Source organism: Dama dama, chromosome 27 (genome assembly GCF_033118175.1).
Source record: "Dama dama isolate Ldn47 chromosome 27, ASM3311817v1, whole genome shotgun sequence".
Taxonomy (NCBI): domain Eukaryota; kingdom Metazoa; phylum Chordata; class Mammalia; order Artiodactyla; family Cervidae; genus Dama; species Dama dama.
The window spans coordinates 56,568,036-56,682,335 of NC_083707.1; the positions used below are offsets into that span (position 1 = coordinate 56,568,036).

A 114,300-nucleotide genomic window follows, 5' to 3' on the forward strand; every position below is an offset into this window, starting at 1 on the left:
CTTCGGTCCCGGCCACGACCTCTGTTCCCCACTTTGGAGCTATCACAGTTGAGATTTCCAGTGATAGGAGTCCTAGTCATTGAACGGTAGAGCTGGAAGGGACCTTAGGAAGTTTTTGGTCCAGCCCCTGGAGGCCCAGAGGAGTGAAATAGTTACCCAAGGCAAGTAACTGACCCAGAGGCAAAGCCCAGTCAAGCCTTCTGGGCCTCGTGCGCCTCTGCCTGAGACGGGCCACACGTTGGAAAGAGGAGGAGGGCTTGGAGCTTGTCATGAACATTTTTACCCTGTAGAGATAGTCATAGGTATTTTGGTGTCTATCTAGCTAGAACCTCAAAGTCACATGAGATCAATTGCTTGTCAAGGTGGTTAGCCTTGATTTATTAGAGCCCAGAGAGGGGTTTTCACCCTGGAAGTTACACGGTTCCACTGAGATCACTGTTGAACCTCCCGATTCCAGAGTGTTGTAGATTCAGTGAGTTTCATTTCTGATTCATTGAGAAGAGAAAGTTCATTCTTGGTCTGTTGAGTTGAATTGTTATGCATATTTTTAGATCAGTATTTGTCAGCGAAGGGAAATTTGATCACCGTTTACACGTGTGACATTTAAGTTGTTCGGCTTTTCCCTCTTCCTCTTGACACAACACATAGTTTCGAGGGCACCTCTGTACTTACGAGAGAAGTTTAAGCCTTGTATCATTGGATGCTGAAGCATTACTCATTAGGAGCAAAAGATGACCACAAAATTTCAGAGGAGTCAATATGCCAGTTTAGGAAACAAGTGCTTAAAGTTACTTCTCTTTTCCCTTCTTACTCATGAAGTGAATTGGTCTTAGGTTTCTTTTGAGTCAATTAACTGATTGATTCACCACTAAGATTCAGTCACCAGAGTGATTTGTACAAGAGCAAGGTGAAATCATTCTCAACTGTTGGCCAAATGAGTTTCAGACATACGCGAAGATCAGCCTCCAGTCTGGATGGTTGTTTGTTGAATACTAGTATTTTGCATTTCAACTAACGTAGTTCTCTTTCAGCTTTTATATGACCATTTACCCAAAGAAGCTAAGAAGGGAAAAGACCAGTCAACTCCTCCAATCCACGCATTGATGTGAGTAATAGCTAATAGAGGAAATTAGAAGCTAGACTGCCAGACTTGAAGGAACACCCAGTTATCCCTTCCTGTCATTTCCAAACAGTATACTGACCTATGTGAATCTTCTTTCCGGTCCAAACAGGCTCCAAGCTCCATCTGCCCCCCATACCAGGCAAAGGTGTAAGGCCTGACTTTCAGATAGCAAATTGCTTTGGTTTTCTTCCCAAATTCCTATTGGAAGTAGCATTCTCCAAATACCTGGGAGACAGGTGTTCTCCCAGACCAAGACGATCTGGTGGTTGAGCAGCGACGTGCTCTGTAAGCCAACACCACCTTCCCCAGCCTTCCAGCCACCAAGCCCCTAGAAGGAGCGCGGGGAGATGGATGGCGGCCTGAACACAGGACACACCCCCGGTTGGCAGACCCCTCCTCAGCAATCCCCCCTCAGCCTCATGCTTCACTTGCAAAGTGTGACGTAACCACGGGACGAGTGCCTTGCTTGAACCAAAGCAACGATTTAGCCAGTCTGGACTTCTCTGTGCTTTTTTTTAATCCTTCCTGTGAATACCTCAGCTTCCACTGGGCCTCCATACAGTAAATTGGTGGGCTTATTGTACTGTGGTGCTTTGCAATGCAACCCTGCAAACAAGATTTGTACTAATACCAAAGGTTCTTTCTCTGTCTCTCCTCTGCCTCCCCTGTTCTTCCCCCTTTTCTAGTTCTTCATGGTTCCAAAGCTTTAATATGAACCTGGGCATGTTGGCAATGCAGACCGCGCAATTCCTTACCGAATTTTCTCAGATATACCTCATAGATAATAGTGTTTAGAGTAATGTTATTATAGCGTATGTAATAAATTATTCACTGTTTCTTTTGGTAACTGTGATTTAAAAAAAGAAAAAGGAAAAAAAAAGCTTTATACGTTTTAGGTTGTGCTTTTGTAATAGACGAAAAGGTGAGCTTAAAAAAAATGTATGTTTTTTTTTTTTCCCCTTTGAATTTTATTTATTCTGGATTGGGGAAAGTTGCAGAATGAGCCCAAAGTTTACAGTTTCATATTTTGCTGAAGAAACAATCTGTGTTCATTTGCTCTGTTGAAAAAGAAAATTTATTATTTTCTACATTTGTGCTACTTGGTCTGAACAATTAATTGTTCTGTGCTAACAGTGTAGTATTATAATTAGCAACTGCCAATCAGTGCTATAATTTTATGCATGAGGCTAAAAATTTAGCAATGTGATGCATTGTGGTCTTAAATAGCAACGTTTTTCATTTTGAACTAGATCTTCCCCTTTGGTTCAATGGACTTTATTTATGCATGGGCGCCAAATTGTTTGTTAGCGGTTGTGGAACGGTTGTGTATACATTAAACTGTGAAAATGTACACAGTTCAGCCTCAGACAGTGGTAATATTGGTTTTATTGGGAGCTGTCTCACCTCGAAAATACCTTGACCTCTGTTGGGATTTCAAACCGAGTCAGACTAAATCGAGTTCAAATGTGATGAGACGGGTCATTCCAAGTTTGAGTTTGCCAACTCGAATTCCCCAGTCAGATTCTCATAACCCAGCTATCTTACTCCATACAAGAGGAGCTTGGAAACAAGCATTGAAAACCAGCTCTGCGTTTTAAGTTCCCACAGGAGAGTCATTTTGACTTTCTGTTCCTGACCTCAGACACAACTGGCCACCTGTATGGAGATGCAAATTGATCCAGGACTCGCCTCTCCTGAGTCTTTGCTTGGGAATGGCCACTTTATGCTTGGTCTCCTGGAAGAATACTATTTTGTCAGGTCAATTCAGATGGCATCAGTATCAGTAATTGTCCTCTGGGTTCTCTGTCCCTTTTCCTGGACAGCTCCACCAGCTGTTCTAGTTTTTGGGGGGCAAAGATAGATGGTCATTCCTCAAAGCTTCACCTATGCACCCATATCATGGATTTTCCTCCCTAGAGTGAGAGATGATTCTAGCTTGCTCTTTTCTGCCCAACAATGTTGCATCTATCCTAAAGTGGGTATGAGAAATTTTGAAACCTGGTTTAGTAAAACCATCTTTGTTTAAACTCCCTAATTATCTGAGGCCCCTATATCTCAAAAAGTATTTTTCACTTGCAGTGGATTGGGCAAACTTATTCTTTCTTAATTTGGGTCCTGAGGCCCATTCTCAAGTTTCCTACCTATTCCCCCAATCAACATGCTTGACATTAAACCAAATCAGTTGCCAAGCATACTTTATTTTGCATAGGAGTGCAGCTTAGGAAACAGCAGTGGGAAGGCCGCAGCCTGCTCTGCAAATGTTGGCAATCACCCACGGCAGCACGTTCATACAACCATCCATGAGAATGTACTGAGAATGCGCTTTCATTAATAATGCCAAGAAACATTTTATTTGGCCTTATAAAGTAGATCATGATAATGAAAGCTTTGTAATAGACAGTCTTGATTTCTTCCCTTATTAATCTGCCAAAGACAGGAATGGATACAGGAATTTAAAGTCGATTTTTGTTAAGACCGTTTATGATTGTAATCTTGTTTAATCTCCCAGAAAGCTTTCTATGTTCTTCCGCCATAAAACCAAATGGATGTTTCAGTCAAGTTCTCCTCACCCTCACAAACCCACACACGAATCCTCTCGAAGCAGGTGTTGTAGAATCTACGAAGTTCAAATGTATTTTCAATCCAAAGTAAACAGAGGAGTGTCTGAGACATGAGTGTGCCCAACAGTTTTTATTACGAGAGACGCATGGGTCTGGCTTATTAACTAGGATTTGCCAAGAAGACTTGTCTTATGAAACTCGAGGTATATTTTGTTATGCCATTTTATGTCCTTTTTTTTTTTTTTTAAAAAAAAAAAAAAAAACTTTGTGGAAAGTGATATGTTGAATCAAGTGTAAGCTGAGTTTTCCAGACAACTGAAGTAGCTACATCGTGAATGTTATTTTGTTATTAAAGGGTTTTTACTCAATCCTTTGTGCCGGTGGATGTCCTTTTCCTTGGAGACACAGAACTATGGAAGTGCCCCTCCTGGGCCTGGGTTTCCCTCCTGCTCTCTTGGGGACACGTGGGCCTGGTCTGGGAAATGGAAGGTAGAGTTTGGCTCTAGGGCAAGTGAATGTGAGAGTGTCCGTTGCTCAGTCGTGCCCGCCTCTTTGCAACCCCGTGGACTGCAGCCCACCAGGCTCCTCTGTCCATGGAATTCTCCAGGCCAGCATACTGGAGTGGGTTGCCATTTCCTCAAAATCTGTATAACTGTCAGCTTTGAGGAGAGCTGGTCCAAGCTTTCTAACCTCACTCTCTGGACCTCAACACCTCTCTGAGGTCCCTTGGCCTTAAGCACATGCCAGCATGAAGGCAGACCCTGGTTCTCACAGGAAAGGCCAGAAGACAAAGTAGCCATCCCGAATCCTTGGTCGCCCACCAGACACTCACCTGTCCTCAGGCGGGGCTCCACCAGCCAGGGCTGTGGGTGGCCCATCTGGTTGGCCTGACCTGCAGCGTCACTGGGCTGCAGAGGGTCCGGGTCCTCCACTGCAGCGGGGCTTGTTTAAGTCAGAGCCCCCCCTTCCTCTGCACCCTGGTTTAGCGAGTCCATCTGTAGATTTTACCAACAATTATTTGGAGAACAAAGAAAGGTATGAATGGATTTTTCTGTTGTTTTGTTTCCAGTTTGTATTTTGGCTATCCCCAGTTCTTTGATCTGGAAAATAGACGAGAGGAAAGGAGATGCTGCTGCCTCTCTGCCTGGCCCCTCTCTCGGGGGACCATGCACGTTGACCGTGTTACTGGTTTTTCTTAGAGGACATGCTGAACCACAGCTATGGAGCCAACCAAGGACATGGCCCATCAATGCCTACTTTTATCTCTGTTTGAAAGTCCTCTTCAAAAGTCTGTACCACATGGGGGCCTCCCCCATCTCCCTTGCACGCGTGCTAAGTCACTTCAATTGTGTCCAACTCTGTGCAACCCTGTGGACTATAGCCTGCCAGGCTTCCCTGTCCATGGGATTCTCCAGGCAGGAATACTGGAGTGGGTTGCCATGCTCTCTTCCAGGGAATCCTCCCAACCCAGGGATCAAACCCACATCTCTCAAGTCTCCTGCCTTAACAGGCAGGTTCTTTACCACTGGTGCCACCTGGGAAGCTTCCATCTCCCTTGCTTTGATCCAATTTGGCATTTAGCTAAAGAATCCGATTATTATGTAGCAAAAATTTTTTCGGATTATGACAGGAAACCTACGTGGCCATCAGAGTTAACTCTTCAAAGCCCATCCAGCTGTGGAACAGGTAGTCATACAGTCATCAGATACTTCCTTGAAGCTGGAATGTTATTTCCCTTCTTTACTACGTCTTTTTGCGTTACACAAGCCTAAATGTGGCCAGCAAACTTCATACCGTGAACGGTTATAATGTGCATGTTAATTCACTCAGTCGTGTCCGACTCTTTGTGACCCTATGGACTGTAGCCCACCAGGCTGCTCGGTCCATGAGGTTCTCCAGGCAGGAATACTGGAGTGGGTTTCCATTTCCTCCTCCAGGGGATCTTCCCCACCCGGGGATCGAACCCACGTCTCTTACATCTCCTGCATTGGCAGGCAGGTTCTTTACCACTAGCGCCACCTGGGAAACCCACAAGAGGTTATAAGATACCTGGCAAATTGGAATTCCGGAAACAAGAAGATACCTTCCCACTGACAAAATGATAAAGAACGTCTGCGTTTGGCAGGCAGGAGCTGAGAGGATACAGACTTAATCTTGGCGTTGGTTCCTCTTTCAACCCACACCTCCAATCACCTTCTCTTATTTTCACTCGCTTAGTCCTGGAGCCATTGAGTCTCCTCTGGTCTCAGATGCCAAAGAACTTCATAAAGATGATTCGGAATTGACCAACATTCCCAGCAGTTCCCTTCTTCATCCTTTGCTTTTCTCCAAGAAGGTGTTTCCCCGGACCGCAGAGAAAAAGCCTGGCCGTTTTTTTCATCCTTTATTCTAATATTTCTACCCAAATTAATATTTTACTGGCACAGGTGCTGTAGACTCTTACTTGGTCGATGACCTCTTACTAGAGAAACTGTCCTTCCACCAAAGTGAGTGAGAACAAGTTCCAATACCTTCCATCGGTTTTTCTTCTTGAGATCAAATCAGTTAGGGCTCTTTCCTCCCTTTGGGCCCTGATGACCTCAGAGGTGTTACATTGGGTATTAAAAATGCCTTTTAATTTCGCACGCTGGCCTGTGGGTCTTGAATCCTTCTTTCCAAGCTTTTGATTGCTGTATGACTTTGAAAGTGACTAAAATGAGAGAAGGAAAAGGAAGAACAGAGAGAAGAATTTGTCCCAGCTCTGTTTAAAGTTTTAGAAGGGGAAGAAAAGACTCATTAAGTCACAGGCAAATGGCTATACCATCAGGGCCCACACTCAGTCACGGGGCTTCTCCGTCAGCTTTTCCAGAAATCCAGCCCTTTAGTAGAAATCCAGGTACGTTTGCTAGGTCTCCACCCAGACTCTAAGAGAAGAGATCAGAGAGTCACATACAAACCTCTTGCTCTGTCTCCTTGCTTTTACAGCCATTATCCCCAAGAAAGTCATAGAGGAAAACTTTGAACTTTTACTTCCGGCCAAAGTAAAAGTGACCTCTTTTATCTTAGGTAGGAGACCTCACCTCTCCTACCTAAAATCAGGAAAACACAATCCTAAAATTTGCATTCCCTTCCATTTTGAAAAAACAAAATCACACACTAGTTAATTCACATTATTTCCTTTTAACCCTCAGCTATACTGACAAAGCATATTATTACCCAGATTTTACCCCATCTCAGACCTGTTAAGGCAGACTGTGCTGAAAGATTTTCCAGGGATGGTCAACAGGGTGAATGTTTGGTGGCTGCCCTGAAATTCTGGGGAAGAGGAGAACAATGCCATGCTCAGGGCTGCTCACTCCTTGATAAGCGCCCAGTACTTTGGAAGATTTCTTTGAATGTTAATTGCATTTTCAGTTCTGCTCATTTCCCACCCTTGTGTTTTGTCTGCAACATTACTTACACTGGATTCTATTTTTATTCCTATCATTAAATGGTAGTGCTGTAAATTCTGCAATTAATGTCAAATAAACTGCTTTCATTCACTGACCATGTCTCAGCTGGCCTCTTTCTCTTTTCATGGAAAGGTCTGAGTCTTCTTCTCCCTGCTGCCTCCCATTGTGGTTTCATAAAGAATAGTCAAGTTGCTCTGCTTCGTAAGACAGCAACTTCTTACCTCTTAAAGGATGCAAGGCAGGTTTTATCATCACCAAATCCGTTATCCCTCCCATCGGTTACAAAGGGTTAGGGATGCCCCTGTAAAGATGACCTGTTTCTTAACCCACAGAGATTAAAAAAAAAAAACTTTAGCGGTAACTCATCCTAACTTTATACAGATTCCATGTGAGCATCAGATTCCATATGAGCCTCCTAAACCAGAAATGGGACATAGATTCCTTTAGGAATCAGACCTCCCTTGCATTCCCCCAGGGTCCAGGTGAGAAATTTCGTGGATTCTTACATTCTGTGAAGGCAAGGGAGGGCAGGAGGGGTTCTCCAACCTATCTATCTTAATACCTTTAATCTTAATAGTCACCAAAGTCCATTGGTCACATTTCCCCTAGTAGTTGATAGGCTACAATTTTCACCATTAAGATGTCAATTTTGGCTTAAGTGTGCTAATTAGCAGAGCCTGACATGGACTGAGATGTGGATGGCTGAAGCTCAGACGTGAGCAGTGGCTGCCAGGAATAAGACCCCTCAGGAACCATGTCCCCTGACCAGCTGAGGCTGCACACCCTTGATGAGGACAATTTACTGCCCCCAGGCTGAAGCTTGAACACAGGCACTACACCACACTCTCTGTGCTCAGCCTGCTACCGCAAACCAGGGTCGTTATGACAACAGTTCAGCGTTTATTCACATCCTCTGTTGGAAAAGATCGGAGAGTATATGTGAATTTCCATACAAATAGCAATCCTTTACATTGGCATTTAAGAACTACTTTTGGGGACTTGCTCCCGTGGTTAAATATCCATGCTTCTTAACTGCAAGGGGCAAGGGTTCAATCCCTGATCAGAGAACTAAGATCCCGCAGGCTGTACAGAGCAGCCAAAAAGGTAAACAAAATAAAAATTACTTTCTATTCCTTTATTTATTCATCTTATTTTTCCTGCAACCAGTAGTGCAGGTATTACTCTTCTCATGGAATAATTAAGTGCAAACAGTTTCATACTCACCTAATAATAACAACTCACATGGATGGACAGTTACCAGGTATGAGACATTGTGCAAAACATTTGACACCATTTATCTCATCTAGTTCTCCCGACTGCCTTATAAGGCAGGTACTATAACTACCTCCACGTTACAGACGAAGGACCAGGTGTTGAGAGATCAGGTAACTTGCTGCAGGTCACTCACGAGGCAGCCTGACTCCAGGGCTGAGCTCCTATTTCTGCAGAGTTTCCTTGGATTAACTGCAGAGTTGAGTAGTCACAGCTTGGGGCTCCTGCTCCTGGGTTCCTTCAATAGGAAGTCCTGTTTGTTAAGCAGCAGAGATGGGTGGAAGTGAAGACCAGCAGTTCAAAGGTCCTTCTAGCATCTCCACCGGATGTGTTCACGACTGAACACTGGTTCTCTGATAACTGAGAAGTTGCTCACAGCTCCAAGTCTTCATTCCGCTCTTGGGAACTCCATCCAGGACATTCGTGTGGAACTCCATGGAGATGACAAGAAATGATTTGGGACTTCCCAGACCACGGAGAAGCCTACAGAAGTGCAGGTAAGATCTCACTGTTGGCTGTGGGTACTCAAAGTGCCCACAAAAATGAATTTTTAAAGGACACTAAGAGCTGCGGAACTGAAACCACAAAGAAAGTAGCAGGTTGTTGGTACAAACCAGTGGCTACAAATACATCTCCTAACAGGATTATTTTTGAGTAACCTCATTTGAGATTTATGTGGTCCTTGATATCATCATCACTGTTATTGTCATTATTATCTTCAGCATCTTCGGGAGACCAATAAATAACTCTCCTGTCTTTTCCTTCAAGCTTAGAACTAATTAAGAAATAAGACACAAAAATTAAACATGAACATTTTTAACCTGTGTTTTTGGTAGAGCTGAGTTGGAGAACATAAATCGGCTTGGATTGGATTGTGACCAAAGGGGCTTCCTAATATAACCCTGCTGGGTTGAATTTACCCCCCAGACCGCCAGCCAATGTGGCCTCTGTTCAGTCCTGCCTTCCTCCGCACCCACAGGGGTTGCTCCCAAAAGCACGTCCCAATAAACCTGCATGTGGATCTTGGTGTCTGAGTCTGCCTCCCAGGGGACCGAGCCTACAACGACGACTCATTTGTATTTGTTTGGTTGTTGTTGGAGCATCACTGCTTAGTGTTGTGTTACTCTCTGCCCTACCACAGTGTGAATCAGCTCGTGTATCCATGTGTCCGCTCCCCCTGGAGCCCCCCTGGAGCCCCCAGCCTGCCCCCCGAGGTCATCCCAGCGCACGGAGCCGAGTTCCCCGCACTGTACCGCGACTTCCCACTAGCTCCTTGACACCCGGCAGTGTCTATGCATCCATACTACCCTCTCACTTCTGCCCACCGTCTCCCTCCTCACCCCACCAGGACACCTACTTACGGGCCCCGTTACTCTCCTTTCCCCTGAAAATGCCAGACACCCCCTTGGGGGTGTGGGGGAGGAATGTAAGGGGAGGCATCTCCAAGACCCAGCTGTTTTCTAAACCAGATTTTTTTTTACAACAACAAGAGACTGAGCTATTGTGACCTGGTAAGACTTGCTCTGCTTCTCCGTGGGGTCTAGCAGAGAGAAAGGACGTGAGGGATGTGGTCCCACTCAGACTTTGGCTCGGCTGGGGTAGATGGCCCGCCTCCACCTGCAGGGCGGGGCAGGGCAGAAGGCAAGAGGCCCCGGGTCCTTGTCCTCACTGGGCTGAGGAAGGCCGGCCCAAGGCCCGCCGGCCCAAAGGTGCAGCTGGCCTCCCCCGCCCAGAGAAGCAGCTGCACCTTCCAGACCAACCTAGCCACACTGCGCTCAGGACGAAGCCACACTTGGCCATTTCCTTGCCTTTTGAGTGTGTGACACAGAAGTGAGCTGCTCTCACACACGTGTGCCCAAAGCCCCAAAGTGCACGATGTGTTCTTTGGGTTAAGTACAGCCCTCAGTGGGTACAGGGCTCCCGGACGGATGCACCCCAAAGCGGGAGCCCCTGACCTGCTGGGCCGGTGGCTGCAGCTCTGGGATGAGGGTGTAGCTCTTCCTGCACCACTTGCATCAGGGAGGTCAGTCTGGAGACAGTGAGAGACAGTGTGGGTACCTGCTCACCCCCCGGGGTCCAGTTCATCTTTGCTTTTCCCGGTTGACATCATCCTCTTCTTGCCAGTCTGTGTTTTGATGTCATGTCTAAGGAACCATTTCCTCACTCAAGGTCATGAAGCTTGGACACTTAGGTTTTCTGCAAAGCGTCTAATGATTTTCGCTCTTCTGTGTAGGTCTTTGCTCTCCTCTAAGTTTTGGATATGGTAGAAGGCAGACTAACTTCCTTCTTCACGTATTCTTCATATTCTCAGCACATCAGCTGAAAAGACTATTCTTTCCCCATGAATTTCCTTGACAGCTGCCTCATTTGATACTTTCTACCAATACTGTGAAAGGGTTCCAATTTCTCTCTATCCTCATCAACATTCACTTTTTTTTATTATTATTTTTTATTTTAGCCATCCTAGTGAGTATGAAGGTAGATCTCATCCTAGTTTTGATCTGCATTTCCCTAAAGACTAACAAACAAATGATTAACGATGTTGAGCATCTTTTCATGTAGACATTAATTTTTTTAATAAAATTTTTAGAAGTTTTAGATTGACAGAAAAAATGTGAAGATAGTACTGAGAAGTTCCCATATGCCCAGTAACCAGTTTCCACCACTATCAACATTTTACATTTGTATGAATCATTGTTTACCATTAATGAACCAACAGTGGCACATTATTAACATCCATATTTCATTCAGATTTCCTTAGTTTTTACCTAATATCCTTTCCCTGCCTCAGAATTCCATGTTACACTTAGGCCCCATGTCTTCTGAGGCCCCTTTAATTTCTCAGAGTTTCCTTATTTTTTATGAACTTGACCATTTTTCCCTTTTTAAAAAAATTGAGGCATCATTGACATGTGACATTATATTAGTTTCAGGTACACAATATAATGATTCGATATTTGTGTATGTTGCACAATAATTACCACACTAAGTCTAGTTAACATCCATTACCGTACAAACTTACAAAAGTATTTTTCTTGTGATGAGAATTTTTAAGATTTACTCTCAGCAACTTTCAAATATGCAATGCTGTGTTATTAACTATAGTCACCTTGTTGTATATTACATCCCCATGACTTGTTTATAGGTGAAAGTTTTTTTATTCCTTTCATCCATTTGGTACCCACCCCCCCCCCCCAGTGCTACCAGCCCCCTGCCTCTGGTGAGCACCGTCTCTTCTCTGTATCTATGAGCTCAGTTTGTTTATTTACTTTTTTAAGATTCTACATACAAGTGAGACCATATGGTATTTGTCTTTCTCTGACTTATTTCACTTAGAATAACGCCATCAAACTCCATCCATGTTGTGGTAAATGGCCAGTTTCCCGTCTTCTTCATAGCTGAATAATATTCCATTTTATATATTATTTATACACACACACACACACATTTTCTCGATTCATTCATCCATTAGTGGACACTTAGGTTTTCCCATAGCTTGGCTATTACAAATAGTGCTGCAATGAACATGGGAGTATAGATGTCTTTTCAAATTAAAGTCTTTCCTTTTTTCAGATAAATATCCAGAAGTAGAATTGCTGGATCTCATCTGGACCGTTTTGAGGAGGACTGGTCAGGTATTTTGTAGACTACCCCCTTTATTGGGTTTCATCTGACATTTTTCTAATGATTAGAACTGAAGTCATGGGTTTGGGGGAGGAAGACCGCAAAGGTGAAGTGCCATTCTCATCACATCAGATCAAGGGCTTATAGTATCAGCATGACTTACTGTGGTTGAGGTTGACCTTGACCACCAGCTGAGGTAGTGTTGGTCAGTTTTCTCCACTAAAAAATTACTCTTTTTCCTCCTTTCCATGTCATCCACTTTGGAAGGCAATCACTGCCTGCAGAGTGGGGTCGCTTTCCTATTCCCTACTCCCTGCCTCCAGTTCCCCATCTTTTCAGAATCTCCAGCTCAGCGCAGCTCTAGAGAGCCTAGAGACCCCACAGTGGCACAGAGCTAAAACCTGCCTCCCTTCGCCCCTCGGGCCTTCCCTCGTTCGGACTTGGAAGGAGCAGCTCTATCTTTGTGAAAAGTCACCTATTAACAGAGACGACAACCCCAGAGTTGCCAGGAAAGTTCCAGTCTCAGCAATTCCATACAGCATTCCCTAAATATGCTTTAATCCTCAACACGATAGGGAAAAAAAAAAAAAGCAGTCATCAGATCGATAGCACACACGTGCACACAGTGTGTGCGGAGCAGGCCTGCAGCACAACTCGGAAGCAGATGAGGTTTTCCTTTGATGCCCTTCCTCTCGTGGCTTCAGGCTCCCCCCAGAGCCCCCCCCCCGCCATGGCCCCATGCTGAACGCCCCCCACCCTGGCCTGCTCACCACCAGCCCTAGATTTCTGCCTCTCCTAATTCCCAGGCCAGATACCATCACAAGCTCATTAGCACTTGGGCTTGCAAAACTGTATCCAGAACAGGAAAGGGTGGGTTGGCAAAAGCAATGATTTTCAATCCATTTACTTGTCATTTCTTGAGAATGTTGAAAGCAAGCTACCTCTCTGCTTTCAACCTATAGCAAAGGCAGTCCTCCTCCAACAGTAAAATTGATTCTGCCTCTAGGTGTTTCTAGCCAGCCTGAGCTTTATATTTGCATTTCTATCACTCCCTCCAAGCCCGAGGAAGGTAACCCGTGCTTCCCACTTGCCTCATTAATTTTCTACCACTTTGGTTTCTCACATTCCTAATCAAACCCTATTTTGGAAATACTAGTCATTTCTCAGAAACTTGAGAAACGTTTTGCTTTCTCCTTGTGTGAAGTTTTAGGGGGAAAAAAAAGTTTATTTTCCCCTCTAGCCTTATTTTGACTTAGCTGAAGTCACTGGAGACAGCACAAACTTTGCATTTTGATCAGGCCTCTTTCGAATGCGCCAGCACTGCGGCTGAATTTCAATGATTCTCAACAGCTGAATATCAGAGAAGTCCACTCCCAGGGCTTCTATGTCGGTAAGAGTCCAGACTGTCCAGCATTTGCTGTGTATTTATTCTCAAGAGAAGTACGTTTCCTTCAGATTCCTTTCGCAAGTAATTAGGAGCACTTTCTTTGGGGTCCAACATCTATGTTAAGCAACCAAAAGCACACAAAAAATGTAGAATAATCCACATTCCTTCAGGAGCTCATAATCCAGGTGAGGGTCAAGGTGCATACCTAACATGCTTAAATAACAGTGTAAAGTAACATGAATGTGTTTAAACAACTACTCTAGATGTGTGAATGGGGTTCTACACCTGAATTCTGATGTGGGAGGGTGTTCCCCACATATCCAGGAAACAAGCGGTTGTCAGGCATCAGCAGTTCAGCAGTTCATCCTTCAGTGAACACGATTCTGACACTACCTACCAGTCACAGCATCAGATCCCACAGATGAAGGGCTCAGCCCTATAAAACCGCCCCACCCCCACTTCAGGTGCCTCTGCTCATGAACCAGATATTGATTTCAGGTTTCCAAGACCCCCTTCCTTAGGTGTGATTAATTTGCCAGAGGGGCTCACAGAACTCAGAGAAACGCTTTCCTTACTGGACTCAGAAACAGGCAGATGGACGAGGTGATGCACAGGGCAAGGGGTGGGAAAGGGGCGCGGAGCTCCCACGCTGTCTCTAAGCCACCCCTCTCCCAGAATCTCCGCGTGCTCACCAGCCAGGAAGCTCTCAGAGCACTTTCCTTTGGGGTGTTAAAGGAGGCTTCACCACACGGGCATGATTGATTATGTCATTGACCACCGGCGACTCAACTCAGTCTCCAGCCTCTGTTCCGCTCCCAGGAGGTCTGGCAGCGGGGCTGGAAGCTCCAGTTCTCTGATCGCAGGGCTGGTTCTCAGGACTTGGCTGTGCTCCAGGCGCTCAGGCGCGTGGTTCGCCTAACTGCTAACCCCCGACCTCAGGAGCCTTCCAAAAATCACCTGATTAACCTAAAAGACACCTTTAAGCTCCCATCACTTAGGATGTTTCAAAGGATTTAGGAGCTCTGCTAGAAATGGGATGAAGACAAATATATTTCTTATTCTAAATCACAATAGTGCATGTACATATCCAACTTGAGGGACAAACCTCCCACACCAAAAGCACCCCCTCTGGTTCACATGTGTTTGGAGACTGTAGGATTCATTCCAATGCCAGGTTAGTGATCACAAAAGAAAACCCAGCTTCTCTACCTCAACGTGCAACCTTGGTGTTTACGGTTGTTTTTAATCCTCCAGCTTCCTATTTGATCACACACCTTCTCCAGCAGATTTGACTAGGAATGACTTGAAACCATTATCACAAATAATATCTTATCATATCTATTCTCAAAGGAGATTTTCCCAACCTGCGCTGTTCTGTCAGTTAATCAGGCTCTTGCCATCTTGATTTCCCTTCTTATCCAATCTAGAGCGCTGAACAAGCTCTCTAGCGATGCTGTTGCCAAGCCCTTCAATTCCTTCACCTCTGCTGGCTCCCATTCCACATACCATGAAACACCCCAGCCTGAAATTTATCCTGCTCTGCTGCCTCGGCTCCACACTGAGGCCCAAGAAGAAAATCACAGTGAATTTAATGCCCCCACACATGCAGGGTTTCCACAATCAGTAACCGTCTCCTCCTCTATCTTAGGGTCGGCTCCAGCACCTGCAATGTGGCCCTGGTTTTACAGATGGTGTTCACTCCCCTCCTACGCTCATTCTCAATGTCACCCATTCGCTCTAAGAACTCTCTCAACCACTTGCCAGCCTCCCTTCTCACATTCTACTAATTCATCTCAGGAAAGAACTACCCATTCTGTCCAAGCCTAAACCACCCCCTTGAGGTCTGGACATCACTCCTTCCTTCTCTGGGTCCTGCCTCTATCAACTGGCCCCTGTCTTTTTGCTTCGTCCTCTACGTCTCTGCCTCCAATCTCCTTTCCTACCAAATAAATGAAAAATTTTAAACCCAACTGTCTACCCTGTATCTCCTGCTAACAATCACCCTCTTCCTGCCCTTCTCTACACAGCAAGACATTTGAAACAATACTTGACTCTCACTGTCTCCATTGCCTCAAGACTCATTCAGTCCTTATCCCTTTGTGATCCAATGTCCATCTGGGCCACCCTCCTGAAGAAACGCTTCATCAAGAAATCTAAAGCCTTCCTGCTTTGTGAACCCAGTAGACCCTTTCCATTTGCATCTTACAGTTCCTTTATGCAACACCTAGCACTACTAACCCCCCCTTCCTTTTGGAAACATTCTTCTTTGGCTCCCCAAACACCATCCTCCTGCACCTCTGACCACTCCTGCTCAGGCTCTTTCCCAGAGCTCCTCTTCCTCAGACCAACCATGAAAAGCCCCTGGTGTTCTATCTGCTCTAAAGAGGAGTCCTGGCTGATCTCACCCATATGCTGAGGAAAACTTTATCTACAGCCCTAACTTTTTCCTGGGCTTCGTAGAAATATATCTGATTACATATCACGGCCCCAAATATTGACTTCACTGCCCTGATTCAAGACCTCACATCCCTCATTTCATTACTGGATCTTTAAAAAGTGTCTCGACTCATCTCGCCTCCAAGACTGTCTTCCCTCCAACTCATTGTCTACACTGCAGCAAGCTCACTGTTTCTAAATCATGAACCTGATTTTGTCCCTTCCTTAAACAATTCCAGTGCTTTTCTCCAGTGTTCTAGGATAAAATCCAAAATCTTTAGCATGACTCTCACGGCTTTTCTCCATGTGAAACTGGCCCACATCTCCAGCCTCACCTGTTAATTGTTACTGAAAATGTGGGTATTGATTTCACCTGCCTTCACTTATCAAGGTCGTTTTAAGACTTGCATATCCTCCAAGATACATGTAGCCTTAACAATTAGAGTTATTTTCCGGCATTTGGAGTCAGCTGTGTCCAGTTGGAGCTAGGCTGGTGGAGACTGGTTAGGACCACTGATCCTTCAACTGGACATGGTCCCCTTGGCGACCTTTTGAAGGTGCGGAGGCCACACCTGTGCAGAACAATAATTATCACACCTTTCCTCCAATCACCTTTCTCCTCCTTCCCCACGTTCCCCATGCCTCAGACCCTTCTGTTGCTTTATTCATTTTCCTATAAATACCCCCAGCCCCTTGCCCTGAGGAGGCAGACTTAAGGCTTGTTCTTCCGTCTCTTTGCTCGGCTATCTTTGCGAGTTAAGCCTTCTCTTTGTTGCAAACCTCAGCATATGGGCTTGCTGTTCATCAGGCCAAACAGACGCTGGTTCGGTAGCGTTACCATCCTGCCTCCCACTTTAAAGCCTAATCCTAAAGTGCTAGTCACAAGTACAAATACCTAAAAGCCCTGTCTACATTTTTTTTTACCCGTTGCTCTCTCTTCCCTCTTTCTGGAACATCCTTTTTTGGCTGATGGACTCCTGCCTACCTTTGAAGGCTCATGCCTGAATTAGAAGTCCCTGTAGCCCTGTGTTTCTATCAGCCCGAAACCCACCCACCTAAGATTCCATTTTCCTCACTGCCCAGTGAGCTACTTAGACGCAGGGATGAGTCTTACTCATTTTTGCATCACCGGCCTCTTATCTTCACAAAGTGGGATACAATGAAAACCGGAATGGTCAGGCCCGAGGGGAGAGGAGCCAGGAGCCACCGGACAAGGGAAGAGAAGTGAGGTCAGGAGCTAGCCACAAGCTAGCCCGGGCCTTGGCAGAGAATTGACAAGCAGAGAGCCGGGGTAAGCAGAGCTCCGGGGAGAGGGGCCCTGAACCCCGAGTCAGAGCCAAGAAAAGCTGGGTTCTGGTGGAGGAAACATTCCCAGGCGAGGGAGAGTCCTGGAGTCAGCCGGAGGGGAGGGCGGGGCTCTACTTCCTGTGGGAAGGCTCTAAGAAGCACCCGGACAGCGTGGTCTCCGGGTGACCACTCGGCTGAGAATGTACTGGGGCTGCAAACCAAATGAAAGAAGCAGATGAAGGCAGATTTACCTGGGGTCAGGAAATGAGCCCTGAGCAGTCCAGAAAGCCCTTGGCTTTTCTCCTATTCCCAAGGAAATGTATAAGTTCACTAAATTTCTCCATCCAGTTTTCAAAGTCTCAGTACAAATGTTTCCTATGTGTGTGTATCTCTGACAAATAAATACACAGTGGCCCTGATAAGAAAAATCCCTGTCTGACAAGCTCCCATCTCTCTTCATACCATCTCCTGCCAATGTTGATACAATATTTATTAAGGCTTAAATAGCACCGTTAAGTGCACACGTTGATTTAGAATGATGGAGTATGTCAACACAGGGAACAGGAACTTAGCCGCAGAGTAGCGACCCCCCAAAGGACAAGGAGATGCATCATCAGCTAAAGACTGAAGCTAGCAAATGTCACCAGCAGGGAAGAGTGACTCTGTAATTAGGGCTTTCTTTATGCCTATTAACACCAATTTTTATAAATATATTTTCAAAAACATTTTTAAATGTATGCACAGTTTCAGAATTCAAATAGGCTATTTACTGTGCTGTTATTGAACAAAAACTACATATCACCTCCCCTACCCAATACATCAGAGGAAACCCCTTTTAAGCTTTCGCTCTCAATTCTCCACATTACCACCATAATTCTAAGTGGCATACTTAGATCTCAGCTTCTTAATTTACTAGCAGTAGAAATAGAGTCATTTCCATTATCTGATGGAGAAGGAATTCAGCTCACATCTCTCTGAGTGTTACTAGTTATATTCACGTGTGTGGTTTTTCTATTAGTTCCTTAATACTTTGAAGTCATGTACATAATCTTGTGTTTGTTTTGGTTCTGTCTTCTTTATACACTATCTCTCGTCTCATCCCAAAGTAAAAGGAAGTGAGTTGCACCCCTACACTCAACCCTTCACGCCTCCTGCTCTCGACTTCTGCCAGCTGGAGTGTTACCTTTACAATCTCTTTTATTACATGCACACTCTATTCTACAACTAAAATGAGGTCTTATGTTTTGATCATAAAAACTGAAACTAGTAACCATCTAACTATAATTACGTAACTATGATCATTTAACTATTAGTACAGAAGTAGTGATATCAGATGCACTGAGAATACGATGATTTGTCACTGACTCTCTCAAAGGAGGAAGTCCCCAAGGTTAAAGTCAAATGAACTCTCCTATATTCCATCCAGTAATCAGACCACACACAGTTTTGCTTGTTTTGTATTTAAATCAAAACTTTCTTCTCTAATTTTTCAATTGTTTTCTTGGCACTTCTTATTTCTCAGACTGTTTTCTTGTTGAGAGGAAAAACCTGTCTTCTTCCCCACTGGGTTAAAAGCTCCAAGCTTCTTAATTGTCCAGCCTGCTATTAATCCTCTTTCTAAGAGGAGTTCCTTTTAGGGTCTTTTGACCTGGTGTTTTGAGCTGGGCTTTTTGTGCTGCTGTGTAGAGGTATCATCCCTCCTGTTTCACACCTAGTTTCCACCACTGTTTCCTGGACCGGGAGCTGCCCCTCTCGATAGCATGCATGCATGCTTAGTCACTCAGTCATGTCTGACTCTTTGCAATCCCATGAACTGTAGCCGGCCAGACTCCTCTATCCAGGGGATATCTCAGGCCAGAATACTGGAGTGGGTTGCCATTTCCTTCTTCAACTCTTGATAGAGGACACCCTCAAATAAAAATTTTTAAAAGAAAGGTTGATTGGGACTTTCTGGTGTTCCAGTGATTAAAGACTCTGTCCTGCCAATGCAGGGGGCATGGATTTGATCCCTGGTTGGGGAAAAATAGATCCCACATGCCACTCAGCATTTAAAAAAAAAAAAAAAAAGCAATGAAAGAAAGGTTGCTTAGTAGATAAAGATTCTGATTTCATTCTGAATCCCGCATGGCTGGAAAAGTGTTTCTTTTACCTGCATATTTAATAAGTTTAGTATAAGAATATTCTAGATCTAAGATTTTTCCCCCTCAGAAGTTTAAAGACCTTCATTTATGTCCTCCGGTGTTTTGACAAGAAGTCTTATGCCTATGATACTCTTATTAGTAACCCCTCCCTCTTTCTCTCTTTCCCTCTCCATTTCTCAAGAGAAATATAATGTGAGTCATACATGTAATTTAAAATTTTTCTAGCAGACACTTAAAAAGAAACAGGTGAAATTAATTTTATGGTATATTTTCACTTAATCCAATATATCCAAAATAGAATCTCAATATGTAGTCAGTATTTTACATGTTATTGTTTAGATCCTTCCCATTATTTTTCTCATGTTAAATCTTTGAAATCTAGTGTATATTTTATACTTGTAGCACATCTCAGTCTGGGTCAGCTACATTTCACGATCTCAATAGCCATGTGACAGCTGGCTCTGGACAGTGCAGGTTTGAAAATGTCTCCTTATTTTTGTGGTATATTACTTCACCTAAAGACATGAGTCTTTTTTTTTTTTCCTTTTCCTGCTCAGAAATTGGTGTGCCCTTTGTGTTTTTCTTTACTCGGTAGACAAATACAACTACAATTTGTTCTGTCATTTCTCTCCTTATATTTTCTCTCATTGCTTGAGTGCCTGATCTTTTGAACTGATGACTGTCTCTTAATTCTCCTTTCATGTTTTTCATCATCATTTTGCTCTGAGAAATTTCATCAAATTCATCTTCAGCCATTTTATTCTTTTTCCTTTTTTTCATTTTATTACATTTTTAATGCTAGCAGTCATATTTTTAACTTCCAATGATTCTTTTGGTTTTCAAGAGTTCTTTTTCACAGCCACCTGTTTCTATTTTGTAGATATAAGACCCTGGATCTGAGGATTCTAATCAGATTTTTTAAAATTCTCTCCATTCTCAGGGCCTTTTTCCTTGGGTTTTATGTTAGTCTTCCACTGTGTAATGCTTATTTGTTGTCTGCTGATCTTGGGCTTCATTCGTGTTTATGAATAAAATGCTCAGTTGACTAGCATGAGGAGCCATGATGGGTTTTCTCTAGGAAGAAGAGCGTTCCTACACATCATCTGACCTCCTGCCTGAATCAGGGCAGTCATGGTGGCTGATGGAGATCTCAGTTCTTGAGAGCTGGCACCTCCCTATACCCCTTCCCTAACTCACTGCCAAAAGTTTAAAAGGGTTTCACTATATGGCACCAGCACTCACAGAAGGAGCCCAGCCTTCCCTAGACAGCTCACTTCCTCCCTGTAGATATCTCTGTTGGGCTCATTAACGGAATCTCTTAGAGTGTTTAGAATCTCTGGGCTGTGGAGTCCCTCCCCACTTCCTTTCTTGCTCCGATAGATTTATTCTTCACTGTCACTTCACTGGGCTTCCCTTGTGACTCAGCTGGTGAAGAATCTGCCTGCAGTGTGGGAGACCTGGATTCAATCCCTGGGTTGGGAAGACCCCCTGGAGAAGGGAAAGGCTCCCCACTCCAATATTCAGACCCGGAGAATTCCGTGGACTTTACAGTCCATGGGGTCACAAAGAGTCAGACACGACTGAGCGACTGTCACTTTCACACTTCACTAGGATTTTGTGTTCAGCTGCCATCTTGAACCAAAAGACCACTTGTCTTCAAAGAAAGTATTTCTCCTCTCCTAAAGCCATTGTTTCCCATAAAATAATGAATAAGGGTTTGACTTTGAAACTTGATTTTCATGGTAGAACTTCTATTGGCCAAGGCATAGTCTATTTGTTATGTTGTTAACTAGTGATCTGTCTCCATGGAAGTTTAAACAGAGTCCAATTTTCCTCTCCAAGATCCTAAGATGAAACATTTTTAAGAACGTACAGAGATGCTCCAACCCTTCCCCTTCCCTTTCTTCCCCTAACAAATGAGTGCTTTGGAATTGAGGGTTTACCTGTGCTTTGTCATCACAGTATAGGAGGAAACACTGGCCTCAGCTGTAAAGAGGGCATGAACATTCTTCCTGCATTTCTCATGGGGCCATATAAGGAGGAGAAGAGCTAATGTATCGACACATAGTCACTCAAATTTTGTTGGCTGATCCAATGAAGGGTTTAAGGCGTGTGTCTCATTTTAAGGGCCTGCTGCTCTGCAGCTAAAGGCCAACAGAACTGATCAGCCCCCCTGCCAGTGTTCAGCGGGGCAGGCAGACTGGACCAGGCTCTGCCCTCTCTCCCAGAGGACTTTCCAGAATGACCCCAGGTATCTCCCCAAAGGCAACAGAAGCATGTATCTCTGGTCATGACCTCCCCTGGTTCATTGGCCACTGACCTTCCCAAGCCAGCAGTTTCTCCTGTGGGGGAGGAACCACAAGCTATGTAGCAGATACTCGTTAACCCCCTGGGGAAGGCTAGGGAGATGATGGGGGGCCTGCAGGAGGCTGGGAACCATCAAAGGGGCTGTGGTCACTTAGTCCCACACCCTCCCTTTAGAGATGAGGGCCTGAGTGAGCCTGAGTGGGGAAGGGGCTTCCGCAGTTAGTGACGGAGCAAGACTCTAGAGGTGCTCAGGCTTGTGTGTGACGGTCACGTGTGAAATGCCCCCAACACAAAGCCTCATTGTGAAGCACTTCCTGGAGACGGGCTTCTTTAACATTGCCAAGCTGGGTTTTGGGACAGTGACCTGAACTGCAAGCTCAGGAAGGCTTTGGACCCCAAATCTGTACAAGCACCTGCTGGAACTTGCAGCTTGTAAGAGACCTCTTGGTGGGGGGACCTTTCCCCTTGCCCAGTTTCCAGGCCATCCCCCTTCCTGGTGACCTGAGTCCCCACCTGGCAGCAGCATGCATGCCCACACTTTGCCCCAAAGTGCCTGGCACACTGCAGGCTCCCGCTGTCTCCAACGGGCCCCAGGGCCTGGCCAGAGGAGGGTAATGGCAGGAAGCCCATAATATATTAAAACAGCGGATTAAAACAAACAAGAGCATTTTGGATCATATTACACATCACTCATGTCTGACAACAGGATAAAAAAAAAAGCAAAGGCGGTAAAAGACAATCGTAGACCATAATGGTCTAATAACTTGCTGATAAAACTGCTTGTGGGAGCAGCGTGGGAGCCGTCTGCTCCTGGTGCAGGAATCGAAGCGCCCCTCCAAATCCACAGTGGTGTACTCAGAGGCATTACTGCTTAAGTGCTCGTTTAAGACTTCCTCGAAAATGCAGCACACTCGCTGGAGAATCATAATTAGGCCTCAGTTGTGGGCCATATTCACACGTTGTGCATCATCCTTAAAGATGACAGAAAAAAATTACCCAAGGCCATGTGGAATGGACCTCAGATCTTGCACCATTGTCCTCCATGGGAAAAAAAAAAAAAAACAACACCCCACTTAATAGTCCCCTATTGAGACATGCAGCTATCTGCATATGGAACAATGTGACTTCTTGTTTTGAAATAGGAGGAGAAAAGTTGGGAATGCAGGAAGGTTGTGAGCACCAGAACCCTGGGATTTGCATGACCGGGATGGACACAGTCAGATCCATAGGATGGTAAGAGTGCAAGTCTTTTTCCATTCATCAGGCACTGTCAAAACCCGGAGAGACACAGTTCCAGCAAAAATCATAGATCAGGTTTATCAGGAGTATACCAGCCCCCAGTTGACTAAAATACTTGGAGGATGTAATCTTCAGAAAACCACTTTCTTCTAATAGTTTGTACAATGAAATAAAATGCCACTAAAGCATTCAACTATTTCTCTGTTACTTTTTTCTTCCCTCAATCTTCTCCTCTTAAACCCATTCCCATCCTCAAGTTTCTTTATTTTTAATATTTATTTATTTGGCTGCTCCCAGTCTTGGTTGTGGCATGTAAGCCGCCAACCCCGGCCCCCTGCATTGGGAGCCCAGAGTCTTAACCCCTGGACCACAGGGAAGTCCACCATCCCTAAGTTTCTGCTACAGGAAATAGCTTCCTAGGGAAGGACAAACCTATCCGACCATCACACCCTTCACACCAGCATCAGTCTCCCCCTGGTGCCTCCTCTCCATCAGAGGAAGAATTTCATTGAGGTCAGCTCCACAAGGGATCAGACCTAAACTTGCTTTCAAGTCATCTTTGTTTTCCGAACTGGCCTACTGCTGTCATTTCTTCATCTTTTCTAAACTGTTCACACACACCAAGAGGCGCACATTCATATTGATTGGTTGTTGTTCGTTTATTGTTTTCGGTTTTTGTTTTTTTTCTGTTCCCCATCACCAGGAGCACTCACGATTCACTGGCTCTTCTGTGATCTCGTTTGGCCCTTGGCCATGGATGACTTTAGTTGATTGGCTTTTTCATGGGTTACAATCCTCTCTGCTTGAGCACACAACAGTCTGTTCCATTTCAATGTATTTCTCACCAAGACCCAGGGCAGGGCTCATGGCAGAAGTCAACGAACCCTTGTTCGGTTGACTGAACTGTCGAATCCAGCCAGGGCTCATCTGGAGGCCTGGAGAATAAGGATAACAATAAATGGACATCTCTAAACAACGCCTAAATGTCATTTCTCTTAATTTTTCTTGTAACCTCCCACTCCCCACTCTACCCCCCAAAATGTCCTTCCCATCTTCATAGACTTGGCTGAAAAACAGTCCATCTTTTCTTCTCTCCTAACTTTGCAAAATGGGATTACAAGCAATGAGACATAATTATGAAAAAGAAAAGTATAAAAGGCCTGTAATACTCATGGTAGTTCAAACCCAAAGTAATCAACAGTTGACTGGATGTCATCACATGTGTTTTCTTTAGGAAAATGGTAAACACTTTAGCATCTATGTTCTCTTTCCTTTCTCTTTAAGTTTTATTAGCCACTGTGAAGCATTTGTAGAATGTTTCAGAATTGGAGAAACCACATCACATAGATTTATCTCATTCTATTTTCATGACAACTCTGGGTGCTGAGTAATGGATTATTATTTCCACTTTACAGATTCTGAAATCTGCAATTTGATAAGAGCCTCATGGCTAATAAAGGAGATGTTACAAGTCAGTGAAAAAGGGAATTAATTATTCAAATGTGATTTTTAGAAAAATTGGTTTTCTTGGTGGTAGGAAACATCTAAATATTCCTTTCATAAAATCAATTGAAGATGTGTTTAAAATTATATTACTTTCACAATTATAAAAAGCTATAAGAAAATATAGGTAAATATGTGATCCCTGATTGGAAGAATTCTCCAAATATCAGTGTGGGAAACCACAAAGGAAAAGACTAACAGATGATACCATACAAAGATTTGGATGCCTAGTTTTAAAAAATTAAAAGCAAACAATAAATTGGAAAAATACTAGCCACATAGATGACAGGCAAAAGGCTACTACTCTTACTATATAAGAAATCTACAAATTGATAAGGAAAGGAAATGGAAAAATGGGTAAGAGTTATGAATAGACAATTTACAAAGGAGAAAATACACAAGTCCACCTAATACACAGAAGAAAAGCTATTCAGCCAGGAAAAGTAATAAAAAAAAAAATCACCAAATACAGCTTCTTGCTTATCAAATTAGTAAAATATGGAAAGATTGATAGTACCAGGTGCTACAGAGGTGAATTGAGAGAAATAAAAATTATATGACCTTTCTGAAAGGCAGCTTGGCCATGTGTATCAAGAACCTTGAAAATAATGTTCTCTGACATGGTAATTCCTCTTTAAAGAAGGAGTCAGGACTTCCCTGGTGGCTCAGTGGTAAAGAATCTGCTTGCAATGCAGGAGACTCGGGTTCAATACCTGGGTCGGGAAGATTCCTTGAAGAAGGGAATGGCAACCCACTCCAATATTCTTGCCTTGAAAATCCCATGGACAGAGAAGCCTGGTGGGTTACAGTCCATGGGATCGCAAAGAGTTGGACACAACTAAAGCAACTTATTAGCACACACACATAACAGAACTCAACTTCCAGTCACATATTTCCATATCCCCTGCTCTTTCTACCTTATCACACTTTTCCATTTCACAGAAGAGGAAAAATACTCTTAACAGCTAAAAAGCTCACAATACCCTAAAATCACTTCTGGGAATTCCCTGGCGGCCCAGGGGTTAGGACTCTGTGCACTTTTTTCACTGCTGACAGGCAGGGCTCAATCACTGGTAAGAGAACTAAGATTCCACAGGCTGTGAGGTGTGGCCAAAATTTTTTTCAAATAAAAAAATAAAATCACTTAAAGGTTGGTGGCTCTGCAAAATCATAATTAAAAGACCCTGATGCTGGGAAAGATTGAAGGCAGGAGGAGAAGGGGATGACAGAGGGATGAGATGGTTGGATGGCATCACCGACTTGATGGACATGGGTTTTGGTAAACTCCGGGAGTTGGTGATGGACAGGGAGGCCTGGTGTGCTGCGGTTCATGGGGTCACAAAGAGTCTGACACAACTGAGTGACTGAACTGAAGTCATTAGTCCTCATTGGTGCTTCTGGGTTCCGCTTTTTCTGTTTAACGTTATTTAATATTTAAATCCCCACGTCAGTATAGTCAATATACACATCGTTTTAAGATGTGGCAGTCACTGCTGTGCTCACCGAACGGTATCGCCCTTCCAGCCTTGGGCAGGTGGTGATACATTCCCCAGGCTTCCATGCAGTTAAGCACAGCGGATTGACTTCTGGCCACTTGAATGTGGATCCGAGTAAGGTTGCCTCCAGAACTCCAGTTCTGGTTCCTGAACTCTCCCCTGCCATTCTCTGTCACCCTTGTTCCCGAATCCACCTGTGTGATGCAGAGAGGAAATGGTGGAGCCACAAAATGGCAGGAACCTGGGTCCCTGAATGACTGAGTGAAGTTGAGAGCCTCCCCCAGCCTACCCCTGTTGGAGTGTGACGTGGGCAAAAAATAAAATTCTAACTGTGTGTTAGAGCAGTTATCCTACCCAGACCCCAAAGACATAACCAACTATTCCATTATCTTTCTGCATTTAAAAAAAATATTTTGGCCGTAACCCACAAGCATGTAGGATCTTAGTTCCCCAGCCAGGGATCGAACCCATGACCCTCCAGCGGAAGCGTGGAGTCCTAACCACTGGACCGCCAGGGAAGTCTTATCCCATCATCTTAACAGATCATAGTCTGATTAACCCCGCTCCTTTCTTGGGTGTTTTTACTGTTGCTATAATGCCATGATTATCTTTGAACAAAGTATGCTGTTTTACTTGTTCCTTCTGGCTTATACTCATTGAGTATATTTCCCCAGTTGGGATGACCAGGGGCCCTACCAACTCATCAACAGGGTTTTAATTATTTCATAGCTCTTGTTTGTGATACTATCATCAAACGGCTCTCTAGAAATCCTGATGCAGAAGAGTGCAGCATCGGCAACATGTCGTGTTTCCCACAGCCTCAGCAGCACTGGGTTTTAATGTTTTCAGTTATGTTTGTTAATTCCTTCGCACCCATGAGTAAGTGCCTTTACAGAGATATTACTGGAGTCCCTTACAGTTTTAACACGTTGAGGGAGTTCCTCTACCCTAGAGTACGTGGCAGATAAAATTTGGTTCTTCCAGCCCTAGCACATTCCCTACCCTTTGGCTTGCCCTCTGATGCATGCAGCTACAGGGACCTTCACAAGTCCCTGCGTTAGAAAAGTGATGACATTGCAAAATGCATTAACAGGAATCAAGCTTTCACTTCTGTTTTACAAAAGAGGCTTTTGGAAACTCACAGCAGAGACTAGAGTTTTAAGGGGGGAGGAAGAAAGCTTTCTGGGTTTCAAAGCCTGGCTTTTGAGCCTGAGAAGCCTCAGGCCTCAAGGACTCAGGGCAGACGGTGGAGGCATAAATAATAGATTTGGAAGAATAGGTGATCAGTCAGAGCCAGACAGCTCTGCCCCGGGCTAGATAAAGTTTCTCTGGGCTGCAGGAGCTGAGAAGTGTAGAAGGAAGGAGAGGGCTTAACTGGTGGGTCCCGAAGGGCGGAGGTCTGTGACAGAAGCCCTGAGAGGCAGCTTGAAGGCCAGGTCCCCACGTGTGCCGAGCAGAGTAGGGAGGGTATGGATGCTCACCCATCCATTCAGGAAGGCACTGCTTCGAGCACTGTGGATGCAAATAGACAGAGCCCTTGCTTTCATGGAGCTGACATCCTAACAAGGGGATAGAGACGCTACACAAACAAATATTTATATTTGTGTGTGTGTGCTCAATCGCTCAGTCTATGTCTGACTCTGCAACCCTATGGACTGTAGCCCACCAGGCTCCTCTGTTCATGGGATTTTTCCAGCCAAGAATATTGGACTGGGTTGCTGTTTCCTCCTCCAGGGGATCTTCCCTACTTGGGGATCGAACCCAAGTCTCCTGCATCGGCAGGCAGATTCTTCACCACTGAGCCACCTGGGAAGCCCTGAGTTCAGGAGTATAGACTAAAAAAGTCAGATTATGTGAAGAAGTACCAGGAACATCAAAATATGTATCAACCTTCCCTGGAAATTGGTTGCTAACTGACATAAATAAGCCTCTTGACTAGGTGAATGTGATGAAAGAGGAGTTTTTTTGTTTGGTTTTTTTTTTTCAGCAGTTTCTGACTGATTTTTCCACTTGGGCAGGTGAAACACACACAAGCTCTAGAAAAACAAGGACCAGGAATCGGGCCCCAGCTATCGACAGATTGCCACTGCTGCTCTAAATGAACTGCCCACCTGGGCCTCCTTTTCATCTCAAAGGCCACTTGGCATCACCCCATTCATCTGCACAGACTGTCAAATTCTCTCTCCCGGACTTCTGTGACCTTCATCTTCTTCTCTGCTCGTGCCTGAGTGTGGCAGCTGAATTGGATTGATTAAAGTTTTAGCCCTGTCTTGTTTTTAATTCGAGAGCTAAACGGAGCATTTAAATGAACTTGTGGCAGGACTGACTGTCAGGATCCTGAAACCCGGTTAACGGTTCTCCCCGGCAACCCCGCCTCCCATTATTACTGTTCTGACTCCAGGTTGGTTTCTGGGTGATGTTCACAGTTGTTCAAAATGACATCATCGGAGCGGGTGAGAGGAGATTAACGTTCATTTCCATCCATCCGTCCGTCACTGGAGGCCCAGGGTTCATTAACCGTCCTCCACTCACAACTGGCCTCCACTTTCCATAACTCACCGAGCGCTTTAATGAAGCAGGCTTGAGTTTGTCAGTTTCCCCCAGCTTTGACCGGAAGGGAAACCAGTTCTCTGGTGCCAAGCGTCTTTTATCCTGCAGAAGGAATGTAAGGAGAAGGGGACAGAGAGCCCAGCATGGTGATACAAATGTCTGAACATGTTGATGCATCATTTCTACTTGCAAACACCAAGGAGATCTGCCGCCAGATCACGGATGCTCAACTCGACCCTTTCCTTCTGCCCCGAGTCTTCAGTCTGGTTGCTGCTCTTTGGGCGGTCCCTCGGTCCATCCACTGTGTTCTTCTCTATGATCACCTCTGGCTCTCATGACGGAGGAAGGAGCACAAGAGAAGGGGCGCAGGCATCCATCACCCAGACCTGGATCAGGCACCTAACACCATTCAGTTCAGTTCAGTCGCTCAGTCATGTCCGACTCTTTGCGACCCCATGAATCGCAGCACGCCAGGCCTCCCTGTCCATCACCAACTCCTGGAGCTTACTCAAACTCATGTCCATCGAGTCAGTGATGCCATCCAGCCATCTCATCCTCTGCTGGCCCCTTCTCCTCCTGCCCCCAATCCCTCCCATCATCAGGGTCTTTTCCAATGAGACAACTCTTTGCATCAGGTGGCCAAAGTATTGGAGTTTCAGCGTCAGTCCTTCCAATGAACACCCAGGACTGATCTCCTTAAGGATGGACTGGTTGGATCTCTTTGCAGTCCAAGGGACTCTCAAGAGTCCACACCACAGTTCAAAAGCATCAATTTCTCGACACTCAGCTTTCTTCACAGTCCAACTCTCACATCCATACATGACCACTGGAAAAACCATAGCTTTGACTAGACAGGCCTTTGTTGGCAAAGTAATGTCTCTGCTTTTTAATATGCTATCTAGGTTGGTCATAACTTTCCTTCCAAGGAGAAAGCATATTTTAATTTCATGGCTGCAATACCATCTGCAGTGATTTAGGAGCCCCAAAAAGTAAAGTCTGACACTGTTTCCACTGTCTCCCCATCTCTTTCCCAAGAAGTGATGGGACCAGATGCCATGATCTTAGCTTTCTGATAGCCCCCGCTAACTTCTCAAGGGTCTGCTTGCCCATCCATGCCATCCATCCAAGTCAAACCATTCAATTCAACAGATACTTATCAGTCACTTTCTGTGTGACAGGCACTCTGCCAGGTGCCAGCGGTGTCTAAAAATGTACCAAGGATTTTGGTTTTAATTCAGGTTCAGTGAAACCAGCAGGTCAGGAGATGGCGGCTGCTGCAAAGACAGTTCCTGACATTCATCAGCCAGATAGATTCCCTCTTAAAAAAAGAAAGAGCTGAAAACGCATGCAATGACATGGATGAACCTCGGAGAATAATGATGAGTACAAGAAGCCAGATGCAAAAACAAATAGCATATATTAACGCATGTATCTGGAACCTGGAAAGATCATACTGATGAACTTCTTTGCAGAGCAGCAATGGGGGATGGAGACTTAGAGAACAGATTTTTATGGACATGTGTCGGGGGGGTGGATAGGAAGGAGAGGGTGAGATAAATGGAGAGAGTCGCATGGAAACATATACACTGGCATGTAAAATAGTGGAAGGGAGTTTGTTGCATGACTCGGGGAACTCAAATGGGGGCTCCATGACAACATAGAGGAGTGGGATGGGGTGGGAAGTGGAAGGGGCAGGCTCAAGAGAGAGGGGACATATGTATGCCTATGGCTCATTCAAGATGTATGGCAGAAACCAACACGATATTGCAATTATCCTACAATTAAATAAAAGTTTTTAAAATGCCAGATGCAAAAAGAGGTCCATTTATATGAGGTTCAAGAACATCTAAAACTTACAGAAGTCAGAATAGGGGTGGGCCGGTGGTGACTTTGAAAGGCACACAGGGGACACAGGAAATTTCTGGATGCTAAACATGCTCCGTAAGATCCTCTGCATGGGTGTTACGTGGCTGAATGCAAACATGAAAAAGAAAAGATAGTTTGATACTTACAATTCCCAGGAGGAGGGTGCACACCATGCCACAGTATACAGGCCCCACGGAGAAGCAGCAAGGTCAGTCAGGAGGAAGTGAGGGGAAAGCAAGGACGAGCGTCTTTATGATGGTTTTCACGAGAGGGATGGGTGAGGTTGAGGAAGCCCGCCACTGGACAGTCTGAAGAACTTCCCTAGGCTCTGGGCTACAGAGGCAGTTCCCTGTTCTCTGGTGTACCCAGCCTTGGGGTGATTTAGGATGGGAGGATAATGTCCCGGACTTCCAGCAGAACCTGAAGAAAGCAAGTGGGTGGGGTGTATGGATTTGGGATTGGTGGGTTTGCATATCAAAGGCAGGTTTGCAGACCAGTGTTTGCTAGCTCTAGGTATTAACACTGGGAGGGGCCATTTCCCGCCCCCTCCCTGGTCTGCAAGGTCCCAAGATGTCAAATCATCATACTATATGGAAAAGAAAAAGGATGATCAGTACACTGGGTCTCCCAAAATGACAGGCTCTACCCTTAAAGAGTCCTCAGACTTCAAAACAACTGCAGGGGAGCTCAATTCCACAATGGCACAGAGTGTACCAGTCATTTCTGGGGATGTCTGCCCAGCTCACAACCTCAAACTCTTGGGAAATAGACTGAATTTAAAGGAGCAGCAGTAGCCTGGCTGGTAACTCACCACTGCCACCCTCACCATGGCTAATTGGACCAAAGTGGAACCCAATCGCCAAGCTGAGCCAGTCCAATGTCCTTTCCTACTAACTTGAAATTGAGACTCAGAGACGGCAGACCTGTGTGGGTACAAATAATAACAGGTAAACAAACACAGGAGTGAGGAGACAGTCTTACTTCCCCATACAAAGCAGCAAAATACCCAACCCTGACTACACGTTAGAGTCATTTGGGGAACTTGTAAGAAATATACCAAGGTCAGTCCCAACTCAGATCACTTACATCAGAATCTGTGAGAGTGGGGCCAGGCGTCAGGGCCCCCGCTTACAGCCAGATTCACCCCGTGCACCCATGGAAACTCTCTTACGGACCCTCCGAGAGCTCCGCTGCGTGGAAGCGTCGTGGGACTGTACTGTTGTCTTTCAAGTGGCTGCAGCACACATCCCCCGCTCGCGGAGCACTGCCGTGGGGAAGCTAGAGAGGGCTTGCAGTCAGACTTCTCTGGCCACGCTTCTAATAAAAGGAGTGTCCATCCAAGGAAGATGTGTGGTGCACCTAAGATGTCAACATGTCAATTAACCAAGAAGTATTTTTAGAGCGGGGGATGAATGAGAGGAAAGATGAATGTCCTGCTCTGGAGGAGCCTTTAATTAGGTTGCAGAAGGAGTTTAAATGTCAATGTAGATAAACACACATAGATATACCTACACCCATGTGCGGTCTATTTAACTGATGGTAGGAAACCAAGCATCATACACATTGAATGAATGGTGCTCCACGTGATCAGAAATGAAAGATCACGATGGGCTGGCTGGTCCAGGAAGACTTCAGGGAGGTGGGGAGGCTTAACCGGGTCTTTTGAGGAAAGGTGAGCTTCAAACAGTGGAGAAGGCAGGCCACATATGGCAAAGCTCCCAGACCACGGTGACCAGCTGTGTGGGAACTTGAAGGAGCACCTTCCCTGCGGCGCAGTGGAAGAGGAGGCTGTTCTCTGCGTCTCCCCGTCTCCCCATCTCCCCATCTACCCAATCGCCTCCAGTCACTCTCCTTGGCAGAAATCATCCTTCCTTCATTCCCCTCCGACAGCCTCAGGGTTTATCCCCCTCCCCCCCAGAGTGACTGCTTTCTCTCTCAGGCAAACCAGGGACGCTCAGCCGTTTAAACTGCTCCTCGTCTAAATCCAAGAAAGCACAGGGAACCTCCCACAGAGCCGGCATCAGGAGATCTGGTCTCATCCCAGGGCGGACACTACCCTTCAAAGACATCTGGGCATCGTTGGTGGTTGTTGGTTAGTTGCTAAGTTGTGTCCGACTCTTTTGTGACCCCTTGGGCTGTGGCCCACCAGGCTCCTCTGTCCATGGGATTTTCCAGGCCAGAATACTGGAGTGGGTTGCCATTTCCTTCTCCGGGGGAATCTTCCCGACCCGGAGATCAAACCTGCGTCTCCTGCATTGGCAGGTGAACTCTTTACCACTGTGCCACTGGGAAAGCCTTGGGGCATCAAATACCCCAAACGCAGCCAACTCAGAACAGCTGCTCTAAGGGACAGAGAGACGAGAGTTTTTGGTCCAGTGGCTGGGCTTTCCCCAGGAGCAAATCCCTAAACACCCAGGTCCTGCAGTAAGTATCACACCTTGTCGTTCCAAAGAGAACGTCCTTCTTGCATTCTGCACTCACGGCAAGTGCCTCCCCAGCTTGAGAAGAACCCGCTGCCCTAGTGACAGCCGTCTTCCCTCTGAGCCCCTCCGGTGCCCCTGGCCGCCCCCATGCCCCCATCCTCCTCCTCTCCTCCCTCCTCTCCTCCCTCAGCTGCAGCTGACTCGCAAGGATTTAGCCTAAAAGTCTCAACTATCTGCCCGGCCCTCTGCAGCCTTCAAGTCCACAGCCCCCAGGCAGAGTTTCAGGCAGGAGGGTCCGTTTCTGTGCCTCCGCGATGGGGGGACCTCAGATTCCCACTCATTTCTGCTCCTCTGTTGCTCTTTCGTCGCTCAGTCGTGTCCGACTCTTTGCAACTCCATGGACCGCAGCACGCCAGGCTTCCCCATCCTTCACCGTCTCCCAGAGTTTGCTCAAACGCATGTCCATTCTGCGCCTTTAAACATGTCCTTTTCCTGAGGTGGTTAGGGAGTTGGGGATGGACAGATACACACGGCTATGTTTAACGTGGGTAGTTAGGGAGTTGGGGATGGACAGGTACACACGGTTATGTTTAACGTGGGTGACCCACAGGCGCCTGCTCTACAGTGCGTGGAACTCTGCTCAGAGTTGCGTGGCGGCCTGGATGGGTGGGGAGTCTGGGGGAGAATGGAGGCACACATGTGTCCAGCGGAGTCCCCTTGCTGTCCACCCAAAACTATCACAACACTGTTAATCGGCTACACCCCAATGCAAAATAAAAAGTTTAAAAAACAAACAATCCTTTTCTTCCACTGGGTGTGGGTGTGAGCGCAACCTCTGGAAGCATCTGGGACCTGATGTCTCAGGGTTCCCGTCTGCAAAACCCAGAGTGGACTGTGACCTGTCTCTAAAGACACCCCCACCTTCTGACCCTGGTCACGGGCCTCCCCGCTGCAGCAGCTTATCTGCAGCTGCCGGCTTTAAGCCAGGCTGGGTTCAGGTCCTTCCTTCTGCCCTGCTCCACTTCCTACACCACCCCAGGGTGGAAACGCTCCTCACCTGCGTTTTTGAAAGACCTTGGAAACCTCAGCAGAAATCAGTAGCAGCAGCCCATTTACGGTTTTAGAATGTTCTGGATAATTTATTTGATGTCAGGGAGCCTGAGCCCTCCCTCTCCACCTGGGCCCCCTAAGGGCTCCTCTGCATCTCCCTTGCATGTTTGTTTTGGTTTGCCCTGAAATGCTAGCCAGCCATATGGAGACCTTTATCATTATTCCAAATAGATTTTTTCCCCTTCGTAATGACAGACTCCCGGGAAGGTTGGACACTGAGCCAATGCTTCTTCCCCTTTAAAAAAAAAAAAAAAAGAAAGAAAGACCAAACAACAAAAAACCAAGAGCTAATAGAGACTTTTTCTTTCCACGCCGGGCAGGCTGCAGTTCTCAGATTTCAGCCTCACTTTGCCGTCCTTCCTAAGAATGTGAACGCTGAGTGCTGGCAGAGACCCTCTCCTGAAAGCTTCCTGCCCGCTTCCTGCTGGCCAGGGCAGTCTCACAGAAAAGCGAACCCTGACTAAGGTGACACAGTTAAAAAAATAACATCTCACACCCAGCAGGCTGCAGACGGAGCACGGGGCGTGCTCTTGGGGCTGTCCTTCCAGAAATGGCTGAGAAAGATGCAGCTGACATTTCCAGCAATTTGCATGATGTCTGTCCCCCAGGGCGCTCTCATCCTTCCTGGCTTTGGACTGATTCAGATGTGTGGTGCTCCCTGCATTTCCACGGTCTCAATACCACCTCCACCCGGAATCCTGGGGTCTGGCTCAAAACTCCACGTTCTCGCAGGACAGTTGGAATGGCACCTTTAGTGTTCGTGCCTGATTTTATGGCTCGTGATCCTGTGCCCTTTGCAGTTCAAAGGTCACATCAGGCAGCAGGCAGGGAGGCTTTTGATGTAACCTCTGAACCCCAGAAAACAAAAGGACACAGGCCCACAGAGACAATCCATCTAAAAACGGTCATCTGAAGAATGCAACTCAATCAGCCCAGAGCGTGCAAATCACCGGACATTTGCACGGGGGCGTCTTGCTAAATCCAAACTTAGAATCACAAGAAGGGACACAAATCCCCTGATCCGAACACATAAATCAAAGCTTGAGAAGAGCAAAGAAAGGAGTTTACGACTGGCCCAGAATGCACGGATTTGCAAGATGTCATTTAGAAATTGGCTACCTCCCCTCCTTCTGCCCTGATCCAGATGCGCAAGCGCGCGTACACACACACACACACACACACACACACACACACACACACGCTGGTCAGAACTCAGCCACCACTTGAAAATCAAGCATTTCCCTTTCTGAAGGTTTGCCCAGTGGCAAAGCCCACTGCGGACAGATGTGTGAGGCCCATCGGAGGCCAAGGGTCTTCTGCTCGACCACCAGGACCATCCTCAGAAATGGGCTGAGAGGCAGAGGAGCAGACAGCCCAGGACGACGAGGACTTGTCAGATAGGTGAGAAGCCGGCCCCGCAAAGCAGGTTGTGTTCTGCCAAACAGATGTCACCTCCCACACCACACAGACTGTCCCTCATCAGCCCTTAATACCTGGTACACACGCCCCCGGGCAAAGGTCAGACTAATTTCTGAACTAATGAGAAATACGATTCGAATAGTTCAGGAGCTGAAGAGGAGGTGCTTCCATCATTCATTATGAAAGCAGCTTAATTTCTTTAAAAAATAAGCATCTGAGTATGTGTATCTAGCATAGCCAGAGCAGACACTGGTGCTGCAAAACAGATCTTGATAACGTTGCCCAATAAAAGTTCTGTTGGGAGACCAGACCATGGGGCGGGGACAATAGATGTGCCTTATCCTTTTAAATGAAGATTCGTCCTGCATATAGGGTTATCATTACCATCTTTTAAAATTCCATATATATGCGTTAGTACACTGTATTGGTGTTTATCTTTCTGGCTTACTTCACTCTGTATAATGGGCTCCAGTTTCACCCATCTCATTAGAACTGATTTAAATTGAAACACGTATATTATCAAGTGTGAAACAGATTGCCAGCCCAGGTTGGATGCATGAGACAAGTGCTCAGGGCTGGTGCACTGGGAAGACACAGAGGGATAGGATGGGGAGGGAGGTGGGAGGGGAGATCAGGATGGGGAACACATGTAAATCCATGGCTGATTCATGTCAATGTATGGCAAAAACCACTACAACACTGTAAAGTAATTAGCCTCCAACTAATAAAAACAAATGAAAACAAAAAAGTAAATATTCGGTTTGCAGATAAAACACATGACCTCCTCTGTAGTGACACAGAAACATTATATATGATCATCTAGGGCCTCATCGCACACCCTCCATTTGGAAGAAATTTCCTCTCCACTGTATCTCATCCAGCCTCCTCCTCTTCTTTCAACTTTGCATCCAACAATCAACGCCCTGGGAGGCATGACTATGTTTTTAATTATATCTGAACAGGAGCACAACTGTATTGAATAAAAATGTGTTCTGAACAATTGGACCCAAAAGCAATTTTTTTTAATTATTTATTTGGCTGCTCCAGGTCTTAGTTGTAGCATGTGGAGTCTACTTCCCTAACCAGGGATTGAACGGGGTCCCCTGCATTGGGATAGAGGTGTCTCAGTCGCCGGACCACCAGCGTGAGCGTGCTCAGTTGCTCAGTTGGGTCTGACTCTTTGCGACGCCATGGACTGTAGCCCACCAGGTTCCTCTGTCCACACGATTTTTCAGGCAAGAATACTGGAGTGGGTTGCCATCTCCTATTCCAGGGGATCTTCCCAACCCAGGGATTGGGAATTCTTTCACCTTCCAAATACATGTTAAATGTAATTAGATTTACAAAACCCACCTCCATAGAGATATTTAGGAACTCATTTCCTATGTAAATTATGATACACGGCACAGATTGGGTGTCTATTCACAAGGAACCTTTGGGTTATGAGATGAAAGGAACTGGATGCCTTTCTAAGACGGACCTGGGACAGGCAAACAGAAGGTAGGGCTGATGGATTGAATCATCCTTCCCTGCACCTACTCTTCTCATCTATAAATCAGAAGGAGCATCCGCCCCAAATGTAGGCCGTTTAAAGAATCCTGGAACAGTGCTGTTCTGATGGCCAGAGACGAACGTCCTGGGAGGTCAGGCCAGTGTAGGTCACCTCTGTCCATCCCAAGGTCTGCAGGGCCAGTAGGCAGCCAGACCACTGAGAAGCCTGCCTGAGCACAAGAGTCAGGAAGTTCTGCCTTACAAGTATTTTTAGTACCTATTTAATATTTAATAAACTCAATTAAAAAAAGAATAGTCCCAATCATCAGACACAAACCTTGAAAAGACAAATATTTGAAGATGCCTCCAAAGCAGATAAAAGGAGAGAGTTGGTTTTTTTTTTTAATAAAAGCTTTTATTAAGATTTTTGACAAAATGAAATCAGCATAATAGCAAATTCTCTGGGACTCTCCCTGTGAATCATGCCAAGAATTAATCCTTGGAGGTTGGAAAATCCTTGTGGATGTATAGTTTGGGGAATATATAGAAGTCCAGGTTTCTTCCACTTTCAGAACAAAGACACCTTTCCTCCAACTCTCCCAACCTTCAGGTACATGTGTGCACGCGAGCACACACACACACTCACACACACACACTCGATGAACCAAGAAAGGAAGGAAAGAGATCAGTAATGAGAGAGGCCACTAATGGGTTGGCTTAAGTATAAAACAACAGCCCATCACTGTTCTAGAAAATAATCAATCAAGCACTTAATTTTAAACATAAAAGTAAGCTGCCAGGAGACTGCTAATAGATAACCAAATAAATTAACAGTTGTAGGTGGGATTTGAAGCCAGGTCAGATTTCCTTCCCCCCACCAAGCTCTGAGCCCATGCAGATAAAGGGTCTCCCCAGCTGGGCACTTGACGTCACACTGTTTCCAAGTGGGAAACCTCCTTTTAGCCAACATCCCTTCTCAGCGGGCTGGTCACTTCAGGGAACTGCCCTTTGTGCATCTTCCGTACGTTTTATAACACGGCTACTCTACAATGTTGATGGGCGACTTGGCTTTGGCCCAGGTCCACAGTGGGTTAGCACGGACATGAAAACCTTCGGAAGGAAGGAACACGCTCCCTGCTGACCTTTCTTAAAGGGACAATTGTGTAATGTTGTGGTTACCTGAGTTGGAGGCCCAACCCGGCTCTGATGGACTGCGCTGCCCTCTGAGAGCTGGCTCAGAGCCACGCAGGGACAGGTGGGCATGCAGGACACACGCCGGCACCGCTCAGGTCCCTGCAGAACCATGAAGGGTAAGTGACATGCACACGTGATCCCCCGAGTTGTTCCAACCCGAAACTCAGTTTTCTCCCAACATTCAAACTCTTTGCAAAGTTATTGACGAAGGAGGACTAATAACTTTATTGTCTGTCTCTTCTCCCTCTACCCATGACACTCTCAGGGCAAGTGACCAAAAGTAGAAGCAACAAGGAACGTGAAAGGCAGGACTAGAGAACTGATCCCTGATTCCTAGAAAAGGTTCTGCGAGGGCTCTGAACTTCAAGGATAACATTTGTTCTGACAGCACATCTTCATGAAAAAAAAACAGAGAGAAATTCCCTCTCCTGGAATAAAGTCACACTGAGTACAAAACAGCAGTCATCTGCTAACCAATGAGTATCCCGAGTCAATAATAGCTACCACGTAGTGAGTCTTAACACGTACGCCAAGGACTGCACCTTACTAAATACACTATGCATGTGATCTCCTTTAAACCACTTTTAAAAATTTGCAAGAATATCCTTTGATCCAGATTTAGGGATTTTTCCTATGGAAATGATTGAGGATATGCCCAAGGATATTTTTGTCTATAAGGCTATTTATCAAATATAAGCAAAAAATGAAAATAATAATTTCCAATAATAAACGGGTGGTAAACAAATCACAATACAAATTCATACAGTATAATTACTATATAGCCATTTAAAACTATACTGTAAAAGAATAGGTAATGACAGATAAAATTTGTCCATGAGATAGTAATCAATAAGTAATGAATATAGAAGAGTAGGAACACGATGAGTATTTTTAGAGGTTTAAAGTATGCAACATAAATATGCATAAAATTCATGGGATGAGATTCATCAAGTGCCATAGGAATATGAGTGATTCTTTCCCTTCATTTTATCTCTCCTTCTAATTTCTTAAAGTTTTATAATAGGAAATATCTTTTAAAAATGATGACTCAAGGGAATCCCTTGGCAATCCAGTGGTTAGGCGCTTTCACTGCCAAAGGCCTGGGTTCAATCCCTGGTCAGGGAACTAAGACTCCATAAGTCACTCAGCATGACCAAAAAACAATGTTAAATAAAATTTAAAACTAAAAATGACTCACGTACCATGTCCAATCCCTTGGAGGGAGGGCATGGCAACCCACTCCACTATTCTTGCCTGGAGAATCCCATGGACAGAGGAGCCCAGCAGGCTACAGTCCGTGGGGTTGCAAAAAGTTGAGACACAACTGACTTCTAAGCACACACTATGTCCAAATGTTCACAGATGTTTGTTAACTTAGCCCAGTTCACATAGAAAACCCTTCTAGTCTACAGCGTGGTTTTGCACACATTGTCTCAGCAGACCTTCAGAGCAGTCTTGCTGGGCGGACAGGGCAGTTGTTTTCAAATTCTGGAGATTTCCAAACATATAAAGAAATGAAAGAGAATGATACAAACAGCCCAGAGCCTCCCTGTGCCCCTCAGCAGGCAACACCCAGGCCTCACTGGAGGAGGGTTGCCCAGGCTGTGGTCTACCGGCCTGGTGCTCCAAGCCCTCCCGTCCCCTGAGGGTGCCGAAGCTCCAGCTGCTGCGTCCTTGGCTTTCAAAGTAACCTTTCTCATTCCTATTTTGACTTTTCCCACCGTGGGAGCTTGGGTTTCCAGAATTCTGCTCTGCTCTGGACAGGAAGGGAGTGTGTGGTAGGGACCATTGCAGGATATATGGTCAGCAAAGCCTCCCACAAGGAATGGAGCCAGCAGTGTGATGGAGCTGGCCTATGCTCATCAAAGCCAATTATTAGCATCTCTTCCCAACTCTGCCATCGGTGACATCACAAAGGCAGCTCAGAAATCGGCCGAGGCAGACATATTTACACCATGGAAACCGGCAAACCCTGAACATCGCAGGGCCTATTCCCTCCCAGAAAGCCAGTTGTTAAGTTTCCAGCACAGGGCTGAGTGGTCTTAGAACTAGAAATCCATTTAACGGAAATGAAGTTCGACTATCCAGACTCTTGCTGTAAACAGGAGTATGCCTGCAGAGACCAATGCAGGATGTGAGTGTTGTTTTGAAATGATGTCACAATCCAGAAAACTGCTTCCATATTTACAAACCTGCCAATTTGCCTCCTCTCCACCCTCCTTGTGGCCACTTAATTTGAAGAGGATCCAAGCAAGAGGAAACAGTCAAAGAAAGGCCATCTAAGGCATTTTTTTTAATCTCCAAACTTGATGGACTCAAGTCATGTCTGAAACAAGAAGAGCCACTTAGGTGCTCCGTCCAGGACAACTCCACCGCCTTGACCCGAGATACCCCTCCTCCAAGTGTCCTCGTGGGGGGTGGCGAGGGGGCTCGGTGGTCCCTGCTCTGGCTCCCAGTCCTGGGGCCACCTCCATGGGCGCTTCCTGAACCAGCCCGGCTCTTTTCTGTACTTGCGGACAACTCAGCGGGGAGTGAAACTTGATCAGGAAATAATTTGGTCCAGATGGTGCTGATGCAGACAGAGATAACGGGCAGAAGCATTCAGCAGGGCACATTGCTGGTCTGGGGGAATCCATTTACATTTCTTTGAGGAGTGTCTGTACAGGGATGCCCCTACCCCCAAAGGTTACCTTGGGTTACCTAGCTGCCCGCACATATCTGCGCCAGAAGGGACCGTCCGCGCTCAGGATGAAGGTGGGACTAGACTGACCTCTGCCCGGCAGCACTGTGACAGCTCAGCTGGGCACTTGGCCTTCAGGGGATGTGGAGCGGATCAGGCATAAAGCCCTAAAGACATCCTCAGCTCCTAGGGATCAAGGGATTGCGGCAAAGGATAACGGGGGTGCTGAAAGCATCGCAGATGCGCGGGAGGGTGAAGGGAGGCTGCCCGGAGCAGCAGTTTCCATTTCGGTCAAGTTTGGAGGCATAGAAGAGGCTGGACTCCATCGTTTGACCGAGGTGGTTTTTCTTTTTTTGTCGTGTCACAGACTCGACATAAAAAAAGACACAAAGGAAGGACACTCCTCATCTGCAGAGCCCAACCCTCAGAAGAGATGGCTTTGCTTCAGGAAAAATAGGAGACGTGAAACCAGAGACGCCAGGGTGTGATGGAAGGGTTGCGATAGGATGGAGGGACTCAGGGCGACCATCGGGTGGCCTGGACTGGGCGCTCCTCTCCTCGGGTCCACGATCTGGCCCATCAGGGGAGCGGACCACAGAAAGGCACTCGGAGCCACCGGCGACCTTGGGAAGTGTAGCACATGTTCCCTGAACAGACACCCGCTTGCTCACTGCAGCCTGTGGAGGAGTGACCTGGAAAGTTGAAGGAAGCCCTGCTTTCCAGGCCTCTGATGCTGGAAATCAGGCCTCCATCCGGCCCCTCCAGCCGCAGCTGATTGGGAGAGAGAAACCTTCACTCTTCAGGGCCTCTCTTAGTACCAACAGGTCCGTGAGAATTTGTTGGACATAATTGGGGTTTTACTAAAAACATTAAAATCTCTAGTCACCACGGGGTAGCATCCACTGTAAAGAGACAGTGATCTATATAATGAATCTGGGAACAATGCAACCTTGAGATCCACGTAGACCATCTCCATTATCCTGAAAAGTTCCCTTTTAGGCAATAGTGTTTTAGTAAATGGTCACCAACCAGGTATCTGAAAAAAAAGATCTATGTTTATGTGTGGATATTTATTATATTAATAACTTTCACCAGTATAAAAGACACAGGATGCACAACTTACAGCTAATAACAAAATACATACTACTCTTTCCTATAAATTCCATATAGTCAATAAATTCTCAAAGAATGCTTTTGTTGATTTTTATCAAGCTCTTGCATACGTGCTTCCCTGGTGGGTCAGTGGTAAAGAATCTGCCTTCCAAAGCTGGAGACACGGGTTCCATCTCTGGGTCGGGAAGATCCCCTGCAGAAGGGAATGGCAACCCACTCCAGTATTCTTGCCTGGGAAATCCCGTGGACAGAGGAGTCTGGCGGGCTACAGTCCATGGGGTCGCAAGAGTCGGGCGCGACTTAGCGACTACACCACCACCACCACAATGGCTACAGACATGACCCCTTTTAAAACACAGGAACATTTTTTCCATCACTCTAAGTCTAGGTAAGCGACAAAACAGGCAAGCCCTAAGTTGTTTACCTGCTGATTTCCAGTGTAAACAGCCCTCCTTTAGTCAGTGCCAAGCTACCCACAGGATGTCACTGAACAAAGCAGAAAAGAGTGGTACAGGAGCCCATCATTTTACACTAGTTTCACCACATAGGTGTCATAAACACAAATAACCTCCAGAAAAACGATGATAAAGTATAGTAAAGTCATTGGGAAATGATTATTGAGGGTTTGTTATTTTTTAAAATACAATTTTACTGCAAGATATAACATGTTTATAAATAACCTTATGTTATTCTTGACTGTGTTGGGTCTTCCATTACTGTGCTGGCTTTTCTCTAGTTGCGGTGAGCAGGCTTCTCATTCCGGAGGCTTCTCTTGCTGGGGGCACAGGCTCTCGGGCGCGGGCCTCAGAGGTCGGGGCTCCTGGGCTCCAGAGCACAGGCTCAGTACTTGTGCTGCATGGGCTTACTTGCTCCTCAGCCCGTGGGATCTTCCCGGATCGGGGATCCAATCTGTCTGTCTTGCATTGGCGGCCTGATTCTTCACCACTGAGCCACCAGGAAATTCCAAGATATAACATTTTTAATGATTGCTCTGTAACAACCTGAAGTCTTAACAGTTGGTCAGCAAACCCCTGCTTGTTTCTCTGTGCGGTTAATCCCATCCCATAAGTTTTATATATACATGCTGTGTGGTGCTAAATCACTTCAGGCGTGTCTGACTCTGTGTGACCCCACGGACTGTAGCCTGCTGGGCTCCTCTGTCCATGGGATTCTCCAGGCAAGAATCCTGGAGTGGGTTGCCATGCCTCCTCCAGGGGATCCTCCCGACCCAGGGGTGGAGCCCGTATCTGTCTCCTGCATTGCAGGTGGGTTCTTTACCAATAGAGCCACCTGGGAAGCCTGTATATATATAATTTTTTTAACAAGGAAAAAGGTAAAAGCATGGGATACCGCCTGTATTCTCAGGGTAAAATGATTATTTCTTAAAATACCAGGAAGATAAAGCTTCAGCCCATCGGGGAGAGTGGAAGGGGAAACGCCGGCCTAGATGCTTTTCCTTTCGGGAGCAGGCTACCGAGAGGATGCCCGGAACATCAGAACGATAGCTGTCAAACCACCTGAAACTGGAGCTGGCCACTCCTGCCGGAGAGCTTATCACCAAGGTTCAAGCCGGGCTTTTTTCCAGAAATGATTTTAATTCCAACATCCCTCCTAATGGCTCACTGTTGACTAATTTAGCCAGGAGTTGTTATGCTAAAAATGGAAGCTAATGATTTCAGCAAAAAGTAACTAAGCTGGTACCAACAGAGTATATTGTAAGAAACATTATCATGGGTGCCTTTGTTTTCCATTTCCCTCTAGAAAGGCTTAATAAGATTCCCACAGCAAATGCAAACGCACTCCCTCCTCTCCTGAGAGCCTAGACTGTGAATGTGGTCTCTGGAGGCAGCAACTCCCCGGAGCCCTTCTAAGGCTCGTCTCACACTGGAAGCCGCAGTTCCAAAGAAGAGTGCCCACTGCTGTTGCTTGTCATGACTGCCTTTGAGTGAACATCTAGAGCATCAACTTCCTCCTTTTTGAGGGCCCGCCAGTACCCACCAGTACCCACCACTCGGCTCAGCGCCTTACAGCTTGGCACACTTTATACTTTCCTAAATACAGACATTGTAAAAAGAAGCATGCTTTCAAGGCAAAGATCCGATATTAGTCATAACACACAACTGTCCAACTGTCCAACCGGGACAAATCTAGCAAAAAAAATCAAGTTTTCAGGTGCCACGGTTTGAATTAACCAGGAATGTTAGAAAGTAAGCACACACAACTTCAATATCACTGTTGTTGTTCAGTCATTAAGTTGTGTCCGATGCTGCGACCCCATGGACTGCCGCATGCCAGGCTTCCCTGTCCTTCCCCGTCTCTCAGAGTTTGCTCAAACTCATGTCCATTGTGACATAATTAAATATTTCAGCTGGCAATGATTGAAGCAGAATTCAGGTTTCTTGAGCCATCCAATGTTCAGATTTAATTCATTTGATGTATGTATCCTTGAAACCTTATGATGCTAACTTCTACTAATATAAAAAGAAATTTGAGTGTCACAGAAAGCCACCTGAGTTGGGAGAAGTTACTAATGGTGATTTTTACAATGGAATCTCAATCGTTAGGCGATTAGAACAAAATTCCTAGAAATGATATCTACAAAGTCCAGGGCACAATCTTGATGAAAGGACTTTAATTGTATAGTTTTTCGAAATAATGAAAGAAATGGCTAGCTTTTGTCTTCCTCTGAGGATTCCCTTATTAAGACAGAAACTGCAGGATCCTAATTTAGGACACTAGTTTTAGGGTGAACTCAGAATTTTCTTTTTCCAGCTCGTGACATCTCGGTGAGTTTCCCATTTCCACCCAATGTTGGGAAGTATGTTCGTGGACCATCTTCAGGATCCTGACAGCAGGGGTTTTGCGGGCCGATTTAAGAGCTTAGAGATGCAATACCGAGGATGCAGGCAAGGGCTCTGGGCTTACACACCGGCGCACGCCTACAGGCACATAGGTGTTAGTTCCTTCTTACGGCTGCCAGCTTTAAACTCTGCCCTCTGGCTAACAGAAGTGGGCTCCTTACCCCGTAATCCCCTCCTGCCTCCCCTCCCACAGGCCCCAACCCTGAAGTGGAGGAGAGAACACAGCAGAGTTCCTAGGATCACAGACCCACAAGTACTACATTCTGGGACGGGGGGCCCGTCCTACTGCTGGGCCTGCTCAGTGGTGTGGACCCACCCTTACGGTGCAGTACGTATTTTGGATAAACACAGTGGCGTGAGGTTGAGAAAACGACCTCTCTTCTTGCATACCTTAGGGTTGCTTGAATTAAATACCCAATTTATGAGAACAGATTAGCCAAGGAAAAAAAAAAAAAAACGCAGTGACTTTACTAGGAGACTCATCCGAACAACTCAGTGTATCTTCCCCCAAAAGAAATGAAGAAGAAAATGAAATATCTATTACTATGTAAATGTCCTAACATAAATTTAGTATTGTTAATGTACCTTCTGATAGGCCAGTTTGGACAATTTGGAACAGAAAATCCACTGACTCCTCATATAGCTACATAATCATCATTGTCTAAATAATTTCAGCCATAAAAGGAAAAATGTGACAGAACCCTGGAGAAATGTCACCTTCTGCTTAGGGGATTACTTGAGCCGGGGATGTGTGCTCTGAGATACTACCAGGGAAAGTCATGGGTTTTTACCAGTCAGCATAAACTAGCCACGAATGTACATTTAAAGGGATTTTAATAATGAGTTCCATTTCTCCTGATACAAAACAAATTTTCTTTGGGTACAAAATTTTCTTTTAATCTTAAAAAGGTCAGTTGTTCCAGAATGCATATTCTATAGAAGAGTTCCTTCCTCTTGTGCTAAATAGACAGGGATCTGAGCCTTATAATAACCCTGGCAAGCTAAACTGCCTCATCATCACAGCTTCTGTAAGTTTGCCTCATCATCACAGCTTCTGTAAGTTTGTATAAGGTGATTCATCACTTAAAGCCAGGTCTAGACACAAGCGCAGCTTAAAGTAAGTGCCAGCAGTACACTGCTAATTACCAGGGCAAACATTTGTATTTCAAAGTTGACAAATAGGGTAACAATTCCCAAAGACCATTACTTCTAAAAAGAGCGACTGTTGGTTTCATCCTACCAAACACTCTACCTTCAGGTATGGGCCCCTACCCATCTTTAGTTAGTAACAGTTGAAGGTAACACTTCTTAGAACAACAAATGCCATGGGCATTGATCCTCATAATTAAATCCCCCTTTGCCCTCTTTGCTTCCCTGGTGGCCCAGATAGTAAAGAATCTGCCTGCAATGCAGAAGACCCAGGTTCAATCCCTGGGTCAGGAAGATCCCCCAGCGTAGGGAATGGCTACCCACTCCAGTATCCATTCCTGGAGAATTCCATGGGCAGAGGAGCCTGGCGGGTTATATAATATAGCCCATGGGGTTGCAGAGTCAGACACTACTGAGCCACTAACACTTTCACTTTGCCTCTCACTACGAAGGCCAGTCTGGCCCAACTCAGAGTCAAGGATGCTTTTCCTGACAGCCGAGGCACTGTTGATTTGGAGGTTTCCTTAGCAATAAGGGTCTTCAGACACCCTAGCAAGAGCTGTTGGTTGGAGTTTCCCCCACAGCATCTCTAAAATAACATACATTCAGCTCTACAGCAGTGGAGGTGAGCAGGCGAATTTCCTGGAGAAGGGAGAAGGGTTGCAGGCAGGACCAGCCTTCCAGCGCCAACCCACAGAACTCACTTCACTGCGGGACAGTCCTTCAAAGTCTACCTTGAACCCAGTTCCCCCAAAGTGGGCAGAAACAGATGAGGAAACCTCTAAACTACTGTCTATGCCTTGTACCCTCTTCTGGAAACACAATTTACTAATAGGAGAGCCAATTTGTAAAAAAAACAATGTAGATGCTACTCACATTTCAGAGCTGTGTTATCAGTGGGGGAAAACTATTAACGAAAGTGAATGGCATGTTTCTCGCATTACTAAGTAAATTCCTCTTAATAATTTTGATTAGTAACAAATTTGGATTGCTTTTAAAACAACATATTTTTATTTATTTGGTGTGCCGGTGTTAGTGTGGCACACAGGATTTTTAGTTGCGGCATGTGGGGCCTGAGTGTCCTGATCGGGCATCAAACCCCGACCCCCTCCGTTGGGAACATGGAGTCTTAGCCCCTGGACTCCCCAAAGTCCTGAATTACTTTTAACAGAGACAATGAATCACACTGGTTAAAATCTTAATAATATTGTATTTATTAATATAGTAAACCCTGAATATAGAAGATCTATGGCTCCATGAATACTTTCACTGGCTTAAAAAAAAAATCCAATAAATGCTTTTTTGAAGAACAAAGTTGTACAATGGCATCTTAAATATCCACTGAAAATGACTTAACATGAAATATAATATGATTAATAGTTGTCACATTAGAGTGGTTCTTTTCTCTTTTCCAAATTTCCTGTAGCACGGTTACATAGTTTTTATAATAAAAATTGTAAATTAAGAATTTGAGGTTACAAAACATAGTTGACTTTTCAAAAATCTTCAAACAAATAAGGCAGGAAAGGGGACATTCAACCAAGATGAAGATGCTGGGTGGAGAGGTCTGGGGGAGGAGCTGTGAGCGGCAGCCCTTCTCTTCACTTCCAGCGGCGTTGCCCCTGGAGATGGCGATCAGCAGGAACCCTCTCCTCTGCCACCAGGATTCCCACCGAGGTGGGGGGGACAAAGGTGCAACTGCTACACGCTTATCAACCCTGTGTGCCTGGGGAGACTCAAAGCACTTTTGGAACCTACACTTGATTCGGTCTGATGGTGAGGAACGTGAGGTTCACACACGAAGACCAAAATGACCGATTAACAGTGACCTCTGGGAGCAGTCACTGTAGGAACCACACCATCGCCCGGCTTCTATAATCCACGGGCTGAGGGAAAGAGGAGGCGCCTTTCGTTTCTCAAATTATATCTCATTTACTCAACAATGTTCACTTCAAAAAACAAGTGCGAGACTTTAAACAGACCTCACGCACACTGGAGAAGGAAATGGCCGTCCACTCCAGCGTTCTTGCCTGGAGAATCCCACGGACGGAGGAGCCTGGGGGGCTACAGTCTGTGGGTCGCAGAGTCAGACACGACTGAGCGACTAAACCATCACCACCACCACGCACACGACAGCCCACAAAGCAAGCTCTTCACACCCTTGCAGGGTTTTCTTTGGCGGGTGGGGGGCTATAAAACCAAAATCCGTACTGAGAATGTGCATCTCAGAAGATAAATTTTTAAAACTCATTTCAAAAAATAGCCTAGTGGACCTTCCAAACTAGTAACTTAACCCAGGGAGGGGGGACCATAAATGCTTCGTGTGTTGGTCTATAAAAATAGAAAGCCCTCAAGAAGGACTCCAGAGTCCATTCCTAGAGAAAGCACAGTTTGTGGCCTGAGGCTATGGCGCACGGATGTCACTTCCTCCCTAAGGGCCGATGCGCCCTCCTCCGCCTCCGAGGCGTCCGGAGGCCGGGCACCCGCACCTCCCCGCGGCGCGCCGCCGGGGTCACAGCTGCTGGCTGCTGAAGAAGGACTTGGTCTCCCTGCAGGTGGGGTTCACGCAGAGCGGACAGCTCAGGGTCAGCTGCGTGGAGCAGCGCTCCTTGGACTGGAGGTGTGCGTGGACCAGGTCGGCCAGGGCCTGCAGGACAGACGGGAAGGACAGACGGTCAGAAGGTCAGAAGCGCAGACCCCGCTGCTCCCCACGCCGCCTCCGCGTCCCCGTCTGCCCAGCGGAGCGCTAGGGTGTGGGGCTTCTCTTCACCTGAATTATTGATTTGCATCCTTTGAACCCAATTCTATAATGTCTTCCTTTCCTAAGAATTCTCAGCTTAGAGAAAAAGGCGAAAATACAGATTTCAGAAAACGAAATCCCCACACCCCAACTGCCGAACCTTGTCTCTGGAAGGCAGATTTTAAATTAGACGTTGTGATGGGTGGGTAGAAATAAGAAAACAGGGACTCTCTGAAGGAGGAGAGAGCCAGAGTATAAGGAATTCGATTTTATTTTTCTAATTAATTGGAACTCAAAATGTTCTAATATGTGAGAAAACCAATATTCTGTAAGAGTTTCTCAGAGGACCGCTCTCCGACATGTTCTACTAAAATGGTTGTAACATTAGCGATACCTTCGAGAACAGTGGGTTTCCATTAAGAGACTCCGCTCTTCTGATGTTTTCAAGTCCACACTGAATCAAATGAGAAAAGAGAGGAAAAACACATACACATTTTCTTTTCCTTTTTTTTTTTTTTAAAGAAACTGCTACAAAAAAATAAATACACATACAGATACACACACAACTTAAAGTCTTGGTACCAAAGTATTTGCAGACTACCCAGAAATGAAAAATAGTCCTGAGACCAGGCATAGACATTGATTTTCACCTCTTTATTATCAAATTGCTCATCAATTCCTATTCCTACCCCCCAGCCCATGACCTTCCAATGGGTGCTTTGTTTCCAACCCATTTTTGAGGTTCTGTTGGATAGAATACTCAATTTAAATCTGCTTACCGTTCTTTTTTTAGTCCACCTTTCTAATGTCTACTTATAGACTCTACCTAAGCAGAATATTGGTTTAATAACTTAACTTTTTATGCATGCTTTGATTCCAAGTGCCAAAAGAGGTAAATTAATTTAATGTGTATTGAAACTAGATTGGATCTAATATGCAGAGTTGGGATTTTAAATATATTCTTACCCAGAAAAGTCTAAATTAAAAAACTAAGGATTATTTCACAACCATCCTTACTCCCCTCTCCAAAAATATCCTGTTAATTCCAGCTAATTATCCCGCAAATAATTGAGAAATATCTAACTATTATTTACTCAGGTAGCTAGGATCCTCTCTTTCCCTTTCTAAATGCTGATGGCTTTTCCGTTGCTTTATCTTTTAAGTTAGAAGACTGGAAACGGGAAATGGGTGAGATTCAGCAAACACATAGTTCTCAACAGATCAATCATATTCTGAAACTTCACAGAGAGGTGAGCTGGTTATTCTGCTGTTGGTCACTGTTCTCAAACATTGTTTTTGTTTTGGCCACACCACACAGCATGCTTAGTTCCCTGACCAGGGATCGAACCCTCACCCCATGCAGTGGAAGCATGGAATTTTAATCACTGGACCACAAGGAAAGTCCCTAGAAAGCATCATTAAATGAAGTCCATAGATAACCCTACAATCTCATTTTAGCCAATTACAACTTTCCCATAAATTCCTTATCAGAACTGCTGACAAGAACCTTAGGCGCCCTCTACCTTCACAACCGGCTGGCACAGACAAAAACGGGGCCAAGGGTGGGGGTGGGGTTGCTGCTGAAGCTCCCCCAACCCACTCTCCACCCAGCCCTGCACCTGCCACCTGGTCCCAGAGAGGGAAACGTATTCTTCGCGACCAGGCCCCCACCCAGCACATGTGGGATGACCAGGGCCGAGAGCTGGGATGCAGGATGAGCAGGGAGGTCTCTTTGGGTCCCCAGGGTTCCACGGTTCCCACAGAAACCATGCTAGGAAGGGGACACAGGTTCAGGCCAGCCCTCAGAAGCCTTGAGATGGGTCAACAGTGGTTTTCCTCCATGTGGATGACAATCACATCCATCTTTCATTACAAGACACTCAGGATGGTTGGTATTTGTTATTTCGATAATCAGATTGATCACAGCGTAGTAGCAAACAGCTAATTAAGTGAGTACATAAAAGAGGTCAGGGAAATTACAATACATAACTGCTCCAGAGTTCATCCCATGGTCTTTCTTAAATGAGGAGGATCCTGGTGCCTCGAAACCCAAACAGAAGCAGCGTCACAGCCCGAGCAAAGGGCACTATTAGGTGAAGAAAGGAATTATATAGAGAACAATAAAATTCTTTTCTTCCAAGCTGGTGAGAAGTACACTTATTTTTTTTCTCAAGGAAATGTGGTTTTTATTACTTTCAATGGGTACAGTAACTCAAACTAAACGCAATGATGTTGCCTGCAGTGATGCCCGGGTCACCCATTTTGCAAAGGCACATAAGTGCTTTCCCCCTGCAAATGTGGAAATGAAGGTGATGTGCTTGGATCAGTACGCGGATGAAGTATTATCTGGAACGAGGATGCCACAGTACATGCAAACACATATATCAAGCAATATTTCTGAATGACACAATTAGACCACTGCAGAGAGAGTTACCTTTTAAAACAAATGACATTTCAAAAAAATAAAATCAAATCAAAATGGGATTAATAACCACGCTTACCTCATTGGCTAGAACTTGAGAGTATTCAATGTCCAACTCATACAGAGTTTCAATGTGATCGCTGGTAAATGCTATCGGAACCAAAAGGATGTTCTTCCTTCCCCTCTTACAGAGCCCTTTGATGGCCTCGTCTGTCTGAGGACCCAGCCAGGGCATGGGGCCGACCTATGAGAAAGCAGGAGGAGTGCACACAGGGACCGTGTCTCACCACAGCCCACTGCACCGGACACACTCACATGCGCACACACACATATACACAGAGCCTCCCTGTAAGGGTGAGGGCCATGCTTTACACCTCACTTATGCGTTTGGTATTTCTTTATTAGGCTTGTTGAAGCCTTCTAGAAGCTGGCAAAATATAAAGAATTTCTGTGATTTCAACTGAAAATAATCTATTGTTTGAATGCAATCAATGGAATTCTGCTCATCACTTGTTTTCCTCTCCATCATATTTGCTTGCAGAATTCCTCCTGCTCATATGAGTAGTCAGGTTATTGCAGAACATTCTGTCTGCATGAAAAAGCCAAGTCTGATCGTTTTATAACTAAGTCCTAAAATAGACATCCGCCGAAGCGCGGACCGCCTGCAAACGTGTGGAAGTCACCTACCTTGGACTGCCAAACCAGTCGGTAGGGGTTGGAGTAACCCAGCTTGTCCATGACTCTTTGGACTGTGGCGCCCACCTCCTGAGGATAGGGGTCCCCTCTGTTGACCACCTGCAGCAGAGACACAGGAGTTCAGTCGCCAACACTGTGCAGGGTTCTGAGAGCCTGGGGCTGGGTGGGCAGGCAGCCTGAGCCCTGGACTGGAGGCTGCCCCTCATCCTCCACACTGATGCCCACGCCAGCTGAGCTCAAGGCCCAACTCACTTGGACAGACTTCATTGGCCCAAGGAGCACAGGGTACCAAATCAGCTCTCGGGTTCCTGGGAATGCATCAGATCCTACCTCCACGTCATCCATAGGAGACTGACCACATATACAACTGGAGGATGGGTTTCTCCAATCCCCCAGCTGAATTAGGGACAATGACACAGAAAAGCTGGCAAGGAAGAGGCAACACGGGATGGGCCTTCACTTGTGGTTAGTTATCTGAAGGGCTGATTTTATTTTAATTGTTGACTGTGCTGTGCAGCTTGCAGGGTCTCAGTTCCCCGAACAGGGACTGAACCTGGGCCACAGCAGTGAAAGCCCGGGATCTTAACCACTGGACTGCCCAGGAACGCCCCGATTTTAGAAATGGAGCTGAAAGAGTGCTGTACGGACAGTGTCAGGAACTACTGAGTCCGTGGGGCCCAGGTGACCAAAAGTGGTGACGACTAGTGGAGTGGGAGGGAGCAGCAGCACGTGGTCAGATTCCAGGCTCCTTGAGAACATGGCCTGTGCCTTCGAGTTCCTTCTCCCCACTCGTCCCACAGCAGCGGACCATGGCCACGCTTTGAGCACAGTCAATGTCTGCAAGCGCTCCTCACCTTTGAAAGTGAACACCTTTGAAAGTGTACAACAGAAATTTTCTTCTTACTGATTTAATATTTAGCTGTATGGTTGCTCTTTAGTTGCTAAGTCGTGTCTAGTTCTTTTGCGACTTCATGGACCATAGGCCACCAGGCTCCTCTGTCCATGGGATCTCCCAGGCAAGAACACTTGAGTGGATTGCCATTTCCTTCTCCAGGGGATCTCCCAGACCCAGGGATCGAACCCACGTCTCCTGCACCAGCAGGCGGATTCTTTACCATTCAGCTACCTGGGGAAGCCCATGTAGTTGTGTACCAACTTTCTAAGCCCCCCATCCTGCTTGCTTTCTTCCTACAACACTTACTACCTTCTAATGTTTCATACTATTTTCTTATCTATTATGCTTATTATCTGCCTCCTCCCCCTCATTCCCTGAAGGCAAAGATTTTTTTTTTTTTGTCTGTTTTGTCATTCCCCTATTTTGCAATAGTGGATAGAACAGTGCCTGGAATAGAGTAGATGTTCAGTAAACACTGTTGAGATGAAATGATGAGCTATTTGATGATATGGCTAAAAGTGAGTTTGCCATTCGAAACATAAAGGCAGAAGGAATGAGAGAAATACAAAGTCACCATTAGACCAACAGATAAATGTCCACCGGAGGCTAAAAATTAGTGAGCAAAAGTCTGAAAAACAACAAGATATTTGCACAATCTCCAAGTGGCTCACTTAAGATATTTTTAATCACAAAGAGACAATAGTAACTTTCTAATGGGCAAATCCAGAAGACACCACCTTAGGCAAATGACCACGGATCACATCAGGAGTAGTAAGATGAATTGGCAGCGTGCACTCCCAACATGATGCGTTCAGAAGTACAAGGGCCCGGCAGGGGTAGGAGAGGTTATTCTTCCTGGTAATAAACAACTTCAGTCTAAGCACGAGGAAATACCCAACACATCCAAATGGAGACGCATGCTGCAAAATAATTGTGTGTGTACACATGCTAGTCACTCACTCGTGTCCAACTCTTCACAACCTCATGGACTGTAGCCCGCCAGGCTCCTCCGTCCATGGGATTCTCCAGGCAAGAATATCGGAGTGGGTTGCCATGTCCTTCTCCAGGGGATCTTCCCGACCCAGGGATTGAACCCTGGTCGATCCTGCATGGCAGGCAGAGTCCTCACCGTCTGGGCCACCAGGGTTGCTACAAAATCGTGCTTCAAAAATATCAAGGTCAGGAAAGACAAAGACAGTATGAGGAACTGTCCCAGACTGGAGGAGCCCAAGGAGCTGTCACAAGTAAACGCCCTGTGAGATTCTGGGAAGGAAAGCCACACCTGAGGAGGAGCTGGTGGAAAGTGAGTGAAGTCCTCAGGTAACAGCGCTGCACCTCCGTGTAGGTCTCAGGTTTGATCGCTGGACTTCCGGTTACGTGAGGTGTCAGCATTAGGAGAAGCTAAGCGAACTCTGTACTATTTCTGTAACTTTTCCGTAAGTCTAAAATGACTTCAACGTACATAATATATATAGTTTTTAAAGTTATTAAGGAGGAAAGGCGCTTCCCAGGTGGTGCCGGTAGTAAAGAACCCGCCTGCCCGTGCAGGAGACGGATGAGACAGGGGTTCGATCCCCGGGTCGGGAAGATCCCCCGGAGGAGGAAACGGCAACCCACTCCAGTACTCCTACCTGGAGAATCCCATGGACAGAGCAGCCCGGTGGGCTACAGTCCGTGGGGTCGCAGGGCTGAACACAACCGAAGCGCTTAGCACGCGAGGGGGAAAAGTCATTAGGAGCAAACGCAGAAGAGTGGAGCCTGCAAGAACAGTTCTCCTGCCCGACAGTCCCTCCGCCTTCCCAACCCCATCCTGACCCTTCTGACTTAACGGTGCGCCTCAGTTCCACCTAAGACGCTGGGCAAAAAACAAAAACCCTGGGAGCCGCGTGCTCAGTCCCTGAGGGGGAGAGAACAGGACAGAAGACAGCACCTGGAATCGTGCACGCACGAACACGTGTTGCCGCCGCTCCCGGCTCCCCTCTGGCCCTTCCCACGGCCTCATCACACGCCGGCGGGTACAAAGGAGGGATGAGGGCCAGCAGGAGGACGGCCGTGTGACGGGTACAAAGGAGGGATGAGGGCCAGCAGGAGGACGGCCGTGTGACGGGTACAAAGGAGGGATGAGGGCCAGCAGGAGGACGGCCGTGTGACGGGTACAAAGGAGGGATGAGGGCCAGCAGGAGGACGGCCGTGTGACGGGTACAAAGGAGGGATGAGGGCCAGCAGGAGGACGGCCGTGTGACGGGTACAAAGGAGGGATGAGGGCCAGCAGGAGGACGGCCGTGTGACGGGTACAAAGTGGGGATGAGGGCCAGCAGGAGGACGGCCGTGTGACGGGTACAAAGGAGGGATGAGGGTCAGCAGGAGGACGGCCGTGTGACGGGTACAAAGGAGGGATGAGGGTCAGCAGGAGGACGGCCGTGTGACGGGTACAAAGGAGGGATGAGGGCCGAGCAGGAGGACGGCCGTGTGACGGGTACAAAGGAGGGATGAGGGCCAGCAGGAGGACGGCCGTGTGACGGGTACAAAGGAGGGATGAGGGCCAGCAGGAGGACGGCCGTGTGACGGGTACAAAGGGGGGATGAGGGCCAGCAGGAGGACGGCCGTGTGACGGGTACAAAGGAGGGATGAGGGTCAGCAGGAGGACGGCCGTGTGACGGGTACAAAGGAGGGATGAGGGTCAGCAGGAGGACGGCCGTGTGACGGGTACAAAGGAGGGATGAGGGCCGAGCAGGAGGACGGCCGTGTGACGGGTACAAAGGAGGGATGACGGCCGAGCAGGAGGACGGCCGTGTGACGGGTACAAAGGAGGGATGAGGGCCGAGCAGGACGGCCGTGTAACGGGTACAAAGGAGGGATGAGGGCCGAGCGGGAGGATGGCCGTGTGACGGGTACAAAGGAGGGATGAGGGCCGAGCGGGAGGACGGCCGTGTGACGGGTACAAAGGAGGGATGAGGGCCAGCAGGAGGACGGCCGTGTGACGGGTACAAAGGAGGGATGAGGGCCAGCAGGAGGACGGCCGTGTGACGGGTACAAAGGAAGGATGAGCGCCAGCAGGAGGACGGCCGTGAGACGGGTACAAACGGGGGATGAGGGCCGAGCAGGAGGACGGCCGTGTGACGGGTACAAAGGAGGGATGACGGCCGAGCAGGAGGACGGCCGTGTGACGGGTACAAAGGAGGGATGAGGGTCAGCAGGAGGACGGCAGTGTGACGGGTACAAAGGAGGGATGAGGGCCGAGCAGGAGGACGGCCGTGTGACGGGTACAAAGGAGGGATGAGGGCCAGCAGGAGGACGGCCGTGTGACGGGTACAAAGGAGGGATGAGGGCCGAGCGGGAGGACGGCCGTGTGACGGGTACAAAGGAGGGATGAGGGCCAGCAGGAGGACGGCCGTGTGACGGGTACAAAGGAGGGATGAGGGCCGAGCAGGACGGCCGTGTGACGGGTACAAAGGAGGGATGAGGGTCAGCAGGAGGACGGCCGTGTGACGGGTACAAAGGAGGGATGAGGGCCGAGCAGGACGGCCGTGTGACGGGTACAAAGGAGGGATGAGGGTCAGCAGGAGGACGGCCGTGTGACGGGTACAAAGGAGGGATGAGGGCCAGCAGGAGGACGGCCGTGTGGCGGGTACAAAGGAGGGATGAGGGCCGAGCAGGACGGCCGTGTGACGGGTACAAAGGAGGGATGAGGGCCAGCAGGAGGACGGCCGTGTGACGGGTACAAAGGAGGGATGAGGGTCAGCAGGAGGATGGCCGTGTGACGGGTACAAAGGAGGGATGAGGGCCGAGCAGGACGGCCGTGTAACGGGTACAAAGGAGGGATGAGGGCCGAGCGGGAGGATGGCCGTGTGACGGGTACAAAGGAGGGATGAGGGCCGAGCGGGAGGATGGCCGTGTGACGGGTACAAAGGAGGGATGAGGGCCAGCAGGAGGACGGCCGTGTGACGGGTACAAAGGAGGGATGAGGGCCAGCAGGAGGACGGCCGTGTGACGGGTACAAAGGAAGGATGAGCGCCAGCAGGAGGACAGCCGTGAGACGGGTACAAACGGGGGATGAGGGCCGAGCAGGAGGACGGCCGTGTGACGGGTACAAAGGAGGGATGACGGCCGAGCAGGAGGACGGCCGTGTGACGGGTACAAAGGAGGGATGAGGGTCAGCAGGAGGACGGCAGTGTGACGGGTACAAAGGAGGGATGAGGGCCGAGCAGGAGGACGGCCGTGTGACGGGTACAAAGGAGGGATGAGGGCCAGCAGGAGGACGGCCGTGTGACGGGTACAAAGGAGGGATGAGGGCCGAGCGGGAGGACGGCCGTGTGACGGGTACAAAGGAGGGATGAGGGCCAGCAGGAGGACGGCCGTGTGACGGGTACAAAGGAGGGATGAGGGCCGAGCAGGACGGCCGTGTGACGGGTACAAAGGAGGGATGAGGGTCAGCAGGAGGACGGCCGTGTGACGGGTACAAAGGAGGGATGAGGGCCGAGCAGGACGGCCGTGTGACGGGTACAAAGGAGGGATGAGGGTCAGCAGGAGGACGGCCGTGTGACGGGTACAAAGGAGGGATGAGGGCCAGCAGGAGGACGGCCGTGTGGCGGGTACAAAGGAGGGATGAGGGCCGAGCAGGACGGCCGTGTGACGGGTACAAAGGAGGGATGAGGGCCAGCAGGAGGACGGCCGTGTGACGGGTACAAAGGAGGGATGAGGGTCAGCAGGAGGACGGCCGTGTGACGGGTACAAAGGAGGGATGAGGGCCGAGCGGGAGGACGGCCGTGTGACGGGTACAAAGGAGGGATGAGGGCCAGCAGGAGGACGGCCGTGTGACGGGTACAAAGGAGGGATGAGGGCCGAGCAGGACGGCCGTGTGACGGGTACAAAGGAGGGATGAGGGTCAGCAGGAGGACGGCCGTGTGACGGGTACAAAGGAGGGATGAGGGCCGAGCAGGAGGACGGCCGTGTGACGGGTACAAAGGAGGGATGAGGGCCGAGCAGGAGGACGGCCGTGTGACGGGTACAAAGGAGGGATGAGGGCCAGCAGGAGGACGGCCGTGTGACGGGTACAAAGGAGGGATGAGGGTCAGCAGGAGGACGGCCGTGTGACGGGTACAAAGGAGGGATGAGGGCCAGCAGGAGGACGGCCGTGTGACGGGTACAAAGGAGGGATGAGGGCCGAGCAGGAGGACGGCCGTGTGACGGGTACAAAGGAGGGATGAGGGCCGAGCAGGACGGCCGTGTGACGCGGCTGCGGGCGAGAGGGAGACGCAGGCTGCGAAGGGGTCGCCCCTGGCGACCGCCAGGTGGCGGCACAGGCGGGTCAGAAGGGGGCCCCAGAGAGGACCCTGGGTTAACTCCTGAACCCCGCAGCTAAAACCTTCATGACGCCTAGGCGGTAACTCTCCGCCTCTCCGGCTCTGACAGCGAGGTTTTTAGGACACAAGGCTGCGAGCTGATGAAATGGGCTGCTCACCCCAAGCGTTTCTGTACATCATACATACACCAGCTCCACCACTCTCGTCTCCAAAAACGCGATAGTCATGGCACAGAGGTGGCATTTTAACGAACCCCCGGTGTAATATGAGAAACTAGGGAGCAACCAGATCATAACTGGATACATTTTATATTGACTGGCCAAAATGTGCTCCTGAGCCTTGGCAAATGAAAAACTAATCACTTCCTAGAATTCAGACAACTTCTGTCAAGTCTTGAGGACAAAAAGAATGGGGATGGGAGTGCTCAGTCTCAATACTGAAGCCCTACCAGCTGAGTTCCTTGAACAGGGCAGGTGAAAACAGCCTTCTTTAACTGTGCCATTTAATAAAATTCTCACATAGGAATATATCTCCAACTTATCATTTTAAAGGGACTTAGCAAGATAATATCTACTCACAATATCATAGTCTGAATTCATTGTTATTAAGTTTCAAGAGCTTTCCTGGTGGCTCAGCTGGTAAAGAATCCACCTGCAATGTGGGAGACCTGGGTTCGATCCCTGGGTTGGGAGGATCCCCTGGAGAAGGGAAAGGCTACCCACTCCAGTATTCTGACCTGGAGAAGTCCATGAACTACATGTCCATGGGGTTGCAAAGAGTTGGACACGACTGAGCAACTTTCACTTTCAGATCTCAAGAAATGAGTCTAGCTAAATTAGCGCCAAGCTCAGTTTGAGATTTTAGAGTTCCTCCTTTTACTGGGTTTAGGCTGAATGGAAACTAGATCCACATTATACCTTTTGAACCCTCTACCACTGGGCTGACTCATTTGAAAAGACCCTGATGCTGGGAAAGATTGGGGGCAGAAGGAGAAGGGGACGACAGAGGATGAGATGGTTGGATGGCATCACCGACTCAATGGACATAGGTTTGGGTGGACTCCGGGAGTTGGTGACGGACAGGGAGGCCTGGCACGCTGCAGTCCATGGGGTCGCAAAGAGTCAGACACAACTGAACTGAACCACTGGGTCATCCAACAAAATGTTCTTACTTACAGACATTGGCAGTGAGTGAGCAGAAAAAAGGATGACTACTTCACGTCTCTTCTCAGGAGGAAAGCGATCCAGCTCTTTCAGAATGTGGTCAGCGAAGCACTGTGGGAACACCAAGAAGCAGGGCGGGGGCGGGAAGAAAGACATGGAAGGAGAAGAAAATATTCTGTAAATAATGGCGACACCACAAATCTCAGCGAAGCCCTCAAACACTGGAACTGTCTCTGTTTAAAAAAAAAAAAAAACTGCCAATAGTACAGTCTCTCTAGCTTTGGTTCATCATCAGAATGGCTCATAACGGTTCCAGGGGCCTGGGGAATTTGATGGGAAACTTCTAAAGCTCGCTAATGGCTCACTGAAAATGAACGCTCTGGACCTGCTTCCCCGTGGGAGGCATGGGGCACACTTCCAGATGGAAAGGAAAGGCAGATGGGAAGGAGGAGTTGTTTTAAGACTTCTCGCTTGCTCGGTTAGCAGGAAAACCGCTTACAGGGGCTTTCTGAATCTCCCTGAGTTTGACTTTCAGGCATATCACATTAAAATACATTAGACAGAAATAACCAAGGGGTAAGAAAATATGGTTCCGTTTTTACGGCCTTGGCCTCCCTGAATCAGTCTTCATAATGACATTCCTAAAGCAGACGAGAAGGCTGCACAACTCTCGTTCAATTCACAGAGAGGGGAGACGCGGCTGACTTGGGGGGCCGTCGGGTCCCATCTGCGGAACCTGGGCCAGAAGGCAGCTCCCGCTCCTCCACATCTCTGTCCACCAGACCAGCCAATCACCTTCCTCAGCCGGCACATCCAGAGCCACATCAGTAGGTGCTGAAATACCAGATCTGAGGCGGCTTCCTTTCATCTCACTCTTTAATCATGCTGTCATTCAACTTATAAAGCAAATGGCTACAAAGGACATGAATGGGTCAACTGACAAAATTGGAGTATGAACGGAGGTTGGATAGATTTCAGTATCAATATGAAGTTTGCTGAAGTTGAATATTGTATCATTGCTATGGAAAAGAATATACTGTTTAGGTGTAAAGAGTGGTTTTACACGTCTCTGTGTGTGTGTGTGTGTGTACATATATATATCTTATTCTCAAAAGGTTCAGGAAAAAATTATGTATACATAGACACACACATGCACACACACATAAAGGGTATGCAAATGATAAAGTAGGATAAATGTTAACAGAGGAATCTAAATAAAGAGATGAGAGTTCCATATACACTATTCTGGTAATTTTTCTGCATGCTTGAAATTATTTCCAAATAAAAATGTTTTTAAAACATAATATTAAAAAAATTATCAAGGACAGTTTACCAGAACCATGTACATTTGCACTTGATGGCATTTTGATACATCAGTGGTTAATATGACAGGATGAGCAATTACTCCATAACAAAAATTGCAATATTATTAGTTTTCTCAGACCCCTCAAATTTTGATAAATTAACGCTCAAAGGCACAAAATGGTGCTTAGAGAGTTTGCTCCCTTTTCAAAATGTATAATTTACCTACAGAGTCAATGTGATAGGATGAGACACCGACATAAACAGTATTTTCTGGTGGTCTCTGCAGTGTTAGTAGACTAAGGATGCTCAGAAAAGATTATATTTGTACAAGCCCAGATAATGAGGCCCAATGCAAAGTTTAAAGAGAGCCTGCAACATACATTTACTTTAAATATTCCAGCAGTTAGATAACAGAAGCAAAATGGCTATTTTCAGTAATTACTATCTATTATAAGCAGAAATGTAGTTTAAACACAAGATTTTTAGTTCCAGCTTTTATTTTTTGTTTAGTTTGGGGTGGTTTTTTTTTTTTTTCCATTTCCACTAGATATCAAATCTTCTTCTCATGTAATCCACATAATACTAATAAACTCTAAATTTCTGTTTCCTCAAGATTTTAGTAGGATTTCTCCTTTTATCATCTTGCATGCAAGTAGAGACACAATTTGTTACGGCTTACAGCAAACTCTAAGCCGTCTGCAGCACGGAGGAGGCGTGGGCAAGCAGAAGTGCCCTGAAATCATCTAAAACCCATCTGCGGTATTTTCCAGGCGCAGCCCCTCTGCAGAATGAAAGCGGCAGGCGGCTCTCAGAGCCTTCAATCACACCATCGAGGAGGGCGGATAAATGCCTCTAAAACTCCCTTTCATTTTATGAAGGGAGACTTCCTCAGTTAAGAGACCTTTCCATCTTTCGGCTTCCCCGCTTTTCAAAGGACTGAATTTTAATGCAAATCTAATTACCGCCTCGATCAGGGCAGGCAGATGCTGCCCAGATCCCCGCTTCTCTGCTGCCACATGGCACCGCTGACCTGAGACACCCCTCATTCCCAAGCCCGGGCCTCCGGAGCGGAGCAGGCAGGCCAGACTGGGGCTGCAGGCAGTCTGGACGGGCACCGCCTCCCCGGAAACAGCACACTCGGTGGGGACACCACACCCGGACCAAAACGACACCCATCCCTGAGGGGGTGGCGCCTTCTGCCCACTTCTCGCTTAAAACTGAATTTCGGCCTCTGCGTTAACCCTTGACAGCACCTATGCACACGGACCGCTCAGGGGCGAGCCGGCCGGCGTTCCGCGAGGTCTACCACCATCTAGTGGTTACAGACTGACGTGACTCCAGGCTTCAAAAAAAAGTGTGTAAGCAGGTATTTTGCCTGAGAACCTCCGAGGGATGAAACATAAACTAGATGAGCCCCACGTCACTCACTATTTCTTCTACCTAAACTAACTCAAAGGTAGAAAACTTTTGCCAACAGAACCAAGCAGTGTGTGTATGATGGACAATCCCCAGTAGTACTCCCATATTCAAAGAGTGAAAAAGTATATCCTAACACCATTTCAAAGCGTTGGAACTGTAGTTTTAACTGATTCTCCTAAAACCAAGCATCTGTTACTATAAATATTATGTATATAAAACTGCGTAGGGGAAATATGAAACTTCTTCTAATATATGACATTTTCTCAATTGAAATGTTAAATTTATTCTGTGTCTCGGAGCATGTAGATATATTCCCTTTAAAATCTTTAGGTCTTGATATTTTAACAGATTTAGAAAATAGAGAATCTATTAGTTGGCTATTCAGTCTATGAATGGAGATTAGATAAAATACCCTGCATAATTCTTTTCCCTTGCATATTCTTTAACGTTCTTTTGGTCACTGTGAAATACAAAATTCAAAACATAATTCTGCTATAGTTTGCAATTAATACTATTAATCTGAAGAAAGGGAGGAAACCTTTAACCTTTACATTTCTTTTCTCCTGGCATAATAAATCAAGACTCAAATACCTTTTTTTTTTATTCCCCAGCACACGATTTAAGGAAGAGAACAGTAGGCTCGGAAGGACACACACAAAGCAGGCTGGGACAAGAGCCTGGCCCACACCAGAAGCTGGGGCGGGCAGCTGGCAGTGGCCGGCTTACCTGAATGAGGAGGGGGTGCGTTGGCCACCTGTCGATCGTGCTCCACTTCATTGTGGGCTCCTTGCCCGCCTCATTATAGTATCTGTAAATGGCATTTAAGCTGCTGCCTGAAATATACAGGGGCCACTTAGTACATGCATGTGGATTATGGTGAAAATAAAAAAACCGACTAGTAAAGGCAGTAATTATAAGTTCAAAGCAGGTAACTTCTGCACTGAGTCAGTCTAATTACGATCATTTCAATACTCTAAAATGCATATAGATCTAACTACCCTGCAAATGAAGATCACTAAAAAGCAATCAATTTCAATGACCTTTCAAAGATTAGTGAGGCCACTTCTCTAGAGAAGTGGATTTATGAAATATAAGTGGTCGTTATTTGCAAGGACCAAGTCTTACAACGGAAAACATGTTACATTTTTTTTCCCCGTTATGAAGGGAATCAACCCCATTTACAGGAAGTATAGGGGGTAGGAAAGAGAGGAAAAAGAAACCAGCCATGACCCCAGCATGCTACCATAATCATTGTTTTATTCTAACTAGTTCTTTCCAGTGATTTTTCTTTACAGCTGTGATGTTTCACAAATTCATTTCAGTATATGGGCACTTTTGTATCCTGAATATTTAGGGCATTTTTCCTTAGCATTATGAATGAATGTTTTCCACATTATAATAAAAGCTTTATAATCATCCTTTTTAATGGCTCATTGACAAGAATAGCAGCTTATTAAGGCTTCTAAGCTCATTCTCTATTTTCATCTGCTTTATTAAATTATCCTCACTCCCTAGAATATGTTAAATGGGTACCAAATCCTTGTAGGTAATCTATCAAAACTTGTATTTCTAAGCAAGAGATGGTTAACATGAAAATTCAAAGACTAAAGAAAGGAAAGCAGATGGTGCCAACCCAGGGCAATTTTTTTCCTGGCCTAGAGGATTTGGCACTGGGGCCAAGCCCTAATCCTATGAAACCAACCCTAACATGGGGCCTCCTCATCAATCTTCACGTGGGGCAAATGCTCCCAAAACAGCCATGCTTCCTGATACCACTAGTTTCTCTACTAGAACTATTCATCAGTCAGGTCTCCAAATAAAAAATGCTTGCCAGGACAAAGCCATACTGACAGCACATGTACTCTCAGGCTAAGACTCGATTTTCAAAAAAATAAATCCAGTTCCATTTTTCTGAGCAGACTGCAATGAGTCAGATAAATCCAAATGGAGTCCATCCCAGGTTCAAAACCCGTCTCTCCAGAAATCAAGAAGCAGTCACCGCCACCTGCATGTTGCAAGCCACATTTCACAGAGGAACATTCATTTTCAGATGGATTGGGTTGGCCAGAAAGTTCGTTTGGATTTTCCTGTAACATCGTGCCTGAAGGAACTTTTTGGTCAAGCCAATACAAAAGGACTTCCAGAAGCCACAGGAGGTCTTCTGGATCACTCAGAAACATTCAATGAAATGCCTGAAGTATCAATTAAGGGGAGAGCATAACTAAAAAAAAAAATTGCCTGATTAAAAAAAGTGATTGATCAAAAGCAAGACTACATAAAAAGTAGGAAGTTTTCAGAGACAGAAATCTTAACTAAAGAATTAGAAATACTGTCAGAATCCTGTTATGGAAGACTTAAATCTCTCTACTTTACATGATAAACTCAATAAATGTGCAGATATTAAAAAAAAAGAAAAAAAAAGTGATACATCAAATATACTGGTGCTGCCACAACATGTGTGTAAATAAAGCAACAGATAAATGACCCTCTAGTGGCCTCCAGGAATGAACGTGCCTTCACACCTCTGCAGCGAGGCTGCACCTTCCCTGTGTCCTGGGGGGCACACACAGGCCGAGCCAGCTGGGAGACACGCCGGTCGTCAACCCTTTGTCACATAAATAACCATCTTCTTGCTTAATTTTGAGAACAGACATGTACATGGTGAGTTGAGGTATATTTTTGAAAGCCAGGCAAAAAGTATAGCTTAGAAAGGTCATAAAATTTTTCTCCAATAACATGGTATACATGTTACCAGACATTTTAAAGGCACATATCCAAAAGAAATCACAATTCAAACTCTTGAGGCACTTTCATAGGGGCTCTGAATAAATATTTAAGGTACACACTAGGCTTGCAAGATTTCTTCCAGTAGCCTTTTGTCTTCTCCTTCCTGTTATAGAAATAATATGCACTAATGTCCAAAAGCAATTTAGAAGTAAAAATGTGCTGACCCCAGAGCCTTGAAAAAGAATGCAAACAAAAGTAATTGTGGCTGACATTAGATGATTTACCTATACCTAATGCTACAGAGATTGGCAAAACATTATCCTCCAGCTCCAATTAAATATCTAGGAAACACCACCTAGTAATACTTGCTCAAATCTAGAGCACTGAGGAAACCCTAAACTGGGCCTTGGTTTGACCAGGACCAACCCGTAACCAAAATACATATCCACATTTCCAACGTTGTATGGACACCTCTGCTTGCAAAGTGGAAACATCTATCACCTTTGCTGCATTAATAAGAATACTGGCATAGCTATAAAAACAAAGGTTTATTACACAAACACAGAAAGTGACTTAAGGTGCATCGCGGCTCCATTCTACATGCATTAAAGCACTGGACCCTGGAGGCCGCTGCCTTTCACCCACCATTTGTAATTCTCAGGGCACTGGCTAATAACTCAAGGGACAGATGAACCATGAGATCTCAAATAGACTGACCTGAACTCTCGCGTTTAACACAGACAGGCTGGATTTGCCATTCAGATCGAAAGTGATTCACCCTCTCCTCCGGCCCTCGCTCTGCTGGTTCTCAGCGGGGCCGGGCCGCCCCCGCCGTCGGCAGGCAGGCTTACCCGTGGTGGAGCAGCTGTACTGGGGGTACTGCGTGAAGGCGACCGCTCTCTCCAGGCCGTCCCGCTCCATCTCTCCAATCGCTTCCTCTGTTAACGGGTGGACGTACCGGAATCCAATATAGTACTTGTGCGGGGCTGTTAGGAAGCATGTGTGGAAAGGAGAGAGTATTCATCTTGATATACATTCCGAACATAATGCAGTGCCCAGAACAAAGGACAGTTAACCTAATTTCCTGTGAGGCTGATAATGTGGGCAAGGTTAGAATATTCCTTGGATCTTCTCCAGGCTTTCACTGGTAGATGCATTTTTCACCACTCTTTTTCTGTGATCAATCTCCCCCATCACACATATATTTTCATGGAACACGTGGTTTTTAAAACTCAAACTTCCATGTCTTATTCTCTGCCCTTGGCCAAGACAAGAGAGACTCAAGAGCAAGGAGTCGAGAACTAGCATTTATTCTTAAATATAACCTCCTCTATGGACCAGGCACCATAGCAGACACTGTACTTTTTTCTTCTCATCTAAACCCCGTTTTTCAGATAAGGAAACAGACTCTCAGAGGTTAATGAGCCACCCAAAGGCACACCTAGCAGATGGTCCAGATGAGATTTACTGTGGTCTCTTCACCCCAGAGCCTGTGCTCCGTCCATACCCACCACTTCACCCCAGCCTTCTCATCACCCAAGTTCCCTTCTCCTGCTCCCTCAGACCCCAGGCCACCTCATCTACATGAAAGCTTTGGGATACTCAATAAAAGTTCATTGATAACAAATGATTGAAACGATTCTCCTCACTTACATGAAAAACAAGACCAAACTCAACAACAATGCTTAACTTGGAGGCACTGAGTGGGATTTAAAATCATTCTTCTGGGACTGCTTTGCCAATCCAATGATTAAGACTCTGCTTCCAAAGTAGGGAGCATGGGTTCGATCCCTGGTCAGGGAACTAAGACCTCACATTGCTGAGTGCAGTGGACAAAAATTAACAATAAAATCATTCTTCTGGCTCCTAAATGTCCCAAGTCAGGGGGTGTCTTTGTATTCCCTGTTCCATCACTTCATCAATTCTATCTCCTCCTTTATTATTTTAAAAGCTCCTCAACCAATTTTTTTAGGCATTTATAAAATCATAAAAGTGGAAGCTTCCTAAAGTTACCCAGGGCTTCCCAGGTGACTCAGTGGTAAAGAATCTACCCACCAAGCAGGAGACTCCAGTTCTATTCCCGAATCGGGAAGATCCCCTGAAGAAGGAAACCGCAACCCCCTCCAGTGTTCTTGCCTGGGAAATCTCATGGACAGAGGAGCCTGGTGGGCTGCAGTCCATGGGGTGGCAAAGAGTCAGACACAACTGAACACTCATGCATCCTGTTTACTTGTCTTTTCATAGGATTATACCCAGTTTATACTCAGGGATGAAATTGAAAATACATGACATAAACGTTAAGTCTAGTAAAACCAAGGTCATCTTACTGTCAGGCCTCAGCCAGGGCTGCAGCCAAGAATATGATGCTAAATTGCCACAAGAAAACATTTCAGTTGAAGAGAAGGAAAAGATAATACATTAATTGTGTGTGTGTCTCTGTGTACATACTATAATGTGTATTTTATATGTGTGTGTGTGTTATGTATATGAATAAATGTGTATTATATATATGTATGTGTGTATTATATATGTATTATATATACGTGCATGGTGGATATAGACCTATAAAGCATCCCTCAGTAACTTGACCAGGGGACCGAATCAGTGGACCGTGCGGTCAAGAACAGAGGCAGAGTCAACCCGGGGGGGAGCAGCACGTCTGTGCGTGGGGAGGATGGTCTGACTCAATGTTCTCCAGTGCCGACTACAAAAAGAGGAAGGAACAAAAAGAGGAAGGAGGGGACACAAATGAAATCCTTCTCGGCTGCCTGGCCCTTCGAGGCCTCCGATTTTCTGGTCTCTTGCATAAAACATGGTGGCCTGCCGTTAAACTCCCCCAGAGGACAGAACCCGATAAGCAAACTCCCGAGGACGGCTTGTTGAAAGATTATGAGGTTCGCACTAAAACCGTCCACGATCACAGGATCTTCAGGCCCACTTTTCAGGAGCTCTCGGTGCTCTGCACTGAGGCTGAAGTGGAATTTGCTTTCTGATCTATTTTGAGACAATACAATGATCAGACTGACAGAGCCAGATCCCCCAAACGCTGTGGGTCACCCGGCTTCTGGCATTTTCCTTTCCACAGGCTGCTGGGAGTTGAAAGCTGCAGCCTAAACGCCCAGGGCCTGGGAGTTTCTCAGATGTTACAGACTCAGAGAGGTGGAGAGGCCTCCCTCACAGATAAAGGCAGGGTGGCAACCATATCTGGAGGTGAGACAGAATAAGATACTCTGTAAAGAACAGATAATGCTTTCCAAATGGTCCAGTTCAAGACGGCCTGCAAAAACATGTTTCAGAAAAAATGACAAGGCACTGGGCCTATCCTGAGGAACTAACAAGCCTTCACGGAGGCTCCCAGCTGCCTTGGGGAGAGGAAGGCGGCTCCAGGGGGTCAACCAGCACCCCGCCTAGCGGGCACCACACCCGGCCAGAGCGAGCCCGCAACACGACTTGCTGACCCCGCCTCATCCACCCTCAGAGCAGCCACCCAGTGAACACTCTGGAGAGAACTACAGAGACGTTAAAAAAAAAAAAAAAAACAGAAAAAACATTTTTTTAAACAGTAAAACTTCATTAACCTTCATTCATTAGCAATGGGCAATAATTCAAACGTCTGATTCGTACATGACTCTTTGAGAGAAGGGCATGAAGCTATTATGATGCTTTTTAATTTGTAGCTGATCATGGTGAATAAGAAAAGCTCAAGTCTTCTGAATGTCTATCATGTAGCCATGCTAATGCCTCTGAGGATTCTCTGATTTTAATGTTCACAGTGATCCTAGGAGTGGGAGTGTGTTATTATCCCCATTTTCCAGATGGGGCTCGCGAGTTGAGTCATCTGCCTGATCTCACACAACCAGGAATGGGGAAGCCAGCTGAGCCTGAAATGATCCCATTTTGCATCCAATAAAGAATAAAAGTCTTTTACTGAGTAGCACTTACTCAAGAGCTTCACTGAAAGCAGACACAGTGCATATAACTAGATATCGCTTTTAAAATATATTTTACTGTATTCCTTTTTTAAAAACAGGATCTTAGAAAGGTGATAACGATAACCCTATATGCAGAACAGAAAAAGAGACACAGAAATACAGAACAGACTTTTGAACTTTGTGGGAGAATGTGAGGGTGGGATATTTCAAAAGAACAGCATGTATACTATCTATGGTGAAACAGATCACCAGCCCAGGTGGGATGCACGAGACAAGTGCTCCGGCCTGGTGCACTGGGAAGACCCAGAGGAATCGGGTGGAGAGGGAGGTGGGAGGGGGGATTGGGATGGGGAATACGTGTAAATCCATGGCTGATTCATATCAATGTATGACAAAACCCACTGGAAAAAAAAATAATAATAATAAAAATTAAAAAAAAAAAAAAAAACAGGATCATGTATGGTCATTCATTTTGGCTGCGCTGGTCTTTGCCGCAGCACGTGGGCTTTCTCTGCCTGCGGGGAGCAGGGGCTGCTCTCCAGCTGCTGTGAGAGAGCTTCTCACCGCAGCGGCTTCTCTTGTGGCCGAGCACAGGCTCTAGGTGCACAGCTAAAGAAGCTTCAGGAGCTGTAGGCCCTGGGCTTAGGCTGCTCCGAGGCAGGTGGAACCTTCCGGGACCAGGAATAGAACCTGCGTCCCCTGCACTGGCAGGTGGATCTCTAACCACTAGACCACCAGGGAAGCCCTAAAATGTATTTTAGATTTTAACTTTTCATGAACTGAAATGACTACACCTCTCATCTGTATTCCTTCTGTATTTCTTAAATGACTGCGGTGCAGTCTCACTCTGTGAAACGGATTCCAAGTTATATTCCCTCGTGGAGCGCGCTGTGTTTAGTCAATACTCAAGTCTGTGCAGAGCCTGTGCAAGCCTCAAACTTTCTATCCAGGCTACCAAGTAACAACTGTTTGCCCCCCAGACGGGAATATGAAACACTCTTATCTGGCTGTAATCATCACACCTTTTTAATTTTTTTGTCTAAAGAGAGATTTTCCAAATATACATGAACAAATAGACACAGTTCAGAAATAAACTTTATAATTTTACAGGATAAAAACTGTAAGAAGGGAGGAAAGAGATGCAGAGACAGGGAAGCAGGAAGCGGGAAGGAAAAGCAGCAGGAAGGAGGGAGGCAGGGAGGGAACCCGTGCTAGTCCCCAAGGCGGCTGAGGGCCCACTGCCAGCTTCGGGTCCACCCGGCGAAGTGTGACCAGCGGGACAAAAAACTTCCAGGTAACCTGGGCGAGCCCCTGAGGGAGCCATGGAGCCAAGTCTGGTAATCGCCTTATTAGTCTTTCATGCAAAGTTCCCCCAAAGAAGCTGCCAAACCTTGAGACTGTTTACCACATCTTCATCAGCGGCTACACTGGTTTTGTAGAGAATCGCTCTACTAAGGCTTCAGAAGATTTTCCTCTTGGCCCCTGGAGCAGACTGGGCTGGAGCAGTAAGGCCACAAGAGACCAGAAGCTTCTCATGAGTAGAAGCCATGTGTTTCGACTTTGAATAGCAGCATCACCAGGGCAGGGCCCTGGCCGGGCCGCTGATGAGTGAATGTGTGGGTGGTCGTGGGCCTCCTTAAACACCCCTCCGCCCCCAGGGCAGGCCTGCTGGAATGACGAGATGGCCATCTACCACGCAGGAGAAAGGCAGAATTGAACTTGTCTGCCTCAGAGAGTCCCAAGCATGGCCCGCAGGGGCTGGTGACATGCCCGAGGGTCAACACCAGGTGTCTGACAGCGAGTGGGTCATTGTTGTTCAGTCTTCAAGTCGTGTCTGACTCCTGGCGAACCCACGGACGGCAGCATGCCAGGCTCCTCTGTCCTCCACCGTCTCCCAGAGTTTGCTCAAGTTCACGTCCACTGAGTCGGTGATGCCATCTAAGCATCCCATCCTCTCCCGCCTTCTCTCTTTGCCTTCAACCTTTCCCCGCCTCAGGGTCTAGGACCCCATGATCAGGGAATGGGACACTGGGGTAAATCCAGGTCATTCTATGGGGCTCCTTCCAGGCCGCCCCAGGAGGTGGAGACCACGGCTGACCCTCCGGGCCTGGACAAGCCCGCAGCCTCAGCACAAAGAGGGGACGAGGACGATGCACGGGTGTTCCTTCTCCAAGGCTGACGGCTCCACTGGGGCCTTCAGTGACGGGCGCTGGACTAAGATGTCAACAGGGAAAGCGGAGTCTTCCCAGCACCTCTGTCCACTGAGGGCAGCACAGCAACTGCAGACCCGGTTCACCCCGAACCTTCACTGCGATAAACTGTTAATGCCTAGGAGTGTGTTCTCTAGGTAGGTGTGTGAGGTGACATCAGTCAAGTTCCCCTCACCGGACAATTTAAAAGACACCCTGTGTCACGCGTGGCTGACCGTGTCAGGGCCCTGCAGCCACAAGCGAAGGGAGCGAGCAAAGCGAACAGTCAAAGCGCAACCGAGCAACTTTCCAAGTGAGAAGCTCCACCAAGCGTGGGAGCCTTTGGTCCCGCATGTGACGCAAACCCGTGGGTTCCAAGAGCAACTCAAGATGATACTCAGTGAGATGCTCTCGATCCTGCCTAGCGGGCCTCCCTCCTTGATGGTCCCCACTATGTCTCACTCCTGTCCTGATTCTGAACCTTAAACTGCAGCAATGAACACATTTCATATATCCTAAGATGCACATTTTTAAACATCTTGCATTGGTCTACAGCAGACGCTGTCTTAAAATTAACTGGCAGAGGTCTTATGTCTTTGTGAATCCCATGGACAGAGGAGCCTGGTGGGCTACAGTCCATAGGGTCACAAAGAGTTGGACACGACTGAAGTGACTTAGCATGCACGTGGGCACATTATGAAAAAACAACGGTGCAACCTGCAACCAATGGTGTCTTGAACGCAGTTAAATACAGCACTCCGAGTTCCTTCGTGCAGTTAATGTTTCATTGTGTGCACTATAACTTGTGTTAGAGGTTCTCAGAGAACAGCCACCAGATATACGCAACCCTCTTTTTAATGCCATGCATGACAAGGCACTTAAATGACTCACAACGAGGGTGTTGCCAAGAGCTGAAAGCGGTTGCTGAAAGTTGCGTAGAGGCTCATGGCCGCAGTGACAGCTGCTGATTCTGCTCTAGTGGCTGATCTAATTAGCCATCCACACAGAACTAATTCACTAAGTTGCTCAGTCGAGTCTGACTCTTTGTGACCCTATGGACTGTAGCCCACCAGGCTCCTCTGTCCATGGGATTCTCCAGGCAAGAATACTGGAGTGGGTTGCCATGCCCTCCTCCAGGGGAATCTTCCTGATCCAGGGATCAAACTCACATCTCTTATGTCTCCTGCACTGGCAGGCAGGTTCTCTACCACTAGCACCATCTGGGAAGCAGCAGCCTCAACCCATTTCCCAAAGATTTCTTTCTTCCCAGAACAATGATATGTGCCTCTTTTTTTTTTTTTTCACAGTTGGAGGTGTGAACGCCACCTTCATTTTGAGGCTAATGTTCCAAAACCTTAGTTTTCCCTTGTAACATAAGGAAGCAGCAGAAAGACTATACAGCTGAGGACAGAGGATAACGATAATGCCAGAGAACTGAGGTCGGCGGCCAGGCCATCATGTAGGAACCCCCTCAAATGGAGAGCTGCTGGCACCCAGAACTGCATTTGGCATCCAATAATGCTGTGAATTTCATAACTACCCCTTGAAAGAACAACGCTAGTGGGACGTGAGTTGAGAAATGCCCTACCTGTGTGCGGGGACAGCTCATCCAGCAGCTTCACCATGCCTTCCCCCTGCTTGGAGGTCCACATCTTGATGGGCGATCCGCCTCCGATCCTGCGGTACTGCTCCTGAATTTTGGGGGTTCGGCGTTTGGCGATGAATGGTCCCAGCTTACTAAATCATTGAACATCGAAATCATTTTATTCCAGCTTAAGCAACCTCAGAAACATTTTCTACTCGATTGAAAAAAAAAAAAAGCTAAAGTTTAAGAAGAGCCTAATAAAATCAAGCCTTTAGAAGGCTTGATTAGAAGCTCAAGGTCACTGACTCCAGCCAGCTCCTTCGACACAGATTAGAGAGAGAGAACCTGACGGACTCAGGGGAGTAGCCTCCTCTGCCCCACAAGTGGCTCTAGCAGCAGGATCCCCACCATCCATGCAGAGCCTGTGTGCCGGCCACTAACTTAACCCTTCTTGATCCTGGACCTAACAAGAACTGGCACAACAAGACATTTGGCAGCGCATAGCCCTCTTAATTTAAGAAAATGCATAGTAACCCCATGATATACTTGCCCACGTGAGCAAAGATGTATGGGCAAGCAAGTTCATTGTTAACACTGAAGACAATCCAAGTGTCCATCAGTGAGGCACTGGTTAAATAAATGAAGGTATGACCATACCATGCAGTTCTACGTAGTCGTGAAAACAGAATGAGCAAGATCTATACCATCTGTTACAGAATAATCTCCAAGATACATTATTAGGTTTCAGAAAAAAATAGCAAAGTGACAAATAACAAACATGAACCCATTCACATTTGTGTAAAAGGGGGGGATTGTGTATGTGTGTGTGTATATTCTCAGATGTCCATGGACAATTTCTGGACCTCATAGCACTTACCTCTGGGGTGGGTAAGTGGAAGACTACAGTCCAAGGGGAAAGAGGCACCCACTTTTTACTGTAAATATTTTTTAACTGTTTGCATTTTTATCATATGCATGCACAATTTTTTTATTTAAAAACCCTATTTTAAAGAAAAAGGAAAGGGCTGCCCTGGTGGTTTAGTGGTAAATCCCACTGCCAATGCAGGAAACAGGGGTTTAATCCCCAGGCCAGGAAGATCCCACATGCCACAGAGCAGCTAAGTCTGTGCGCCACCACTACCGAGCCTGTGCGCTAGAGCCCAGGAGCCGCAACTCCTGAGCCCACATTCCACAACTCCTGCAGCCCAAGGACCCTGGCGCCCATGCTCAGCAACAAAAGCCACTGCAGTGAGAAGCCTGCGCACTGCAACTAGAAACGCTTGCTGCAACTACAGAAAAGCCTGTGCGGCAACAGAGACCCAGCACAGCCAAAAATAAATACAGTTATTTTTAAAAGACAAAGAAAAAGGAGAGAAGGAAGAAGGGAAGAAAGAATGAAAGGAAGGGAAGAAGGACAGCAAGAATCCACCTTCACGATGCAAACGAATAATACTCATTGCTTCTCTGAGTGTCAGCCAGTCGTCAAGTACCAAGCACAAATCTATCTTCAAAGATCTTTAAAGGTCCTTCTGCAGTGTGTCCAGACCACCCCAATTTCCAGAGCTCTGGGGAGGAAAGGGCTCAGGGGGAAATCTGTACTGACTGTCTTTCTCTCTCCCCTACAGATATTCTGATATCACAGCTTTCTCATAGCCAACAGAAAATAATAATGCTGCTCCAGCCCTAACCAATATGCACTAAAACCATTTTTTTTTTTCTTTTGGAAACTACAGAAATGAGATCCAGGGAGGGCAAAATGCACCGCACAGGTAACAGATAAGGACAGGCATCCACACGCATCTTACTTTTGGATAGGGAGTGTCATGAGGTCTTGATCCAAGAAGAGCCTCTGAAGGAAGTCCTGAACTTCTTCGACGGTTTCAGGGCCTCCCATGTTCAGCATCAATATTCCAGTCTTCGGCTTCCTGCATAAAACAAAAGGTAACAGTGGGTTTGAAGTATTTCTCGTTTTCCTCTAGGGTAGACTCTAGGTCCAGCCGGCAGATTCTCACTTCGTCTGTCCAATGCAAAGACGAAAACAGTGGGTGGCAGGTCTTGTCACGGCCATCGCAGTGAACGCAAGGGGCCGGGGCCACTCAGTCTCCGTCCCGGTTCAGGCTCTGACCTTCACCTCCGAGCTCCACCCCGGCCGCTGGACGTAACTGGGCGCCCAGTGTTTCTCTATTAAATTGCCAGCTCTGAACAAAGACCCCACTCTTTGGGGACTGAGGGTCATGGTATACACCTAAAATTGTCCTGTTCACGAGACTGCCTCATGACTACACAGGTTACCTGATCTCTCCAGGCTTAAGTCTCCTCATCCGTAAAACAGAGGGCTCACCAGTTACCTCAGGAGGTTACTTGGAGGATTAAGTGGATAACGCACACGGTCATTTAGCAGGAGCCGGCACGTAGGTTGGTTCCATTCTATACAGAGGGGCTGTGGGCTTCCCTAGCATTTTAAACCTCCACAGTAAACTACTAGGCCAGCTCTCTCTCTAAATAAATACGCCCTTATTTATTCCCTTCTCTTTGGTTAATTATTATATTATTACTGACTTAAGTTATTTCCTGCTACTCCGCTTCCTTCTCCAGAGCCTGCCAGGACTCCTTTTCAGCGCCTCCTGCTGTAATGAACTAAATTTCTCACTTTCCTCTCACCTCTCCACCCTTCACCTGAAACCCAACTACCTAAGCAACTCCTATGAAACACTGGTCTAAATTACTCAAGTAAGTTCCGAGCTAAAGAGTCAACTATTACTGAATGAGCAAAGAGAAACAAAAAAGAAAGTCAGGCAGCTTCTGGGAAATTTTTTAAAAAAGGACTGTACAAAAATATAACATGTGCACAAGGTTAGGCAACCATTACAGCTTTCTAATTCCTAAATATTTTTGTCACCCTCAAAAAACTCTCATACCCGTCACTACTCCCCATTCCCCCTGGCCCTCACCCTTGGCAACCTCTAATCTACTTACGGATTTGCCTGTTCATAGGAATAGAATCATTCCTGGCCTATTGGCCTAAATAATATTATATGTGGTTTTCTGTGTCTGGTTTTTCACTTAGCATAAAATTTGCAAGGTTCATTCATGCTGTAGCACGAATCAGTACTTCTTTCCTTTTTATGGCTAAATAGTATTCCATCACATGGATATCCTCTCTACTCACTCTTGATAAAGTGACTGAGAAATAAGCAGCCTCACGTTTATTTAAAACGCCGTTATTACAAACGCTGAGGGGTCTACTTTCTCAGTCTCCTTCGCCAAAACCACCTCCAGCTAAAGCAGTGACTGGCGCAATCCTGCTGAGATGGCTCTCGTTTGGAAGATTGCTCGTAAAGGGTTCTAAGCTAATCATATCATGATGACAGTTTAATTGCAATTTTTAAAAAAAGTGTTAATCATATTTGGCAATCATTTTAGGCAATAGAGTGGGTCAAATTTATACAAGTGGAAACTGTTTTCTTGATCGAACACACTTTAGATGGATGAAGTAGATATCTGAATTTTCGACCTAAATTTTCAAAATAAGAACCAATTCCTGGGGAAAGGGAAGAGCTGCATTACAACAAAGTCAAGGATTTTCTCATTTAGACCCCACTCCATAGATTAACCAAGGTCACTTTTCCCACCACTGTCAGGCCAGGGTTTCTTGACCTCAACCCTGCTAACGCTGGTAGCTGGGTAATCCTTTGTTGTGGGGCTGACCTGTGTATTGGAGGAGGTTGAGTGGCTACCTTGGCTTCCAGTTAGTAGACGGTAATTGCACACACCGCACCCTAGCCGTGACAACCAAAACCGTCTCTAGCCATTGCCAAATATGTCCCAGGGGACAAAAATACCCGCTCCCCACCCTCTGTTCAGAACCACTATGTTAGAGAAAGGGGGTTTAATCTCCTTTTACCAAACCAGACAACTACTTTGAAGTTACTGTTCCATAACTTCTCCACACCCTCTGACCAGGGGTCATATCAATGAATTAACAAACTTGTGTTTAGTTTTCTTTTCTTGATACCTGAAAATTCCAGATTCATTATATTGTGAAACTTATTTTCCCTTAATCTTTCTACTTAGGCCACTGGAGTTCTCCTGGGATTCTGTCTTTCACCCTCAAAAGGCTGTGACTCAAAATAAATTAGGAGCATTTTTCTGTGGATTGCTGCCAGTTAACAGATTACTGGTTAAGAGACTTACCTAAGCCACAGAGGGTATCAATGTGCAAACGGGATTTAGAACTGTTTTTCATCTATAACACCTGAGCTCAGAACAAGAGTGGTTTTAAATGGGATGTTACTCTGTCCTGCAAACCCATGTTTTTGCAAACCATGTTGATCTTATACATGAAAGAGACACATGATGTGAAAGTACCTAAATACACGTGCACTTAATTCAAAACTGTGCTGTGCATGATGAATGGAGCATTAGGAAGCCCTAGTCTGACACCCTTTATTCCCAAACGTGAAGAGCAAAGCTTTAGTCAAGGGTCACCATCTCCTCTCCCCTCCAGACACAGCACATCTGAGACCAAGGTCTGATTGGCCAAGTTCCCTTTGTTTAAATGGAAAAGTGTTCATGGCAAACATATTCAAAGTTTCTCGTTTGAAAAGTTTGCCACATTCTGCCATTTCTATTCTTGACTTCTCAAAATAGAAGGTTTTTCCTTTGAACTATTAATTGGACAAAACCAAAACTGAAGCTCATCAATTAATAAAGGAACAAAATAATTCTACTCTGCTGTATATAATCTGCATCAAGATAAAAAAAAAAAAAAAAGTACAAATCCCAGCTCTTCATTAAATCCCCTAGATGTAATTGGCCAGAGGATCCATGCTGCCTCTAGAACAGGGTTTGGCAAACTCCAGTCCATTGGCCAAATTTGACCCCATGCCCCCTTACTGCTTTTGTAAATAAAGTTTTTTATTGGAATAGAGTTCCACTCATTTGTTTACATATCACCAGTGGCTGCTCTCTTATTGCAATGGGAAAGGTGAATAGCAGTAAATAAGACCAAATGGCCCGTGAAGCCTGAAAAATCGCTCAGGGCTTTGCCGACAAATTTGTACTGTAGTATTGTCTAGTGTAGTCCAAGCACTAGGCAGCACAAGGCCTTCATCACATCTGGCATCAGAATGACTCGCAAAGACACCACTTCATTGTCGTTGTTCAGTTGCTAAGTAATGTCTGACTCTTTGAGACACCATGGACTACAGCACTCCAGGCTTCCCTGCCGGGGTCCAGCCCCAGCAGGATCCAGGGGAACCCTCAGGATGGACGGCGTCAGTGAGAGAAGACAGACAGACACACACACACAGATGTTGCGTAGAAGAGGTAGCTTTTTTTTTTATTTTTAGGATAGCTCAGTTTTTATAGAATGAATGTTACCTCCCCCTTAAGTCACCACACATTACATCAGATATTGGTTTATGCTTCCATCAATATTTTTTCCCCATGTTTTTCCCCTAAGCAATCATCTAGAATGTTTCCAATTACAGAGTTTATACTTAAATATCCCATACATAATCTTCTTGCTTCAATGGCCTAACATTCTCACTCTAACAAAAACAATGTTTCATAAATCTCAGGTATAGTGTAAATTCTTTGGACAATAAAACAATACATGGGGAGGGTTACAGTAACATGTTTGACATTTCTGAAAATAGTACCATGAGAAAAACCTGATATTTTTCTTTACCTGAAACCACAAAATCTCAATTTACAACGATTAACTATTAAACAGCAAAAAACACCTCTAAAGCAGCAAAACACCTCTATTAATAGTAAGATAATGGCAGTAAAGCTGGTTAATATAAGTCTTCTATTAAAATCCTATATACCCCATTTTCTAATTTTACAAAAATGCCCATAATATCCCATGTTGTTTAAAGAAAGGGAAACAATGAACAAGTAGCAGCAAGGAAATAGCAATAGTGAAAACCCTTTCAACCAAGGAGCAAGTAAACTAAAGCCGTACATCTACTTCTAAATCTAAACACCTCTACTCTTTTCTATTCTGGAACATTATAATCTTTTAAGCAAGCAGCCAAACTACACCTGTGGCCTTTTCTTTTATGACTTGATGTTTATGGTCGTGTCCTGAGCCAGAGCAATCTTAAGCATTTCCAAAAAGGCTTGGACTTTTCCAGCGAGGTCTTATTACTATAAATTATCATTTCCAAAAATTAATAGAAAGCCCAACAACAGTAAGACAGAAGGAAGAAAAGGACATACCGGGCCCCTGGGACAACCTCGAGGGGAAGAGCTGCCTTGCAGGTTCCTCTCATCGCGGCAGCTCCCAACACTTCCCTGTCCTTCACAAGCTCCTGGAGTTCGCTCAAATTCATATCCATTGAGTCAGTGATACCCTCCAACCATCTCATCCTTTGCCACCCCTTTCTCCTCCCTTCAATCTTTCCCAGCATCAGGGTCTTTTCCAGTGAGTCGTCTCTTCACATCAAGTGGCCAGAGTACTGGAGTTTCAGCTTCAGCATCAGTCCTTCCAATGAATATTCAGGATTGATTTCCTTTAGGATTGACTGGTTTGATCTCCTTGAAGTCCAAGGTACTCTCAAGAGTCTTCTCCAACACAGTTCGAAAGCATCAATTCTTCAGTACTCAGCCTTCTTTATGGTCCAACTCTCACATCCGTACAGGACTACTCGAAAAACCATAGCTTTGACTATACAGACCTTTGTCGGCAAAGTGATGTCTCTGCTTCTTAATATGCTGTCTAGGTTGGTCACAGCTTTCCTTCTAAGGAGCAAGTGTCTTTTAATTTCATGGCAGCACTCACTTCATTATTTCTTTTTTTTTAAATGGTGACTTAAAAAACTTAATTTATTTTTGGCTGTGCTGGGCCTTTGTTGCTGAGCGCAGTCTTTCTCCAGCTGCTGAGGTGGGGGGCTCCTCTTCAGCTGGGGTGCACAGGCTTGTCACTGGCGGCCCCTCTCGCTCTGGAGCAGGGCTCCAGGCGCACGGGTTTCACCAGCTGTGGTGTGTGGGCTCAGTGGCTGTGGCACACGGGCTTAGCTGCGTCTCAGCATGTGAGATCTCCCCAGACCAGGGACTGAACCCGTGTCCCCTGCATCATCAGGAGGATTCTTAACTACCTGAGCACTAGAGGAGCTCCATCATCTCTTGTATTCAAATACCAGAAATAACCAATGCTCTATAACATGGATAAATCATGATTTAATGAAATACTCTTGAGTGAGCAAAAGTCGCTCAGTCATGTCCGACTCTTTGCGACCCCATGGATTGTAGCCAGCCAGGCTCCTCTGTCCACGGAATTCTCCAGGCCAGAATACTGGAGTGGGCAGCCATTGCCTTTTCCAAGGGATCTTCCCAACCCAGGGATCAAGCCCAGGTCTCCCAATTGCAGGCTGATTCTTTACTGTCTGAGCCACCAAGGAAGCCCAAGAATACTGGAGTGGGTAGCCCATCCCTTCTGCAGCAGATTTTCCCAACCCAAGAATCAAACCAAGGTGTCCTGCATTGCAGGCAGTTTCTTTACCAGCTGAGCTACCAGGAAATACTCTAAGGCTATTAAAATAATGTAAACTTTTAATAGTTATATTATTATATATTATTAAACATATTATTAAACAGTCGTATTATTAAACAAAAACAGGAAGTTATAAAAATGTATGCAGCATTATCACATTTTGATAAATATATATACTGAGTAAATATTAATAGATACAAGTATAGAGACAAAATACTGGGTGGTGAGATTATCAGGTTTTTTTTTTTTCCTGTCTGTATTTTCCAAAATGAACTGATTTCTTTTCTATAAATATAAAGTTACTAGAATTGGGGAGTTTTTTTAGATTTTTTTAATTCAATTTTAATCATTTAATCTTAAGGCTATTTATGTTGTTGACTTTGGCCACTAGGATAACAGAGTAAAAAAATACTTTTTCTCCCAGGGTTCCACATCCAATCAGTTCTTCAGGTTACACCAAACCCTAACACCTCTCCTCCTAGGTAGCTGGCATCGACTGGTATTTAGGTCAGGAAGAAAGGAAATCCTTATGAGTATGTAAAGTCGGACTCATACCTGTTCCCCGGCTGAGCCCGAGGCTGGGGGCTTCCGGCACGCTGGGCGGTGTCCGCGGCGGCCGCCGCTGTGGCCGCACCCGGCTGGCACCTCCGCGGCTGGCAGGCCCTTGAGCCGCCGAACAGCACTGTGACAAAATTAAAGCATGAAATCTCGCTGGAAAGTAATTTCTTTTGAGGAGGCCCTCAGAGCATAATTCCCGGATTTACAATTTAAAGGGATGCTACAGCAGAGGCGATTTCCCCAGCATTTCTCTGCAGGCGGGTGAAGGCTCTTCAGCCCCGTCTGAGGGGATGGGGAGGTGGCCCCTGGGATGGCGTTCACAGCCGCCTGCACGGAACCTTCGCGGACGCCTCCTCTCCCGGCTTTGGCTGCCGGTTTTCATGTGACCCCTCAAGAGAATCACTGCATATTATGATGGCGGCATGCTACTCATGAAGGTAAGGCTCAGACCACTGATTAAAGGAGTGGCGTGCATGCATGCTAAGTCGCTTCAGCCGTGTCCAGCTCTTTGCGACCCCATGGACGGCAGCCCGCCAGGCTCCTCTGTCCATGGGAATCTCCAGGTAAAAACACCGGAGTGGGTTGCTGTGCCCTCTTCCAGAGGATCTTCCCAACCCAGGGGTCGAACTCGCGTCTCTTATGTCTCCTGCACTGGCAGGCGGGTTCTTTGCCATTAGCGCCACCTGGGAAGCTGGGCCAGTTTTCCACACTGGCATAGATCTCATATCTACCTACGAGCCTTCTCCAATACAGCACTGGGACTGAGAGCCCCAGGACTGAGCCTGCACTCTGACAAACTGGGGGAATCCCTGTTTTCAAAGGCCGATTCTGGCCCTCCTCCTCCTCCACTCCACTCCATGGGGTATGCCATCTGTACTGTCAAGGATTCATGGACTCCCAGAGACCGCCCACCATTTCTGACCAGACGCCCAGTGCCCAGGACCCCAAATTCCCTGACTCCAAAGCCCCACTCCCAGGGTCTGCAGGCCTCTTTCCAGCATCCATCCTCCTGAGGGTGGAATGCACCATCAGTATAAGTCATTCTTGACCTGAAGGGTAGCCAGAGGGTGGCTGCTCACGGGGTCAAGAGTGGAACTTGAACATGAACACTGGAGTAGGCACAAGACTCTTCAGCATGCCAGCAGGCCGGGCATGGAGAGAGAAGAAGGGAGGTCTGCCCACCAGAGGCAACTTGCTCAAGGCCCTGGCATTTACACGGCAACTGTGAAGAGCTCAAGAGTTCACCCTTCCAGCCATTAGCAAGGTCTGTTCTATTTGTCAGCAGAGCAGAACAGAACATAAAACAGTCCGCTCGCTGGCTGTATACAGGTCTTGTCCTGAGCACCACAAGACTTAGTCGTGGGCCTGGAAAGCCCATCTGAGTGGAGGAGGGCACGGGCCATGCCCCGTTACGGCATGGAGCGTGTTCATCCTTAAACAACACGGAGAGAAGTGGAAGGGAAGCCACGCAGAAGGTGCTGAAGCTGGCAGTGCGGGACAGTGGTTACTACCGTGCCCCACAGCATACACATGACTTCCCCACCCCGTTCTCAAACCAGCAGTTCTCAAACCAACGTGAGAGCAATCTCCTTCTAGCTGCCTCCCACTTACGAGTCAAAGGCGTTCTGGTGAGGGACTCGCGACAGTTCTGCCACTGACTCGTAACAGAACTGGGGCTGGCTTGTAATCTTTCTGACCCTTACTTTCCTATACCAAAAAATGATGACACCATGCTATCCATAGCCTCCTGGTAAACATCACAGCTGGTAAAACATTACAGACCAGTGGAGTATTTTGCACAACCGCCTGCAGGTGGCGCTAGCGGTAAAGAATCCGCCTGCCAACGCAGGAGCCTTAAAGACACCTGGGTTTGATCCCTGGTTTGGGAAGACCTCCGGGAGAAGGAAATGTCACCCCACTCCAGGATTCTTGCCTGAAAAACCTCACGGGCAGAGGAGCCTGGTGGGCTACAGTCCAGGGAGTCGCAAAGAGTCAGACACGACTGAGCATGCATACATACATGTAATTAGAGCCGGTATCATTTTCTTTCGTGTCTAGAGCATTGGGGCTGCACCTGCTCCAATTTTTTTTTTTTTAATTTTAATCACCTGGCATGTCTATAAAACATAGGAGAATGATATTTCCCGGCCAGTTAGATTTCCAGCTGTCCAGATTGTGCACATGCTCAGCAGAGCTAATAACGTGAGCTTGAGCCAAACAATCCTTAACTCTAAGCAGAAGTGCAAAGACTGAAATGAAGAAGTGCAACCCCACTCAAACGAGGTCTCAAACCAACTCCAATCTCCTTGTTTTAGACAAGCCCGATTCTGAACCACTTGATGAGGCCTAAGCAGGCTCTCAATCAAGCCACCATGTCCCCAGTTCCTTATATGAGTAAGGTTATATCAGATTCTATGGGGTATCAGAATGGAAATTTGGCATTACACAATTTGACTTTTGGTATTATTATAAGTTTCCCTCCTGCAAACTTTAAAAGGGGATGGGGCAGGGGTGGGCAAAAAGGGTGAGAGTCTCCATCTAGTACATTAGTATTTCTTAGAACAATTTGGGAGCTGGGAGCTTTTTGAGCTGCCACACTATTGCCATGCCCTCTACTTACAAAATTCTCCTCTCTGAGGTGAAACACATTCTCAAAGAAGGGTGATGCTACTAAAAAAAAAAAAAAAAAAAAATGGATCCTTTCTGCTCAGGACGTAGGGTTAACACACCCACCTCTCAAGGACTTCTCTAAAACACTCCTATCAGAGTTCCCTAGTGGTCCAGTAGTAAAGAATTCCCCTGGCAACCCAGGGGACACGGGTTCCATCCCTGGTTCGGGAAGATCCCACAGGTCTCGGGGCAAGTAAGCCTGTGCACCACAGCTAGAGAGGAGCCCCCACTAACCACAACCAGAGAACGCCTACAGCACAGCCAAATATCAACCATCAATAACTTAAAAACAAATAAAACAATCCTCTCCCCAATGATCTGAAGACTCTAGAAAAGCAGTGTGTCTCCTGCTTAATGATTAGTATGCATCTATCTAAAGGAGTTTAATTATTCAAAGAACAAATGAGACTTCTGAATATACTCAGCTAACTGCTTAAGAGAAACTCAAAGGCACAGGAAGCATCATCTGGTGTAGAGAGTGTGTTCTGAGCTAGAGAGATCCAAGTAGAAATTCCAGACAGGACCAAACAAAGTTATGTGACAGTACTTGGGCAAATCACTGAGCTACTCCAAGCCTCACTTTTCTACATCTGTAAAATAGCGATGAGGCCAAACTTTCAGGGCAGTTGTAGGAAAATTTTTAGAAATCTATATCCAGCCTGAAAAACAGTGCCAGGCACAATGCAAGTAATTAAGCAAGAAGTAAGAACACTCAGTAGTAAGGACTGGCCCACTCAAAAACTAAGACCAGGTGATTTTAACCCTACTCTTGCCATGGACAACTGGTCTACCTTTGGAAAGCCTACAGACAATAAAAGCTATAAAACCAAGGGACACGCAGAAGAGAAGATGACATAAGAAAACAAAACTTCATCAATTCCTGGACACGCCAAATACATGAATCATTCAAAAGTACACCTGTGACTTAAGAAGTTCATGAGTATTAACTGGTCCCCCCAAACCACATTATTTAATATTTTGGATGCCTGGTGGTGGCATACAGGAGGGTAGAAAACGAGGTACACAAGTACCTAACACTGCTCTTTTCTACCACATATGAGATGAGGATTCTTTTAAAAGGTCCTTATAAATAAGTGTATCATTTTTAAAATTAACAGAAATAAGGTTCTATTTTATAACTACTAATAAGCACTTAACAGTTCTTTTCTTAAAGCCTCCTTCATCTATCTGATATGGGAGCCAAAATGTTCTAATGTATTAAACACTGATATATATATATATTTTTTTATTATTCTAGATTTGTTTTTTTCTAATTACAAAAGACATATATGCCTAACATAGAAAATCTGGAAAGGAAAAGGCACAGAGAAACAATAATTATTCTATCAACTTTCTAAAATATACATATACTATATACATGTATACCAGGGAGCTTCTTATTAATTCTGTGATATGCTAAAAACACAGAATATACTTTGAGAATTCATTTTGAAAAATATTATTCAATTTTTCCTATCCCAGATGTTAATCCTTTCATATAAAACAAGATAAAGTAGTATGAAAGTGAAAGTGAAAATGTTACTCAGTAGTCTCAGACTCTCTTGAGAACCCATGAACTATATAGCCCACCAGGTTCCTCTGTCCATGGGACTCTCCAGACAAAAATACTGGAGTGGGTTGCCATTCCCTTCTCCAGGGCATTTTCCCGACCTAGAGATTAAACCCAAGTGTCATGTATTGCAGGAGATTCTTTACCATCTGAGCCACCAGGGAAAATCAGTCTGTAATTCAACTGAACTTTAAATCTATTTCTGCTGTGGCTTCTGAATCTTCCAGTTAGTTACTTATAACCTGGACAACAAAGCATTTAAAGATCCTCAAATTGTTCTATGACCTCAAATCTAGAGCCTGTCAGACTTTCTTTGCCACTGAAAAGGTCAATGAAAGAAAAGACTAATTTCACACTTCTTTCAGCCCTGTTACCGGCACTGGGCTCCCTTTTCTTAAAAGATAATGTCTTTCATCTCCCACTGCCCTTACTGACCTGACTGTCATTGGACACTGGGTCCTAACAAAGGCACCTGTAATAAAATATGGAGCTCAGAATGGACTCTCTCCACTCCTTCTCAGTAGGTGCCAGATTGACAAATTAGGGAACTTTAAAAAAACTTAATAAATCAGGTCTGGGTCCAATCACCATTCAAATGCACTAATCAAGCATCTTGGCAGGTGGCAGCCTTTTATGTAACAGTAACATTTTGAGGGTATCTATGTATCTACTGTGTGCCAGGCCCTGGGCTACAGGCTTTACCTGTAACCAGCTAATCTTCATGGCAAGCCTATGAGGTATTACCTTCTCTGTGTCTGGCAAAGTGAATGCCTCACTCCGGGATTGGGGGTGGGGGGTGGGCAGAAATCGCAGGAATGCTGCAGAAGCTAGCTAGCGTCCCAGCCAGGTGTGTCTGACCAGGGTCCCATCGGCCCATCTTTTGGACCCATCCTACGTTCACCTCTGTATAAGAAACCCGTGGTGTTCTCAGGGGGTCTTGTTTATTCTCCAAATATCTAATTTGGGCTAGAAAACTATTCTCCAAATATCTAATCCAGGGCTAGTATTTTCTAGCCCTGGAGTAGGTCCTGCTGCCACGGACGAGTGAGCACCGGGTGTGCTGCCAGCGGCCAGGGCAGGGCAGCAGTGGGAAAAGTATGATCTCCGCCACCAGGGAGGGAAGCCCAGGGAGGAGACCTCTGCTGATGCTCCTGACAACGATGCCAACGCCACTGTCTCTGCGGCTGGCCCTTAACGCACTCTGCCCCCGTGATCGCAACCATCCTGAGGCTCTCATTAGTCGTATTTTACAGATGAGATCCAAGACTGAGAAATTTCAGCCCCTGCTCACGGCCACCCATCTGACCCACAGGGCTCCGGAACCCCTCCCCGCGGCCGCTCAGGGTCCCCGGGTGACCCACGTTGCCCCCCTCTCGCTCCTCCCAGGGGAGGCCCCCTTTCCGGATCCCTTCTCCGCCCCTCTGCGCCCCCCGCCGCCGGTCCGGGACGTTCCCCAGGCTCCTAAGCCCCGGCGTCCGCGGCCCGCTGTCCCCGCCTCAGCGGCGGCCGCCACGGCCCCACTTACGCCGATCGCGGAGCAGGACGCCCGCAGATCGCAGGGCCGCAGCCATGTTTGCGCCGACTGAAAGCGCTCCCGGGGCGGGTTTGACCCGGGAACCGGGTTCCTCCCGCGGCAGCACAACCAAGAACCCGCCCCGCCAACCGCCTAGCCTGGGAGCCCAGCACCAACCAGCCACACCGCCCCGCTCCCGGCTGCGCGCCCTCTCATTGGCTGGCTGGTGGGGCGTGGTCGGAGGGCGGGACCAGGAGGAGACACGCCCCTCGCTGGCAGCCCGCCCCTCTGCCCGGCGGTTCCCAAAGCAAGGCCCCTGCCTGCTAAGTCGCTTTAGTCGTGTCCGACCTTTGCTGACCCCATGGGCCGTAGCCTACCAGGCTCATCAGTCCATGGGATTCTCCAGGCAAGAATACTGGAGTGGGTTGCTATGCCCTCCTCCAGGGAATCTTCCTGACCCAAGGATCGAACCCATTCCTCTTACCTCCCCCTGCATTGCAGGCGGGTTTTTTTGTTTTGTTTTTACCACTGGTGCCACTCGGGAAAGCCCCAAGAAAAGGCCCAGGACTGTGCTATTGGTCACCAACCACCAAAAAGCTGTTCCGGTTGCCCTGAAAGAGTGGCCCTGGTTGCAAGTGCCCATCTAACCAAGGCAGGAACTGCAGCAAAGAACTTTCTTGACATTTCCATTACTGTTAGTTACACAGGACAATGCTTTTGCCTCAATGCTCCAGTTTTGTTGCCTAGTTGAAGCACAACTGTGCAGCCCCTGTTTTATTTTGCTTTGAGAAAAGAAATTATTTTATGTCAGACCCTCATGACATAATTATTAAGTCCCTCTGTAGTATCTCTATGCAGCAGAGTTTGACAGCTGGGACCAGAAAGCAAACCTTATGTTGCTAACATAAGGGCTTTAGGAAAAGTGAAGGCCAGTCCGGCAAATGCATTTTTTTGGAGGGCTGGGACGGTGAGGTTCGTCAGTATCATGTCTGCTCACCTTTGCAAGGTGACCGCCAGGCCCCAAACCTACCCACGAAAGAGGTGCCCCCTTCATTTCTAGCCCTTCCTACATTCCCACACCTCTGCCTGCCCTTCCAGTTCTTGCCTTCCAAGTAAGTACATCTCCAAGTACAAGATCAACCTTTGGAACAGAAAGGTGTCAGACACCGTTCTTTCATTCACTGAACAAGTATTGAGCACCTGCTGTGTGCACTGGGGAAACAGCTGTGAACAGAGCAGACAAGGGTCTCACATGGGGATGTCGGGGAAAGACAAAACCATCACAGTATGTAGTGTTTGAAGTAACGATGCGGGTTAGAAAGAATGAACGGAGATGGGGAGGGGAGTCTAGTGCAGTTGAAACAGATGGTCAGAGAAGTCCTCACTGACACTTAGGCAGAGACCTGAAGAAGTAAGGAGGCAAGCCATGTGGAGCATTCCAAGAAGATGGAGTCTAGATTGAGTGGAAAACCAGTTTTCCATAGCTAAAATGTATGCTTTTGATTAATTAGTTTATTATTAATGATAGTCCTCTTTATGGTTAGAAGCTCAGTGTAAAATGTCAAATGGATTGCCTTTCATACTATGTACATAACCTTTGAATCAAGCAGCAGATGTTTGCTGAGAAGTGGACACTGCTTTCCTATATGATTTGCTAACTTTCCATTCTTAGGACAAAAATTATGAGTTTAGTTTGCCCTTTTGGAGAAGGAAATGACAACTCACTCCAGTATTCTTGCCTGAAGAATTTCATGGACAGAGGAGTCTGGCGGGCTACAGTCCATGGGATCACAAAGAGTTGGACATGACTGAGCAACTAACATACTTTAGTTTGCCCTTTAAAGAGGTGATCTTGGACTTCCTTGGTGGTCCAGTGGCTAAGACTCCACTTTCCCAATGCAGGGGGCCTGGGTTTGATCCCTGGTCAAGGAATTAGATCCCACACGCTTCAACTAAAGATCCTGCATGCTCCAATGAAGACTGAAGATCTTGCGTTCTGCAACTAAGACCCAGCACAAACAAGTATTAATAAATAAGTAAATGTTTTCAAACATTTTTTTTAAAAATTGAGAGGTAGTCTTTGTAGATAATATACTCTTCTACCTAAAGTCTAAACCTATTGCTTTTAAATCAACTACACAAAAAGTCTCTACATTTTGAAATGCTGTGCTGGAGAAAGTATGGACAAGGTCAGAGCGCTAGAAAAGTTCAAGGGTTTCTAACAGCTGAGTGGTGTGGGCTCTTCTCGGTCACTTCTGGGAGGCTCTGGATAAGACACCTCTCCATTCCTGGTGCTGGGCCCCACCTGCTCAGTGAAGATAAGGAGGGTCTTCTGGCCCCTCCCAGGGAAATGCCGCTGATTAGTGACAAGGCATAAAGGTGCCAAATCTCACATAATCAACATTGGGCTGAGTTAAATTTGTATCTGGCCAGAAACAAGAAAGGAGTTACCAAAACATGCTTTATTGAGTGTATCAACATAATAACATTTAAAAAAATGAATTAGCACCATTTCATACATTTTCCTCACATCCTGTATTTTCATTTTTACTGACTTTTAAAACAACTCATTCGAAATTATGTTCATGTATAAAATGCCCCAATACACATATTAAGACTCATAGGTTACAAATGGAAACAGAACTTTATTATTTTTCCCCAAAGAGAGCTTCATGACATTTGTTATTTCTAATCTGTAGCTTGTTTCTTACAAACATCAAATATAACAGCTTTTCAGTGAGTAAATTTTTATGATCTTTTGAATGAAAGCAGATAAAATAAGCTTTGTATGTGTCCTTTCCAAAACTGATTGGGAAATACAGCCCTTACATCAGAAACTGAATTCTAAATATGGGTTTACTGAGAAATCCAAAAGATCTTTGAAAGGCTAAGTGAACTTATAAAACTATATGATATTTTTATATATTAGGCATGTATATATATTTATACATATATTTACACATATGTATGTATATATAAATGCATTTTTCTGGTTTAAATATCTGTAGCAAAATAATGACCACTTTCCTTAACAAACAGGAGGCGCAGTCTCTGGGCCAGCTCAGATAAGCGGCACCCCCATCACATGGGAGAGAGGGTTTGTCTGAGCTCGGGTGACTTAATTAGTGAAGAAAGAATTCTCTTGTCACAGCCAACACTCAGAGTTCAGCCTGTGGTCCTAAATAAAATACATTTGTTGGTTTCAGCTCAGCGCTTCAATGCAGAAGGAGGCAGAAGGAGATCCTCTAATTCATTTGCCATGATTGGCACCTCCAGGCTGCACAGACTAAATTTAGACTACTCAATTCTGTCTCCTTAATCAGAAAAACAACAGCACGAGGGAGGGATGCTGTTGAGTGTAGGGAGAAAGAGTGGCTTCATGAGGCAGACAAATGGTGAGCTCTAATAATTGCTCAGGGAAGTCTGATCAATGGTCCCCACAACTGTTTTCCAGCAAAGAGGCCACCCAAGTCTAGGCCAATGGAATGTGCGTTCTGACTGTCCCCTTTACCACACAGAGCCTCAGTATTAAAGTGGTGATGGGTTTATTAGTTCATCTGCACATTTTGGTGGAGCGTCTACTGTGAGCCAAGAACTGTAGCAGATACTGTGAAGGACAGAACATAAACTGCACCCTCAGCGCTGACACATACACGACCACGGGTGGGGTGGGCAGCTGGCAGGGGCTGCTCCGTAGCACGGGGCACTCAGCTCGGCGCTCTCTGATGACCTGGAGGGCTGGAACTGGGGCAGGGTGGGAGGGAGGCTCAAGTGAGAGGATGCATATGTATATATATACACGTGTGTGTGAGCACTAAGTCGCTTCAGTCGTGTCCCACTCTTTGCGACCCCATGGACTGTAGCCCGTCAGGCTCCTCTGTCCATGGGGTTCTCCAGGCAAGAACACTGGAGTGGTTTGCCATGCCCTTCTCCAGGGGATCTTCCTAACCCAGAGATCGAACCCAGGTCTCTTATGTCTCCTGCACGGGCAGATGGGCTCTTTACCACTAGCGCCACCTGGGAAACCCAGATATGTGTATTACATATAGCTGATTCACACTGTTATACAGTAGAAGGTAACACACCATTGTAAACCAATTATACTCCAATTTTAAAAATAAATTTAAAAAAGTAAACTGTACTCCCAAGTAGCTTATTCATTTATGAAAGAAACATGTATAGAGGGCCTACTACCTATGTCAGGCACATGTTGGAAACAGCAATAAATTGGACTATCTCTACTTTCATGCAACTTACATTCTAGAAGGCAAGGCAGACAATAAACAAAAGATACATGCCACAATGTCTGCTATGACTAGGAACCGTGAGGAAAAATAATAAAGGGGGTGAAGAAATGGAGAGAGGCAGGAACTGTTCTTTTCGGGGGTGCTGTGGGACATGGCCTGTCTGGAAAGGTGGCGGTTGAGCGGGGGCCTGTGGGGAGTGAGGGACGCTCTCTGTGGAGAGGCTTTCCGAGCAGAGAATCAGAAAATGCTGGGATATATTGAAGCTTGTGTTAGTTCCATGGGGCTGCTGGAACAGAATACCACAGAGCAGGGGGCTTAAGACCACAGAAAGTTGAAAGGTCGGGGCATGCCCCGGGAAAGTGCTGCAAGGCAAATTCCGGAGGCTGGCTGAACTTCCAGGGGCTGGTCCCATGCAGCCTTGTCCAATCAGGTACCAACATAAAGCCCTCGGACACTGACCACCGCTGTAGCCCGCGCTTTCTTCCTTATATGAAAAGACCTGGCCTGGATGCCTGCCCGGACTATAAAACCCCTCCCCACCCCTCATACTTTGCAGACTCCCTTTGTCTCCTCACTCACCAGCCCCCGGGAGTTCTGCCCGAGAGCGACGCTTAATAAAAGGCCTTTACCACCGGTCCTTAGAGGCGGCTTTTTCCTCCCGCGGCGTTTTTCCTAACAAAAGTTACTGCAGAAATTCTAGTCTGGGGCTAGAAGTTCAAGTCCAGGTCAACAGGGCTATGCTTCCTCTGGAGTCTGCAGGGGAGAATCCTTTGCTGTCTCTTCCTAGCTCCTGGCAGCCCTTGACTCTCCTGGCCTTGCGGCTGCCTCGCTCTGATCTCTGCCTCTGTCATCACCCGGTCTCTTGTCAGTGTATCTCTTTCCCATGACCATCTTTCCTCTAGAAGGACACCACTCGTACAACGCAGTCCAGTATTCTTGCTGGAAAATCCCATGGACAGAGGAACCTGGCGGGCTACAGTCCACAGGGTCGCAAAGAGTCAATCATGACTCAGCAGTTAAACCACCACCACCATATTGGACAAAGAGCCCACCCGGTTGACCTCATCTGAATTTGGCTACACTTGCAAAGAAACTTTTGTTAAATAAAGTCACATTTCCTAGTACCAGAGGGGAGGATTTTAATATACAGGGGAAGGGGGTAATTTTTGGGAGGTGGGGGACACAGTTCACCCCGTAAGAAGGCCTTGAGGGACAGTAACGGAAACTGCATGTCTTGAGCAGAGTTTGTGGGGTGGAGGGCAAGGAATTTTGGCTGATTAGGAGATGAAAGACTTCGTCTTTTGAACAGATCTCCCTCTAACAGCGATCCATGCTTTGAGTGCAAAACATTCACTTTGCCTGCAGTGTAGAGAGAAGAGTGGGGCTCTTACACCAGTTTTAAGGCATGTATCAGGTGACTAAGTTCATTTCCTCCGTGGGGCTCTAATTTTTATTTATTTGAGATCATATTGGGCAAGAGTGTTTTTCTCCGAGAGATCACCGTCCCCGGGGCGGTGGGAGGATCCCTCCACCCCTTCTAGCCTGCCTCTGCCAGGATCCCAGTGTCCCATCAGTCTTAGATGCGACTTGTGTTTATTTCTTGGCTTGGCAGTCCTGCCCCTTACAGGTACATTCAAACCAAGGAAGCCGTCATTCCCTGTCAGAGCCCTGGGCAGGCAGCAGTCTTCCTTGTCTATCTGTGCTCTCCGGGGCTAGTTCTCTAGATTTCACAGAAAGGCCAGCCTTCCAAGGGCCCCCTTCATGCAGGGATGGGTCTAGCCCTTCCTCCACTGTCCTGTCTGGGTGTGGTGTGGGCATTCTAGAAGCTGCATATACGATGTGTTCACTTTGTGAAAATTCACAGTGTTGCACACTTATATGTGTGCCCCTTTTTTGTATATTTTAGTGAAGTGAAAGTCACTCAGTCCTGTTCGGCTCGTTGCGACCTCATGGACTATACAGTCCATGGAATTCTCCAGGCCAGAATACTGGAGTGGGTAGCCTTTCCCTTCTCCAGGGGATCTTCCCAACCCAGGGATCGCACCCAGGTCTGCTGCATTGCAGGTGGATTCTTTACCAGCTAAGCCACTGGGGAAGCCCACAAGAAGTGTACGCTGGTTATATACTGAATGTGGGCAGACACCCTGGAGGCAGAAGGGCACATGATAACTAGGGCAAGGCATTCACTCGGCCACTGCACAGGGTCTGGGAAGGGCTCAGAGATAAGGCTGGGGCGAGACGGCTAAGGACTGAGCCCGAACGTGCTGAGAACTCGGACCTCTGTTGGTAGGTGAACGGGATCGCGGGTGGACAGGACAGTCACAGGGAAGAGGAGCCTGTCCAGTGCGGTGCTGTGAGGAAGAGGATTGAGCAAGCACGGTCCGGGCAAGAAGAGAGGAGAGGCAGGGAGAGCCAACAGGAGCCAGCGGCTATGGCTTCCAAGAGCCGTGCTGAGTGGCGTGGCCGGCTCTCGATGGCGCACTGGAGACCAGAGGGAGGGCAGAGTCAGGTCGTTCAAGGGCATCAGCAGTAGTGAGGCCAAAAAGGAGAAGCACTTTGGTCAGCAGGAGAGCTGGTTTGGGGCAAAGATGAGTGCACTGTTTTATTGTGGTTGTTTTCATACTGTCTGTTTGTGCCTGAGTATGGTTCACATTGCAGGAAGGACTAACAGGTACAGCCATCCAACAGAAAGTTGCAGTGGTCATCTACATAGAAAAAGGGATTGAAACTGACCATTCACTCGTTTTTCTTACAGAGCAATTTACAGTGAATTCATCCCTCTCCTTGCTGATCTCCTAATAGCTGATAATTGAGTTTCTTCACTTTCGCCTGTGCCCTTTTGATTTGTCTTCAACTTCAGAGTGAAACCCTCTGGGTATAAAGATGGGGGCTGGAACATACGGATATAATTTCACTCCTTCCCTAAAACCTGAGATGTCGAGAGGTTTTGCTGTTGGTGGTGGTGGTGATGGTGTGTTTTGTTTGCTTCCAAGCATAAACCTAAAAGGCTGGGGAGAAAAGAAAAAGGAACCATGGCAATAAATTTTGGGAGCTGGAAGGCAGATGGATAAATGGTTAATGATTTAGCAAACTGAAAAAAATTGAATCTAAAGATGGCCAACCTAAGACAAGAACCATCCAGATTTACGTGATGGAGTCCCTAGGAGGTTCCAGGTTGGCAGCAGCAGGTACCCCTGAAGTGGGGATGAGAGAGAGAGATGCTAGACTGAGATAGGTTCAGGGAACTAGACTCTTCCGCCTCCACCCCTTTCCCTCCATAGGCGATGGGAAGAGTCTGCAATCCAACCAGCTCAAGAGGAGAGATCCAGGGATGTTGACTTCAGGACTCACACCCAACAGCTGAGGCAGCTCACCCAACGAGAGGGTTCACATCTTTTCCGACAGACTTTAAAAGCATTTTACCTCCTATTTGGAACTCTCAGTAGAAAAACAAGCAAAAAAAAAAAAACAAGCATCACTTGACTTCTGAGAAAAGCCTCCAGGACAACAACATCTTTGTCAGCAGGGACTGGTTTTGCGGAAAACAATTTTTCCACGGACCTGGGGTGGGGGGTGGAGGATGGTTTGGGGATGACTCAAGAGCAGTGATGGGGGGCGGCGGTAAATACAGATGAAGCATCACTCAGTCCCCTGCCACTCACCTCCTGCTATGTGGCCCGGCTCCTATCAGGCCACGGACTGGCACCAGGGGCTGGAGACCCCTGCTCTAAGAGGAGAGACAGAGACCCGAACACACAGAAGAAAACATGGAGGAAACGGGGATGATACAGGAGGAAGAAAACCTGGATAAAAGACCATAAAGATGGAACTTGCTGAGACCAGAGTAAAAAAAAATTTTTTTTTTTAATATTTTACTATGCTAACAGAGACAAAAAACTCAATAGAAGGATTGGGGAAAAGTTGAAGAAAACTTTCAGAAAATAGCAAGCAAAAAGGAAAAAAATACAAGATAAAAGAATTTAAATGAGGTCTATTACCTGAATAATGGCAGTTATAGGCAAAAAAAAACAAGAGGGAACACTTTCTAAAAAACAATTGAAACTTTTTCACAACGGAAAGCTGTGACTTTCCGAATTTAAAAAGCCTATCAACTGCCCATGGGAGAACAGACCCAAGAAATGTCATCATGATATTTCAGAACATGGGGACAAACTTCTAGAACAGACAGGTCTTATGTAAAAGACCAAAGGTAAGAATGATTTGGAATTTCTCCACAGCAACACTGGAAACTAGAGTGGTAAAACTGAAAGCCAGGTTGCAAAATCCTGAGGGAAAAATGCTTTCTAATCCACGATTTTATACGGAGACTATTCCAGACTCATGGAGTCTGTCTCCTGCATTGGCAGGCAGATTCTTTACCACTAGCGCCACCTGGGAAGCCGATAGCATGCATGCATGGTTTAAGTGTGAAGATAAGTTAAAAACATTTTTGAGACAGACAAGTTCTCAGTGAACTGACCTTTCATGCACCCTTTCTCAGGAAATTACTGGAGGATGTGCTTCATCAATATGAGGAAGTAATCCAAGAAACAGGGAAACATAGGAAACAGGATGTCCAACAGAGAAGGGGGTTCTCTGGGTGGCAGTGAAAGATCCCAGGATGAGCTACATTTCAAGAGTCGAATGAGGCTGGTTCAGACTACAGCAGACAAGCTCTAAGAGAAGCTTCTGATGAGCACCTGATGTGTCTAGGTACCTCTGGGGATTGAATTCATGATGAAAAATAAGATGACCATTCATTATATGTTAATCGCTCAGTCGTATCCAACTCTTTGTGATCCCATGGACTGTATAGCCCGCCAGGCTCCTCCATCCATGGGACTTTTCAGGCAAGAATGCTGGAGTGGGTTGCCATTTCATTCTCCAGGGGATCTTTCCAACCCAGGGATCAAACCTGGGTCTCCCGCACTGCAGGCAGACTCTTTACCATCTGAGCCACCAGGAAAGCCGGACTGTAAGTTGGCCAGGAAAGCATTAGTAATATACAACATGGTCAACCAAAGTAATGATTTCGCTAAGCTGGAAGGGCCGAGAGATGAGAAGGGGGCGCATGACGGTGGGACAGGGAAAGGAAGAAGTGAAATCTTCCTGGAGGAGCAGGAGAGAGCATCTAAACCTGAAAAATATAGACCTGTTCTTTTTAGTAACATAGAGGTAAACGCCTGAAGCTGCTAAAGCTTTTGAACATCTCCATTTCTGTGAGCTGGAGTACTAAATTGGATTAAATACAAACTCAACTTTAATGCCAGAAACCATAATCTTTGAACAGCAGAGTATACCAATGTTTTTTCAAAGATGAGACTCTTCACGTAATCATTAGTAACAATCCAGGAGGTAGAAGGAAACTTTTCAGCATAAGAAACTGAATCATTTAATTGACTGGCAATTACCAACTATGACTGGAGAATGAAATAGTAACCCACTCCAGCATTCTCCAGCCTGGAGAAGCCCATGGACAGGAGAGTCTGGCGAGCTACAGTCCATGGGGTCGCAAAGAGTTGGACACGATGGAGCAGTCAGAGCAGAGCACACCAAATACTATGAATCACAGCATTTGTACCGAGTAACGTCTTTTTTCCTTGGAAGGACTGAATGAAATAATATGATCCTAAGTTTATAGTCATTCAAACTTTGGAGTTTAAACTTGTCACTTTTAACCATGCATCTTCAGGAATGGCCTTTCTCAGCCATTATCTCAGGAATAAGTGCTATTGTTTATTAGAGGGCTCTAACATTTATATACTGTATAAATCAATAATTTATATGAATTATCACAGGCTATTGTGGGGGTTAAGGCATGTGACAGTTCATGGCTGACATTATTTTGAGAATTTCCCAGTATGACCTGAAAGCTAGTGAGTACACAGGTATAGTGTTTTTGTGGCTGTTGGTCAGTATTGAACAGTCTCAGCCTTACGCCAGTGCTCCCATTGCAACCCTGAGGCTGGGAACACTCTCAAGAGATGAATGTGAAATAATGAGGACGTACAGTGATGATGAGAGGCTTCAGGTTGGCTTTAGAAGTGGGAGGTAGCTACGTGGTGGGGTAACTCTGCCACAGCCTCACCTGCGTGAGCTTCCAGAAGTAGGCTGGGACTGTCTTGGTGGTCCAGTGGCTAAGACTCCATGCTCCTAAGGCAGGGGGGCCGGGTTCAATTCCTGGTTGGGGAACTAGATCCCACATGCTGCAACTAAGACTCAGCACAGCCAAATAAATAAATATTAAAAAAAAAATTTCCTGGGTCCATCCCTCAAATTCAAATTCTACTGGTCTGGGATGAGGCCTGAGCACCAGTATGGTTACAGTCCCAAGTGACCTCCATGTGTAGGAAGGTTGCTTCTGATAGCTGTATTACTCTACACTTAACAAGAAATTTGGGGGACTTCCCTGGCAGTCCAGTGGCTAAGACTCCCTGCTCCCAACGCAGGGGGCCCAGGCTCGACCCCTGGCCAGGGAACTAGATCCCACACGCCACAACAAAGGTTGGCGATTCCACGGGTCACAACCAACACCTGGGGCACCCACATAAATAAACAGGAAATTTTTAGAAAATGCTAGAGGCAGCCATATGGGAGGAGTCAGGTGGCCAGAAATGGCTGCAGGACATTGACAAAAACGGAGAGTTGTTAGTATGCGGTTGGCTGAAAAGTTTGTTCCGGTTTTTCCATGAGATGGTGCAGAAAAACCGGAACAAACTTTTTGGCAAACCCAATACTGAAGTTATTTGAATCACTGTGATTAACCCGTCTCCAAAACTTTCAACAGGTCAGCTACACAAGTACCCAAGGTGCACGGCGTTGCTGGTGTGAGAATCACACAACAGGAAGGTTATGGGCAGGCAAGATGAGTCCCACCAGAGCAGGAACTCAGAACCCGGGTGTCTGTGAGGTGGACGCTTGGCGGGGACGTGCTGGGGTGTGACGCTCGGCTCACAGCGACAACCAGAGCGAAGGGAACGTAAGCCCACGTGCCCAAGGTCTGCTGCCTGGATTCCTGGTTTGATGTCACCTTGACTCCCTTATCTCCCCCTAGCCCCACTGCTTTCCCTCAGTATTTAAGATGCTTGACCAATTTATACAATTAAAACGTATGAGTCTAACCTCCTCACCTAAATTCTGATCAAGTGAATTGCCAAGTTGAATCCAATTAGAGCTCATTCACATTCTAACCAGTGTTTTTTATTTAAAGATAGAAGCCAAATATACTACAAACGCCCCCATTTCCATCTGTCATTCACTTAACTGCAAAATAAGATACACTCTAATGTGTCCAGAAACACAAAAAGATTATAAAAGTGATGTAACTAGGACACACATCTAATTTTAAAAACACCTTCCTTTTTCTTACCATGTATTTAGTAATACCTACTAAATTCAGTAATATCTAATTTCACATATACAAATCATGAAAAATATTTTAAAAATATAGAAGGCACGAATTAATGTGAAACAGAGACATTCAGCTTTAAAACAGTAAGTCGGCAAAGAGCTTTTATGTGTGTCCATTTATTGATTGCTGGGAATACAGCTTACTGAGAATACATTGACATGCATTTGAGGGGAGAAATTAACCAAACCTGAAAGGAAGCCATTCAATAAGCCTGAGAGTTACTAAGGTAAGAGAGATTAGATCTAGAGACACAGTGTGTGGGGTGACTCCAACAACCACGGAGGGTTGTCCTTAAGATGGCAGCTGCAAACACTTTGGGAACTTCTGTTCTGAACTACTCTGGAACTATCAGGATAGACAGAAGATCACCCTGCCTCTTTAGTTTAAACTAATGCAACAAAGAAAGCTGCTCACTGATGTGCCAGAAAACAAAAAACTTGCTGTCACTTCAAACTGTTCAAGGCAATTCCATTTTTACAAATTCTTCCACACCAGTTTGTATGCTTTAGAGTTATACACAGCTATGAGATTTAGAAAAGATTTCACAACTGATGCAAAAGACTGTAGTCATATCATTCCCGTATCTGCTGATTTATGCTCTGTTCTAATACTAGCAGATTTTTACAGCATATTGTCAATTTTTCCCCAAGGTGTTGAACTCATTGATACAATAAAGTGATATAAATTAAAAGAATTCCAGTTACACTTAAAAGGACAGAGATTAAATTACTGGAATGTCTCAGATCATAATTTAAAATTATTTAATGATATATGTGGTACATACGACATAAAGATTACAACCTAAAGGTGGATAAAGCGCTGAGACATACTCCTAACTGCAGAGTTACATGCCAGAGTTTCTCCCAAACTTTTTAACGGGTATTTTTTTTCTTAAAATGATAACATCGATGTTACTTGATATTCAAAATGTTCTGAATTGCTTTCTGTGGTAGCAGGAATAAAAAAGAAAACAGAAACGGACATACCCCAGTGAAATAAAAAAAAGGCGGGGGGAAGATTTTGTTTTTTTGTTTTTAAGAGGCAGTCTATTCCTTCCATGAACCATGCTCTTTCCTTAAAGCTCTGGGGGTCAAGGGGCAGAGGGGGGAACCGGTCACGGCTTGCAGCGCTGGACAAACCGAGGGTACAAGCACACATCTCGGATGTGGTATCTGTCCAGAATCCAGGTCAAGAATCGTTCCAAGCCCAGGCCATAGCCACCATGTGGACACGTGCCATACTTTCTCTGTTAGAAAGAGAGACAGAGGAATAAAGACTTACTTTACAATTTTGTTTAAAATAGTGAAAGTTTTCTGCTGTAAAATGAGTCAGCTTATGGTGGTTAAGGGATAACCCCTGGACTTCCCCGGGGATCCAGTGGTTAAGAACCTGCCTGCCAATGCTGGGGACACGGGTTTGATCCCTGGTCCGAGAAGATCCCACGCGCTCACGAGCAGCTAAGCCCGCGCTCCATGACAAGAGATGCCACCGCAATGAGAAGCCTGTGCTCCACAACAAAGATCCAGCGCAGCCAAAAATAAACAAGGAATTCAACCCTTAAGCTACACTCCTTCATGGACCACATGGGAAAAAATATTTTGATATGAAAAATAAACCAGGGATTTAACACCCTAGAAAGAAGGGATTTCACACTTCAAATTAAGCTAATGTCTGTTTATCAGAAGAAAAGGAACGACTAGATATTAGTAGGATCTAATGACACATTTTTAAAAACTCAATAGCAACGAGCGAGGCCAGCAGTTAACAGGTTTTCAAATTAAGTTAACATGTTAGTGGCCAAAGACAAAACCCGCAATACTCACATGCCACACTGTTAAAACCACGAGACTGAACACAGCTCATTCACATGCTAACGTACCAACCTGAATTCTCCCCTTCTGACCATTTCAACACACACACAACTATTATACTGAAAAAGCACTGACAGATTTATTTAATAAAATAGTTTTTACCTGGTCCGTGTACCAGTAATAGGGAGTGGGGTCAATCCCTTCTCTTTTGTAACCTGCCAGGATCTCTTCATTATCCCAGATACGCATGGAGCCGCCCACGATCTCACCAACGTTGGGCATCAACACATCGACCTTTCAGAATGAGCAAATAAAACACAGTCTTACTTGCTGTGTTCTGACTGAGACCAGGCTCTCAGTCACGGTGCTGCTCTAGAGTTTCAATGGAAATCACTAAAAGCGTCTGATGATCGTGCCAAACTCAAATATGACTCAAATGCTATAATTCAACGAGGCGGGTTAAACACAGTAAGAGGGCAGAAAACACTTCTTGAAATGTTGGAAGATTTATAATAAAATACTTGCTGTGAGCTGTATCTTACTGCAGTGGTCCCCTCAGCCCCCACCCCACCACCCCCTCACCATCCCTCTACCCTTCAAAAGTAAAATCACTATCTGAGCCCTGGACTGACAGATTCGGTGAGGCGGGGGTCCTCGGGACAGCGCTGCATGTAGAAGGACTTGATCTCCACGGGAAAGCGACACAGCAGGATGGGCTCGTTGATGGTGTCCGTCATCAGCCTCTCCGGAGCTTCCGGGATGTCCTGAGGTTAGAAAGGGGCTGCATGAACATCGACACCTCCAAAGGCGCCTTGGCAGAAGCAGCTCTCTGATCCAGCGGCAGTCCATCATCTTACTCACCCAACAGAGCCCAGAACACACGTCCACCCATAACCCGTGACCACACGGATGTAAGGGACCATCTCTGTAAGCAGATCTGCCTCTTCCTACATGACACCTGGGCCACGTCACACGAGGAATGAAAACACACCAAGACACACACGGTGGGGGGGTGATATACTGCTCCATTATCCCTTTCCAGTGGCTAGTTTTATCTGGGTCTGAAGCAAACACAGTCCACCCAGTCCCATAAGGTGTAGGATAATCAGCAGATGCTTCACAACATCATTGATCTACACACACACACCATGTTATTAATAACACCCATCTTTAACCTCCCCTGTTATCTCCGCTCCTTTCCTGTTACAATAAGTCTGCATGCCTTCAACGGTCCTAAGACACGGCTGTAAGACAACCAACCAGTGTCGAATTTTTAAGTGTAACCACACCTGGAGCAGTTAGCCAAGAGAGGTTAGATGATGATGAATCAAGTTAATCTGTTTTCCACTCACGTATCCTTCAGTAAACCACACATAAATTCAAGTTCAAAAAAAAAAAAAATTCAAGTTCAAACTGAAAAAAACTTGTCCCAGTAAAAACTGATTGGAGAGAATGGGGCAAAACTGATTGATTTAAGGTTAAGAACTGAGGGAGCTCCCCCATCGCCGGGCACAGTGGTTTGCAAGCTCTCCCTGGAGCCCTGTGCCCTCTACAGTCCAGAGAGGAAAAGGGAGGTGAGCTCTTTAGGTACTAGTCACGAGTACAACTTAACTACAGGAAAAGGGTCTCCCTGCACGTCTCAGGGTCTGAAGACCTCTGCTCTATCCCAGCTGACACAGAGAGGAAATGCTGACAGGCTTGGAGGGCTGCCTGCCGGGCACTGAGTTCAGTAGGTCCTCTGACTTTGCAAGCGGACGTCACCTCCAAGGCAGAGACGAGATCAGACAGCGGGGTCGCTAGCCTCTTGCTCAGCAGCAAGGACAGAGGTGGGATTGAAGCCTGGGGGGCTCACGTTCGTTCCACTCAACCCCACCACCTTGCTGTACTAGGTGGTGATAGCACTCAGGTTTTCAGCACAGAATCTGGTTTTACACAAGGTCAACTGAATTCATCAAACAAAGTAATTTATATAAGCCTAGTACACTGTCCTCTCTCTGTAATTTCTTTCTAAAAATGAAACAAAAATCACATTTCATTTGTAAAACAGATTTGCAAATACTATGTAAGGAGTGGTTAAATGCACAAGGAAGAGGGTTTGGAATAGTGTTAATAACCTATTCCCACAAACAGTGCTGGGAAGGTGGTCCTGGGCAAGACAGACATGCTCAGTGTATCTGCAGCACTGGGCCACCTTCCCCATCAAAGCCTTCTCTCCTGGTTTTACATTTTAACCACTGGCTATTTTCTTCTTTGAACCTCCTCCATAGGAAGGAGTTTTAATTCACTGTTTGGGGGGAAGGAAATATTCTTGCCTGGGAAATCCCATGGACAGAGGAGCCTGTGGGCTATAGTCCATGAGGAAGCACAGAGCCAGACAGGACTGAGTAACTAACACTTTCACTTTTCATCCTTTTTTGAAAGAGTCAGTTACTTTCTCCAGAAAACCAAAACAAACGTACACACATGGCAACACTTTACATGTGACGTCAAAGTTCAGAATGTTCTGAAGCGTCCTGCCAGTCTAGGGGATTACAACTAGAGCTAGTAAGAACATGGACTTATGGAAGAGGAATGAGACAAAAGATGGGGTGTGAAGGCTACAAACTGGCTAATGTGTACTGAAGACCACAGAAAAGGCACTGCCTCAACGACCACTCTATACCTGAGCCATGGATCCTCACACTAGCCCAAGAAGGAGGGTCTGTGGTTATCATTTATTTAACAACAAGCAGATGCCTCCTACATTACTGGTGACCAGAAGGAGCAATCCACTTAAGCACAAGGCTCCCTTTGACAGTGACTACAGAGGAATTCATACCTCTCCAAATTCATAGAAGGTTCCATCTTCTTTCTTTATGTTGTGTTCTTTCAGCCACACAATAGCATCTGAATAGTTCATCCGTTTGAAAGGCCGTTTAGGGGGCTTAAAATTCTACAGTAGAAAGGAAAAACACGGTGTATATAAAGAAACATTCACACGAACATTTCAAGAGACGCTATTTACCGTTATCAGATATGACTTGACGAACGGCAAGACTTGCTCATTCACACTGGCAGCAGAGGGGCAGAAGCATAGAGGTGTGTGGACGTGTTCACATTTGTGTTTTGATGATAACCACTGATGTGTGCACATTTCCTGGTACTATAGGAATGCACTATTCAATGGAAACACACCTCCTTGCTAATACTTTCAATAGTTTGGATCAGATAATGCTCTTAGAAGCATTATACTTTGTGTACTCTGTTGATTTAGGTCTCATTTTTAATTGACCATTAAGGGAATTTTAATCCTAACTCTGCCAATATCTTTGTCTAAAGGCCTGTTGCCATTTTTGTCGCCAAGGCTGGATTACAATCTTTTCCCTTCCAGATTGAGTTGGTATAGTGCATTCTTGTTTATCAAAATACTCATAGCTTTGCGATTTTGAAACGGTAAATATTCATGATGTGTGAAACAGTATGATACGTAACTATATGATCTTCATTGTATAAAAACGGATGCTTTGTTGTGAAAATACACACATAAGAGCCAGAAGGACTCATCAAATGGAAAACTGCTTGTGATTATGAATGACTTTGTTTTTTGCATCTTGTGTTTTTTAGGTTTCCTATTATGCACATGTTAACTTTTCAGAAATAAATACTACTTTTAAACCTTAAAAAAAGTTCTTTCAGACTTAAAAGCAATTCGGGGAATTCTCTGACAGTCCAGTAGTTAGGACTCTGCATTTCCACTGCCAAGGGTCCAGCTGGAACTAAGATCCCACAAGCCATGCAGTGCAGTCAAAAAAACCCCCCAAACACTGGACATCCCTAAAAGTGGAAAAGACATACCAACTTTCTATGTAAGTTAAAATACTATGAAATTATTGGCAATAACTAGTATCCAATTTTAGTCTTCAAAATATCAGTCTGGAAATGGGTGAAGGGGATCAAAAAGTACAAACTTCTAGGTATAAAAGAAGTTAAGTCCCAACAGGATGTAATGTATGACTTGGTGACTATAATCAGTAATAGTACTATACATTTGAAAGCTGATAAGAAGGATCTTGAAAGGTTGCATCACAAGAAAAAAGCTGTAACTAGCTGTGGCGTAGGATCATTTTCTGTTTTTAAATTTTATCTGTTTCTGGCTGCGCTGGGTCTACGCTGTTGGGGCACAGGCTCTGGCGCATGTGGGCTTCAGCAGCTGTGGTGCACAGGCCCCATAGCCCCAAGGCATACGGAATCCTCCCAGACTGGAGATCGGACCCGTGTCCCCTGCAGGGGCAGGTGGGCCCTCAACCACTGGGCCAACAGGGAAGCCCCATTCTAATATATGTATCTCAAAGCATTACGGTGTACACCTAAAAGTACTATGTTATATATCAATTATAATTCAAAAAAAGTCATTTATTTCAAAGCTCACCAAACTATTAAATCTATAAAAATCAAGAATGTGGACTTTGCTGCCTTCTAAAACAGAATCCTCAAAGCAGACCTACCGGGTTGAGGTCACGCACTATGCTTCCTGCAGGTGATTTCAAGACTCTATGGACCACGTCACACACCAAGTCCTCCAGTCGGCTCAGGAGCTCCTCAAAGGTCAGGAAAGGACACTCAGCTTCCACGTGAGTGTATCTGAGGAACATGACACTAGCTCAGAGCCGCCCTTCTTTCCACTAAGTTTCTCTCAACCAAGGATCTTAACGCTGGGAAACTGTCCAGAAAAGTAAAACTCCCACCTTGCTAATCAACTCCCAACTCTGCAAATTTCATTTTAGCCCACCTGACTTCCTTTCCCCCCTTCTTAATGATTTCTTGCTTATTCCCCAACACATAAAGGATCAAGAGAGAGCAAATCAACAGACCTTTGTGAGCTATGACCTAAGAGGCAGAACTTCTTGGACCATTTCCATGAACTCATTTAAGTGCCCTTTATAAAACCTCTTAATACCTCAGAGGTTTTACACAGACTGTCATTCACCTCCATGAAGACTGCTTCTCTGAACATGTTTTCTCAGAAAACAAAATTTAAAACAAAAGCAAGAAGACAACCGCATACTCAGCCAGGTGCCTTCGTGTTCTGGACTGTTCCGCCCTGTATGACTGTGCGATACAGAAGACATCCCCCAGAGCAGGAATGCAGGTCTCCAGGTAGAGCTGAGAGGACTGGGTCAGATATGCCTCTTCTCCAAAGTAGTCCAGCTTGAAGAGTGTGGCACCGCCTTCCACCTGTGTTTGCACTAACGTTGGAGGAGTGATCTGTTTGCAAACAAACAGGAAAGGGGTAAACAGAGGCCTTCCGTGAGCACCGGGGCTCAAGCTCAACCACGCCAAAAGGTGTCGTCTGCAGAGGGTGACCCACGCACACTCACTTCATGGTACCCCCTGTCGAAGAAGTGGTCTCTGAAGCACCTGGTGACCACGGAGCGTGCCTTCAGGATCTTGGACATGTTCTCCCCCCGGATCATCATGTGTCTGTTGTTGAGCTGGACGTCGACGTCGGACTCCTCGTTGATCAAGTTGTCAGCGCCTCCGGCGGGGGCCAACCCAATCAGTTCCCAGAAGTCACAGCTCAGCTCGTGGCCCCCCGGAGCCTAAGTTTTAAACGGGGTGGGGAGGAAGAAAGGGAGGGAGAAGGAAACAGAGAATGTACAGGGTGAGGGATTCTCACTTGTGTCAACAGTTTCAGTAAGCTCTTATTTCTAAGAACCTATCTTTATTAGCCTACCCTTCTAAACACAAAGACCCAGTAATTAAATTTCATATTGACAGATTTAACACTTCTTTCAGAGTAAATTACTCACACACACACACCTTTTTAAAAAGCAGAAAAGCACAAACTACAAAATAATCTCATGACCTGGAGTAACCACTAACTACTGTCAACATTTTAGTATATCTTTCCAGCCTTTGACCAGTAATTCAAAAGTAACCTAACACCGACATTGAAAAATTCCTTAAATACCAAGGTTTTACTAAAAGAGGTTTCTCTCTGAAACATATAGATAGTAAAAATTCCAATCCTCCCTAATAATGCCATTGAAATCCTTGTATTTAGAAGCCACATCGTATGGAATATATAGCCATCTTGGTGCCCAACACTGCCAGCAAGAAACACCATGACAGCCACTCCAATTTGCAATCACATTATTTACAAGGAAAATCCAGTGAACTTGAACCAGATATTCACTCTTAATATAGGTTCTTTACATGGACTCTGGGAGACTCTTTTATCAGTATTTCTAGTCTAGTCTCTCAGGAGGACCCCACGGGCTCCCTCTGCTGGTTAATATGTCATGTTTGTTTTCTTTCCCAAGGAACAAATAAAACCACAGTTGTTACTTGAACAATAATTACCAACAAGTAGCTCTTAACTGGTACTAGGTGACACGTGTGTTGGCTGGGGAACAAACAACTCTCTGACTGTCAGAGTTATATTTAAGTTTTTTTTTTTAAGAGCCTTTCAAATTCTATTTTAAAAGTTTCAAATTTAGATTACTGTTCTTTCCTGAAACACTTCCAGTAGATGAAATTTTTATTTTCACCTAGGTAAAAAATTATTCACATATAAATAGCAAGTTATTCTCGCCCTTGAAGATTATTCAGTAATTCTTCAGGCTGGAAATCAGAGATTGTTACATCATACAAGCTGTACAGCACATGTATTTCACTGGAAAAGGCAAAGGCACTCTAAAGTTAGCAAGTGCATCACATCTTTATATTTATAATGCTAAATTCCAAAAAAAACAAAGACACTAAAAGCAACAAGCATACCACTCTTCTCTGAGAAACTCAACACACTTACCTGCTTGCCCTTTGGGGTAAGATTCAGCATTCCATACACTGCAACGCTGCTCTCAGTGGACAAGACAACACCGTTGTAACACTGACACTACAAAAAGATCAAGTTCAAATTCAGTTGCTCACATTTATAGTAACATATTCTACCAAATAGAAAGCAAAGGGGATTATTTACAAACAAGTTATCTAGTCCAAAACTAGCAAAATAAAAGACGCCATTCAATCAAATGTTTATACAGACACACACATATGTGCATACATAACACTAGTCCACATCTCTTTAAAAAAGTGAAGGAGAACTTTATAAGGGAGGGATCAGGCCATCAACACCTGAGTCCACTAATTATAAGGATGACTGGAATTATGTGATTCATCATGTGATGTAATTGAAAGAAGACAGCAATGTCCATGAAGTAGTTATATCAAAAAGACCTGAATCTGATCAGACCTAACCTCCAGCTTGTAAGAAACACAAAGGATAGAGGAACATTTACACCTTATGATGCAATCAACCAAATCCAGAATGCGGCAAGTCCCACAGGACAAATGACCCAATTTTTTCCAATAAATGGCATGGGGGAATGTGATAGAAGAGAATGAAAGGGGAGAACTGCTATAGATTGAGAGAGATTTCAGAGACATTATCAACTGTAGGCAACATGTAGCTCTTGTTCGGATCCTCATTCTAACTAACCAACTGTAAAAAGACATTATGCATCAACTGGGAGAATCTGACTGGATATTTTTTGGGGGAGGGGGTGTGATAATGATTATGTGGTTATATGAAAAATATTTCTTCCTGGGCAGCATATGCAAGTATGTTTACATGAAATATGATGTCTGGGAGATCAAAGTGGGGAGGAGTAAACCAGAATTGGGAATATATTAGTTATTAGTTGCTAAAGACTTAATGTGTATCCCTCCCAAACGCCTATGAGTAAACCCTTTGCTGCTGTTAGGTGGGGCCTTTGAGAGGTAGTGAGGATTACATCAGGGCATGAGGGTGCAGCCCTCATGAATGAGACTAATGCTTTCCCTTCTCTGCAAGGATGAGGATATAACAGGAAGTGGGCAGTCTGCAACCTGGAAGAGGGCCCTCACCAGAACCTGACCATGTCGGCACCCTGATCTGGACTTCCAACCACTAGAACCGTGAGACATAAACTTCCATTGTTCCCATGCCCCCCAGTTCATGGCGCTCGGTCACAGCCTAACTGAGACATTACTGAGGCTGAGAGAGGAGCCTGGGCGGTTTCCTCCTGCTGTTCCATTTTTGAGATGTTTGACATTTCCCACAATAACAGTTTAAAGTAAGTATCCAGATGCCCAAATTCCCTAAACTAACAATAAAGGAACCTACTGAAAAAATCAAATATTCAGCCATCATAAATATGAGAAAATGTTTACCAAATCATCTGACAAGACACACTGGAGAAAACCCGTACCGTCCCGCAACACCAGAAACATTAAATTCTTTCCTAAAAACGAGAAAGAGGAAGTTCAGCCGGACTGTTCTTGAGGCACCTGGAAGCACTTTCTCATAATTTCATCTTATATGAAGGAACTGCCAAATCTAAATGTGGAAAATCCAAACCTCCTACAAGGCCTCGTTCCTTTGAAGCAGTGTCACTACTCGGTATCTGCAAAGTATTTTACCTTCTTTACTGATTTTCAAACCCCACGGAGCCTCCTGACCCACAGCATCATGGGAAAGCAAGACATAAACATCTGAGCTGAGGGGCCGAGCCTCCTTCACGCCCGCGTCCCCTGCGACGCCCAGCACAGTGCGTCCGTGGAGGGTGATACACGGCCACACAGAAGCACGCGTGGTTTTCTATGCCCCGTTTCTTTTTTTATGAAGCATTTGAAAACCACTTACAATAAAAAAAATGCAAAAAAATAATAATAAAAAGAGAAAGCAAAACATCAGGACCAAGTACAAATATGCTAGTCATAAAAACCAACATCACTGACACCAGCCAAGTTTCAGATTTGGCTCTGCACTTGCTGTAATGTACCCCCTGCTTTTCATTACATAATTCTATTCAGTTCACCAAATATTTCCTGGATACCTCCTGATCATTGTTTCCAGGATCAAAGGATACAACTGATTGTATCCATTACAGTTAAGCAACATTTAAGTAATTTTTAAACTTTCAATAGTTGTATTAAAAGAATGAACTTAGGCTATCAATCACTGTTTCCTTTGAAGAGCTAGCATTCCCAAACAAAAATACCCTCCAATAAATGCTTTTCCTCATGTTCTTCATTTAAGACTAGGCATATTGAAAATTAAAGAGAGAAAAGTACAACCATGCCAGTTACCTTGCCGACGCAGCCTGTGGACCCAGCCAAATACCTTTACCCTTTGGCCTCTATATCCTTCTAGTTCCCGAATCTTCACCTGTCAAGTTAAAGTAAATAATGTTTGACGCAGCATGTCATTCATCACATACCAACTTTGTCATGAATATCGGATGGATGGCAGTAAAGTGTTTAAAAAAAACCACAAATGATGTAAAACTGCAGATACCCACTTGACTGCATGTTACGGTCAAAAAATCTCACCATGCCAGAGGAGTTAAAAAAAAAAATCCAGGTCTTCTTTGTCTTAGTGCAAAACTGGCCGAGAGAAACACCCAGAACTTCAGATATTGCTCAAGTCAGTGAATCAATGAAATTCATGGCAGCAACAACCCTAGCCCACACAGAGCCCCTTCCCTGACCTCACGGACCCTCCTGGCACCCTGGGAGGTGGAAGCTACCAAGGCTGGCTTTCATCTGGGGGACGGGGGGCAGGGAGGAAGGGGCTGGCGGGTGTGGCCGAGCACACAGCTCCCTCACTAAGGAAGCAAGAAAAACACAACAGCTCAGTAGCAATAATAACTATTCTCTTCCAGAAAGAACATAGATATAATCCAATTAAAAAAAAAACAAACACAAAAACCTTTTTCTCTTAAGAGGTCATGAGAATCATGGATTTCAACCTCCTCCTTTTACGGTGAGTAAACTGCCCCAGGGAGGGTAACCACAGCCCACCGGGCCTGGATGCCACAGTTGGCAGCTTTCAGTGGGGACAGAATGTGTTCAACACGGCGATTACTTAATTTTATTAAAAAGTGAGCCCCACAAGGACCAGACTCACAACTCTCCAGCACTACCGCTCTCTCTCCCTTCTGAAAGAAAAGACAAACACTGCAGAGGCCAGAGCAGGCAGACGCTCCTCAGACACAGGGGGACCCGTGGGTCCACCATACGTGAAACAACATGCATCACACTCACACATTTCGGCTCTGGAAGACTTGGGTCATTTTTAATGGTGATCTTCTTTGCTTCTTCCAGGTTCTTCTCTCTTCGCAAATTGTCTTCTGCCTAGTTTGAGTGAGCGAGCAATCCGTTAGCACGGCATCTGGGGTCCTAAACCGAAAGGCGCCCCCAGCACGCGCTGCTCACCTCCTTCTTCTCCCGGGACTCACTCTTCATCTGCTCCCTGTGCCACAGCTTCCTGATGCTCTTCATCTGGGACTTAGAGATAACATCCCACCTCTGGAGGGCAAACAGGCAGTCAGCGTCTTCAAGACCACTGTGTTCTAGTGAAAATTTCTTCACAAAATCAGATTCTGTAACGTTTCGGGTTCACCTTACCTCATTTTCTTTTTGTGAATCTACATAAATGGTAGGAAAGGGTTCTTTTCCAACTGTCATCAAAGCCTTGGGGAAGGGAGAAAAAGGACATTCCTTTAACATCATGCAGTGTTTAAAATTAAGATAACTCCTGACTCACGAGGTAACTTCAATCACCTAGGACATTATCAAGAACCCAGAAGAAAACATAAAGACCCCACCAGCCAAAGGTCAATGCTGATAGAAGGCACGGCTGAACGTACTAAGAAGACTGTACTTAAAGGAGACCATCCATATAGTTTCCCACACTAATGAACAAGCAGCAGCAGATTTTAAGAGGCCACAGGGACCAGCAGGAAGCATGCTGACAACAGAAGGCACAGCTAACAGCGAAGGCCAACTGCAGAGCGCCTCTGGGTGGCTAATCCTCACCAAGGATCCAGGCAAGTCATTTCAGAAACTCTCAACACAGTGGTCAGCTACACAGAAGGCTGTCTCGTTTAACTGGAAAAATTCCCGTGTGTAGAATATGTACCCCCTTTTCACCAATACTGGAACATATCTGATGTCACCCTATCATTTGATATCTTACAGTTTATATTCTTTTCTAAAAAAATAGATGGTTGGAAGTATATAAAAAGTAAGTATTTTATTAATTGCTTCAAATATTCCTTCAAATCTGCTCCTAAGTTATCATCAATCTAGAAACATAATGAGTTGTTGTCTCTAGTTTAACATCTGAAGCTTATGAAAACCAACCTTTTCTAAAGATCTCATTTCCAAACCTGAAAAATACTTTTCATCTTGATTGAACACCAGTCTCAACTCAATTACTGCTAGAGAGGAGGAGGGAACCTGGATCTTTTGGAAACATCCAACAGAGTTCAGCTTCTCCTTTTAACAATCAGACTTTGTAAGAAGTTTGTAAATCACTAAGAATTGATTTACTACCTGACAGTCTGTACTGACTCCTTCTTTGCTATTACACATTGAAAGAACCTAAGTGTAACTCTCCAAATCAGATTGGCACACTTTTTGCTAACAGCATACATTCATCTAAACACTACTGTCAGTTTTGGGGAATCACCCCAACAATCTGAAATAAGAGTCTTTCCGCTAAGGTTTAAAAAGTAAGATCCGTGTTTGACACACCAAAACATAATCAAAGCATGAGCTAAAAGAGGAGCCAGTGGTCCTGGACAGGAACACTTGCTAATGACCTAAACAAATACTGTAACACAGCTCCCAAGAAGGGGACTGGCCGGCCACGGATACACAGCAAAGTCAGGGCAGTGCTCTTCCTGGTGCCGCCCTGGGACAGGGCACGATCCAGCTTCCTTCTGTGGCAGCTGTAGCCATTCCAGTCAACAGACAAGGCCACAGATACCTTCAGAGGGAAGGCTTCCTGGCCCTACACCGTAACCTGATACAATCAGATACCCACGTCCCGAGTCCAAGCTCTTGAAGAACTCATCTGAACTGTATTTGGCCTTTCATGTAAGTTGGCTTAGAGAACATGCTAAACTTACTAATGGATTCTACTACCCTGAGAAATAATAATTTACTGTTAAATTAGCATCCTGGCTTTAGGCTCCAGACTCATGAAATCCTGAGAGTCTGTTCTGAGGAATGGGTCCCTTTCTTGGTACTGATATAAATCAGGTTCCTCAATCTCAAGGTTCAAGATCACACCTGGATTCAAGTGGTAAATTCACCAAGAGAACTCTGAGGAGTCAGTTTGGAAGAAATGTTTGGAATAAACTCAGAATGACTATGGGAAGATAATTTTTATTTCTACAAGAACTAAAAAACTGATCATTTGATTCATTGGAGAGAAAAATTCCATGATGCAATGCTGATGGTAAGGAAGAAAAGAAGGCACCTATTTAAAATGTTTAAGGGGAATTCCCAGTGGTTAGGGACTGGAAATCCAGTGCTTTCACTGCCAAGGGCCTCGGTTCAATCACTGGCCGGAGAACTAAAGATCTCACAAGCCTCAAGGCGTGTGTCCCCCTCCCCACCAAAAGAAAGTTCAAATAACTTTAGGTATAAGCATCTAATATCCTTAAAGCTACATACCTGTATACACCCCTTACTTGCCCTTTTCCGAAAGTTCTCTTCAAATCTAGTGCTTGAGATAAAACTCCTGACAAGTCATATAATAACTGGCAGGAATCATTAATAAATACAAAGTCGTTTTCCTAATGAGGAAGAGGCACTACCTTAAGGCCTGTTTTAAAAGGTTTCTCCTTGGTTCCATCACCGGTAGCATCATTTCCCTCTCGGTCGGAGACATACAGCTCTGCTGTTTTACAAAAAGACAATAAGTTACTCATTTGGTCAATAAGTACCAGTCACCTCATACTGCAGCTACTTTATCCATTCTTTATCTTTGTAAACAGAACATGTATCTGATCAGTGAAAATTATCAAATTCCAGGGACTTTCCTGCTGGCCCAGTAGTTACAACTGCATGCTCCATTAGGGACTGGAAATCCAGTGCTGGAAATCCAGGACTGGAAATGCAGGGGGTGTGGGTTCCATCCTGGGATCCCTGAGATCCCACATGCCATGCGGTGCAGCCAAAAGATTCTTAAATTTTAATTTAAAAATATCAAAGTCCAAAAGAAATTATATCAATTTTCCCACTCCCCTATCCAAGGACATCCATCCCGTAAGAAGAGACTGATCAAATTTAGCTTTTCAAAATGAATTTTGATCATTTTCCTTTGCGATACTTCTTCTATTAATACAACAAAGCAAGGGCTTTGTAGTTAGCCAGACTGGCCAACTGGGACGTTGCACTTTAACAGCCAGGGACCCTGGAAAATTCACTTAACCTTTCTGGGTTTGTTTCTGAGCCTGTAAAATGAGGGAAACGATACGCATATCTTGAAGTACTGAGGATGAAATATATAAATCGGATATCCTGGTGCCAGAGCACAGAAAATCAAAATAAACATCAGTTTCCTCTGGCCTTTAAAGGAAACCAAAAGCTCCGAAGGTAAACGAATTGCACAAGAACCTCACAACTGTGAGCGGGCAGAGACATCATTTCGGATCTCCTACATCCTCTCCTTTTCCTACTGCACCAGATGGCCTCCCAGGTGAGCGAGAGGGGCATTCTCGAATACCCCCTCCTGACGGTCACTCGGAAGACGCAGACACTCGGGGGCGGCCCTGAGGTCTGTCCGGGCCTCTCTCAGCGGAATCACGGCCTTTCCCTCACCGGGACCGCGCGGGGAGCCTGCCGCGCCCGGGAGAAGCCCGGCCCGGCCCGCCCTCCCCGCCTGCCTCCATCCGCGCGCGCGGCGCTGAGAGCTGTACTAGGCCGGAACGCGGGGGCTGCCCGCGGCAGGGGCTCCACTCACATCCCCCCGGACCCCAGCCTCACTTACCGAGCACCATCCCTGCGGGCGCCCTGGCCACCTCCAAGGACATCGCCGCCAACACGCAGCCGCCTGGTCTCCCCTCGGCGTGCGCCGGCGGCCTCCTCAACTCGAAGGTTGCATCATCGAACGTCGCGCAGAAGCCGTCGCCGTAAGTCACCCCAGCGTCGCGGCTCCATTGGTTACGGGAGGTTACGGAGCTAGGGCGAGCGGCGCCGCAGCCGCCATCTTCGGTTCAGGCAGAGGCAACTTCCGGTTCCGGCGCCGCCTTCCGGCTACCCTCTCCCTTCCGGCTGCTCTGGGGACTCGAGGGGGCACAGTCTTGCCTGGGGTCTCCTTGGCCACGAGACACCCCGGGCAGCGTTGTAGTCCCAATCCCTCCGGCCTCCATCTCCCCAACTTCCCTGCTGAGTCTCCCAGTTCCGCCCCACCCCGGCCGTGGGCGCGGTCAGGCCCTCCTGGAAACCAGACCCAGGGGTTCATCCCAGATCCTGGGATGCTTGTGGAATTTATGTCGTTATCAAGTCAATGACGATTCATGTCGTCATCAGCCGCGAGCTGGGGCGGTGGTGGGGGTGAGGGGCAGAGCTAGGGGTAGTCCTATCTCCCATTCATTGCCTACCTTGAATATGAAGACGCTTTAACTTTCTAACTTCAGTGAATTTAGGAATGTAATTCTGTGTTACTTGGATTATAGTGTGTATTTTTTTTTTAAATTATCTTAAATTGGAGGATGATTGCTTTATAACGTTGTGTTGGTTTCTGCCTTACATCAGTCTGAATCAGCAGTGAGTATACATATCCCCTCCCTCTATAGAGTGTATTTCCATTTTTAACTTACAAAGATCAGCATTAGGAAGGTCATAATAACACTGTGTAAATAACTGAGGCTTCAGATCTGGAGTTCTGATTCTGCCTTTTGCTGTGTGACTACAGCTGAATGCGCTTAACCTGAGCTTCAATTTCCCTGTTTGTGAAGGGTGGTTAAGTTCAGGGCCCAGCAGTCACAGATAGTAAATAAAGGGTGGCTAAGGTCATCATTCTCAACTTCCTGGAATACCAGAGTTTGTCTCTGAGTGAAAGGAAAACATACTTTGGTTATGAAAATAAGTCCACTGGTAGGCTCAGTCTATCAAACATGTAAACCAAATAGATACTTTTATTTAAGGATATTTCACCCAG

General features: G+C 46.0%; 2 protein-coding genes across 3 annotated transcripts; both read right to left on the minus strand.

The window, feature by feature from the left end:
- Positions 1–46,858: 46,858 nt before the first annotated feature.
- Positions 46,859–85,993, minus strand: FECH (ferrochelatase). 2 transcript variants are annotated; one of them, XM_061130696.1, is made up of 11 exons: positions 85,864–85,993; positions 80,096–80,222; positions 73,845–73,964; positions 72,043–72,191; positions 65,185–65,319; positions 62,333–62,439; positions 58,895–58,993; positions 51,513–51,620; positions 50,905–51,069; positions 48,798–48,857; positions 46,859–48,310 (listed from the first exon to the last, which is right to left on the minus strand). In XM_061130696.1, exons 1-11 carry the CDS (start codon positions 85,907–85,909, stop codon positions 48,176–48,178), a joined length of 1,251 nt encoding a protein of 416 aa, XP_060986679.1. In that variant the 5' UTR covers positions 85,910–85,993; the 3' UTR covers positions 46,859–48,175. The 2 variants fall into 2 exon arrangements, with proteins under 2 accessions (XP_060986679.1, XP_060986680.1); XM_061130697.1 differs by lacking the exon at positions 80,096–80,222 and having other exon boundaries at positions 85,864–85,987.
- Positions 85,994–97,605: 11,612 nt separating this feature from the next.
- NARS1 (asparaginyl-tRNA synthetase 1) lies at positions 97,606–113,341 on the minus strand. The gene is made up of 15 exons (XM_061131282.1): positions 113,128–113,341; positions 111,953–112,035; positions 109,752–109,817; positions 109,560–109,652; positions 109,389–109,478; positions 108,432–108,510; positions 107,514–107,584; positions 106,111–106,197; positions 104,678–104,899; positions 104,365–104,564; positions 103,805–103,940; positions 102,139–102,252; positions 99,953–100,084; positions 99,483–99,614; positions 97,606–98,755 (listed from the first exon to the last, which is right to left on the minus strand). The coding sequence occupies exons 1-15, from the start codon at positions 113,168–113,170 to the stop codon at positions 98,624–98,626; spliced, it is 1,680 nt and encodes a 559-aa protein (XP_060987265.1). The 5' UTR covers positions 113,171–113,341; the 3' UTR covers positions 97,606–98,623.
- Positions 113,342–114,300: the final 959 nt, after the last annotated feature.

Coding starts and splice junctions, on each gene's coding strand:
- NARS1 (XM_061131282.1), bottom strand. CDS start 113,170: ATGTCCTTGGAGGTGGCCAGGGCGCCCGCAGGGATGGTGCTCG. Junction 112,036..113,127: donor GCCCGCAGGGATGGTGCTCG/GTAAGTGAGGCT, acceptor TTTGTAAAACAG/CAGAGCTGTATGTCTCCGAC. Junction 104,900..106,110: donor TTACCCCAAAGGGCAAGCAG/GTAAGTGTGTTG, acceptor TTTAAAACTTAG/GCTCCGGGGGGCCACGAGCT.
- FECH (XM_061130696.1), bottom strand. CDS start 85,909: ATGGCTGCGGCCCTGCGATCTGCGGGCGTCCTGCTCCGCGATCGGC. Junction 65,320..72,042: donor TGAGCTGTCCCCGCACACAG/GTAGGGCATTTC, acceptor GCTTCCTAACAG/CCCCGCACAAGTACTATATT. Junction 51,621..58,894: donor CTCACTCACTGCCAATGTCT/GTAAGTAAGAAC, acceptor TCTCTGCTGCAG/GTGGTCAACAGAGGGGACCC.